This window comes from Chiloscyllium plagiosum, unplaced genomic scaffold (genome assembly GCF_037043375.1).
Source record: "Chiloscyllium plagiosum isolate Xiang-an unplaced genomic scaffold, Cpla_swu_hap1 HiC_scaffold_28, whole genome shotgun sequence".
Taxonomy (NCBI): domain Eukaryota; kingdom Metazoa; phylum Chordata; class Chondrichthyes; order Orectolobiformes; family Hemiscylliidae; genus Chiloscyllium; species Chiloscyllium plagiosum.
In genome coordinates this window covers 48,492,447-48,614,342 of record NW_028270166.1, presented here as the reverse complement: position 1 = coordinate 48,614,342, position 121,896 = coordinate 48,492,447, and the positions used below count along the sequence as shown (strand labels likewise).

General features: G+C 42.4%; 1 protein-coding gene across 4 annotated transcripts; it reads right to left on the bottom strand.

Annotated features, from left to right (window-relative positions):
- Positions 1-2,117: 2,117 nt before the first annotated feature.
- Positions 2,118-108,773, bottom strand: LOC122565142 (uncharacterized). Of its 4 annotated transcripts, none has more exons than XM_043720808.2 (16): positions 108,586-108,773; positions 95,541-95,628; positions 90,962-91,023; positions 89,721-89,760; positions 81,815-82,235; positions 79,432-79,481; positions 73,511-73,560; positions 67,063-67,178; positions 53,134-53,264; positions 49,263-49,501; positions 37,538-37,674; positions 29,576-29,714; positions 28,955-28,992; positions 22,010-22,166; positions 7,792-7,886; positions 2,118-4,148 (listed from the first exon to the last, which is right to left on the bottom strand). In XM_043720808.2, the coding sequence occupies exons 1-16, from the start codon at positions 108,706-108,708 to the stop codon at positions 2,756-2,758; spliced, it is 3,279 nt and encodes a 1,092-aa protein (XP_043576743.2). In that variant the 5' UTR covers positions 108,709-108,773; the 3' UTR covers positions 2,118-2,755. The 4 variants fall into 4 exon arrangements, with proteins under 4 accessions (XP_043576743.2, XP_043576742.2, XP_043576744.2 ...); XM_043720807.2 differs by having other exon boundaries at positions 28,892-28,992; positions 108,586-108,772; XM_043720809.2 differs by lacking the exon at positions 90,962-91,023 and having other exon boundaries at positions 28,892-28,992; positions 108,586-108,722.
- Positions 108,774-121,896: the final 13,123 nt, after the last annotated feature.

Sequence of the window (121,896 nt, the reverse complement as noted above, 5' to 3'; positions counted from 1 at the left end):
AATCCCTCATTATCAACATCCTGGGTTATGTCTGACCATAAACCGAACTGGTTAGAGACAAAAAAAACTGCAGCTGCTGGAATCCAAAATAGACAGACAGGAGACTGGAAGAACACAGCAAGCTAGGCAGTATTAGGAGATAGAGAAGTCGACGTTTCAGATGTAAGGGGAGAATTTAATCCAGTAACAATGAAAGAATATTTCCCAATCCTTAAATGTACATTTAAGTCAGATGGGGAACTTGGCAGGTGGTGGTGCTTGCATGTATCTGCTGCCCCTTGTCCTTCTAATTAATAGAGTTTGTAGGTTTGGAAAAGCATAGGTGAATTTCTGCAGAGCATCTTGTAGTTGGTACATATTGTTTTCACTGTGCATCTGTGATGAAGGGAATTAACATTACAGGTGGTGGATGGAGTGCCAATTAAGCAGCTGCATTGTCTTGAATGTTGAGTTTCTTGAATGTTCTTAGAGCTACTCATTCAGACAAGTAGAAATATTCCATCACACTGCTGACTTATGACCTGTAGATAGTTGCCAGGCTTTAGGGAGTCAGGAGGTGAGGTAACCATCACAAACCTTCTAGCCTTTGACCTCTTCTTGGTCAAAAGTATTAATATGGTTGGTCCAGTTCAGTTTATGATAGAGAGGCAGGAGTCTGGAAGAACACAGCAAGCCAGGCAGCATCAGGAGGTGGAGAAGTCGACATTTCAGTTATAATCTTTCTTCAGGACTGGAGGTGGCAGAGGCAGGGTGGTGAAGTGGGGATAGGTGAAGACAGGTAGAATTCCTGATGAAGGGCTCCGCCCCGAAACATTGATTCTCCTGCTCCTTGGATGCTGCCTGACCTGCTGTGCATTTCCAGCACCACACTCTTGAGGTCGAGGGTATGACCTGGTTAGAGTACCTCTAAGAACATTCAAGAAACTCAACATTCAAGACAACGCAGCTGCTTAATTGGCAGCCCATCCACCACCTGTAATGTTCATTCCCTTCATCACAGATGCACAGTGAAAACAATATGTACCAACTACAAGATCCACTGCAGAAATTTGCCAACGTTTTTCCAAACCTACAAACTCTACTAATTAGAAGGACAAGGGGCAGCAGATACATGCAAACACCACCACCTGCAAGTTCCCCATCTGACTTAGAAGTATATCCAAGGATTGGGAAATACTTTCATTGTTGCTAGACTAAATTCTTGTGACTCTCTTCCTAGCAGCACTGTCCACACCCATACACCCCAAGCACAGCAGCAATTCAGGAAGGCAGATCACCACCACCTTCTCCAGTGCAATGAAGGATGACAAGCAATGCCCACATATCATGAATGATTAATAGAAAACAAAGTTAACAAGTTCAAAATTACTTGCAAAGCATTTTCTGGCTTCTAAACAGCAGAACTTTTAAAATTGAGAACGACTAACATGACATCAGCCATTTAAAAGTCCCCAGTTCTGACAAAAGCTCAATCAATCAAAAGTGTTCATTCTCCTCTCTGTCAGACTGGTTGGTATATTTCCGGAATTTTCTGTTTATGATTACAATCAACAGCCTTCTGTTTATATCCCTGTTTCCTATCTTTGTAAACCTCAATCTCTATTCCCTACTGTGGCTTCACAAGCAACACCATTCCATTTGCTCTATTACTGCCTGGCTTTGCTCTTGACCACTTTGTGGATTTCCTAAATTCAAACCCTCTGTCTTTCTGCTCCCTACCTTTACTTCAATGCCATCCAATTCTTTGATTCAACTTTTATTTCTTTGCACTTATGTCTCTATGAAGCACTTTAGAAAATGCAAGCTGTCATTGCAATTTTGTCCCTTTTATGCCATCAAGCCCTTCTTTACACTTCTGCCAGTGACACAATTCCATTGCTGTCCCACATTAACAGAGACTGGATTTTTAGCAACTCTATTTTTCCAAGAACTTCCAAGATGATATTCTTACAGAATATTATTCAGAAACAACACCCTTCCCTATGTCTAGTCTTGTATCCCATAACCAAAGGCCAACAATAGCTTCCCTGGCAGTAATCTGTGTGAATTTCTCGTAGTTTTATACAGTGCTTGGCTAATCCTTTCTGAACAGTGGATATTACCATGCAGACCAGGTGTTTACAGACTAAAACAACTAATTACTTTATTTAAACAGCAGTGAACAGCAATCTGAGACACAATACTCAGCAATTATGAAATGTACATATACATTTAATGATACAAATAAATATACATTGAATAAGTCTGTAATTAGTTAATTACCCTTCTGGTTTAACTGTAGTCTGTCAAATGGCAGCTCCTTTCACTCATGGTCAATTCAGCTCTTCGTTAACCTGCTCAAATCATCATTTCCTTCAAGTACAGACAATTAATGATATGTTGACAACTTGTTCATACACAAATTACAAAAGACCTCCTGTCCTTCAAATTCCCTTTGCTTTTAAAACTTCATTTGTCAACCATTTTTGTTTGGGAACTTAATGACCGTTTATCCTTGACAAATCCATACATATTTCTTTTCAAAGACGAGATGGATCCCACAAAGTAAAGGGGTGAATGTACTAGATATCTGTAAATTGGTATCAGCAACTCACGCATTACCGAACACCCAAATTTGCATGTTGTTTATGGTTTCTGGGTCTTAAAATTTTTATTTATTTTAGAAATAATTATAATTAAGTCAAGGAACCAATGTAATCTCTAAAACAAGGAAACAAACTAAAAATCAAACATTTTACTCTACTATAGTAATCTCCTAGGAATCAAGGTAAGGCTTCATCATGTTAACGTGGTATATTCGAAATTTATTAAATGGTATTTCAACCGTATAATACACGTATTTTCCTGGCTCCACCACAGTATATGGGCCTTCCCAGTGAAGCTGTGTTTTTTGTCGTTTTACAGGCTGTAGTACCAGCACTCTTTCACCTACATCGTATGCTCGGGTTCCAGCATTATGGCAGTACCAGAGATTTCGGCCATATATAGACTGTTTCCGATCTTCTGGAATATTTTCTATCAAATCAAGTAAGGCATCCCTTGCATTCAGCACATGTTCCACTATGTACTTATCCGTGCCAAAGCATTTCCCTAACCAAGCCTCTTTGATCAGAAGCAAAGTCCCATATACTCGGCGCCCATATAGAAGCTCAAAGGGTGAGAACCCAGTCAAGTCCTGTGGCATCTCCCTACAGGCAAACAGAAGATACTGCAACTTTTCATCCCAGTCACAAGGGTTCTGCTCAGCATAGGTACGCAGTATTTGTTTCAATGTCCCATTGAACTTTTCCACCAGTTCATTTACTTGGGGATAATATGAGTTGCTGCGGAGCTGCTTCTCTTGGCACTGCCGTTTTAGCTGCATAACCAATTGGGACATAAAATTCTCGCCCTGATTGGACAGTATCTCATCTGGAAACCCGACTCGTGTAAACATTACAAGCAGGGCCATGGCGACAATGTCTGCTTCGACTGAGACAAGTGCTGTTGCGTCAGGATATCTGGATGCACAATCCACCATCATAAGAATGTAACTCTTCCCAGAGTTAGTTGTGAAAGGCAATGGTCCCACTACATCAATGCTCACTCTTTTAAATGGTATGTTGATAGTGGGTAGGGGTCGTAACCCCAGATTGCCTGCATCTCCTCGTTTATGTGAATAACGACATTTTTCACATGCTTTGCAATGATGTGCCACATCAATGAAAACTGATGGCCAGTAGAAATACTGCAGCATACGGCGTCCTGTGTGCTTAATGCCTTGGTGTTCAGAGCACGGAATGTTGTGAGCAACCTTTAATATCTCACCACGATATATCTCAGGGACTACCACTTCCTCAAATATTTCTGAACCCTTGAAAAAGCCTTCCTTTGGACTCCATCGCCGAATTAATATCCCGTCTTTGTACAGGAATGTACCCCCAAGGTCATTATTTGTTTTGCTGGTGGGATGCATGGCCTGATATCGCACAGCTTCCAGTGAAGGGTCAGTCCTCTGAGCTTCTGCTAGCTCCATTCTGTATAAACCTTTCAGGCTCCTCTGGACAGCTGTGCCCGATGTCAGGCCTGTTCCCAGCTTCCCCGGGGAAGATAGATCAGGAAATCCTTCCATCTTCCAGCTAGGATCACCACTCAAACCTCGGCAGTACCTGTTCAAAATAAAAGGAACTATCAGTATAGATGTGAATAAGGGTAATTGGTAGTGCAGCACACATCTAACTTAAAACCCCATAATTTACAAATGAGCAGTCTTCATTGCTGATACTAGAATCAGAGAATCCCTACAGTGTGGAAACAGGTCCTTCGGGCCAACAAGTCCACAGTAACCCTCCGAAGAGTATCCCACCTAAAGCTATTCCCCTATCGTTTTACTCTACATTTACCCCTGACTAATGCACCTAACCTACACATTCCTGAAGACTATGGGCAATTTAGCATGGCCGATTCACCTAACCTGAACACGTTTGGACTGTGGGAGGAACCCAAAGGAAACCCATGCAGACACGGGGAGAATGTGCAAACTCCACACAGACAGTTGCCCAAGGCTGGAATCGAATCCGGGTCCCTAGCATTATGAGGCAGTAGTACTAAGCACTGAGCCACCATGCTGCACGTAAATTAAAATTAAGAGAATTCATTACTTTGATACAGAAATCTTTCTCTTCTGGCATTCAGTGGCAATATGCTATCTGAAACACTGGTAATTTATTTCTTCTTTTCAAACATACATGTATTTATCTGTATTAAATATGCTTACCAATTCATTTTGGATTCTGTTTCAGTTCCGTAAGCTTCAACCTTATAATACGTACATTCAGGCCCACTGGGTCTACTTCAATGAAGGTGGGGCTATGAGAGATAGCTCCATCAACCCTAGTCTCTAAATCACTGAAGTCTGCACCCTGCTCCATGCCTTTTCTGGTTGCTGTTGACCTCTAGGTAGCAGTATTGTACCAATAGAAATACTACATTCTTAGTCATTATCAACTAAACCTTTTCGATGTCAGTATTTGTGTAGAATAGCTCTTTCTCACTTAGGGACAGCTAGGATTAATCAATCAGAGCCAGGCATAATAAAATATATGCAGAGGCACAGGCTTGACAGCAATGCAGATTGCTTATATAATTTTTAATATAAATATGTAGACATATCTATGGATGAATGCACATATAAAACTAAAACATATATACAGATATATTGCCCTCACGTACAGAATATATGATAATAACCTTTCCACAGTCTGTAAGTTGCAGCAAGTTCTAATTATAAACTTTGTATATGTAGACATTTACCATAAATATTTCACTACCAATATTTTTTTCCAAATTTAAATATTCAAAGTATTTCAGTAAAAAGATTTTCCATAATTTTTCTCTCATTAACTGAAAATTCTAACTTTATAACTGATGTTATAAAATAAAGTTTAAAATGAAACATTTCTACTTATATTGTTTCACAGTAATGTTCCTAACCTTTTTCTTTACTCAACTATCTCCAACCTCTCAACATTGACTTGGGACTCACTACTTCCTGCCTAGAGCAGCAACACTTAGCTGAAGGCAGGTTCTGTAAACCTAGGAAAAGTACAGATCCTGACTGAATCTGTAGCATTTACAGATTTATATCTGTTGGATGATAGACATCTTTTCTCTTCAGTACAAAAATGGTTTGTGTATTTTCCAGATTATTTAAAAAACTCTTAAGACAAATTTAAACTTCAACGCTCAGATAAAATTTCTATTTACTATGGTTAACATCAAAAGATAAAGAAATTGAACTTTGGAAGCAACCAATAATCATTTGTTCAGTGTTAGAAAACAAATATTTTAACTTCAGCAAAAAAATTAAGAGGGAGAGAGAGAGATAATGAAAAGACAGAGGAATGGACAAAGAAGGATGGTCAAAGGGAGGGCAAGGGGGAGAAAGAGAGAGAGAGATAGGCAAACACAAGTAGAAAGGCACAGTGAGAGAAGGGAACTGATATTAACATATTTCCAAAAGCCAAATCACAAATACCAGATTTAATGTTTACAACATTCTAAATAAAACATATTTAATCTATATAACAAACCAGTGCTGTCATTGTGGAAAAGCCACATCCAATGCCAAGTCCATCCTTTCTACCTCCCTCAGGAATCCAGTGAGAATTAAGCCCCACATTCCACCAATCTAGGACTGCCAAATCCATAATCCTTTCCAAAATAACTTCAAATTAAATTATCAATATAAAATCATGTCATACTAAGTAAGGGTATAATTACTGTAAAATGAGAACTGGATTGTATTTTTAAACCTAATTTATCATTTACTCTCTAAGACTTGGAAGTATAGGACCGAAGGGTCTGTTTCGTGCTGTACATCTCTATGACAATTTTAGAAGACGACAGTTGTGGAATCCAATTCTTGAAGCAACTGTAAAATCCCAGAATATAGTTAAGTAGAGTTGTGAAATAGTATGAGATAGAAGTGAGAGTGGTCTACAGGTCTGCTGACAGTAATCACAATGTAGGGTGATGTATACAAGAAGAAATATTGGGTGCTAATGATGAAGGGATACCAATAATCATGAGCGACTTTAATCTACATATAAACTGGAAAAATCAGACTGGAAATGGTAGCCTGAATGAGGAATTCACAGATTGCTTTTGAGATACTTCCTTTGAGTAGCACATCTGAAACCATCCAGAAAAAAGGGTTTTATTAACCCTTGGTATTGTGTAATCAGACTGCATTAATTAATGATGTCATTTTTGGCAGCACAGTGACCACAATTTAATTGAATTTTACATTTAGTTTGAAAGAAAGAAGAGTGTCTCTAGACTAGTTGGGTGGATTGTAAATGTTTAAAAAATTGCCCATAGTCTCCAGGGATGTGCAGGCTAGGTTAGCCATGGGAAATGCAGGGTTACAGAGATGGGATAGAGGGCTGGGTTTTGGTGAGATGGTCTTCAGAAGATCAGTGTGGACTTGATTGGGCTGACTGGCCTGCTTCCACACTGCAGGGACTCTATGATTCTAGTGTTTTCAACATAAATAAGGGTAAGTATGTGGGTGTGAAAGCTGAGTTAGCTGGAGTAAAACTGGGATACTAAACTAGAAGGCAGATCAATAAAGGAGGAGTGGCAGACATTTAAGGAGATATTGAAGAATACTCAAATAAATATACACCTATTATAAAGAAAAAAATCAAGGGGAGGATCCACTATCTGTAGTTAATGAAGAAAGGTTTTGGGAAGCATAAAACTTAAAAGTAATATAATTGTGCAAAGTTGAGTGGGAGATCAGATGATTTATCAAAATCTGAAGAACAGCTGAAAATGACTGAAAAGTATTGAGGAAACAAACTAGGAAAGTAAAAATGGATAGCAAGAGGCTCGACAAAGAAATAAAGTGAGTAATGATCCTCTATGGTTTGAGAATGGGGAGTTTATGGTAGATAATGTGTCTTTACTGTAGAGGATATTAAAAATATTCCAGTAATAGCTGAAACTTAGGAGGTGTAACAAAGAGAGGAACTTGGTAAAATTACAATCACTACAGAAATGGTGCTGAGCAAACGATAGAACTGAAGGCTCACAAGCTCTTGGGTCCTGATAAATCTCATCCTATGAACTTAAAAGAGATGATGAATGATGCAGAAGCTGCACTGGCGTTAGTTTTCCAAAAGAGTCAAGATTGTGAGAAGAAAACTATGGATTTGGGAAAACTATGGATGGTTCTCATCTGTTTAAATCCTCCCCCTTACCCTCTCCTTTGTGACTTGGAAAGTTAAGCAACACAATGCTTCTCACCCAATATCAGGTCTTTTCAAAGTTTCTTCATAATACATGTTAGAGTGTAGACATTCCCTTTCACGGAAATTACGCTCCTGCTCTTTCCCTCCCTCCTGCAAAGAAACAGAACATCAGGTTACTGCAAGTTGTTGATAACAAAAGACGCACTTCAGAAAAATATATAGCAATCTGAAGCTATCAACCTGGTTGAGTTTAGTGAAGTGACGTTTTCACCTGTCTTTTAAATTATTGCTGTTATTTTTGTGTTCTACTGAACAATAATACCGGTTCCTCACCAAGTGTTATTATGTATGTATAAACTGATTTAGAGTCATAGATACGTACAACACGGAAACAGACCCTTCAATCCGATTTGTCCATGCTGACCAGATATCCTAAACTGATCTAGTCCCATTGCCAGCACTTGGCCCATATCCCTCTAAACCCTTCCTATTCATATACCCATCCAGATGCCTTTTAAATGTTGTAATTGTCCCACCCTTCACCACTTCCTCTAGCAGCTCATTCCGTACACGCACCACCCTCTGCGTGATGGGTCAGAGCACTAATTCATAATTGAGGACCATCAAAACAAAGTCTTGCAGAACGTGAAGACAAGCACAGCTTTGTTTCTAGTAAATCAAGCCCCTCTGTGTATTTAAGCTGAAACTAACTAGAGGCTGTCCTTCACCACCCTAAAGACAATTAACTCAAATAAATGCAGCATAAAGGAATTGAAACTTGTGGATTTACCTTGCACACCACACATTTCAACTGCCAGCCATGCTATCAAAGAAAATCTAGAGTTGTTATCACTGCAAGATATAACTAAACATATTAATCAATTATGTTTTGTTCTCTTGTTTTGCTTTTTTTTTAATCAACAAATTTCTCTGTATCATTAAGCTAATTTTTCTTGATGTCAATCAACCCGATATTGGTGGGAGAGAAAATTCATGATTCCATCACTAGGGACATGTAACAGGGGGAAATCAGAACAATCAAGACTGGATAAAAGAGAAATCATACACTCAAAGCTACTAGCTTTGTTTGTTATTTTTAAAACAGAGTAGATAAAGGATTGTGGACCAACGTAATGCATCAGTCTTCAAGGTGCAAGACATGAGTAATATGTCAAAAATTCAAGAGAGTAAGAAGACAGAGCTCAGTATGGTGGTCATCGTCAAGGAGAAGGTGCTAGAAAAACTGAATGGGCTAAAGGTGGATAAGATGGACTACGCCCCAGAGTGAAAAGAGAGACAGCTGAAGAGATAGTGGAGGTGTTAGTTGTGCTTTTTCAGGAATTGCTGGAGTCAGGGAGGGTCCCAGAGGACGGGAAAATCACTAATGTGACACCCCTGTTTAAAAAAGGTGTAACGCAAAAGTTGGAGTTTGCAGCCGATACAAAGATAGGTAGAGGGACAGGTAGCATTGAAGAGGTGGTGAGGCTGCAGATGGATTTGGACAGGTTAGGAGAGTGGGCAAAGAACTGGCAGATAGAATACAATGTGGGAAAGTGTGAGGTCATACACTTTGGAAGAATAGAGGCATGGACTACTTTCTAAACAGGGAGAAAATTCAGAAGTCTGAAGTGCAAAGAAACTTGGGAGTTCCAGTCCAGGATTCTCTCAAGGTAAACTTGCAGGTTGAGTCAGTAGTTAGGAAGGCAAATACAATAATGGCATTTATTTGAAGAGGACTTGAATATAGAAGCAGGGATATACTTGCGAGGTTCTGTGTGGCTCTGGTCAGATCACATTTGGAGTATTTTGTGCAGTTTGGGCCCCATATCTTAGGAAGGGTGTACTGGCCCTGGAATGTGTTCAGAGGAAGTTTATGAGAATGGTCCCAGGAATGAAAAGCCTAACATATGATGAACATTTGAGGACTATGGGGCTGTACTCAATGGAGTTCAGAAGAATGAAGGGGGAATCTAATTGAAGCATACAGAATATTGAATGGCCTGCACAGAGTAAATGTTGGGAAAATGTTTCCATTGATAGGAGAGACTAAAACCAAAGGGGACATCCTTAAGTGTAAAGATTGAAATTGGCAGGCATGACGTGGCTGGCATCATGGAGACCTGGTTGCAAGGGGGATCAGGATTGGGAGCTGAACATCCTATCAACAAGATAGGCAGGTGGGCAGAGGGGGTGGGGTTGCCTTTTTAGTAACAGAAAGAAACAAAGTAGTATCAGATGCTGCAGAATCTATGTGGGTAGGAATGAGGAACCGCAAAAGTAAAAAAAAACCCATAGTTGGAGTTATGTACAGGCCTCCAGACTGTAGACAGGAACGGGGACACAAGATACAACAGGAGATTAAAAAAAGCTGTGTAGGAAAGGCAAAGTTACAGTGATCATAGGGGATTTAATTGTGCAGGTGGATTGGGAAAATCAGGTTGGTTATGGATTGCAAGAAAAGGAATTTATACAATGTATACAAGATGGCTTTTTGGAGCAGCTTGTGGTGGAGCCCACTAGAGAACAGGCAATACAAATGACATGTTGTTCAATGATAAAGGAGCTTAAAGTGAAGGAACCCTTAGGAGGCAGTTATCATAATATGATTGAGTTTACTCTGCTGTTTCAGAAGGTGAATATAGAATCAGAGGTAACAGTATTACAGCTGAATAAAGGCAACTACAGAAGCATGAGAGAGGAGCTGGATAGAATAGACTGGGAGAGGAACCGAGCAGGAAAGACAATGGACCAGCAATGGCAGGAGTTCCTGAGAGAAATTCAGAAGATACAGCAGAGGTCCATTCTGAGGAAAAAGTAGCATGATACAGGGAAGATGAGGAAACCATGGCTGACGAGGGAAGTCAGAGATAGCATAAAAACAAAAGAGAAAGCAATAATGTGGGGAAGGGCAGTGGGCAACCGGAGGATTGGGAAGCTTAGAAAGACCAACAGAGGGCAACAAACAAAGAAATGAGGGAGAAGGTTAAAGATGAGGGTAAACTAGCTAGTAATATAAAGAAAGACTGTGAGAGTTTCTTTAGAGATATAAAGAGGAAAAGAGAGGCAATAGTGGACATTGGGCCACTGCAAAATGATGCTGGAGAGATAGTAATGGGGAACAAGGAAATGACTGAGGAACTGAATAATTACTTCGTGTCACTCTTCATAGTGGAAAACACGAGTAAATCCCAAAAACTGAAGAGAGAGGGGGCAGAGCTGAGTATGTTGGTAATCATCAAGAAACAGGTGCTACAAAAACTAAATGGGCTGAAGGTGGATAAATGATCTGGACCAGATGGACTACACCCCAGAATTCTAAGGAAGATAGCTGAAGAGATAGTGAAGGCTTTAGAGGTGATCTTTCATGAATTGCTAGAAACAAAAAGGGTCCCAGAGGACTGGAAACTCACTAACGTGACACCCCTGTTTAAACAGGGAGTATGGCAAAAGACAGAAAATTTCAGACCAATTAGCCTAACCTCAGTCATGAGTAAGATTCTAGAATCCATTATGAAGGATGAGATTTCTAAATACTTGGAAGTACGTGGTAAAATAAGGAAAGGTCAGCATGGATTCATCAGGGGAAGGTCATGGCTAACAAATTTGCTAGAATTCTTTGAGGAAGTAATGAGCTGGTTAGACCACGGACAGCCAATGGATGTTATCTACCTGGACTTCAATAAGGCCTTTGACAAGATGCTGCACAAGAGCTACTGAGTAAGATAAAGGTCCAAGTGGTAGCATGGGTAGAAGTTTGGCTGTTTGGCAGGAAGCAGAGAGTAAGTATAAAAGAGTTCTCAGGATGGCAGCTGAGGTGGTGTTCCGCAAGGCTCAGTTTTGGGACCACAACTTTTCACTTTATACATTAACAATCTAGATAAAGGAATTGAGGGCATTCTGGCTAAGTTTGCACACAATACAAAGATAAGTAGAGGGACAGGTGACATTGATGAAGCGGGGAGGCTGCAGATTGATTTGGACAGGTTAGGAGAGAAGGCAAAGAAGTGCCAGATGGGAAACAAGGAAAGTAGCAGGGAACAAGGAAATAGCTGAGGAACTAAATAATTACTTCACGTTAGTCTTCACAGTGGAAGAAATGAGTAAGACCTCTAAATATCCCACTAAATGTGGGAAAGTGTGAAGTCATGCACTTTGGTAGGAAGAATAGAGGCATGACTATTTTCTAAATGGGGAGAAAATTTAGACCTCTAAAGTGCAAAGAGACTTGGGAATTCTAGTCCAGGATTCTCTCAAGGTAAACTTGCAGGTTGAATCAATGGTTAGGAGAGCAAATGCAATGACGGAATTTATTTTATTTTGAGAGGACTTGAGTGTAAAAGCAGGGATGTACTTCTGAGGGTCTATAAGGCTCTGGTCAGACCACATTTGGAGTATTGTGTGCAGTTTTTGGCCCCATATCTCAGGAAGGATGTATTGGCCCTGGAGTGTGTTCAGAGGAGTTTCACGAGAATGATCCCAGGAATGAAAAGCTTAACATATGAGGAAATGTTTGAGAACTCTGGGTCTATATTCAACAGAGTTTAGAAGGATGAGCAAAGGTCGAATAGGAACATATAAAATACCAAATGGCCTGGACACAGTAGATAATGGGAAAATGTTTCCATTTGTAGGAGAGACTAGGACCCAAGGGCACAGCCTTAGAGGAAAGGGAAGACCCTTTAGAACAGAGATAAGGAGAAACTTCTTCAGCTAGAGAGTGATGAACCTACGGAATTCATTGCCACAGAAGGCTGTGGAGTCCAGGTCATTGAGTGTATTTAAGACTGAGATAGATAGGTTCTTGATTGTCAAGAGGATCAAGGGTTACGGGGAGAAAGCAGGAGAATGGAGTTAAGAAACTTATCAGTGATGATTGGCAGAGCAGACTCGATGGGCTAAATGGCCTAATGTTGGCTCCTAGGGTTGGGCACCAAATATTAGAACAAAGAACAAAGAAAATTACAGAACAGGAACAGGCCCTTTGGTCCTCCAAGCCTGCGCTGATCCAGATCCTCTATCTAAACCTGTCACCTATTTCTAAGGGTCTGTATCCCTCTGCTCCCTGCCCATTCATGTATCTGTCTAGATATACCTTAAATGATGCTATTGTTCCTGCCTCTATCACCTTCACTGACAACACACTCCAGGCATCCACCACCCTCTGCATAAAGAACTTTCCACACTTATCTCCCTTAAACCTTTCCCCCTCACCTTGAACTCATAACCCCTCATAATCGAGTCCCCCACTCTGGGAAAAAGCTTCTTGCTAACCATCCTGTCTATACCTCTCATGATTTTGCAGACCTTAATCAGTTCCCCTCAACCTCTGTCTTTCTAATGAAAATAATCCTAATCTACTCAACCTCTTTTCATAGCTAGCGCCCTCCAACCAGGCAACATGCCACTGAACCTCCTCTGCACCCTCTCAAAAACATCCACATCCTTTTGTTAATGTGGCAACCAGAACTCTACGCAGTATTCCAAATGTGACTGAACCAAAGTCTTCTACAACTGTAACATGACCTGCCAACTCTTGTACTCAGTACACTGTCTGATGAAGGAAAGCATGCCATATGCCTTCTTGACCACTCTATCAACCTGCATTGCCACCATCAGGGTACAGTGGACCTGAACACCCAGATCTCTCTCTGTACATCAATTTTTTTTCAAGGGCTTTTCCATTTACCATATAGTTCGCTCTTGAATTGGATCTTCCAAAATGCATCACCTTGCATTTGCCCGGATTGAACTCCATCTGTCATTTCTCTACCCAACTCACCAATCCATCTATATTCTGTTGTGTTCTCTGGCAGTCCCCTTCAGTACCTGCTATTCCGCCAATCTTAAAGTCATCTGCAAACTTGCTAATCAGACTACCTAAACCTTCCTCCAGATCACTTATGTATATCACAAACAAAAGTGGTCCTATCACGGATCCCTGTGGAACACCATTGGTCTCAGTTCTCCATTTTGAGAAACTCCCTTCCACTGCTACTCTGTCTCCTGCTGCCCAGCCAGTTCTCTATTCATCTGCTAGTACACCTCGGACCCCATGCGACTTCACTTTCTCCATTGGCCTATCATGGGAAAACTTATCAAACGGCTTACTGATTAGCTTTGCCAGTGCCCTGCCAGTGACAGACACACCCAATGAACAATTTCTTTAAAAATTACTTATATAGTCAGAGATCTATAACAAAGAAAAAGGCTCTTCATTCCATGAATCCAGTGAAAACATCACCTAACTATTCTAATTTTCCAACACTTGGTCATTGCTTTGTATGCGTTGTTATCACAAGTGCACATGCAAGTACTTCTTAAGTGTTATCAAGGTTTCTAACCCCAAAACCAGATTCTGAGTGAAAAAGTTTTTTCCTCACACCATCTCAAAACGTTCTGCCATTTACCTTAAATCTATGCCCCGGGGCCAATGATCCCTCGATCAAAGGGAAAAGTCTCTTTTTATCTATCCGATCTCTGCCTCTCATAATTTTATACATCTCAATCATGCCCCCCTCTCAATCTCCACTGCTCAAAAGAAACAACACCGGTCTGTACAATCTCTCTTTATAACTAAAATTCTCCAGCCCATGCAACACCCCAACAAATCTCGGCTATCTTCTCTGCACCCTCTCCAGTGCTATCACATCACTCAATGTAGTTTCCAGAACTGTACACAGTACTTCAATTGTGGTTTAACCAACGTTTTATACAGTTCTCAGCATAACCTTCCTGCTCTTAAACTCTGTGCCATTTACCATATACCTTCTAACTACTTTACCCAGTTGTCTTGCGACCTTAAGGGGCTGATGTACATGCTCAAGGTCCTCCAAGTACCATCTGTATTTCCTGATGTTATTTGAAATAGTTATCCCTTTGGTAGTAGCTCCATATTCCCACAGTCCTACAAAGTGAGGTTGAGTCCTTCCTCTAAGCTCAAGCAAGTTGCTTTACAAGGAAATTACTCCTAGCTCTGTTTAGGTGTAAAACATAGTCTCTAATTTGATTACACCACTCCTAACCCGTACATCTAAGTCATCCATTCTTCGAGTGAAATATCAAGACCCTAGACAGATTCAAGGAGAATACCACTTGTCAAACGTAACAATCAAGATACATGAACCTCAGCACTAAGTCTCCTGCATTTCAATCAATTACCAGTGCAGGTCTTCCAACATTGGCACTATTACCTCCTCTAATAATCCCGTGTGTATATTTCATTACAAATACGGTAAAATTTAAAAGGTCTCACCCTCTAGTTTCTTCACCTTCCCTCTTTAAATAATAGATGATATTTGCTCATTTTCAATCCAAAGGTGCAATTCCTGAATTTACAGTGCTTTGGAAAATGATGACAAAGATTTGCAACTTTCTCGTCTTTTGTGTTTAATAAGCTAACATAAGTTTGATTAATTTCTTCATTACATTTTTTAAAAACAATATTTAAATCCATCAAATTCCTTGCTTTAGACTTGCCTCCTTACTTTGATATCTCGTCATCTTCCTCTGCTGTGAAAATGGATAATGTATTCATTTAAAATTGTGCATTGTACAGCTTTACAACAAGTGCATTTATACTTAATGGACCTATATTACCCTTTGTGACCGGTTTCCTTTAGTGCTGATAAAAAAGTATTTGCTCATAGAGTCACAGAGATGTACAGCATGGAAACAGACCCTTCGGTCCAACCCGTCCATGCCGACCAGATATCCCAACCCAATCTAGTCCCACCTGCCAGCACCATGCCCATATCCCTCCAAACCCTTCCTATTCATATACCCATTCAAATGCCTTTTAAATGTTGCAATTGTACCAGACTCCATCACTTCCTCTGGCAGCTCATTCCATACACGTACCACCCTCTGTGTGAAAAGGTTGCCCCATAGGTCTCTTTTATATCTTTCCCCTCTCACCCTAAACCCATGCCCTCTAGTTCTGGACTCCCAGACTCCAGGGAAAAGGCTTTGCCGATTTACCCTATCCATGCCCCTCAATTTTGTAAACCTCTATAAGGTCACCCCTCAGCCTCCGACACTCCAGGGAAAACAGCCCCAGCCTGTTCAGCCTCTCCCTATAGCACAAATCCTCCAACCCTGGCAACATCCTTGTAAATCTTTTTTGAACCCTTTCAAGTTTCACAACATCTTTCCGATAGGAAAGAGATCAGAATTGCACACAATATTCCAACAGTGGCCTAACCAATGTCCTGTATAGCCGCAACATGACCTCCCAACTCCTGTACTCGATACTCTGACCAATAAAGGAAAGCATACCAAACGCCTTCTTCACTATCCTATCTACCTGCGACTCCACCTTCAAGGAGCTATGAACCTGCACTCCAAGGTCTCTTTGTTCAGCAACACTCCCTAGGACCTTACCATTAAGTGTATAAGTCTTGCTAAGATTTGCTTTCCCAAAATGCAGCACCTCGCACTTATCTGAACTAAACTCCATCTGCCACTTCTCAGCACATTGGCCCATCTGGTGAAGATCCTGTTGTAATCTGAGGTAACCTTCTTCGCTGTCTACTACACCTCTAATTTTGGTGTCATCTGCAAACTTACTAAATGTACCTCTTATGCTCGCATCCAAATCATTTATGGAAATGACAAAAAGTTGAGGACCCAGCACCGATCCTTGTGGCACTCCACTGGTTACAGGCCTCCAGTCTGAAAAACAACCCTCCACCACCACCCTCTGTCTTCTACCTTTGAGCCAGTTCTGTATCCAAATGGCTAGTTCTCTCTGTATTCCATGAGATCTAACCTTGCTAATTAACCCCCCCGGGGAACCTTGTCGAACGCCTTACTGAAGTCCATATAGATCATGTCTACTGCCCTGCCCTCATCAATCCTCTTTGTTACTTCTTCAAAAAACTCAATCAATTTTGTGAGATATGATTTCCCACACACAAAACCATATTGACTGTCCCTAATCAGTCCTTGCCTTTCCAAATCCTGTCCATCAGGATTCCCTCCAATAACTTGCCTACCTCCGACGTCAGGCTCACTGGTCTATAGTTCCCTGGCTTGTCCTTACCACCCTTCTTAAACAGTGGCACCACGTTAGCCAACCTCCAGCCTTCTGGCACCTCACCTGTGACTATCGACGATACAAATATCTCAGCAAGAGGCCTAGCAATCACTTCTCTAGCTTCCCACAGAGTTCTAGGGTACACCTGATCAAGTCCTGGGGATTTATCCACTTTTATGCATTTCAAGACATATCCAATACTTCCTCCTCTGTAATCTGGACATTTTGCAAGATGTCACCATCTATTTCCCTACAGTCCATATCTTCCATATCCTTTTCCACGGTAAATACTGATGCAAAATACTCATTTAGTATCTCCTCCATTTTGTGCAGCTCCACACAAAGGCCTCCTTGTTGATCTTTGAGGGGCCCTATTCTCTCCCTAGTTACCCTTTTGTCCTTAATGTATTTGTAAAAACCATTTAGATTCTCCTTAATTCTATTTGCCAAAGCTATCTCATGTCCCCTTTTTGCCGTCCTGATTTCCCTCTTAAGTATACTCCTACTTCCTTTATACTCTTCTAAGGATTCACTCGATCTATCCTGTCTATACCTTACATATGCTTCCTTCTTTTTCTTAATCAAACCCTCAGTTTCTTTAGTCATCCAGCATTCCCTATACCTAGCAGCCTTCCCTTTCACTCTGACAGGAATATACTTTCTCTGGATTCTTGTTATCTCATTTCTGAAGGCTTCCCATTTTCCAGCTGTCCCTTTACCTGCGAACATCTGCCCCCAATCAGCTTTCGAAAGTTCTTGCCTAATACTGTCAAAATTGGCCTTTCTCCAATTTAGAACTTCAACTTTTAGCTCTTTTCCTTTTCCATCACTATTTTAAATCTAATGGAATTATGGTCGCTGGCACCAAAGTGCTCCCCCACTGACACCTCAGTCACTTGCCCTGCCTTATTTCCCAAGAGTAGGTCAAGTTTTTCATCTTCTCTAGTAGGTACATCCACATACCGGATCAGAAAATTGTCTTGTATACACTTAACAAATTCCTCTTCATCTAAACCTTTAACACTATGGCAGTCCCAGTCTATGTTTGGAAAGTTAAAATCCCCAACCATAACCACCCTATTTTTCTTACACACAGCTGAGATCTCCTTCCAAGTTTGTTTCTCAATTTCCCTCTGACTATTAGGGGGTCTATAATACAATCCCAATAAGGTGATCATCCCTTTCTTATTTCTCAGTTCCACCCAAATCACTGCTCTGGATGTATTTCCAGAAATATCCTCCCTCAGCACAACTGTCCCTCATCAAACATGCCACTCCCCCTCCTCTCTTGCCTCCCTTTCTATCCTTCCTGTAGCATTTGTATCCTGGAACATTAAGCTGCCAGTCCTGCCTATCCCTGAGCCATGTTTCCGTAATTACTATAATATCCCAGTCCCATGTTCCTAACCAGGCCCTGAGTTCATCTGCCTTCCCTGTTAGGCCCCTTGCATTGCAATAAATGCAGTTTAATTTATTAGTCCTACCTTGTCCCTGCCTGCCCTGACTGTTTGACTCGCTTCTGTTCTCAACTGTACCAGTCTCAGATTGATCTCTTTCCTCACTATCTCCCTGGGTCCCACACCACCGCCACCCCCCCCCCTCCCCCACCTTACTAGTTAAATCCTCCTGAGCAGCTCTAGCAAATCTCCCTGCCAGTATATTAGTCTTCTTCCAATTTATGTGCAATCCATCCTTCTTGTACCCCAAAAGAGATTCCAATGATCCAAAAAACATGAATCCTTCTCCCATACACCAGCTCCTCAGCCATGCATTCACCTGCTCTATCCTCCTATTCCTGCCCTCACTAGCTCGTAGAACCGGGAGTAATCCAGATATTACTAGTCTCGAGGACCTCCTTTTTAAGTTTCTGCCTAACTCTCTGTAATCTCCCTTCAGAGTCTCAACCTTTTCCCTTCCTATATCGTTGGTTCCAATATAGACAATGACCTCTTGCTGGCCCCTCTTCCCCGTGAGAACATTCTGCACCCTCTCGGAGACATCCTTGATCCTGGCACCAGGGAAACAACACACCATTCTGCTTTTTTGCTGCTGGTCACAGAAGCGTCTGTCTGTATCTCGGACTACAGAATCCCCTAACACAATTGATCTCTTGGAACCCGACGTACCCCTCGTTGCATTAGAGCCAGTCTCAATACCAGAAACTTGGCTGTTCGTGCTACGTACCCCTGAGAATCCATCACCCCCTTCATTTTCCAAAACAGCATACCTGTTTGAAATGGGTATATCCACAAAAGACTCCTGCACTAGCTGCCTACCTCTCTTACCTTTCCTGGAGTTAACTCATCTATGTGACTGTATCTGAGACATCCCCCCCCTTCCTACAACTGCCATCCATCACATACTGTTGCTGTTGCAAATTCCTCATTGCTTCTAACTGTCTCTCCAACTGATCCATTCGATCTGATAAGATTCGCAGCCAGCAGCATTTATGGCAGATATAATCTGCAGTAACCCTTAACCTCTCTTTAAACTCCCACATCTGACAAGACGTACATATCACTCTACATTTTTATTGTTGGCTTAATGCATACAGAAAACTCCACATGAATGCTCAAAAGAAACAGGGTAACAGGTGAATTCTCTCCTAAAATGACTCTTCAAAAATGCAAAGATGGGAGTAAACATCTTCCTTGAAACTGTTAGCCCATTGCTAAATTTTATGGATTAAAGCTCATTTGACAACTCTATGAGAGACCAAATTGCACGAGTACAAAAATTGTGATTTAAATGGAAGAACGAACATGCCTTGGAGACAGAATCTGTGAGTAATTGCTGCTGCAACTGCACATCAATATCCAATGCTACTGCTCCAACTTTTCCAATAGACTTCCTCACTGCTGTTTCTGGCTTTTCTCCAAAAACAGACGTTATGACTGAAAGAACAGTAACATAGTAGAGAGGGCATTTGTCATTTAAAGAGCTGGAACAGCAGCAGGAGTGAGTGCGAGAGAAAAAAAAATAAGGGGCCAAGATGTTTGTGGATCTAGTACAGGTACAGCGACTCTGTCTGTGTCTGCAAGAAAATCTGAAAGTGAGTTAAAGAGATAATGTAAGCAGTGGACTAGGTGTGGAAGGAGAAGGAAGAAATTCTCAGGGTGAGGGAGGAGGTGTGGGCAATATTGCTAACTTCTACATTTTATTTGAATTAATTAATTCCCAAATATTTTATAAAAAAAGTCTTTATTTTCCTTCTGAAACACTTCCTGGTTTTTAATTTAGAAACTACAACTGGAATAAAAAGATAAAAAATACATTTCAGTGGTTTTCTTCCTCTTTTGTTTTTAAGCGATCTGGTGTAAAGGAAAAAAAATTATTATGGGGAAATCAATTTTGTCTGTTCCCCTTATGATTTTTTTCTTTAAATGTATAGAAGTGCCCATCTGTATATATTTTTGGTTGTCAATGTGTGTATTTGTTTTTACAAGTTTGACATTTGGAAAGATTTGGGAGTCCAGTTGAACCAGAATAGCCTAATCCCCAGGTCCCAAGTTTGCTTCAATATCAGCAACTGGATTATTGGTAAAGAATGAAGAATAACAGATTGTTGTTGAACACAGGCTGCATGCTCAGTACAAGTCACTATTTTAATGTCCTTTACTAGAGACAGCAAGTTTGCTAGACCTTACTTTGAAAAGTTTGCTTTCTAACTTAAGGAGCCCTGAAAATCAAGATGTAGTCCCCCAAAAATCTAACATCATATGCTCTTGAAAAGGGAAAAAAAAAACAAATTTTGATGACAGCACATGTTATATTCCCATTTTGTAAACAGGAAATCTACTGCTGACTTACAAGCAAATTAAATCCTGCTTACATATAGTATTAGATTAGATTAGATTACTTACAGTGTGGAAACAGGCCTTTCGGCTCAACAAGTCCACACCGACCCGCCGAAGCGCATTCCCCTACGTTTACCCCTTTACCTAACACTACAGGCAATTTAGCATGGCCAATTCACCTGACCTGCACATCTTTGGACTGTGGGAGGAAACCGGAGCACCCGGAGGAAACCCACGCAGACACGGGGAGAACGTGCAAACTCCACACAGTCAGTCGCCTGAGGCGGGAATTGAACCCGGGTCTCTGGGGCTGTGAGGCAGCAGTGCTAACCACTGTGCCACCGTGCCTGGTCACAATGAAAGTAAAATAGCCCAAAGACACGACAGAACAATTCCAAACTCAACAATGAGCAATGCTAATCAATAGACATTAAATTCAAGGCATTTAATCTACAAGTAAAATATGATGGCCCAAGATCAATGTATCAACCAAAAGACCAATGTCCTGGGGATAGCTACAGATGTACACTTCTGCATCAGTTGTACCATTTCATAGATAAATATCTGATACATCACATTATCATAGCAACCAGACCTATTGCTATGATGACCTAGGTCATTGATTATAATACATGTAAGGAAGAAAGAAGTGTTTTTAAAGTGTGGTTAAACAGGTAGCTTTGTAACACAGCAGTCAAGTTGCATATAAGATGCCATGATTAGCAATGAGATATCCTAAGATTTTTTTTAATAACACATTGCAGAACTCATCTACTCTTTATCAAATAGTGTAATGGGATATTTTATAACCTCCCGAGAAGATCTTGGTTTAAGGGCTGTACAGACCATTCTAAATGTCTTCTATCCGATACTTACTTTTACAAAAACAGTGACATAATGATAATGTCGCTGGGCCAGTAATCGAGAGACCCCTGTTAATACTCTGGGGTATGGGATCAAATCTCACCATGACAGCTAGTGGAATTTAAATGCAATTAATAAATATAGAATATAAATATAGTATAAGTGATCACTACAGTTTTTATAGTGATCATAAAAACTATAATCAATTGTTGTAAAAACACATCCAATTTACTAATGTTCTTTAGGGAAAGAAATTTGACATCCTTTCCCCATATCCCATGAAAGAGTTAAGCAAAACAGTTTGGATAAACATTCATGCAGCAGTAAATCCAAAGGACACAAAATCAGGCATTTTACCAATCTTCATGTTTTATAACATGTCATGGTAAACCGCAAACGTGGAAGCAATACTCACATAAGTAAGTTAATCAGAATTCATTCATTAACATTTGCAGTGAAGTTTCAAAAATAACATTCAAACAAAAACAACAGCAGCCACTACTTGGATATTTAACAACTAAAAAGACAAAACCTATCTGCAAGTCCCTTTTACACTTGCACTACATTGTTTGCCTTACCCCATCTAAGAAGAATCGTAATCTTTCCTGTGTCTCGGGTTCCAGTGTTTTTCTGTCAAGACGTAATCTTTTGTACCTTACTTGGTCCAATTCTCTTCTTAATAGTTCTCTACCTTCCCATTCTTGTCTTGTTTCTCGTTCCCATGCTCCATGTGGTCTAATGAAGAAAGAAAATTAATATTTCATACTTCATTTTGGGGTAACTGGACTCAAATTACCAAGTGACAATTCATATAAGAGGTCCAGATGACGTATCCTTGGAAAAAGAAGACAGAGTGAAAAATATAGCATTCAGATTATGTTTCCAATGGAATGGAATGGAAAAACAAAGAAGCCCTGAATTATAAAGCAAGTGGAAAAGATTGTAGTAAATGTTACAAAAGCAGATGCAGCTCTGGGTTTATTATGTAAGAACAATGGCTATAAAACAGGGCAAAGTCAAAAATCACACAGCACCAGGTTACAGTCCAACAGGTTTATTTGAAATCACTAGCTTTCAGAGCATAGCCCCTTTGTCAGGTAAAGAGAGAGGAAAGCACACAGAATACCGAATTTATGGGCAGATATCAAAAGACTATACAAATGGTGTGACTGGAGTGTGGAATAATAAGGCTCTGTTGGTGACCAAGATTGTTAGACAGTGTGAGTAAAGTGTCAATAGCTGAATAACAACTGAAGGGATGACCTGTTATCCGATTAAATGAGGCGGACAGATAATTTAAAAATAATAATAAGGTGGTGTTGGAGACAAACCAAATGACTGGAATAACATGGAACAAAAACAGAAGCTGCTGGAAAAGCCCAGCAGCTTGGGCAGCATGTGTGAAGAAATAACAGTGATCCTTCCTCTAAATGATGAGGTTGCAGAGCTTAGAGATCTGGATGTCATGGTACATGCATTACTGAGGTTAGTATGCAGGTACAGCAAGTAATTGTGAAAGCTAATAACATTATATTTTATTGCGAGGCGACTTGAATGCAAGAGTAGGGAGGTTATTCTTCAGTCTTACAAGACATTGGCGAGACTGTGGAATACTATGTACATTACTGGTCACCATACTTATGGAAGGATGTTAATGCATTGGAAGCAGTCCAGAGAAAGTTTACTAGAGTAGTACCTGGAATGAGCAGATTGCGTTATGAGGAAAGGCTAGACAGACTAGGCCTGTATTGAGTGGAGTTTAGAAGAGTCAGAGTTGACTTAATTGCAACATACGAGATCCTGAAGGGTGTTAACTAGGTGGATGCCAATAGAACGTTTTCTCTTGTGTGAGAATCCAAAACTGGAGGTCATTGTTTAAAACGAGGGGTCACCTACTATGCGAGTAATGAGGAAACACTTTTTTTTCCTCAGAGGGTTGACTGTCTTTGGAATATCCTTCCTCAAAAGGTAGATGCAGAATCTTTATAAAGGCAGATAGATTCTTGATTACTATGGGGAGAATAGATTATCGGGTTGTACCGCAATGCAATGTTGAGGTTAATGTCTGATCAACCATGATCTTAACGAATGGCAAAGCAGGCCAAAGGGTCTAATGGCTCATTCTTGTTCCTTGTTGGTATGATCAGAAGATCGTTGGGTCTATGACAATATCCTGAGGAACTCCTGCAGAGACTAGATAGAGTTATGGAGGATGGAAACAGACCCTTCAGTCTAACTCATCCATGCTGTCCAAATTTCCCAAATTAAACCAGTCTCATTTACCTTACCAAAATAGGTGCAAAAACAGAGAAAGACAGACGACAAACTGGGAAATGTTGATGTACAAAAGGACCTACATGTCCTTGTACACCAGTCACTGAAAGCAAGCATGCAGGTGCAGCAAGTGATTAGGAAGGCAAATGGTCTGTTGGCCTGTATTTTCATGGAATAGGAGTACAGAAGCAAGGATGCCTTGCTAAGCTGTACACGGCTTTGATATGTAGGGCCTCTGTACAGGATCGCCTATCCAATCAAGGTGCAGGGGGAAGTGACGAAGACCAGAGGGGCCGCCGGATAGGTTTTTTTTCCCCTTTAAAAGCGCGCAGGAGAAGAACCCGAGGCACTACAGAGGTAGTGTCTCCCACCCGCCCTCCTCCTCTAACCTAAATAATAAGACCCGTTGTGATAAGTAGGTAAGTGCTGCATTTTGCTTGTTGTATTCTTTAGACCCAGTTTTTTTTTTTAAAAAAAGGTTACTTTTAGAGGGATGGCAGTGAAGGCAGTGCAATGTTCCTCTTGCAACATGTTTGAGGTGAGGGATGCCATGGACGTCCCTGCTGATTACACTTGCAGGAAGTGCACCCATCTCCAGCTCCTCCAAGACCGTGTTAGGGAACTGGAGCTGGAGTTGGATGAACTTAGGATCATTTGGGAGGCAGAGGGGGTCATAGATCGGAGCTTTAGGGAAGTAGTAACTCCAAAGGTGGCAGATAGATGGGTGACAGTGAGGGGGACTGGGAGGAAGCAGCCAGTGCAGGGACCCCCTGCAGCCGTTCCCCTCAAGAACAAGTATACCGTTTTGGATACTTGTGGGGGGGGACGACTTACCAGGGGTAAGTAACGGGGCTCAGGCCTCTGGCACGGAGCCTGTCCCCGTTACTCAGAAGGGAAGGGTGGAGAAGAGCAGAGCAATAGTAATTGGGGACTCGATAGTTCGGGGCACAGATAGGCGGTTTTGTGGGAACGAGAGAGACTCACGTTTGGTATGTTGCCTCCCAGGTGCAAGGGTACGTGATGTCTCTGATCGTGTTTTCCGGGTCCTTAAGGGGGAGGGGGAGCAGCCCGAAGTCGTGGTCCACATTGGCACCAATGACATAGGTAGGAGGAGCGCTGAGGATGTTAGGCAGGCTTTCAGGGAGCTAGGTTGGAAGCTCAAAGTTAGAACGAACAGAGTTGTTGTCTCTGGTTTGTTACCCGTGCCACGTGATAGAGAGTCGAGGAATAGGGAGAGAGAACAGTTAAATGCGTGGCTACAGGGATGGTGCAGGAGGGAGGGATTCCGGTATTTGGATAACTGGGGTTCTTTCTGGGGAAGGTGGGACCTCTATAAACAGGATGGTCTGCACCTGAACCTGAGGGGCACCAGTATCCTTGGTGGGAGGTTTGCTAGTGCTCTTGGGGGGGGGTTTAAACTAACTCTGCAGGGGCATGGGAACCCAGACTGTAGCTTTAGGGTGCAGGACCTGGAGTGTAGGGAGGTTAGGAACATGGCATCAATTTCAAAGGAGGATGCCTGTAAACAGGAAAGTGGCTTGAAGTGTGTATACTTCAATGCAAGAAGTATACGAAATAAGGTAGGTGAACTTGCAGCGTGGGTTGGTACCTGGGACTTCGATGTTGTGGCTATTACGGAGACATGGGTAGAACAGGGACAGGATTGGCTGTTGCAGGTTCCAGGGTTTCAATGTTTTAGTAGGGTCAGAGGTGGGGGTAAAAGAGGGGGAGGTGTGGCATTGCTTGTCAAAGATAGGATTACAGCTGTGGAAAGGACAATGGATGAAGACTCGCCATCTGAGGTAGTTTGGGCTGAGGTTAGGAATAGGAAAGGTGAGCTCACCCTGTTAGGAGTTTTTTACAGGCCTCCTAATAGTCCTAGAGACGTAGAAGAAAGGATTGCGAGGATGATTCAAGAGAAGAGTGAAAGTAATAGGGTGGTTGTTATGGGGGACTTTAACTTTCCTGATATTGATTGGGAAAGCTATAGCTCAAGTTCGTTAGATGGGTCAGTGTTTGTCCAATGTGTGCAGGAGGGTTTCCTGACACAATATGTAGATAGGCCAACAAGAGGTGAGGCCATACTGGATTTGGTTCTGGGTAATGAACCAGGCCAGGTGCTAGAATTAGAGGTAGGTGAGCACTTTGGGGACAGTGACCACAATTCGGTGACTTTTACTCTAGTGATGGAGAGGGATAAGTGTGCACTACAGGGCAAGAGTTATAGCTGGGAGCAGGGAAATTATGATGTGGTGAGGTATGACTTAGGATGTGTGGCTTGGAAAAGTAAGCTTCAAGGCAAGGGCGTAATTGATATGTGGAGCTTGTTCAAGGAGCAACTATTGAGTGTCCTTGATAAGTATGTACCCGTCAGGCAGGGAGGAAAAGGTCGTGTTAGGGAGCCGTGGTTTAATAAGGAATTGGAATCCCTTGTTAAATGGAAGAGGGCGGCCTATGTAAAGATGAGGCATGAAGGTTCAATTGGGGCTATTGAGAGTTATAAGGAAGCCAGGAAGGACCTGAAGAGAGAGCTAAGAGCAGCAAGGAGGGGACATGAAAGGTCCTTAGTTGGTAGGATTAGGAAAAACTCTAAGGCTTTCTATAGGTATGTCAGGAATAAAAGAATGACTAGGGTAGGAATAGGTCCAGTCAAGGATAGTAGTGGGAAGTTGCGTGTGGAGGCTGAAGAGATTGGGGAGACACTGAATGAATACTTTTCGTCAGTATTCACTCAGGAACAGGACATTGTTGCCGATGTGAATACTGAGTCACAATTAAGTAGAATGGATGGCTTTGAGGTATGTAGAGAAGAGGTGTTGGAAATTCTGGATAGGGTGAAAATAGATAAGTCCCCTGGGCCTGATGGCATTTATCCTAGGATTCTCTGGGAAGCAAGGGAGGAGATTGCAGAGCCATTGGCCTTGATTTTTATGTCCTCTTTGTCTACCGGAATAGTGCCAGAAGATTGGAGGCTAGCAAATGTGGTTCCCTTGTTCAAGAAGGGGAGTAGGGATAACCCTAGTAACTATAGGCCGGTGAGTCTCACTTCTGTTGTGGGCAAAGTCTTAGAGAGAATTGTAAGGGATAGGATTTATGAACATCTGGATAGGAATAATGTGATCAAGGATAGTCAGCATGGTTTTGTGAAGGGCAGGTCGTGCCTCACAAACTTTATTGAATTCTTTGAGAAGGTGACTAAGGAGGTGGACGAGGGGAAAGCGGTAGATGTGGTGTATATGGATTTTAGTAAGGCGTTTGATAAGGTTCCCCATGGTAGACTACTGCAAAAAATACGGAGGTATGGCATTGAGGGTGAGTTGGAGGTTTGGATTAGGAGTTGGCTGGCCGGAAGAAGACAGAGGGTAGTAGTTGATGGCAAAGGTTCATCTTGGAGTGCCGTCACTAGCGGTGTTCCGCAAGGATCTGTTTTGGGACCATTGCTGTTTGTCATTTTTATAAATGACCTGGAGGAGGGGTTAGAAGGTTGAGTGAGCAAGTTTGCAGATGATACGAAAGTCGGAGGAGTTGTAGACAGTGAGGAAGGAAGTGGCAGGTTACAGCGGGATATAGATAAGCTGCAGAACTGGGCAGAAAGGTGGCAAATGGAGTTCAATGTAGCTAAGTGTGAGGTGATTCACTTTGGTAAGAGTAACAAAAAGATGGGGTACTGGGCTAATGTCGGATACTCAGTAGTGTGGATGAGCAGAGGGATCTTGGTGTCCATGTACACAGATCTTTGAAAGTTGCCACCCAGGTAAATAGTGCGGTGAAGAAGGCATATGGCGTACTAGCTTTTATTGGTAGAAGAATTGAGTTCCGGAGTCCTGAGGTCATGTTGCAGTTGCATAAGACTCTGGTGCGGCCGCATCTGGAGTATTGTGTGCAGTTTTGGTCGCCATACCAAAGGAAGGATGTGGAGGCACTGGAATGGGTGCAGAGGCGGTTTACCAGGATGTTGCCTGGTATGGTAGAAAGATCGTATGAGGAAAGGCTGAGGCACTTGGGGTTGTTTTCATTGGAGAAAAGAAGGTTTAGGGGTGACTTGATAGAGGTGTACAAGATGATTAGGGGTTTAGATAGGGTCGACAGTGAGAATCTTTTTCCACGTATGGAGTCAGCTATTACAAGGGGGCATAGCTTTAAATTAAGGGGGGGTAGGTATAGGACAGATGTTAGGGGTAGGTTCTTTACTCAGCGAGTCGTGAGTTCGTGGAATGCCCTGCCAGTAGCAGTGGTGGACTCTCCCTCATTATGGGCATTTAAACGGGCATTGGATAGGCATATGGTGGATAGTGGGCTAGTGTAGGTTAGGTGGGCTTGGATTGGCGCAACATCGAGGGCCGAAGGGCCTGTACTGCGCTGTATTCTTCTATGTTCTATGTTCTATTTCAAAATGGCAGCACAAGGTTAGGATCTAAAAATTATCCAGGCATTACATTCCTGACTCCGCCAATTTGTAAACTCCAATAATTAAAATCATCTTCCTTTGTGCTTGGTATGAATCCAATTATTGGAGCTGTCCCCCGATTCCCATATACTAATTTTGCTAGGGCCCCTTCATGCCACACTCAGTCAAGGCAGCCTTGCTTTCAAGGGCAGTCACTCTCACCTCACCTTTGGAATTCAGCTCTTTTGTCAATGTTTGAACCAAGGCTGTAATGTGGTCAAGAGGAACTGAAGGAACCCAAACTGTGTCAGTGAACAGATTAGCAAAACAGGTGCTGTTCAATAACTCTTTCCATTGCTTTACTGATGATTGAGATTTACCAGATTGGATTGTGTTGCTTTCCTTCCCTGTAGGACCCAAGGGAACTAGGTGAGTTTTTACATTATTTCCATTGTCACCATTACTGAAACCAACCTCGTGTTCCATGAGGGCTTTTGGATTACTTGTTCAGTAATCATGACCGCTGTGCTGCCTATCCCTTGCCTCCTCTCCCACCTAGTGGCAAAGGTTAATTGAAGCTAAAGAAACATCGTTTGGAAGACAACTGCTCTGTTTAAGGTCAGCTAGGTACAGATTGAACAGGGATTGCTTCCAGGGCCTCATTGATCATCCTCAGTTAGTAACACTTATTTTTACTGATTGAGCTTTCAAGCGATAGGAATGTTTGTAATTCCCACCAAATTAGACATCTTCTGTCAGCATTATTTGAAAACTGGAAGACAATCAAAATTCACTTTACCCAATGTCAAGAAACTGCCATTTTACAGCTTCTTCCAAGCACATTTTCTGTAGCAGCACTTGCCTCTGTCGGTAAGTTCGTTCCTGTATTTGCTTTGCTTCCTGTATAAAAGGAACACATTTTGTAAATATCACCTTTACCTACCTCTGTGCTAGGCTAATAGTTACTTACTGAAATTATAACTCTCAAACATCCAGGGCAAGTTTAAAACAAAAACAAAGTTCTGGAGAAACTCAGCAGGTCTGCCAGCATTTATAGACAGAAAAACAGAGTTTCATTCATATCCAGTGACTGTTCTGCTCACAGTTCTGATGAAAGATCACTGGACTTGAAATGCTAGCTATTTTTCTCTCTGCAGATGCTCCAGACCTGCTAAGTGTCACCCAAACTTCCAGGTTTATTTTAAATTTTGAGTTTAGATTAAATCAAGAAAGCACTAAAATCAAAGATAATCCAAAATTAAATTTAATTATCCAACCTCTCAGCCAGTAGATAAAATATATTAAAAGTGGCATCAGGAGACCACAAATTGTTTGACACCAACATCTGTCAGTGACCAGACTGTGCAGTAATTAAGAGAAGCTGCAGAAAAATAGTCAGAAACGTCCACAGACAGAGACAAAAATTAACAACAGAGTCACAATAGGACATTTTCACTTTCCATTTGCAGATAATTCTTCTTACCTCCCTTAACAATAATCTCTGCCTTATTGGAAAAGATTCATCCAGTCTCCCTCTTTCAAGACACATCCTCTCAAGCTGGAGTCGATCAAGGTCCCTTTCCAATAACTCTCTAGCTTCCTCTTCCCATATTTCACGCTCTCTAGTAAGAGACAGAAAAGCGACATCAGAAATCAAATGCCCAGAAGCAGGCATTCTACAGTTACAAGCCACTTTCAACATTTTTGTGTAAATTAAAAATTAATTGGGAAGTTAACATAACCTGAAACATACTAAAAGATTACTAAAATGGCTTTAATTGTCCTATATTCAAGGCTCATGTTTTACAAATTTCATGAGACAATTAGATGAAATTGCGGGGTTGGTCTCATTAACTAACAGAACATAGAAGGTGACAAACTTTTATTTGGTTACCATACATCAGTTGCTTTTGTGATATAACATGTTATTGAAAATCATGAGAGGAACAGGGGGAGAAAGTACTTTTAAAACAAAGAACATTATTCAGTGGTCTCTGTTGGACAGGACTATTACATTTTGAAATCTATTCCATGCAGATTTAACAATCTCAGGTAGCCAATTTGAAGAGAGGGTAACCAGAGGGTAACACTGATCACATTCCAATAATCGCTACTACAAATACGACAAGGGCAGAAACAGTGTTAACATTAGATACTGTACACTCTGTGCCAGAAAAACCCTATCCACGCTAACTGACAAAACGCAAAGCATTGTCGCCACTTTGCCAAGGCAATAAATTGGTCCTCAGGATTTAGATCATAAAGATGAACTAACAGTGTTAACAGATGTCAAGAACAGATTGCAATCATATATCTGATCTGGAGAATTTAAGATGGCAGCTGTCTAGGAGGACTGTGTTAGCTGGGCTCTGTGCTTCAACATCGATAGGACAAAGCTAGAACCCATCCCAACCAAGTCACTTTGACTTTAAAAGCAGTAAAAGAGCTATAGAATTTAAATATTTTACTTACCTTCACTTTTTGCTGTGGGAGAATGCCGAAGAAAGGAAGAAGTTTGCCCAAGGCCGGATCCACCAGAGCAGCAGGCCTGCTGATTCACCAGGCCTGCTGATTCACCAGGCCTTGCTTGCTGAATTCACCAAGTCTCGTGAGATGCTGCGAAAACAGCTTGAAGAAAAAAAAATCAAGGAAAAGCTGGCCCCGGTCTCTACTACGCTCCAAAAACATGAACAGCAGCTGGAAGACCTCAGGAAAAGGACAGGTGAGCTCGAACGCTGGGTCACAGGAGTGGAAATTGAAACAGATTCATCCAAGAATCGGAGTGAAGCCCTGGAAACACAGGTCAGTAGTTTGCTTGATCTGGTTGATGATCTTGAAAACCGGGGCAGAAGGAAGAATCTTCGTATTGTCAGTCCGCCAGAGAGGAAGGAAGGTGAACGGCCAGTGGAATCTTTTGAAAAGTGGGTGCTGGAATTCCTTAGCTTGGAGGTTGAAAAGGGAAGGATAAAGATTGAGAGAGCTCACTGGGTCGCAGCACGGAGGCCAGGTGTGGACCAACGCCCTCGTCCTGTCCTGGTACAATTCCATCATTACATAGACAAACAGAGAGTCATGGAAGCTTCCAGAACCCAGGGGAAGGATCCAGGGGCTTTGGTGTGCATGGGCTCTAGAGTCATGTTTTTCCAAGACTTTTCGCAGCGGTCATCCGGAAAAGGAAATCCTTCAATGGCATCAAGTAGAGATTGAGAGAGGTCGGGGTCCAGTACTAAGATACCCAGCGGTGCTTTGGATTACCTATAATGGATCTATACACTTATTTGATTCACCAGAGAAAGCGAAGAACCTTATGGACACGCTCATTTGAACTGGATGATTTGGTAATAAGTTGTGCTAAATTATGTTTGGGATGGACGGAGTATCTACCTTTAATTTCTGAGTTAAGCTGTACCGAGGATAGGGGACGTATTTACTTTAAATTCCCTTCTGCACATTGCTAATCTTTTTTTTCTTCTACTTTATCCTGAACTACTTGTGTTTATGGGGTGGCTCTGTCTAGGAGGAGTTAAATGGGTGGTTGGGATGGCTAGGTGCCCCCTTTGAATGGGGGGTAAATTCCCCTAATCAGTGCCTTTGGCACTTTGTATATGATTTTGCTTTTTTGGTTTTTGGTGTATGTAGTTTTTACAAGTTTTGTAGATTTGTTGGTTGTAGCTGTTTTAGTTTATGTAATTTTTTATGTTCTGTGGATTTTCTTTTACTGAAACTTTGTAATTTGAATTCTCCCTCTCTGGAGCCTAAGTGTTACTATAGAAGGTTATGGCTAAGGATGTGTTTAACTGGTGAACCTAGAACATTAAGGGGAGCCATTTGTTGGTCAAGAGGAAAAAGATACTCTCTAGTCGTAAAAAGAAAAGGTGGCTGTCGCCTTATTACAGGAGACACACCCCGATGATGCAGAACATTTGAATCTGCAACAGAACGGGTATGACTGGGTTTATTTCTCATCTTTTAATACCAGGAGTAGGGGAGTGGCCATACTTGTTAGGAAGAATCTCCCATTTAAGTAATTAGAGTATATTAAAGACACACATGATTTATAATTCTTATAATTGGGGAAGAATATGGGATCTTAAATGTTTACTATCCCCAGGCCCACCCCCTTGGGTTCCTGGTAGATGCACTTTCCAAATTGATGAGTCATGCATCTCGGCATATTATTATAGGGGGGGATTTTAATTGTCTAATAGATCCTACAGTAGACAGATTTCCTAAAGGCCACTGATACTTTCTTCATAATCTAAGCAACTAGGGGATTTGTGTGTTGAATTAACTGGTGGGAGGCTGGAGATGCCTTCAACCTAGAGGCAGGGATTTCACATTTTTTCCAATCCGCACAAATGTCATACAAGATTGGTCTCCCATAATGCATTTGGGCTCGGTGGTATCATGTGCAATTGGCAACATTACTATCTCTGATCACGACCCAGGGTACCTAACGGTCAAGAGTAAGGACAGTATAGTAGGTTCAGGGCACTGACGACTGGATCCCTTCATTCTTAATGATAGCAAGCTTATCAAGTACTTTCAATAAATTCAGCATTTTTCTAGACATTAATTCAGGTTTGGCCAACAGTCCATCCATTCTCTGGACAACTGCTAAAGTCTATGCCAGAAGGTTAGTTATTTCCTACTCTGCCAGTAAGAAACGGCAGAAAGGTGAGCAGCAACACTTGCTCAAAACATAGCTGAAGACAGCCGAGAAGGCCCTCGCTAGCTAAATTACAAAGGATCACACCACACCGGTCCACACTGAACTCCATGCTCACACAGACAGCTAAGAAGGAGCTTACATTTGCAAAAGAAAGGTTGTTTGAGCATGGAGACAAACAGGGCAAGTAGTGCTCCTCAAGCCATTACCTCAATCAGGGAAGACACTGGAAATCTAACCAGTGATTTTAAAAGGACTTGAGAGGGACACATTGATGTCTTTTGACCAGTTAGCTTGGAAATACGAGTTATCTAGCAGGGATTTCTTCCGTTTTTATCCCAAAATCAGGGACTATATTCAAAACAGAAGTACGCTCCTAAATGACCCTTATAGATCCAAAATAGAGAAGAGGGTGCTTAGTGCTAAAAATACACCTTCTGTCAGTACTCTCTATCACCTGCTGGGAGTGGGCTCCTCAGACGAGACTGAGCTGCTTTGTAAGGTATGGGAGAGGGAACTGGGTGTTGAGATCTCCTCTGGGGCATGGGAGGATATCTGGGAGAATGCAAGAAGGATCTTGATTTGCAATAGGACTCATGCCTTGCAACTGAAGATTCTCTACTTGGCTCCGGATCGTCTCTCAAAATTTAAAGTGGGAGTATCTTCACTATGTCCCAAGTGCAAAATGAATACATGTACTCTCACTCATTGTCTCTGGTCCTGCCACAGGCTCCAGACATACTGGAGTGCTGTGGCAAACGAAATAGAGAGAGTCTTGGGGACAGAGGTGGAAATGGATCCAGTACCTCTTTTTCTTGGCCTAGCTAATGTACCTCCTTTAGACGTGCACAAAAAAGCTTTTCAGTATCCTCACTTTTTGTGCAAGAAAGAACATTCTGTTAGGGTGGGTGTCTGAAAATCCCCCCAGGGTTGTTGGGCTAATCAAGGAGCACATCCCTTTGGATTTTCTCACAAGCATGGTGCACCATAAAACAAAAACATTCTATAAAATATGGCGACCCTTTTTGGACTACCTGGGCACAGATGTGTCTGCCATATTAATATGGGCCTTTATATAGCCATGACGATCTTTTCAATGAGTGTGGTATCCAAAGAGGAGGAATTACAAACACATGAATACAAGTTAATGCTGTCAATGATCAAGGGCTATTACTTTGATTCCCTGAGCCATTTTATTATCATTACTATTATTGTCATGGGTTTTTTTTTTAGTTAGTTCGTTAGTTAGTTCGTTAGTTCGTTATTATTTATTTAATAGTGAGCTTCTTTGTACTGTTGAGAATTTTGTGTTCTGTGTATTTTGTAATATCCCAAAAAATCTTCTTTTTCAATAAAAATATATATATTTAAATATCTGATCTGCAAACAATGAACTACTGCAGATTCCATCTTCTTTTAGTCTTTTTATGATGGAGGCAGTACTCTTTCTGAGCCTCAGCTCATATGAAAGTTTCATCAAAAGACAAAGGGAATTGAGAGACTGCTATGAGCTCTGTGTGACAGAGGCATGTCTCACTTCTGCTTCACCTGATTGCGTCTTACAACCTAAGGGTTCCTCAAACCACTGGATGAACTGCATGGTGTCCTCAGGCAAAGCAAAGGATGGAAGAGTCTGCCTCCTGATCAACACCTCTTGGTGCTCAGAGATGAAGGCCCTGGTGAGTTACTGCTCTCCAGAGTTGGAATATTTAACAGTGAAGTGCCGTCCCTACTACCTGCCGCGTGAGTTTACCTCTGCTATCCTGACAGCAGTTCACATCCCACCCCATGCGGAAGTGAACAGTGTACGTGATGAAATATACACTGCTACAAATAGCCTTGAGACAGAATACCCTCCATCAAAGATGCTTATCGCTCCATCCTCTGCCCAAATTTTGATAATTCAGACCATAAGGCTGTGTTCCTTCTCCCAACTTACAAGCAGAAACTGAAGCATGAGGATCCAGTACAGGAAGTCATACAGTGCTGGTCAGATGAGCTCCTTTGTGACTGCTGGGCTGTGACGAGACTGGTCCGTATTCAAGAATTCAGCAGCAAACCTAAATGAAATATGCCCCTACTGGCACCGACTTCATCAGTAAGTGTGTGGAAGACTGCATGTCAAAGAGGTTAATTGAGTGTTACCCAACCAGAAACCAGAAACTATGGATGAACTGAAAGGTGACCCTGACCTATACAGGAAATCTAAGTAGGATTCTAGCAAAGCCATCAAGGACACCAAGAGACAATACCAGACTCAGCTAGAGTCTGGACTAACCACACGAACATATGTCTACTCTAGCAAGGGTGACAAAGCAGAGTAGAATGCCTACAACAATGCATTCCTCCTCGATGCGCTCAATGCATTTTATCCTTGTTTTGAACAGAAGGTCAGTGAAATGATGTCATCTGTCTGCCAGCCTCAGGTTAACCTGTACCCAGAGTCACTGCTGCAGACATCTGATTAGCCTTCTTGAAGGTAAACCCACAGAAAGCAACTGGCCCGGATGAAGTCCCTGACTATGCACTCAGTTCCTAGATGGACATCTTTAACCTCTCCTTACTACAATGTGAGGTTACCACCTACTTCAAGAAGGTCACCATCATTCTAGTGCCAAAGAAAAGTTAAGCAATGTGCCTAAATAACTACTACCCTGACATCCATCATTATGAAGTGCTTTGAGAGGTTAGTATTAGCACACATCAACAACAGCCTCTCAGATTGCTTTTACCTGCTACAAACCACCTATCATCCCAATAGGTCCACAACTGACACCATCTCCATAGCTGTACACTCATCTCTGGAACATCTGGATGACAAGGATGCCTATGTCAGACTTCTATTTATTGACTTTAACTCTGTCTTCGCGGTATAATCCCAACAAAACGCAGCTCCAAACTCCGAGACCTAGGGCTCTGCTCTGTCCTCTGCAACTGGATGTTCGACTTCCTGAACCATCAATAAGAATAGACAACAACACCTCCTCCACAATATTCTTCAACGCGGGTGCCTCACAAGGCTGTGTACTCAGACCCTTATTATACTCCTTATACACTCCAACTGTGTGGTCAAATTCAGCTCTAACTCCATTTACAAATTTGCTGATGACACCACCGTAGTGGGTCGGATTTCAAACAACTATAAGACAGAGTACAGGAAGGAGATAGACAGCTTAGTAGCATGGTGTAAAGACAATCTCTCCCTCAATGTCAAACAAAATGAACGAGGTGGTCATCCGCTTCAAAAAGCAGAGGGGAGGATATGCCCCTGTCTGTATCAATGGTGCTGAGGTGGAGATGGTCAAGACCTTCAAGTTTCTAAGAGTAAATAACACCAATCTATCCTGGGCCACCACATCAATGCTACAGTCAAGAAAGTACACCAAAACCTCTACTTCCTCTGAAGGCTAAGGAAATTCAGCATGTCCACAATGATACTTACCATTTTTATAGATACATCACAGGAACCATCCTATCAGGTGCATCACAGCTTGGTGCAACTGTTCTGCCCAAGACTGGAAGAAAATAGAGCATTGTTGGTGCAGCCCAGTCCATCATGCAAACCAGCCTTCCATACATTGATCCCATCTACACTTCCTACTGCCTCAGTGGGAAGAGACCGCTCCCACCCAGTTATATTCTCTTCCACCCCCTTTTATTGGGCAGAAGACACAGAAGTTTGAAAACACATAGCACAGATTTAAAATCAGGTTCTTTCTTGCTGTTATCAGGCTTATGAATGGACCTCTCACATATTAGAGCTGATCGTTCTCTGCACCTTCTCTGTAGCAGGTATCCCCCGCTATTCGAATGTTCGCTTTACGCCGTTTCGCTTTTATGAAAGACTACATCAGCACCTGTTTTCGCTAATCGAAATAGGATTTTCACTTTTATGAGAAAGTGTGCACAGTGAGAGTAGCAATACAAAGCACGTTCCCCAGAAGTGTTAGTAGATGACCTTCTTCTTCTCTCTCTTACACCCCAGTCTCCTGTACCTGCCACCACCCCAACCTCAGCCTAACATATCATCATCACCACCACCTCTCAGCCTTCCAGTGTGCTCACTTGTCTTCCCGATTTTGGTGAGTGAAACAATACTGTACTATTTTATATAGGCTGTGTATTTATCATATCATTCCTGCTATTACTATATGTTAGTATGAGTTTAGGTTTTGTGTGTTATTTGGTATGATTTGTTAGGTTACTTTTTGGGTCTGGGTATGCTCAATAATTTTTTCCATATAAATTATTGGTAATTGCTTCTTCGCTTTATGCCCTTTCAGCTTACGAAAGCTTTCATAGGAACGCTCTGCTTTTGTATATATTCTGCATTCTGTTCTATTACCCTGATATACTTAATAAGGTATGATTTGTCTGGTTAGCACACACTACAATACTTTTCACTATTACTTGGTACACGTGACAATAATAAATCAAATCAAAGGAATTTGTCATAAATATAACAGGAATATTCAGTATGCATAGTAAACTAATTCCTGTTTAAGAAGATTATTTGCAAGTATTTCCCAATGAATCCTGAACAAAAAGAAAAAATATGTTAGGGGATGGCTCATTAAGTCTTTATAGTAGCTAGTAAGTTTAACAAAAACAACGTAATATAAATGGAAGTCTGTCAGTCTCAGTAATTGAGTGTTTCAAATTCCAAAAATTGTAAGTATTTGTTTTTTAATAAACATTATACACCTCAATCTAAGGTGAAAATATTCCACTGTCCTTTTAAGTCTTAAACACATTCTTGACATTAAGCACACTAACCTGCGTCTTTCAACAGCCCACAATGCTTCCTTGGGATCCAACCTCCATGGTTGTTCTTTCAGCTCATGGGTCTTCTCTATAGATGAATCTCTCTTTTTGCTGGGAGAGCTTCTATGACGACTTCTGGATCTTGAAGTCTGCTTTTCCACAGCAACAAAAAAATGGAACATTGACAGTAGTTTCAGAAGTCTGCAGGCTGAATAGAGTATGCACACATATTGTGTGCACAAACCAATTGCCTAATGAAAATGTAATGTCACAGGAAGGTGGAAAAGCCATTTAATTTTCATATGATGAAGAATCTTGCTAATATTCACACCTCCAACTGCTCAGCCAAAACTCTAAACATAAGTATATAATATTGTATCACAGAAAAAAAACTAAAAAAAGGTAGAAGAAAATTAATCAAGCATGTGCTTTTTATATAACCACATGGAATATTCAGGGAAAAATCCTGAAAGTTTTCAAGCATTACAAAAGTATCTTAAATTAGGAACCTCATTATTAACTCATCTAAAGATACTACCAGAAAGTGTAATATTTCAAGAGCACATTTTAAATCTTCTCAGATCCTAAAGCGCTTTGAACTGCTGAACTGCAGTCACTCTAATTTGTGAACTGCAGGTCCCACACACAGCAAGATCAGATAAACCACTTACAGTGAGGCTGTTGTATGAATTGAGAAGTGGTCTCTTTAAAAAAAATCCTAGATTAATACTTATTGCTCCTGTTCATTATCTTCAAGAAGGTGAAAGTGAGGCACTTTCTTGAACTGCTACAGAGCATCTGATGTAGGTATATCGTCATCTATGTTTGGGAAGAAATTCAGGATTTTGACCCAACAACGAGCGATTGGTGATACAGTTAGAAGTCAGGATGTGTAACTTACAGGATAACCTTTCAGTTGGTGTTCCCATACATCTACCATATCTGTTTTAGTTGTAGAAGTCAAAGGTTTGGAAGATATTACCAAAGAAAATTGGCAAGTCAGTGTACTGCATCAGGTAATTTGCTCTCACTGCCCCCACTTTGTGTTGGTGATGGACAGAGTGAATGGTCAAGGTAGTAAATGACTTGTCAATCAAGCAAACTGCTTTGCCTTGGACTGTATCAAGCCTCCTGATTGTTCTTGAAGAGCATTCTATCATATGCTTGACTGTGTCTTGTAGATGCTGTGCAGTCTTCAGAAGTCAAGATACAATCACTGTAGCATTCTTGGACTTCCTGCTCGTGTAGCCACAGTATTTATGTGGTTGGTTCAGTTAGATTTCAGGTAAATGTAACCCAGGGTGTTAATGATGGGAGATTCAGCAATGTTAATGCTGTTAAATGTCAAGGGGAGATGGCGTGATTCTCTTTTGATGATTATCACTGCTTGATACGTGTGTGGTACAAATTAATGTATAGAATATTGTGTGGCTATTTGAGGGAAAAATGGACATGGTTTTTTTAATAGATATTTTTATTGAAAATTTAACATATTTTTACAAGTTTGCAAATAAATAAAACGCAAGTATAAACATTGATATACAATTAAATCTTAAATAATAACCAAAATTTGTCAAACAGAAAAAAAAGACACCGAGAAAAAAAACTCAACTACTAATCTAACCTACAACTAACCAGCGTGTATAATTGAATCTCTTATATTATTCAAAGAAGAAAAAAAAACTGACGGATAACACAGAAATTGGGTAGTGAGATACATGCTCATAATGTGTTAACATCAAATCGTAACAAAACCCGTATTCGTGCGGGATTCCTCTCCCAAGGGGCCCTGGACCAGCCAGGTTCGCCATCTCAATTAAATAAAAGCCCTTGTTAGGATAGCCGAAATATCTGTATTTATGTAATTCAAGAAGGGCTGCCATATTTTATGGAATAATGCAGTTTTTTGGTGCACCATGTTTGTAAGGAAGTCAAGGAGGATACATTCCATGATTAATCTGTGCCAATTTGTAAGTCAAGGGGGGCCCTCAGCCACCCAGTTTGCCAAAATATTTTTCCTTGCACAGAAAGAGAGAATGGAAAATAATCTCTTCCCGTGCATATCCAGGGAGGGTAAGTTCGAAAAGCCCAAAAGGAGAGATACAGGGTCCACTCTAATTTCCATTCCTAAGATTTCTGTTAGAGCACTTGCTACTTTAGTCCAATATCTACAGATCTTATGACAGGTCCATAAGCAATGTACAAGAGTGCCCACCACTATTTTACATTTGGGACACATTGGCAAAATTTAAGGCAGGAATATCTCCAATCATAGGGCTATATGGGCCCTATGAAGTATCTTCAACTGAATATCCTGAGTCCTGTTGCAGATGGTGATTCTTCTGGCATTTTCCCAAATGTCATTCCACATTTCTATAGAGATTTCCCGTCCCGAATCCTGATCCAATGTTTTAAGCAGATTGTCCATATCTCCCGATACTTCATCATGTAATAAATGATAAATAGTGCTGACGGAAGATACCCCCATTGGCCATAACACTCTACGTTCTCTATCTGATTTATAAAGACTATCTAATAACGTAGTCTTCTTCTGTATGTAATCTCGAATTTGGAAGTATCGAAAGAGGTCTCCATTAGGTAATCCAAATTTCTGATGCAGCTATTCAAAAGACATCAGGACCCCTTCTTTAAACAGATCCCCTAAACAGGCGATACCCCTGGATCTCCAGAGTTTGAAAGTGGCATCTGTAAGCCCCGGTTGAAATCCCCATGTTCCCACTATCGGAGCATAGGGGGATGTTTTATGTGAGTTGCCCTCATTTTGCCGCATTATATTCCAAGCTTTAATTGTGTTTAGTATTCTAGGGTTTTTACAGTGATCCGTAATGATTTTCCTCTTGTCTGAAAATAAAAGGTTAATAAGTGGGCATTTTACTTGAGAAGCCTCGATATCCAGCCAGTTTGATTGCGGGTCAGACAAGACCCAATCAGCTATGTAACTTAATAGGGAACTTAACTGATATTTCCTAAAATCTGGAAAATCCAATCCTCCCCTTGCCTGTGGAAGCTGTAGCTTCTTCAGCTTAATGAGGGGCCGTCTATGATTCCAGATAAAGGAACCCAGCCAGCCATATAATTTACGTAGTGCCAGCCTTGGCAGCATCACCGGAAGCATTCTCATAGGGTATAGGAGATGGGGCAGGACATTCATTTTAATTAATGCTATTCTACCTAGCTAATAAATTGGAAGGTCTCCCCATCGCTGGAGGTCCTGCATTATCCTTTCCAGTAAATCACAAAGTTAGCCTTGTATAACTGACCAAATACTGGGGTAATAAAAATGCCTAAATATAAGAAACCCTCCAGGGACCACCGAAAGGGAAAGTGGGATCCGTCCAATAAGTGGGATAAGCAAGGCCGCCCATTGGCATAGCCTCCGATTTTGAGCAATTAATTTTATAACCTGAAAATACACTAAATGTATTAATAACTTGGATTAAGCGAGGCACGGACATCAAAGGATTGCTGAGGAATAGGAGAACATCATCTGCATAAAGGGTAATTTTATGTTTACCCGTACCAATCCTCAGGGCCGTTATATTAGGGTAAGTCTGTATAGCTTCTGCTAGTGGCTCAATTATTAGCGTAAATAGCAATGGCCAGAGAGAACATCCCTGACGGCAGCCCCTATCCACACTGAAGCTATCCGAGCCTAATCCATTGGTAATCACAACTGCTTTGGGATCACTATACAGTGTTGAGACCCATTTGGTAAACGCCTTTCCAACGCCAAACCTTTCCAATGTGTAAAACAAATATGACCATTCAACCCTGTCAAATGCCTTTTCCGCGTCTAATGAGACTACTACTCCTGGTATCTTTCCCTGATGGCAGGCTTGAATCACATTCAAAACCCTTCTAACATTACTGGATGATCTACGGCCCTTAATAAACCCCGTCTGATCCTCCTTCATGATGTGTCGCAATACCCTTTCTAGCCTCAATGCTAACGTTTTAGAGAGGATTTTAAAATCTACATTTAGCAAGGATATTGGTCTGTATGACACGCAATCTTCTGGGTCCTTTCCTTTTTTGAGGATAAGAGAGATATTCGCCTCTTTCAGCGAAGGCGGGAGACAGCCCTGACTGTATGAGTAGTTATACATGTCCATAAGTGGACCAGCCAATATTCTTGTAAATTCTTTATAGAATTCAGCTTGAAAGCCATCTGGGCCAGGTGCCTTACCGCTCTGAAGTTGCCTGATTGCGTCAAGTATTTCTTGGATTGTTAGGGGAACATTCAGAACCGATACCTGTTCCGGAGTTAGGTCCGGAAAGGTCAGGTTTTTAAAAAATGACTGCATCCTCCTAGTCCTGTCTTCACAATCCTGCGATTTATATAAATCAGAATAAAATTCTCTAAAGATTGCGTTAATCCTTTTATGATCATGAGTCAGAATACCCATACTTTCCTTGATAGACGTGATAGTTTGAGGGGTTTTCTTTTTCTTTGCAAGAAATGCTAAGTATCTACCAGGTTTATCGCCAAATTCATATAACCTTTGTTTTGCAAATAATATTTCCCTCTTAGCCATTTGGGTAAGCATGGTGTTTAGAGCTGTCCTAAGGGCCATAATCCTTTGTAATTTGATAATAGAAGGTCTATCAGCGAGCTTTTAAGCGAGCTTTGAGCAGATGCTGTTGTTCTCCCTTTAATTTTTTCTGGGTAGCTGAGTATGAGATGATCAAACCTCGCATGTAAGCTTTGATGGTCTCCCACATCATTGATGAGTTGCTAGCCGTGCCTGAATTAATTTCTAAAAAAGTTTTAAACTCTTGAGAGAAGTACTTTACAAATTTACATCAGGAAGGGGTCCATACACCAATGCCGGGGGGATGTCTCATTGTTCCTCGCCTTGATCTCCATATATACAGCAGCATGATCGGAAATTGTTATATTGCCTATATTACAGGATGATATGGAATTTTAAAAAATCGAGGGGGAAAAAAACATATCAATTCTGGTATGGCATTTATGTGGATTGGAGTAAAAAGAAAAATCTCTGCCCTGTGGATGAAGGCATCTCCATACATCTACTAATCCTAATTCTTTGTTCAAATCCACCAATTGTCTAGATCTGGGAGATACTCCTGCAGTACTCTTGGGAATCCTATCTATTTCCGGATCCATAATACAATTCAAGTCCCCCCCTATAATTGTATGACGAGCACCGAGAGCCATCAATTTTGAGAAGGCTTCGTTATAAATTGAAAAGGATGTGCCGGGGGCCAATACAAATTTAAGATTCCATATTCTTTTCCATTTATAAGGGCTTTAATCAGAATATATCGTCCAGATTCGTCTTTTATCTGATTTAGGATTTTGAAAGGGAAATTCTTCTGAATAAGAATAACAATTCCCCTGCTTTTTGAGCTAAAGGAAGAAAAGAAGGCCTGATCAAATCTACCCTGTCGTAATTTCAAGTGTTCTTTATCCAATAAGTGTGTCTCCTGTAGGTTTGATAATATTTTGACTGGTGAATTACTCCCCTTGACATTCCAGGTGCACCATTTAACCGACTGATCAACCATAATCGTCCGGGCAAATCCGAGACTCCTCAGGAGGAGAAACCCTATCCAGAAAATCCCGAGCATACAGCACATAAAATTCGCAAAATTTCTTTAATACACTCACATCAATATAATAAAAAACTATTTCTAAATAAAAAAAAATGTATTTAAATGGAGATTTTCCCCCTTGTTCCCAGGGGGCATCACTTCCTTTCCAAATGTCCATCATATCCTCTCCCAACCAGTGCCCCACCCTTGACCCAGGTGCCCCTTGATAGGATGAAGAAAATTCTAATATACTACAGAGCTAGAGCTAACAGTGAGCACCCTTCCCCCCCCGACCCCACCCCCACACCAACACCAACACCTAGATATATTTGGTAATGTTAGTACCATGTATAAACATATATAACTATAAAATTACAGCCTCAACAAGTAATAATTAAATATAGTAATACAAAATAACAGGGGAAAACAACCCCGCTCCTAAAGACAGAAATAAAATAGGATAAGGTAACCACGCCCCCCCCGGCCTATATATACACATAAAAAAAGGGCGAAGAAAATCGCTAAGTAGAGAACAAATAAATAAACCCCTCTCCCCACATCCCGGAGATAATATTAAACAGTAAGGTAAAGAAAGGGATTAATATAAAAAAAGGGGAGTGTAAACTTGAGTGGGGGGAGAGCAAAACAACATCTATTAACTCTTACATTTTATCTAAGAGTGTCCAAAAATTCCTTGGCCTTTTCCGGCGATCCAAAGTTATACACGGACCCTTCATGGTTAAAACGTAGCGTTGATGGGTAGCGCAAGGAGTACTGAATATTTAAGTCCCTTAAATACTTCTTCGCTTCGTCAAACGCCTTCCTCTTTCGGACCAGAGCTGGGGAAAAGTCCTGGAATAACATAATCTTGGATCCTTTATAAATCATGGCTTGGGGATCTTTCCCAAGATGTCTGGAAGCTTCTAAGAGCATCTGCCTCTCCTTGTAGCTCTGCAGCTGGAACAGGACCGGGCGGGAGCGCTGGTTCGAGCCGGACCCGTGCATTGCAACCCAGTAGGCCCATTCTACCCTTACCTGGCCTGATCCAGCCTCCAGATTTAACAGCTGTGGAAGCCACTGTTTGAGAAACGCTGTAAACTGGCCTTCCTCTTCCCGTTCGGGAAGGCCCAGCAAATGAATATTTTATCGACGACCTCGAGAATCTTTTGTAGCGCGGACGAGAGTGAATCCCATTGGCTCCAGGACTCATCGATGAAAGCGTCAATCTTCGCATCGAGTTTGGAGATTATTTCCACGAGGCTCGCCACCGTAGGTAAGTCCCCCGGGGCGGCTGCGGACGCCTCTGCTGCAGCCAGGGAGGGTGGGGGAGGGGTTCCTGCCTGCTGAGAGCTGCAGGCTCCCTTCCCTTTGGTCATTTTTACAGGAGATTAGATTGTTTAAATTCAGTACTGAGCAACTAATTACATTAAATAAAAACTATTTTAAATGATTTAGGGAGTGTGGAGGAAGCGGGTGGCCCACTTTGCCCAAGTCTTGGGAGGAGCACTATAGACTCAGACTTGCTGGGTCACCGTCATCTTGGATCCCCCGGACATGGTTTTAATGTCTCTAAAAACAGTACATACAACAGTACAGCATCAACTTAGATCTTATGCTATTCTCTGGAGTGGGACTAGACTTAACACCTGAAAATGGTTAAATTGTTGGAGAGGAAGCAGAGTTTAGAACAGCAAGATTGAAGCACAAGAGCGACAGGTGGATATGAAAAGAATGTTGATTTTTTTGTAGGAGAATCCAGAAATCAAGGTTACTGTTTAAAAATAAAGTCTCGTCCAGCTAAGCCAGAGATAAAGAGAATTTCTTTTTAACGGGACATGTGAAATTTTGCAACCGTTTTCCTCAAAAGGCAATGGCAGAACAGCCTCAAAAGACAGTGATGAGAAGGTCACATGCCCCCTTGCAAAAAATATCACTATAGATGATGGCTCCTCCATTGTGTGGTGGGTGGGTGGGTGGGGGATGTTTACAACAGACAATATTTCTCACCTTTCATACCTACAAGTTGTTCTAATTTTTGATAGGGTTTCCTGATATTTTTAAATTCTGAAAACCTCCTCCTGGTCCCTGTCCTTATCAAGTTTACAACCAACTGCTGGAACAACAAACCCTAATTCAAATGAAAAAGTAAATCCTTTCCCATGGTTTTCTTACTATTTTGTATTTGCACAATAAACAATTTAGCGAGTGAAGTTTAAAACAGACACACCTAGGACAGGTGGTGAAAAAATAAAATGATAGAAATCCAATTTTTTTGTTTCCCTTAATTTTTAAAAATGTCTCTGATATGAAGATACAAGCATTTTTGGCTGTCATTGTGTACAGGTGTGCTTTTTCACAAAGAAAGTTTTTGATGCATATGAAACATCAGGAGCCCAGTTAATTCTGAAGAGCTTAACCGCCCAGACCTTGGGTTTGCATTAATGAGCTATGGGAGGTGATGCATGAAAGAAAACTGATAATTGGATTCTAGCCCACCTGCCCACCAGAGATTCTGTTGATTCTTTAAAATTCTAATGGAAGTGCTGAAAGTGTTAGCAAATTACTGCTTTGAAAACAGTTTGGTCCTTAAACCTAAGAAGCTCCTGGAAATCAAAATGTAACCTACAAGAAATCAAAAATTATTTTGACCACTGCCTCCAACACAGCGCTGCTACTATTTAGCCAGCTGACTTAGAGATGATTGGCTTTCAACGTGGGCATTTTCAAGGATCAACTTTAGTATTAAGGCTCTTCACTGCTACATTTGCTCTCCTAGCACAGTATCACCAGTGAAGAAATAAGGACATAGCAGGGACAGAGACTGCCATGGTCACTCATCACAGAAGGTGCCCATGATAATGCCATGATGTCATCTTATACAACATGGACAGAGTTGTTTTGTAGATGGTGAGTGACAATCAATCAATCAGACTGCTTGAACTAGATTATGTTGAGCATGAGTCATCTTGGAGTTGCACTGTTCAGGTAAGCAAACAGTAACCATCAAATTCCTGATAGTTGGTAGCTGGTAGAGAGGCTTTAAAGTCAGGTGATGAATGAAAGAACCCCAGCCTTCAACCTGCTTCATCCTGTACCACAATTTAGTTTCTGGTGCAGATAATTTGGCAATTAAATAGTTGGCCAATCAGTCAACTTTCCAACCAATCAGCACCCTTTCCTTCTGTAGTATAAATTCTTGTCCTGATGAGTGCAATGTGTCTCTCACTTTAACAAGATTCAAGTTAAATTTCTGGTGTATAGAGTCACATTAGCACAGGAGGCAGCCACTTGGCCCTTCAACCCTGTGTCATCTTCCTGTAGAGAAATGCCGTCTCCCACATTCACCACAGAACCACGCAAATTAATTTCTCTCAAATGATCATCCAATTTAAACTTAAACAGAAGTGCTGGAGAAACTCAGCAGATCTCGCAGCATCTGGGGTAAGGAAAGCATGGTTCGGATCCAATATTACTTCTTCAAAACTTCTGAAATAAAATATTAACTGTATTTCAGCCCCCAATAATGCTGCCAGACCTACTGAGTTTCACTTGCTATTTTTATTTCAGATTTCTAGGGTCCACCAGTATATAAGTATTTTTGACTGTCATTTAGTTTTGAAATCACTGATCATCTCTACTTGTCTCCCTTGTGGGAATGAATTCCAGGTCTTTATGATTAGCTACACAAGATAGCTCTTCCTCACTCTTTAAACTGGCTTCCCCTTGCATCATCAGCTGATGGGATCAACTTTCCTGTGTACCTTTCCAAAACCTGCAAAACTCCTGCCTACCTCTAATAAGTCTCCCCTCAAATTCCTTTGTTTCAAAGAGAACACCCACGCATTCTCCAAAATAACCTCACAGCTCTGATCATCCTCCAGGATGCTAAAGGTGAAAGATTTGGCAAGAATGTTATTAAAAGTCATAGGCAGATGGTTGCACTTTGCTGTCAGAGATGGTCGTTTCATGGCACTTGTGATGTACAAAATCTCTTGCCATTTAGAAGTCCAAGTTTGAAAATTGTCTAGATTTGGTTTTAGTTAGTCAAGCTGTCCATTACAGCTACAACACTGACAGCTACCCGACAGTGCAGGAAATTGTCCAGGAATGTCCTGCACAAGAAGCAAGACAAATCCAACCTTGAATATTACCACCCTCTCAGTCTTGTCATAATCACCAGTAAACTAATGGAAAGGGTCATCAGCAGTGCTATCAAGAGTCACTTGCTTACAATAACCTGCTCACTGACGCTCAGTCCGAGCTCTGCCAGGGTCACTCAGCTCCTGACCTTATTACAGGCTTGGTTCAAACATGGACAGAAGAGTTGAATTCCAGAGGAGAGGGGAGAGTGACAGCCTTGACATCAAACCCACATTGGACCAACTCTGACATCAAGGAGCTCTAGCAACTGAACTGAACAGAACTACAAATCTTCTCAAAACTCGCTTAATGAGCTAAATACAATGTTCGATACAATAACAGCAGGCTAGAGGCTAGGAATCCTAACTGGAATCTTTGTATTGCCTTTGTTACCTCGAGACTAATCAAAAAATGGACTAGTTAAGAACATTAAGTGGTCAACATTGTTAGATGGATATCAGAAATGCAGAATGACTTGTACTAGAAATGATTTAGCTAGAAAAGTATTAATACTCGGGGGAACATGGATTCAAATCCCACCATGGCAGGGGGTGAAATTTAAATACATTAAAGAAAATCTAGAATGAAAATCTTAATCAACCAAACCAATTGTTGCAAAAACCTATTTGTTCATAATGTTCTTAAGGCAAGGAAATCTACCATCCTTACCTGGTCTGGCCTATATGTGACTCCAAACACACATCAAAGCTACCAATTCTTAACTGACCTCTGTGATGGTCCAGCAAGCCACTCAGTACTACATTGCTACAGAGTCTAAAACAAGGAATGAAATCAGACAGACCACTCAGCATCGATCTGTGCACTGGAAACACAACCCTATTGATCCTCATCCCTAACGTGTGGGGCTATGCTACAATTGGGACAGCCATCTCCCACAGAGGTGTCAAATAACAGCCTGACCTAGACAATGCCTCAGACACCAATCTGATACTGAAACAATTTGTCCACATTTACAGCAAGACATGGTTAACATCGAGATTTAGACTGATAAGTGACAAGCTCGCACCACTCAAGTGCAAGGTAATGATTATCTCCAGCAAAAGGGAATCCAATCAATCATTGTCCTTGACATTCAATGACATTACCATACTCTCACCATCCTGGGGTTGCCTCTGACCAGAAACTGAACTGGACTAGCCACATAGTAACAACTTTCGGCTCGAGATTGAGACTTCTGTGGTAAGTAACTCACCTCCTGGCTCTTCAAACCCTGTCAACCATGTACAAGGAAACCTACCATCCTTACTTAGTCTGGCCTATATATGACTCCAGGTACACATCAAAGTGGTCAATTTAACTGACCTCTGTGATGGTCTAGCAAACCACTCAGTTGTCAGGAATGTGATGAAATATTCTCTATCTGCCTGGAGAAGTGAAGCTCCAACAACACTCAAAAAGCTTGATACCATGTAGGATACAGGGTCCCATGTAAGTGGCACCCAAGCCATCAACATTGATGGCCAGTGGTAGCAGTCATCCACAAGGTGCAATAACTCACTAAGGCTGTAAGCATCTCTGAAAGCCATAGACTCAACTACCGAGAAGGACAAGGACAATATATGCATGCAACAACTCCACCTCCATCAAGTTCTCCTCCAAGCTGCACATTGTCCCGACATGGAATTATATCACTGTTCCTCCACTGTCACTGGATCAAAATCTTGGAACTCCCTTCCTTACAGAACTGTGGACATCTCTAACCCCAAGGACTGCATAGCTTACCACCTCCCTCTCTACGGGAATTAGAAATGGGCAATAAATGGTCGCCTAGCCAATGACACCAACATCCCATGAATTAATTTTTAAAAAACTGATTTCAATATGAATCTCTCAGATTAGCCTGATGTCAGGGTCCCATATTTCAAATGGCAAAATCTATAATCACAACTGTATTAAGTGGATACATTTCAGCCTGGAATTTCAACAGAGATTATAATCCTACCATAACCTTTTTGGGTTTAGCTGCAATAACTAATCTCACTAACAAAGAACATACCCTCCTTCGTTCTTTACTCCTTTGCCTCTCTGAGCTCCTACTCCTTCTCCTCCTCTCCGAGCTCCGACTTCTCTGGCGTCTTTCTGAGCTCCAGTGACTCCTTCCCCTCTCAGAGCTTCGACTCTTCCTCCTCCTCTCTGCACTCCGACTTCTCCTTTCCAAGCTCCAACGACTCCTTCCCCTCTCAGAGCTCCGACTCCTTCCTCTCCCTATTCTCTTTCTCTCTGAACTTCGAGTTCCTGGAGAGAATGAGAAAGACAGACAGATAGGCAGAAACAATGCTTTTTATACAGCAATGAACTGCTCTTGTTTTTTTTGATACCTATGTATAAATTGGGATATCACTTATTCAATTTGCTTCAGCAAATGATAGACTTCAGATCACAGAAACAGAAGGAATGCTGTCAGTTACACTGAGCTCTGCACTTATAAAGACTGGAGAGATTACAGCAGGCATGTAAATTAGTCACTGAGGCTCTTGATGTCCTTTAGTTACAGGTGTTTTCTACTAAAGAAAAACGTGTGCAGCAAGTCAGTTGAAGCAAATGTTCCAAGATTGCTCTACACCTCCTGCAGTATTCCTTCATTTATTCATACTGAACTGGGATCATGTTGAGTTCTGAAGCCCTGCCTGTAGGATGTGATTTATTTGTTAACTTTCAGAGTTCATTGCAATCCTGACGTCCACTTCCAACAAGTAAGGGACATCGTGACCGCAGAAGCTGTTATTCCAGCAGTCTGCATGGGTGAGGAGGTGCTCTCACAATGCCTGTATTGTGTTAGCCAGATTGGTGGGAGTCAATTAATTGTGGATTCCTGTTCTGGACTCCTTCCATCATTGTGCTGCAGATGGTAATGCTGAAGCTCCTGGAGGGATTTTTAGGTTCGTCAGAAACTGCTGCACATGGGGTAGGGATGCCAACTCTATTATTGAGGGGCATTCCTGGAGGTTTGATCATAAGACATTCTGAGCAATGTTTACTGGCCTCTTGTGCTTTGTTGTAGAGTCTCATTTCTTCCTCCCTTAATAAATCTTTCCTTTTTTTAGTTCACGTCTTAATTTGAGCTAATGTGGATTTCACCATTCTAACATTTCTTTGTTCATACCCAGAGCAGTTTATTTCACAAGACTTTTACATTTTCATGAATCTGGTTAAATTCCAGATGCCTTGAAGTTTCCCTTTCACATTTCCCGCAAAGCAGTCTAAAATATCATTCACCATAGATGTAGAAGCAGAAGTAGGACATTCAGTCCATTGCTCCACCATTCAATGGGATCACAAATCAACTCTGCTTTCTTGATTCTACCCATAATCTCTTGCTAATTAAAAATCTGTCTCTCTCAGCCTTGAGATTCTAAATGACCTAGCCGCAAAAGTTGTCTGCATTGCCTAAATCGGTGCACCTTCAACAACACTCAGGAAGCTTGACAGCATTCAGACAAAACAGTCCACTTGATTGGCATTACATCCAGAAATATCTATTCCCTCCACTACTGATTAGATTAAATTAGATTCCCTACAGTGTGGAAACAGGTCCTTTGGCCCAACAAGTCCATACCGACCCTCCAAAGAGTAACCCACCCCCCTCTGACCACTGCAGCTAACAACTAATCAATTTAGCATGGCCAGTTCACCTGACCTGCACATCTTTGGAATGTAGGAGGAAACCGGAGCACCTGGAGGAAACCCACGCAGACACGGGGAGAATGTGAAAACTCCACACAGTCACCCAAGGCTGGAATCGAACCCGGGACCCTAGTGTTATGAGGCAGCAGTGCTAACCACTGAGCCACCATTCTCAGTCAAAAATCACACTACACCAGGTTATAGACCAGCAGGGTTTATGTGAAATCACAAACTTTCGGAACAACTCTCCTTTGTCAGGTGCAGTGAGAGAGGGCACACTGACACAGAATTTATAGGCAGACAGATCAAAGGATCAGACAATTGGTGTAAGTGGAGTGAACAAACCTAAAATGGCTGACGGAGTCACAGTCAGTCAGTGAGGCATTTTATAAATTCTAGCTTTCAGAACAAGACCAGCCTGATTTAAAACTTGGAGACAGGTTCTGAATGAGGCTTAACACCTACAATTCAATGTCTGACCTGTTGTGTCACCTTTTGTATCTCTGCCTGATTGAAGTTTAAAGTTTGGGAGAAGATTTGTAGCTCGGGTGCTCGTTGTTGTGGTTCTGTTCGCCGAGCTGGAAATTTTTGTTGCAAACGTTTTGTCCCCTGTCTAGGTGACATCCTCAGTGCTTGGGAGCCTCCTGTGAAGCGCTTCTGTGATGTTTCCTCCGGCATTTATAGTGGCCTGTCCCTGCCACTTCCGGTTGTCAGTTTCAGCTGTCCGCTGTAGTGGCCGGTATATTGGGTCCAGGTCGATGTGTTTGTTGATGGAGTTTGTGGATGAGTGCCATGCTTCTAGGAATTCCCTGGCTGTTCTTTGTTTGGCTTGCCCTATAATGGTAGTGTTATCCCAGTCGAATTCATGTTGCAAGCCAGGGAATTCCTAGAAGCATGGCACTCATCCACAAACTCCATCGACAAACACATCGACCTGGACCCAATATACCGGCCACTACAGCGGAACACCACAGAAGCGCTTCACAGGAGGCTCCCAAGCACTGAGGATGTCACCTAGACAGGGGACGAAACTTTTGCAACAATGATTGAAGTTTGGAACGTTATGCAGAAACTGATGAAACTTTTAATTATCTCGAGGCAGAGACTTGAAACCGATTCTGAATTTGCATCTTAATCAATCAAAACTCACCTCTCCTTTCTAACAGTTCTTCATCAGCCATTTTAGGTTTGTTCACTTGACTTACACCAATTGTATGATCTTTTAGCCTAGAAACTCTGTGTTACTGTGCTCTCTCTCTCTCACTGCACCTGATGAAGGAGTGCCGCTTCAAAAGCTTGAGATTTCAAATAAACCTTTTGGACTATAACCTGGCATAATGTGATTTTTGACTTTGTCCACCCTAGTCCAACACCAGCTCCTCCACATCACTGATGGTCAGTAGCAGCATTTACCATCTCCAAGAAGCACTGCTGAAATTCACCAAAGATCCTTAGACAGCACATCCAAACCCAGGATCAGCACCATTTAGAAGGACGAGGGCAGCAATAAGTGGGAACACCAGACTTGCAAATACCCCTCTAAGGCACTCAACATCCTGACTTGAAATACTGTATATCACCGTTCCTTCAGCATTGTTGGAACAAACTCCTGTGACTCTCTTCCAAAGGGCATTATGATCCAACACAAGGACTACACCGATTCAAGAAGGCAGTTCACTACCATCTTCTCAAGTGGCAAGTAGAGATGGTGCAATAAATATTAGTCCAGCTAGTAATGCTGACATCCCATGAGTGAATTATAAATTCCCCATGAATATTTAGTTCCCATGAATATTTTGACCTCCTTGTTAAACATGTCCCTGAAATGGTTGTAACTCAATATCCATTAATCTTGATTTGTGCCATAATTCTGAATACTATAGAGAGACATTAATTTTGCCTTTTTACCATTTTCCCCCTCTTTGAACCTATTTGCTACTCCTTTTTTAAAATAGTCATAGATTGTGTCCCTTCTTGTCCCACCCTGGGGAGCACTGCTGCTCTGCAATGCCAGAATTGCAGCTTTTCTGTATTATACTCCAAATTAAGTGCTAACGCATGTTCACTTTGGTGTGGATAAATACTTCTCAACATCATTATACTTAAGAACTTTACAGCTAGCAGACAGCTTTCCTTTCCAACTCATGGTATGTGTTTCAAAGCAAGGCCATGTGGTAATGTATTAATTGGATACATTGCTGAGCCACCTTTCTCAATTCTCCGCTTCTCTTAAATGCCCTTACTTGATCGTGAAGATCTGCGTTTGTAACCATCCTTCTCTCTGTGTCTGTACTTTCTATTAACATCATTTTCCTGCTTCATCGAATCTCCTCGAATGTTAGTTTCGGTATCGCTTTTCCCACGAACAGATGGCCTGAAGTGGAGTCAAAATACAATAAATTTTACATCATATTAGAATCTTATAACTGCAATCATAATTAATTCAGTTAGGGAGAATAAGAAAAATATATTGGAAGCTTCTTAAGATAGGTCACTTATTTTGTTGAGCACCTATCAACCACTTGTTAAGTGACACTGCACCATGTAACACACAGGAAAAGTACGGGGTTAAATTCCCAAGGTGCTGAGCTGGAAAGGAGCAAAATGGCACCAGTCATTCCAGGAAAAGAGGTGAGCAGTTGGGTACAAGTGGTGATACACAGAGACAGGGTAAAGAAAGGTCACCAGGAAGGACATCTGGGTAATCCAAGATGGAGGACAGGAAAAATTTCTGGCTGTAACAGTCATAGAGATGTACAGCATGGAAACAGACCCTTCGGTCCAATTCTTCCATGCCAACCAGATATCCCAACCCAATCTAGTCCCACCTGCCAGCACCCAGCCCATATCCCTCCAAACTCTTCCTATACCCATCCAAATGCCTCTTAAAATGTTGCAATTGTACCAGCCTCCACCACTTCCTCTGGCAGCTCATTCCATTCACGTACCACCCTCTGCGTGAAAAGGTTGCCCCTTAGGTCTCTTTTATATCTTTCCCCTCTCACCCTAAACCTATGCCCTCTAGTTCTGGACTCCCCGACTCCAGGGAAAAGACTTTGTCTATTTATCCTATCCATGCCCCTCATAGTTTTAGATTAGATTAGATTACATTATATTACAGTGTGGAAAAAGGCCCTTCGGCCCAACAAGTCCACACCGACCCGCCGAAGCGTAACCCACCCATACCCCTACATTTACCCCTTACCTAACACTACGGGCAATTTAGCATGGCCAATTCACCTGACCTACACATCTTTGGACTATGGAAGGAAACCGGAGCACCTGGAGGAAACCCACGCAGACATGGGTGAACGTGCAAACTCCACACAGTCATTCGCCTCAGGCGGGAATTGAACCCGGGTCTCTGGCGCTGTGAGGCAGCATTGAGGCACAATGCTAACCATTGTGACACCGTGCCGCCCACTAAACCTCTATAAGGTCACCCCTCAGCCTCCCACGCTCCAGGGAAAGCAGCCTCAGCCTCTCCCTATAGCTCAAATCCTCCAACCCTGGCAACATCCTTGTAAATCTTTTCTGAACCCCTTCAAGTTTCACAACATCTTTCCGATAGGAAGGAGACCAGGATTACACACAATATTCCAACAGTGGCCTAACCAATGTCCTGTACAGCCGCAACATGACGTCCCAACTCCTGTACTCAATGCTCTGACCAATAAAGGAAAGCATACTAAATCCCTTCTTCACTATCCTATCTACCTGTGACTCCACTTTCAAGGAGCTATGAACCTGCACACCAAGGTCTCTTTGTTCAGCAACACTCCCTAGGACCTTACCATTAAATGTATAAGTCCTGCTAAGATGTGCTTTCCCAAAATGCAGCACCTCACATTTATCTGAATTAAAGTCCATCTGCCACTTCTCAGCCCATTGGCCCACCTGGTCCAGATCCTGTTGTAATCTGAGGTAACCCTCTTCGCTGTCCACTACATCTCCAATTTTGGTGTCATCTGCAAACTTACCAACTGTACCTCTTATGCTCGCATCCAAATCATTTACGTAAATGACAAAAAGTAGAGGACCCAGTACCGATCCTTGTGGCACACCACTGGTCACAGGCCTCCAGTCCGAAAAACAACCCTCCACCACCATCCTGTCTTCTACCTTTGCGCCAGTTCTGTATCCAAATGGCTAGTTCTCCCTGTATTCCTTGAGATCTAACCTTGCTAATCAGTCTCCCATGGGGAACCTTGTCGAACGCCTTACTGAAGTCCATTTAGATCACATCTACTGCTCTGCCCTCATCAATCAGCTGCTCCTTTTTTGAGGTATTTTAGGTGCTGGAGGTGATTTTCCTCGAATTCCAGGAGCAGCAATTACTGTTTCATATGTTGTTGCATTGTTTTGGAATGTTGGGAAAAAAAAGTCAAAACAACAGCAGTTTTAAAACAGAGGAGACACAGTAAGCACACGGTGAGGACAGTGCAGGAGAGAGAGAGAGAGAGAGAGAGAGAGAGAGAGAGAGAGAGAGAAAACCTACACAGTTACTGCTTTTGCTGTAATGTACAGAACTGGCGCAAAGGTATGCTTTCCTTTATTGGTACATCGGGAGTGCGTCTAAGAAAATTAACAAACAGTGAAATTCACAATTGATCTTGGAGGAACCTGTTTGGGCGAAGATCACAGCACAGAATCAGATAAGTTAATCATTGTTTTAAGTGTGTCCAACAGAAAGGCTGCAATTGTGATTAAAGTGGGTTCTTTCTTGATTATATGTTTTAGAGATATGTCTCTTGATTAAACTTAAATATAAGTCATAACTATTAATTTAGTCTGGGACAGTGTTTTGTAGAGGAGTAAGACGGTGTTATTTTCTGGGTCTGTAAATTGTGAAGGAGCAAAAATGGCCTTTAGAACAGTGATATGTACTTCTTGTCAGATGTGGGAGTTTAAAGAGAGGCTAAGGGTTACTGCGGATTATATCTGCAGTAAAGGGGCGACATGGTGGCACAGTGGTTAGCACTGCTGCCTCACAGTGCCAGAGACCTGGGTTCAATTCCCACCTTGGGCAACTGTGTGTGGAGTTTGCACATTCTCCCCGTGGGTTTCCTCCGGATGCTCTGGTTTCCTCCCACAGCCCAACGTCGTGCAGGTTAAATGAATTGGCCATGCTAAATTGCCTGTAGTATTAAGTGAAGGGGTAAATATAGGGGAATGGGTCTGGGTGGGTTGCTCTTCGACGGTCAGTGAGGACTTGTTGGGCCGAAGGTCCTGTTTCCACACTGTAAGTAATCTAATCTAATCTAAATGCTGTTGGATGCGAATCTTATCAGACTGAATGGATTGGTTGGAGAGACAGATAGAAGCAATGAGGAATTTGCAACAGCAACAGTATGTGATGGATAGCAGTTATAGGAAGGGGGGAAAGTCTCAGATACAGTCACACAGATGGGTTAACTCAAGGAAGGGTGAGAGAGGTCGGCACCTAGTGCAGGAATCTTTTGTTGATATACCCATTTCAAACAGGTATGCTGTTTTGGAAAATGAAGGGGGTGATGGATTCTCAGGGGGACGTAGCACAAACAGCCAAGTTTCTGGTATTGAGACTGGATCTAATGCAACGAGGGGTACGTCGGGTTCCAAGAGATCAATTGTGTTAGGAGATTCTCTAGTCCAAGGTAGAGACAGACGTTTCTGTGGCCAGCAGCAAAAAAGCAGAATGGTGTGTTGCTTCCCTGGTGCCAGGATCAAGGATGTCTCAGAGAGAGTGCAGTATGTTCTCACGGGGGAGAGGGGCCAGCAAGAGGTCACTGTCCACATTTAAACCAGCAACATAGAAAAGGTGGAGATTCTGAAGGGAGATTACAGAGAGTTAGGCAGAAATTTTAAAAAGTGGTCCTCGAGAGGAATAATATCTGGATTACTCCTGGTGCTACGAGTTAGTGAGGGCAGGAATAGGAGGATAGAGCAGGTGAATGCATGGTAAAAACAATGACTGCAGATGCTGGAAACCAGATAAATTTACCTGGACCATCTCTGACACCTCCCTCCCCTTCCTGGACCTCTCCATCTCCATTAGTGACGACCGACTTGACACTGACATTTTTTACAAACTCACCGACTCCCACAGCTACCTGGATTACATCTCTTCCCACCCTATCTCTTGCAAAAATGCCATCCCGTATTCCCAATTCCTCCGCCTCCGCCGTATCTGCTCCCAGGAGGACCAGTTCCACCACAGAACACACCAGATGGCCTCCTTCTTTAGAGACCGCAATTTCCCTTCCCACATGGTTAAAGATGCCCTCCAACGCATCTCGTCCACATCCCGCACCTCCGCCCTCAGACCCCACCCCTCCAACCGTAACAAGGACAGAACGCCCCTGGTGCTCACCTTCCACCCTACAAACCTCTGCATAAACCAAATCATCCGCCGACATTTCCGCCACCTCTAAAAAGACCCCACCACCAGGGATATATTTCCCTCCCCACTCCTTTCCGCCTTCCGCAAAGACCGTTCCATCCGTGACTACCTGGTCAGGTCCACGCCCCCCCTACAACCCACCCTCCCATCCTGGCACTTTCCCCTGCCACCGCAGGAATTGTAAAACCTGTGCCCACACCTCCTCCCTCACCTCTATCCAAGGCCCTAAAGGAGCCTTCCATGTCCATCAAAATTTATTGTATCCGTTGCTCCCGATGCGGTCTCCTCCACATTGGGGAGACTGGGCGCCTCCTAGCAGAGCGCTTTAGGGAACATCTCCGGGACACCCGCACCAATCAACCAAACCGCCCCGTGGCCCAACATTTCAACTCCCCCTCCCACTCTGCCGAGGACATGGAGATCCTGGTCTCCTTCACCGCCGCTCCCTCACCGCCAGATGCCTGGAGGAAGAACGCCTCATCTTCCGCCTCGGAACACCTCAACCCCAGGGCATCAATATGTACTTCAACAGCTTCCTCATTTCCCCTTCCCCCACCTCATCCTAGTTTCAAACTTCCAGTCCCCTTGACTTGTCCGGACTTGTCCGACCTGCCTAGCTCCTTTTCCACCTATCCACTCCACCCTCTCCTCCCTGACCTATCACCTTCATCTCCTCCCCCGCTCACCCATTGTACTCTATGCTACTCTCTCCCCACCCCCACCCTCCCCTAGCTTATCTCTCCACCCTTCAGGCTCTCTGTCTAGCTATCACCATTGTTAACAGCTAACCCGAGAATGCAACTTTTAAAAAAAGGTTTTGTGATTTACACATGAAAGAAGTGAAACTATCACTGTATTCTAACAGATGAAAGGCTTAATAGACAATCAATTCTTCAATGTATAATTTCAGTTACATCACACTGCAAATTTTTGCTATATATTCTGTGTTACGATCGAGCCCTCCACAATCACCTGATGAAGGAGCGTCGCTCCGAAAGCTAGTGTGCTTCCAATTAAACCTGTTGGACTATAACCTGATTTTTAACCTAGTCACTGTTACCCCAGGTACAATGGCAGGATGAGATCGTCCTCGGAGATAATGCAAATGCTGATGCCCTAATCCTGGGGAATCATTATGCAGATGATTTCCTAACTCCGTGATTTCCCCAAGACAATGAAGGTGTGAGATACCTCTGGCCAGAAAGCATTTCTGAATGGCAGAGATTGAATTGATAGTTTAACTTGACAATAGCAGGGAAGTAATGTCTAAATGAAGTGTAAATTACAATGGATAGTCATCCACATTCTTTCATGGCTTTCATCCCCACCCAAAGACAATGCAGTTTAAATCTTTAATATTACATTAATGATTAGATTCTGGATCAGTGGTGCTGGAAGAGCACAGCAATTCAGGCAGCATCCGAGGATAGGCAAAATCGACGTTTCGGGCAAAAGCTGATTCCCTACAGTGTGGAAACAGACCCTTCGGCCCAACAAGTCCACACCGACCCTCAGAAGAGCAACCCACCCATACCCATTCCCCTACCCCTAACACAATGGGCAATTTAGCATGGCCAATTCACCTAACCTGCACATCTTTGGACTGTGGGAGGAAACCGGAGCACCCAGAGGCGGGAATTGAACCCAGGTCCCTGGCGCTGTGAGGCAGACAGGGAGTTTGTACACTACATTGGTTTTGCAATCCCATGCAAGGAGTGCACAAAACACTACATAGGACAAACAGGAAGACAGCTAACGATCTGCATCCATGAACACCAACTAGCCACAAAACGACACGACCAGCTATCCTTAGTAGCCACACACACACAGATGACAAGCAACATGAATCCGACTGGGACAACACTACTATTGTAGGACAAGCCAGGGAATTCCTAGAGGCATTGCATTCATCCACAGATTCAATCAATAAGCACAACGACCTGGACCCAATATACCGGCCACTGCAGCGGACAGCTGGAACTGACAACCGGAAGCAGCAGATTCAAACCACTACAAATGCCGGAGGAAAGATCACAGAAGCGCTTCACAGGAGGCTCCCAAGCACTGAGGATGTCACCTAGACAGGGGACGAAATGTCTGCAATACAAATTCTCACCTTGTTTATTTCATGAGTTGGATGTATATTATCAGCTAATGCTGTCTTCATAACCGAAAGAGTCAATTATCCATAAATGGCAGATACAAGAACAAAACCCACTTTGGCTATCAGTACCAAGCTATTATTCAACCAGAGTTTCAGCAATATCCTGGCAGCAGGAGTGCCAGTAAAAGGGTACTGACTAAAATGCCTTGAATTGCAAAACACAGAAGAGGCAAGTGTCACCAGGCCTGGACCAGAATTTTCCTCAGCTGCTTTGGGAAATGAGAAATGCAATTGCTTCGCCGCTTGCGAAGATCTTTGCATCCTCGCTCTCCACTGGAGTCGTACCTGAGGACTGGAGAGAGGCAAATGTAATTCCTCTCTTCAAGAAAGGAAATAGGGAAATCCCCAGCAATTACAGACCAGTACGTCTCACATCTGTCGTCTGCAAGGTGTTAGAAAGGATTCTGAGGGATAGGATTTATGACATCTGGAAGAGCATGGCTTGATTAAATGCAGTCAACACGGCTTTGTGAGGGGCAGGTCATGCCTCACAAACCTTATCGAGTTCTTTGAGGTTGTGACTAGAAAAGTTGATGAGGGTCGAGCTGTGGATGTGGTGTATATGGACTTCAGTAAGGCATTTGATAAGGTTCCCCATGGTAGGCTCATTCAGAAGGTCAGGATGAATGGGATACAGGAGAACTTAGCTGTCTGGATACAGAATTGGCTGGTGAATTCTGACAGCGAGTGGTAGTAGAAGGAAAATATTCTGCCTGGAAGTCTGTGGTGAGTGGTGTTCCACAGGGCTCTGTCCTTGGGCCTCTACTGTTTGTAATTTTTATTAATGACTTGGATGAGGGGATTGAAGGATGGGTTAGCAAGTTTGCAGACGACACAAAGGTTGGAGGTGTTGTTGACAGTATAGAGGGCTGTTGTAGGCTGCAGCAGGACATTGACAGGATGCAGAGATGGGCTGAGAAGTGGCAGATGGAATTCAACCTGGATAAATGCGAGATGATGCATTTTGGAAGGTCGAATTTGAAAGCTGAGTACAGGATTAAGGATAGGATTCTTGGCAGCATGGAGGAACTGAGGGATCTTGGTGTGCAAGTACATGGATCCCTTAAAATGGCCACCCAAGTGGACAGGGTTGTTAAGAAAGCATATGGTGTTTTGGCTTTCATTAACAGGTGGATTGAGTTTAAGAGTCGTGAGATCTTTTTGCAGCTCTATAAAACTTTGGTTAGACCGCACTTGGAATACTGCGTCCAGTTCTGGTCGCCCTATTATAGGAAAGATGTGGATGCTTTGGAGAGGGTTCAGAGGAGGTTTACCAGGATGCTGCCTGGACTGGAGGGCTTATCTTATGAAGAGAGGTTGACTGAGCTCGGACTTTTTTCATTGGAGAAAAGGAGGAGGAGAGGGGACCTAATTGAAGTATACAAGATAATGAGAGACATAGATAGAGTCGATAGCCAGAGACTATTTCCCAGGGCAGAAATGACTAACATGAGGGGTCATAGTTTTAAGCTGGTTGGAGGAAAGTATAGAGGGGATGTCAGAGGCGGATTCTTTACACAGAGAGTTGTGAGAGCATGGAATGCGTTGCCAGCAGCAGTTGTGGAAGCAAGGTCATTGGGGACATTTAAGAGACTACTGGACATGCATATGGTCACAGAAATTTGAGGGTGCATACATGAGGATCAATGGGCGGCACGGTGGCACAGTGGTTAGCACTACTGCCTCACAGCACCGGAGACCCGTTCAATTCCCGCCTCGGGCGACTGACAGTGTGGAGTTTGCACATTCTCCCCGTGTCTGTGTGGGTTTCCTCCAGGTGCTCCGGTTTCCTCCCACAGTCCAAAGATGTGCAGGTCAGGTGAATTGGCCATGCTAAATTGCCCGTAGTGTTAGGTAAAGGGGTAAATGTAGGGGAATGGGTGGGTTGCGTTTCGACGGGTCGGTGTGGACTTGTTGGGCCGAAGAGCCTGTTTCCACACTGTAATGTAATGTAAAAAAAAACAACATAATGGGCTGAAGGGCCTGTTCTGTGCTGTACTGTTCTATGTTCTATGATGCCAAAGACACAGGAAAGGCAAAGTTGGAGAGGATTTATGGTGCTTTAAAGTCAGGATGTACTCTGAATACCATGTGCTGGTCCAATCAGGAATATTGTAGGAGAAAATGAGGACTGCAGATGCTGGAGTGTAGGTTAAAATCTTCTAGGAGCAGATTCCTGAAGAAGGGCTCATGCCTGAAACGTCGATTCTCCTGCTCCTTGGATGCTGCCTGACCTGCTGCGCTTTTCCAGCAACACATTTTTAATCAGGAATATTGGCCAATCAATGTAAAGATTCTGAGGTAGGAGAAGATTTTTTTAAGCGTGCTTCACCAAAAGAAAGCAAGAGTATATAGATCAGGATTAAAACTGTTATAGAACAAGAAAAAACCAAAACAAAGATCAAAATGGAGATTAAGAGATCAAAGGAAATGAATGTGGTAAAAATAAGTTTTACCCAAAAAAACCATATCCATGAGTCCTAGAAGCAAGATGTTGGAACTCAAGGCTGTTGCGGCAATTAGCAACTGTGTTGACTGAAGATCTCAAAAACAACTTCACCTTAAACAGAAGTTTTAAGTTCTCAGCAAGGGCATACTACACAGGAAAAAAAACATAGATTAGAGGATGGGACTAGCTGTATTGGTTTATTTGTAGGCGATAATGTAAATTCATTTTATCTAAGTTGACATGGCCTCTGTGACTGACACATTTTGTAAATTGAGATTGAAGGATGTGGGTGGCACAGTGGCTAGCACTGCTGCCTCACAACGCCAGAGACCTGGGTTCAATTCCCGCCTCAGGCGTGACTGACTGTGTGGAGTTTGTACATTCTCCCCGTGTCTGCGTGGGTTTTCCTCCGGGTGCTCCGGTTTCCTCCCACAGTCCAAAGATGTGCAGGTTACTAAATTGACTATAGTGTTAAGTGAAGGGGTAAATGTAGGGGAATGGGTCTGGGTGGGTAGTGCTTTGGCGGGTCGGTGTGGACGTGTTGGGCCGAAGGGCCTGTTTCCACACTGCAATCTAATCTAATCAGATGGCAGGGATAAGCAAAATGACCACTGAGCATAGGAAGGTGTTTTCAACAAGGAAAGAAAAAGGAAAGATTGCATGTATATAGTGCTCATCTCAATATTCTTAAGCATCACACTACTATACGTTCAATGAAACTATAATCATTGTTCGAATGTAGGAAATCTGACAGCTAATTTGCACTCAGCAGAGTTCCACAAAAAAAAAATGTGATAATGACCCAAGTAATCAATATTTTTACAAAATCAAGGACCAAGACAATGGGGCTAAGCCACCTTCTCATCATCAAAATGATGCCTTTGGATCTTTTACATCTATGCATACAGACAGATGGGCTTTGGTTAACATCTCATTTGAAAAACAACACCTCAGATAGTTCAATACACCCCCAGCACCATATGACGGTGTCATGTGTTTGCAACTGAGTTGTTGCTGATGCACATTACTAACTATGTAATCGAAAGGGAATTTCACGAGTTTCCACTGGGTCACAAGAAGAGGGGTCAGGTTATATCATGTAGAAATAATGAAGGTCTGCACTCTTAAAAAATGCAGCATCACAGAAAACTTCACAGGAAATCTAAGACTCCGGCAGTTCTTAGGTGGTCTAGAATGTTAGCTAACATTAGAATTCTTCCACAGGTGATGCAGAAAATTGTACCTCTTTCAACTTGACTAACTGTAGTCGCTATATGTCTCCTTTCCATTGGGGAGACCAAATAGAGACTGTGTGTTTGCTTTGCAGAACACATCCACTCAGTTAACAATCATGACCCTGATTTCTGGACCTTGCCATTCCATTACGCCATCTTGCATGCGTGCTTGCATTTCTGTGCTAGGCTTGCTGTAGTACTCCAGTGAAGATTAAATCAAGCTGAATGAACATCACCTCATCTTTTAGAAAGGCACTTTAAGAACAAAGAAAAGAACAAAGAAAATTACAGCACAGGAACAGGCCATTTGGCCCTCCAAGCCTGTATCTATGCAGATTCTCTACCTAAATCTGTTGCCTATTTTCTAAGGGTCTGTATCCCTCTGCTCCCTGCCCATTCATGTATTGATTGATGTGGTGCTATAGATTAGATTAGATTACTTACAGTGTGGAAACAGGCCCTTCGGCTCAACGTGTCCACACCGACCCACCTAAGCGCAACCCACCCACACCCATTCTCCTACACTTACCCCTTCACCTAACACTATGGGCAATTTAGCATGGCCAATTCACCTAACCTGCACATTTTTGGACTGTGGGAGGAAACCGGAGCACCTGGAGGAAACCCACGCAGACACAGGGAGAATGTGCACACAGTCCCACACAGTCAGTCAGTCGCCTGAGGTGGGAATTGAACCCGGGTCTCTGGTGCTGTGAGGCAGCAGTGCTCGTGCCGCCCATGGTGTCTAGATACATCTTAAATGACTGCTGTTGTGCCCACCTCTAGCACCTCCACTGGCAACGCATTCCAGACACCCACCACCCTCTGTGTAAAGAACTTTCCACACTTATCTCCCCTAAACTTTTCCCCTCTCACTTTGAACTCGTCATCCCGAGTAACTGAGTCCTCCACTCTGGGAAAAAGCTTCTTGCTATCCACCCTGTCTATACTTCTCATGATTTTGTAGACCTCAATCAGGTCTCCCCTCAACCTCCGTCTTTCCAATGAAAATAATCCTAATCTACTCAACCTGTCTTCATAGCTCGCACCCTCCATACCAGCCAACATCCTGGTGAACCTCCTCTGCACCCTCTCCAAAGTATCCACATCCTTTTGGTAATGTGGTGACGAGAACTGTATGCAGTATTCCAAATGTGGCTGAACCAAAGCTTTCGACACCTGTAACATGACCTGCCAACTCTTGTTCTCAATACCCCATCCAATGAAGGAAAGCCTTCTTGACTGCTCTATTGAACTGTGTTACCACCTTCAGGGAACAATGGACCTGAACACCCAGCTCTCTCTGTACATCAATTTTCCCCAGGACTTTTCCATTTACTGTATAGTTCGCCTTTGAATTGGATCTTCCAAAATGCATCACCTCGCATTTGCCCACATTGATCTCCATCTGCCATTTCTCTACCCAACTCTCCACTTTATCTATATTCTGCTCTACTCTCTGACCGTCCCCTTCACTATCTGCAACTCCACCAATCTTAGTGTCATCTGCCAACTTGCTAATCAGACCACCTGTACCTTCCTCCAAATCATTTATGTATATCACAAACAACAGTGGTCCCAGCACGGATCCCTGTAGAAACCACTTGTCACAGGTCTCTATTTTGAGAAAATATCTACCACTACAACTCTCGGTTCCCTGTGGTCCAGCCAGTTCTCTATCCAGTTAGCTCGTACACCCTGGACTCCATGCGACTTCACCTTCTCCATCAGCCTATCATGGAGAACTTTATCTAAAGTTCATGTATATGACTCTACAGCCCTTCCTTCATCAATTAACTTTGTCATTCCTCAAAGAGTCTTCTGGACTCAACAACTTCACACCATGAATTCTGACTTCTACTATATAGCATCACCTCAAAAAATGTATTTGTATCTTTTTTTCATGCTTGTTTTTGGTTAGAACTGACCTTTATTCTACTCTAGACCAATACTTCATCTCTTCTCTACAACAATTGCCATTTTCTTTGACTTTAGTTCACTCACTCTGCAACCTTTCGCAGACCTTCCCTTCTGTTCCACTTGCTCCTGCTCTCTGTCTCAAAGCATCCATTGCCAACTCTCTTCTATTCAGAAGAGTCAAATTAGATTTAAAACAGTAATGCTGATACTTTCTCCATAGATGCTGCCAGACCTGCTGAGTTTCTCTAGCACTTTGTTTTACTTCCAGATCTCCAGCATCCATAGATAACATTTTAACACAAGTGAAAATACTATGAGATTAGAAACATTATGAGCAGTTACTTCCATTTCAACATGATGATGTCAGCAAGCAAACTGGGAATAGAAATAAAGATACAGAGACCAAAACATATTCTGGGTTAAAGAGTGTGGTGCTAGAAAAGCACAGCTGGTCAGGCAGCATCCAAGGAGCAGGAGAGTCATAAGCCCTTCATCAAGATTTAACTAACTGGCTAGCTGGCTTTATTTTTCCAGCACCACACTCTTCGACTCTGATCTCCAGCATCTGCAGTCCTCACTTTCTCTGTATTCTGGGTTAATAAAATACTAAGACAATAATACTCACATTTGCAAGTGAAAAGGCTAATTTGAATGCATCAAAGGAAATGCATAAGTAAAGCGAGTTGACTTGGAGTATTTTGGAAATGTTTAACTAATAGCATTTAAATGCAATCAACCACACAGGGCAAATACATACTAAGAACTTAGTAAGAACTGATTAAAGAAATATAATCCTCAAATAGATTGAGTAATGTGAAAAGGCATAAATTTAAATTAAAACAACTTGCAGTCTTAAGGAAGAAGAATGAAGGAAACTGATGTGAATAGCAAAGTGAAAAAAGAAAGAAATAACTATGACTGGAATTAAGTTTAAAAATTAAAACAACAAGATGATGATAGAAAAGGTAAAAGCAAAAGATGTTGGAAAACTGAAATTTAAACAAACATACCTCGCAGATCAGACAGTATTTGTGGAAGCAGAAACAGAGTTAACATTTTGAGTCTGACAAACTCTTCTTCAGAACTCAATATGAAAAATCAGAGGCTGTTTTAGAGAGAAACTGAGGTTTTAAAAAAATTGTATTTTCCATATCAAGTAGATACTTATAGAAATACTCATTTGAGAAAGCACACCATCATGTTACCAATTTTAAGAGGTTCAACAACTAAACTTAATTCCCTGTCATGTTATCATGCAATAAATAGCCTGAACACGGTTAAAAAGTAATCGAATACATTCAAGGCATATATTTCTAGATATTAATGACATCAGTTGATATTGAAAACCGGAGATTGAAGATCAGTCTTATGGGGCTGAGTGGCCTACTTTTGCTATGTTCTGAAAACTAATTTATCACAAGGGAGACTGCTATATACCAAAGGATATAATGTGGAGGATATGTCCAGCAGGATGAAAATATTAATTACTGCTCATTTCTAAAACAAGCTGATTTAATATACAGATCCTTAGTCCCAATGTGACTGATTGGATTGTTCTGCAGTTCAATAAAAATATCAGAGGTGGATGCTTTTGAAACAAATGCATCCAGATACCGAATTACAAACATAATCATAACTCTGAAAACAGTCATGATGCAGTGATGTTCTGTTTACACAGAGAAAGATTCTACTAATGTTAACACCCTAAAAATAAGATGATGCGCCAAAGCACATTACAATCAACTTTTGAAGTGTGGTCACTATTTTAACAGAATAGCATTGCTGTTAATATTGGACAAATAAACTATTTCAGCATGTCATGCTCTTGTGATGATAAATATGAAATAAGATCAAATTACATTCACAAAGCTGCATATCAAATTACCTAGAAGCACAGATGAAGAATTGGCCTATACCAATACACAAGGAGAATAAAAGAGCAACAATTAGAATTTTAGAAAATCTGAAACATTAATATTGCCTGGCAAAATCAATTACATTTCTAACATGTAGCAGTATTACCTGTCTCTAGGTTGTTCACAGTCATTCTCAGCTTTGGATTTGCAACCTGGATTGGAACCTGTCACATTTCTAACTTTCTCCTCTGCAGACCTTTTGTATTTAGGCTCACTTTCATCCTGCAGATCCAAAAACACATTTTACTCGAACATGCACGGGACTGTAAATGAATGCATCATTCCTCACAGGGGAGATGGTAGATTAGTGGTAATGTCACTTAACTAGTCTGCTAAACTCATCTACCAATCCAGATGTATAGGCTAATGTACTCAGATTGTGGGTTCAAATAAAATTACAGCAACTGTTGGAATACAAAGTTAGTTTCAGTAATGACAATTGACAGTGATTGTTGTAAAAAACCAACTGGTTCACTAATGTCCTTTAGAAAAGGAAATCCACTTTCTTTATCTGATCCAGTCTGCGTTGGATTCCAAATCTACAGCAATGTGGTTGATTCTTAAATGTCTTCTGAAATGGCCTAACAAACTAATTAGTTCAAAGCAATCAAGGATGGGTAATAAATGCTGCCTTGCCAGTGACATCCCATGAAAGAAATTAAAGAAAACCTCATGATCAAGAACCATCAACAACCAGGCAAACAGAGAAACAGATCCCTCTTTGCTCCACATTGGCGACAGCATGTGGAAGACACCAAGCCAGTTGAGATGGCAAACAGGAGCTGCACACAGGATCTATCAATAACACTCAGCACATGGTTATTTGTCCTCATAATAGCAGAAAGCAAATGTCTTGCTATATTTTGAACACCAGTCAAGTCCTGCAACACACTAAATTATAAAGAAATTCCAGGTACAGTTCAGGTGGATTTGCTAATGCTTATATTCAGCTATCACCTTCTGGCCTCTAATCAAAAATCCCAAGTCAGTCCATCAAATTTATAAATGGTGTTGAAAAACCAAAAATGGGACAAACTGCTGTCATGGAAAATACTGTAAGTAGAAAGCAGAGCTATTTTGAAAGTAGTAATTACATCTCATGTGCAATTTTCCTCTAATTGTGTTAATCACCTATTCCCTAAAGTATTTAGATTACTCTAATTCTCTTCTGTACTATTACCTTGAACCTTTCTTTGCTGAAACTCTTATCTCAACTTTATCAATCCTTTTGCTCTACTACACCAGTCTGACACTATCTCTGTAAATCCTCATTATGTATTTGATACCCTAACATCTAAAGCAAGACTTAATTGAGGCACACAAGAACACAGAAATAGGGCATTCAGTATCTTGAGCCTGTTCTGCCATTCCATCACACTCTGGCTGACTTGTGTCTAGAATCACAAAATGGTTACATTACAGAAGGCCATTACTTCGGGTGTTAGTTCTCTGAAACAGCTATACAGCAGAATCAATTCACAAGTCTTTTGAAACCCGGCAAATTTTCTTCCTCCAGGTTCTCAGAGTTCTCCTTTGAAAGCCATGATAGAACCTGCCTCCATTACACACTCAAGTAGTGCACATCCTAATCACTTTTCTCCTGCTTCTTGGACGCTGCCTGAACTGCTGTGCTTTTCCAGTGCCACATTTTTTGACTCAGATGTCCAGCATTTGCAGTCCTCACTTTCTCCTATTTGCTGCATAGAAGAAACTTTCCCATATATCACTATTGGTAGGAAGCTTATGGCCAATGATTCCTTCAGATTCCTACGATGCATTCAATTCAGTGCCGGTGACTGATTAACTTAAAGTATATTAAGCATTTCTAACACTTCCCCTTCATCAATTTAGAGCCCTATCATCTTACCCAACTGAAACAGAAAATGCTTGAGAAACACAGCAGATATTTCAGCATCTGGAGAGAGAAAATAAAGGTAATGTTTTGAGTCCGGTGACTCTAATTCAAGCTAGAAGCAGCTAGGAAAGAGTGATATCTAAAGAGGGCATGGGGCTAGGTGGTGTTGGTGGAGAAGAGATCCACATATGAGATGAGGTTACATGGTCCAGGAAAGATAGGAATTTTCCAAGAGCTGGCAGTCAGCGTCTGTAAGACAAAGGTCTTACCAACTTCCTCTTTCGCCATGGCTTCAGTACCTTCACCTTCCTTGGTCAAATCAGATAGAAAGTTATCACTTTATTTCGCAATAATGATCTCTGCCATCTTATATAGATTACAGCGAGTTTTGAGAAGACTTGTAGCTTAGGTTGAGGTTTTGAATGTAGGTTTGCTCGCTGAGCTGAAAGGTTCATTTCCAGACGTTTCGTTACCTTACTAGGTAACATCTTCAGTGGACCTCAGGCGAAGCAATGCTGAAAATTCCTGCTTTCTATTTATATGTTTGGGTTTCTTTGGGTCGGTGATGTCATTTCCTGTGGTGATGTCACTTCCTGTTCCTTTTCTCAGGGGGTGGTGGATGGGGTCTAACTCGATGTGTTTGTTGATAGAGTTCCGGTTGGAATGCCATGCTTCTAGGAATTCCCGTGCATGTCTTTGCTTGGCTTGTCCTAGGATGGATATGTTGTCCCAGTCGACTGGGACAAGCCAAACAAAGATACGCACGGGAATTCCTAGAAGCATGGCATTCCAACCGGAACTCTATCAACAAACACATCGAGTTAGACCCCATCCACCACCCCCTGAGAAAAGGAACAGGAAGTGACATCACCACAGGAAATGACATCACCGACCCAAAGAACCCCAAACATATAAATAGAAAGCAGGAATTTTCAGCATTGCTTCGCCTGAGGTCCACTGAAGATGTTACCTAGTAAGGTAACGAAATGTCTGGAAATGAACCTTTCAGCTCAGCGAGCAAACCTACATCCAAAATATAGATTATGCTTTTGGTCCTCAATCAAAATTTGCCTCCTCTCAAAGACAAACAAGTCTAGGGAATGCACGATAACTGGCAGGACCCTGGGAAGTACCGAGATCAGACTGTCCTTGGCGTACATGTACACCAGTCCCTTAAGGTATCGGGACAGGTGGATAAGGTGGTTCAGAAGCCATATGATATGCTTGCCTTTATTAGCCGAAGCAGTGAGTTAGACCATAGCGAGAGGGATATGATTGCTCTGGAAATTTACCAGGATGTTGCCTGGGTTGGAGAGTTTCAGTTATGAAAAAGAGATGCTGGAGATCAGTGTCGAAGAGTGTGGCACTGGAAAAGCCCAACAGGTCAAGCAGCATGCAAGGAGCAGGAGACAAATGATTAGGATATGTACTACTTCAGTGTGTGATGGAGGCAGATTCAATCATTTGATACAGAAGAGAGGGGACATGATTGAGATGTATAAAATTATGAGGGGCATAGATAAAGTAGATAAGAAGAGAATTTTCCCCTTGATGTAGGACCAATGACCAGGTGCACCATACTTAATGGAAAGGGCAGAAGGTTTAGATGAGATGTGAGGAAAAGCTTTTTCACCCAGAGTGTGGAGGGAATTTGGAAATTACTGCCTGTTAGGGTGTGACAAGTAGAAACTCTTGTAACATTTATGAAGTATTTAGATGTGCATTTGCAACACTGGTTGATGTGGTGTATATGGATTTCAGTAAGACTTTTCCCCATGGTAAGCTAATGCACAAAATAATGAGGCATGAGGGTGATTTAGTGGCTTGGATCAGAAATTGGCTAGCTGAAGGAAGACATCTGAAGGTGGTGGTTGATGGGAAATGTTCATCCTGGGGTTCAGTTATGACTGGTGGACCACAATGATCTGTTTTAGGTCCACTGCTGTTTGTCATTTTCATAAATGACCTGGATGAGGGTGTAGAAGGATACGTTAGTAAATTTGCAGATGACACTAAGGTGGGTAGAGTTGTGAATAATGCAGAAGGATGTTGGAGGTTACAGAAGGACATAGATAAGCTGCACAAAACTCTAACTATGGGCTGAGAGGTGGCAAATGGACTTTAATGTGGAAAAATGTGAGATGATTCACTTTGGAAGGAGCTACAGGAATGCAGAGTACTGGGCTAATGGTAAGATTCTTGGTCGTGTGGATGAGCAGAGAGATCTTGGTGTCAATTTACATTGACCCCTGAAAGTTGCCACCCACATTGCTAGGGTTGTTAAGAAGGCATACAGTGTGTTAGCTTTTATTAGTAGAGGGATTGAGTTTCAGAACCTTGAGGTCATGCTGCAGCTGTACAAAACTCTGGTGCGGCCACACTGCCATGTATTGCATACAGTTCTGGTCACTGCATTATAGGAAGAATGTGGAAGCTTTGGAAAGGGTTCAGGGGAGATTTACTAGGATGTTGCCTGGTATGGAGGGAAGGTCTTACGAGGGGAAAGGCTGAGGGACTTGAGGCTGTTTTCGTTAGAGAGAAGAAGGTTGAGAGATGACTTAATTGAGACATATAAGATAATCAGAGGGTTAGATAGGGTGGACAGTGAGAGCCCTTTTCCTTGGGTGGTGAACGCTAGCACGAGGAGGCATAGCTTTAAATTGAGGGGTGATAGATATAGGACAGATGTCAGAAGTAGTTTTTTTACTCAAGAGTAGCAGTGGTGTGGAACAGTAGTGGACACGCCAACTTTAAGGGCATTTAAATAGTCATTGGACAGACATATAGATGAAAATGGAATAGTGTAGGTTAGGTGCGTTTCAAAGATTGATTTCAAAGGTCAGTGCAACATCGACGACTGAAGAGCCTGTATTGTGCTGTAATGTTCTATGTCCAAAGGCATACAATGCTGTGGATAAAGCGCTGGAAAATGGGATTAGAATAGTTAGGTGGTCTTTTTGACTGGCACAGATTTGATGGGCTGAAGAATAGTGATAATGGGTAACTTTTATTAACCAAATCATCATTAGGATAATTATAAAAAGGAACGGTGGTGCTAGCAAACCGGATCAGCCTGGCTGATGAGAGTGAGTAGGATAAAAGCAGAAAAGTGTGCACATGACAGATACTGGATTGATAATTTGGTCCCACTCCTGTTCAGGTACAACTCAACTGGCATTCATCAATCCCATTTTCCCAGAAACAGTCCTAAATGCTTCAGTATTCTAAAGCACTCCTTCCTTTGGCACCATCTCTCCAGTCATGTATTTGTCTGCCTTAATCATCTTTTCTATACTCACTAGACACAATGCACTAAGAGTAAGCCAGAAATTACTACCTTTGACATTCTGCATGCTAGTCTCCTTCTTTAATCAGTAAAATCTGCCTGCAGGAATTCATTCCTATTACTACAAATATTTACAGTATTGATATGAATCACGACTATCTTCCCCCTGCGTGTTGTGCAGCCATTCATTGATATGCTTGAGTATGACACCAAAGAATCAACAACAATCTGGGGCTTACATCATTGGCAACTATAACTATAATGTGACTACAAAATCTTCCACCACAATTGTCTTCGCAATCTTTCTACTATTGTGGTCATTTTAACATGACTTTTCAGATATTTCCTGTGCAGTGTGAGACCTCATGTAATAGCTGCTCTGTCAGTTATTACTTTCCTCCAAACATACACAATTTCTAATAAACAAGAACAAAAGGTGATAATAAATATCACCAAGGCTGTTTCACAAGCTGACATCAAATAAGTAACTTGCACCATATGTCCTCTACTATCAATGCAATGTTGAGGAAATAAAAGTTTTGTTCCAGGATCTGAAGAAGTGTCACTAGACTTGAATGTTAACTTTGCTTTCTCTCCACAGATGCTGTCAGACGTGTTGAGTTTCTCCAGCAACTGTTTTTGTTTTAGAACTTCAATATCCGCAGTTCTTTGTTTTATGTAACAACATAGAACAAGTTTCCACAATAATCTCTCAACCAAGGTTTATTTTTTAAAAATCATACCACAATGGAAGACATATAAGATAAAGATCATTTAGGTACAAATAAGGCATATTTCTTTGAAAAGGAAAGTTAACATATGCTGGATGACAAAAATTAAAGACAAAACAAAACAGAAGATTGATGAGAAACAAGATTCAATTAATAGAAATAATCACTTGGCAATAAAGAATGGGAGTATTGCTGATAAGAGAGACATGTTGTTGAAGACTTTTATCTTGCACTCATCAGGATAAACACAGACCAAATTTCAAACAGTCACAGCAATTCATACTACAGGAGAAAAGGGGTGAAGATTGGTTGCCAAATTGAGTCTGCATGGCCAAGAGAATTTGGGAAATCAAAAATTGTTTGTTTTCTAATGGCAATGCCTTAGTTTGAAAACAGAATTTTTATTGATGTTAAAGGTGAGATATGGCAAATAGGAAGTGAAACTGCGATCAGGCTACCAGTCTTATTCCAGAATTTAAGCCTGATAATGGCTCAGACTTGCATTTCAGATTTAGCATGTAACACACAGTGGTACACTCCATCTCTCTCTCTTTTCCTCAGATATACTGTGATAACTAAAAGGTTGATAGTTTCTATCTCTCATACAGTTCTCTGCTTGTCATTTTTATCAACGAGGTTATTTTACACAAGTAACTTGCTTTGTAGAACACAAATTACTCACCAACAGGTTTTTGTCCATGTCATCTGATGTCCCATGGTTGTCGGAGAGCCCTAAATGACACACATGGAATAAGTGACAATATAAGTGATACGTGATATAAAAACAATATTGTTTTAAATTTAAATTCAGATGGAAAATAGAAAAAGAACTCTGGGGACCTGATCAAGTGTACCCTAGAACTCTGTGGGAAGCTACAGAAGTGATTGCTGGGCCTCTTGTTGAGATATTTGTATCATCGATAGTCACAGGCAAGGTGCCAGAAGACTGGAGGTTGGCTAATGTGGTGTCACTGTTTAAGAAGGGTGGTAAGGACAAGCCAGGGAACTATAGACCAGTGAGCCTGATGTCAGTGGTGGGCAAGTTGTTGGAGGGAATCCTGAGGGACAGGATGTACATGTATTTGGAGAGGCAAAGACTAGTTAGGGATGGTCAACATGGCTTTGTGCGTGGAAAATCATGTCTCACAAACTTGATTGAGTTTTTTGAAGAAGTAATAAAGAGGATTGATGAGGGCAGAGCGGTAGATGTGATCTATATGGACTTCAGTAAGACATTTGACAAGGTTCCCCATGGGAGGTTGGTGAGCAAGGTTAGATCTCATGGAATAGAGGGAGAACTAGCCATTTGGATACAGAACTGGCTCAAAGGGAGAAGACAGACGGTGGTGGTGGAGGGTTGTTTTTCAGACTGGAGGCCTGAGACCAGTGGAGTGCTGGGTCCACTACTTTTCATCATTTATATAAATGATTTGGATGGGAGCATAAGAGGTATAGTTAGTAAGTTTGCAGATGACACCAAAATTAGAGGTGTAGTGGACAGCAAAAAAGGTTACCTCAGATTACAATAGGATCTGGACCAGATGGGCCAATGGGCTGAGAAGTGGCAGATGGAGTTTAATTCAGATAAATGTGAGGTGCTGCATTTTGGGAAAGCAAATCTTAGCAGGATTTACACACTTAATGGTAAGGTCCTTAATGGTAAGCATTGCAGAACAAAGAGACTTTGTAGTGCAGGTTCATAGCTCCTTGAAAGTGGAGTCGCAGGTAGATAGGATAGTGAAGAAGGTGTTTGGTATGCTTTCTTTTATTGGTCAGAGTATTGAGTACAGGAGTTAGGAGGTCATGTTGTGACTGTACAGGACATTGGTTAGGCCACTGTTGGAATGTTGCGTGCAATTCTGGTCTCCTTCCTATCGGAAAGATGTTCTGAAAATTGAAAGGGTTCGGAAAAGATTTACAAGGATGTTGCCAGGGTTGGAGGATTCGAGCTATAGGGAGAGGCTAAATAGGCTGGGGCTGTTTTCCCTGGAGCGTTGGAGGCCGAGGGGTGACCTTTTGAAGTTTATAAAATCATGAGGGGCATGGATAGGATAAATAGACAAAGTCTTTTCCCTGGGGTCGGGGAGTCCAGAACTAGAGGGCATAGGTTTACGGTGAGAGGGGAAAGATATAAAAGAGACCTAAGAGGCAATGTTTTCACTCAGAGGTGGGTATATGTATGAAATGAGCTGCCAGAGGATGTGGTGGAGGCTAGTACAATTGCAACATTTAAAAGGCATTTTTTTTTAGATTACATTACATTATAGTGTGGAAACAGGCCCTTTGGCCCAACAAGTCCACACCGACCCGCCAAAGCGCAACCCACCAATGCCCCTACATTTACCCCTTACCTAACACTACGGGCAATTTAGCATGGCCAATTCACCTGACCTGCACATCTTTGGACCGTGGGAGGAAACCGGAGCACCCGGAGGAAACCCACGCAGACACGGGGAGAACGTGCAAACTCCACACAGTCAGTCGCCTGAGGCGGGAATTGAACCTGGGTCTCTGGCGCTGTGAGGCAGCAATGCTAACCACTGTGCCACCGTGCCACGCACACTCCACACAGTCAGTCGCCTGAGGCGGAATTGAACCCGGGTCTCTGGCGCTGTGAGGCAGCAGTGCTAACCACAGTGCCACCGTGCCGCCCACATTTGGATGGGTATATGAATAGGAAGGGTTTGGAGGGATATGGGCCAGGTGCTGGCAGGTGGGACTAGATTGGGTTGGGATATCTGGTTGGCATGGACGAGTTGGACCGAAGGGTCTGCTTCTATGCTGTACATCTCTATGACCACAGTCTGAGGGGGATTACAGCAGTAAAACAAATTATTTTGCATTTTTCTGTTTCCCAATTGATGACCTAGCAATTTTAAACACTGCAACAGAAATAATTTGTGTTACCTTCATTTACTATCTTGCTACTCCTAATGACTTCACTTTGGCTTATAACTATCTCTTCAATATTTAACATTTCTCACTTCAATATTAACTGGAAGAGAAACACTGTGAGCAACCTTTGGCAACTCATCATTGGAGGTCACGACCTAACGACGATCAAGAGTTTAATAAATAGGAGTACCAGCTATTTTGCCTCTCAATCCTCTCCCCAGTCAATAAAATAATTGCTGACCAAGAAAAAATGCATGAGAGAAATCAAGTGTGCCCTCAGAGGAGTAAATGTACACAATACAAACAGCAGCAGAAATCTCAGCTTAGTTCAGGAAATCTGGAATTGATTCAAAACGTGCAAGCCATCATCATATACCTTCACAAGAAAAGCATCTGTCTAAACTGCTCAATTAACCTAACTTCTACATCTGTATCACTCACAGATAAAGACAACTACAAGGGTATGAAGACCAAGTTGGCTAAAATGGAGTGGGAAAATAGACTAAAAGATGATTGAGTTGCAATGGCAGACAATTAAGGAAATATTTTATAGCTCTCAACAAGGATATATTCCATTGAGTAAGAAAGACTAAGCCACATGAATGTGTCATCCATGGCCAATTAGGGAAATTAAGGGGGGTACCAAATGGAAAGAAAAGAGAATAGTGCTGAGAGGACTAGTGGTAGGGCAGAAGATTGGGAAAGGTGTCATAACCCAGCAGTAAATGACTTTAAAAACAAAAGGCAGATATTTCCATATGAGAGAAAATTAACAATATATAGAAACAGGCAGTAAAAGCCACCACATGTACATAGAAAGCAAAGAGTAGCTTAAATAGGGATTGGTTCCTTATAAGCGAGCCTGGAGAATTAGCAATGGAAACAACAACATGGCACAGGCTTTGATCAATATCTTGCACCCATCAATACAAACAAAAGGTATTCCTTAAATAGTTGAAAATCCAAAGGTGAATAGTCATGGTTGCTGGAAAATAAAAGTAAGGAGCATACTAATGGACCTAGAAGTTTACAAGTCCCCTCGGTCTGATAAACTGCATTGTAGGACCTTTGAAGAAGTAGATGCAGAGATAATGGTTACATTAGTTGAAAGCTTCCAAAATTCTCTAGATTCTGAGAAGATTACAGCAGATTTGAGAACCACCATGTAAACTTCTCTAGAAAGAAGAGAGATAGAAAGTGAGAAATTATAGGCCAGTTAGTCTCCATACGGAAAATGGCAAAATTGAATATTAAAGCTGTAGTAGCAGGACACTTAAAAAAACCATAATACAGTCAGACAATTACAACATGGTTTTGTGAAAAGGAATTTGTTTTTTAAAGGATCTAACAAGCAAGGTGGATAAAGGGGAATCAGCAAAAATAATATATTTGAATTTCCAAAGTTTGGGGTAATAACATAGAAGAAACAGTGCAGCCAAATTTCTTTATGATTCAAAGAAAGGCAAGAAAGCACGATGGAAGGAGCATACACAATGTCTACAATGGGATGTAGATAAAGTGAGTGGGCAAAAAATTAACAAATGGAAAATAATGTGAGAAATTGTGAGCATGCCCACTTTGGTAGGAGGAATGGAAAAACAGAGTATTATTTAAATGGAGAGAGACTGAAGAATGTCACTGTACATGAATCACAACATTGGCTAATAGGGCACAGCAAATAGTTAATAAGGCAAACTACAAAGGGGAGAGAATAAAAAAGGTGAGAAGTCTTGTTATAGATCTAGAATATTCTGTGCAGTTTTGGTCACCCAGGAGCAAAAAACTAGCTTGTAAAGAAAGGTTGAGGAGATTCACCTTGTATATAATAGATGGCATGGTGGCTCAGTGGTTAGCACTGCTGCCTCACAGCACCAGGGACCTGGGTTCGAGTTCTGCCTCGGGTGACTGTGTGGAATTTGCACATTCTCCCAGTGTCTGCATGGGTTTCCTCTCACAGTCCAAAGCTGTGCAGGTCAGGTGAACTGGTCATGCTAAATTGCCCATAGTGTTAGATGCATCAGTCAAGGGTAAATACAGGATAGGGGAATGGGTCTGGGTGTGTTACTCTTCAGAGGGTCACTGTGGACCTGTTGGGCCAAATGGCCTGTTTCCATACTGTAGAAAATCTAATCTAATGGAGTTTAGGAGAAAGAGAAGTGTATTTTTTTAAAACATACATGATTCTGAAGGCACTTGACAGGGTACGTGCTGAAAGGACTTTTCCACTGGGGGGGGACCTCAGAATTAGGGGGCAGTTTCAAAATAGGCTCTCCCATTTCAGACAAAGACGAGGCAGAATTTCTTCTCTCAGAAGGTCATTAGTCTTTGGAATTCCCTCGGGGAGAAAGTGAGGACTGCAGATGCTGGAGATCAGAGCTGAAAATGTGTTGCTGGAAAAGCGCAGTAGGTCAGGCAGCATCCAGGGAACAGGAGAATCGACGTTTCGGGCATAAGCCCTTCTTGGAAGGGCTTATGCCCGAAACGTCGATTCTCCTGTTCCCTGGATGCTGCCTGACCTGCTGCGCTTTTCCAGCAACACATTTTCAGCTTTGGAATTCCCTCCCCAAGATTGGTTATTGAAGCTAAATCCTTCTCTGTATTCTTCCCCCCTCCGAACACCTTGTCAAAATGCCACTAGCAGATATAAAAATTTCAGTTAAACTAATAAATACTGATCAATACCAGGCCTGACCCACCAGCCTTAACTTAGTATCAGTAATACTCAGGGACTGCTGACTACTTTGCATATAAGATCAGGTTAGCCAGTAGGAAGCAAGATTTAATGAAACGTAGCTGTTCATTTCTTAACTTTTCATCCATTGAAACACATCTATCCAAACAAAAGAGGTCCAATAGGGCCCTTATGTTTAAATCTTATTAACATCAAATACAACGATTAGGGTCCAGTTGCCTCTTACAATCACCAAGATTAGGCTAGTTAAAATACTACAGTACACTACCAGAAAAAAAGTATCTTAAATAGCGCAAAACATACTGGCTTATTTTCCTAAAAAGGGAACAAAACTCAAAATTCTTGCACATTTTAGAAAACACCAGTTAAGGAACTTCAAACCTATTTTAAAAATCTTACTTCTAACATTTAGTTGCTAGCAATGTTCAAAAACTATATAAACGTAAAGTCACTCCCTTCAGTCTTTCTGAAAGTGTCCTGGCTGTAACATCTTCACAATTAAACTGGTGCAGTTACACGACTACAGAGAGTAAGATGTCAATTTTTATGTTCCACTGTGCTTTGAATTTTGGTTATATGCATTTTATACGAAGAGAATATACACAAGTAATTGGGGAGATGATGGCCTCATGGTATTATCACTAGACTATTAATCCAGAGACCTAAGTAATGTTTTGGGACCCAGTTCAAATCCCGCCATGAATTCAATGAAAATCTGCAACTAAGAGTTTCACAAACGACCATGGAACAGTTATCAATCGTCAGAAAATCTCATCTGGTTCACATTTCCTTTAGGGAAGGAAATTGCCATCCTTACCTGGTCTGGCCAATGTGGGTCACCAGACCCAGCAATGTGGTTGACTCTTAACTACACTCCGATTAATTAAGGATGGGCGATTAATGCGGGTCCAGCCAGTGATGCATACATTCAGTTAATGAATAGGAGAATTGCTTTCAAAAGCAACATTCAAAACAAACTGCTGATTACAAACTATGGAAGAATAATCTATGCTTACCTTTCAATGGATTTATTTCATTATTAGCATGCTTGCTATCCTTAATTGAGCTGAAAATACAAAATTGATTACCGGTAATTATAAAGCTTATAAATGGTTTCCCAAAATATTATTTATCCATCAACAGTTTTTATCTAGACCTTAAAACAAATTCTTCCAAACCTCCTGTAAAAACGTTGTGTTACTGGCAATGAGCACTTTTCAATATTTCAATGACATCTCATATCCCAGCCATAAAGAGTATAAGAGAACCATCCAGCACAGGAAGAGGACATTTGGTCCACTGTCAAGTCTTTTTACAAGGCCTACCCAAGTATTTCCACTCCTTTACTTTACTTTAACCACATAGCCTGACACACCTTCCTCTTCAAATGATTCATTCAATTCCTTTTTGCACATCATTACTTATTTTTCTTTCAGTGGCCAGTGAAGAAGGTTACATCAGATTACAACGGGATCTTGATCAGATGGGCCAGTGGGCTGAGAAGTGGCAGATGGAGTTTAATTTAGATAAATGTGAGGTGCTGCATTTTGGGAAAGCAAATCTTAGCAGGACTTATGCACTTAATGGTAAGGTCCTAGGGAGTGTTGCTGAACAAAGAGACCTTGGAGTGCAGGTTCATAGCTCCTTGAAAGTGGAGTCATAGGTAGATAGGATAGTGAAGAAGGCGTTTGGTATACTTTCCTTTATTGGTCAGAGTATCGAGTACAGGAGTTGGGAGGTCATGTTGCGGCTGTACAGGACATTGGTTAGGCCACTGTTGGAATATTGTGTACAATTCTGGTCTCCTTCCTTCGGAAAGATGTTGTGAAACTTGAAAGGGTTCAGAAAAGATTTACAGGGATGTTGTCAGGGTTGGAGGATTTGAGCTATAGTGGGTGGTTGAATAGCCTAGGGCTGTTTTCCCTGGAGCGTCAGAGGCTGAGGGGTGACCTTATAGAGGGTTACAAAATTATGAGCGGCATGGATAGGATAAATGGACAAAGTTTTTTCCTTAGGGCCTAGAGGGCAGAGGTATAGGGTGAAAGGAGAAAGTGAGGACTGCAGATGCTGGAGATCAGAGCTGAAAAATGTGTTGCTGGAAAAGCGCAGCAGGTCAGGCAGCATCCAAGGAGCAGGAGAATCGACGTTTCGGGCATAAGCCCTTCTTCAGGAATTCAGGCTTATGCCCGAAACGTCGATTCTCCTGCTCCTTGGATGCTGCCTGACCTGCTGCGCTTTTCCAGCAACACATTTTTCAGTATAGGGTGAAAGGGTAAAGATATAAAAGGCACCTAAGGGGCAACTTTTTCACACAGAGAGTGGTACGTGTATGGAATGAGCTGCCAGAGGAAGTGGTGGAGGCTGGTACAATTGCAACATTTAAAAGGCATCTGCATGGGTATATGAATAGGAAGGGTTTGGAGGGATATGGGCCAGGTACTGGGAGGTGCGACTAGATTGGGTTGGGATATCTGGTCGGCATGGACGAGTTGGACTGAAGAGTCTGTTTCCGTGTTGTACATCTCTATGACTCTCTGCCTAATTCCAGATCATAACATGTTAAAAAAAACCTCTAATCTCAGCACTTTTCAAAGTCCCTAAAATCTGCATTCTCTGCCTGAATTTCTAGACAGAAGGAGATTTAATTGTTTGTTCTACCAAAACTTCTCATAACTCTAAGCACATCTACTCAAGCTCCTCTTAATATTTGAAGAACAATTCCAGTTTTCTATTCTCATCACAATGAGAAATCCATCACCTTGACATAATTCTAGATTTTTCTGCTCCTCGAATGCGCCTAACCTGCTGTGCTTTTCCAGCACCACTCTGATCTAAACTCATAATTCTAGTAACGCACATCTGTACCTCTCTACAGCCTTGAAATCCATCTAAAATCTGATGCCCAGAAATGAGCACTAGATCTGAGACCTAACTGCTGACTTATAAAAGGTGTGAAGCACGAGCTTTTGGGAGCGCTCCAAAAGCTAGTGTTTCCAATTAAACCTGTTGGACTATAACCTGTGTTGTGTGATTTTTAACTTTGTCCACCCAGTCCAACACTGGTACCTCCAAGTTATAAAGGTATGGTACAAATTCCTTGCTTTAGCAACATATTTATTTATTTACAAAACCGGGGATTTGTATGCTGTTTTGACACCTTTATCAAAGTGTCTTCAAAAATTGCAAGCTTCCTCACCACTTCACAATTACAATATTTACTTTATTTTGCCTCTCCTCATTCTTTCTTGCAAAATGCTTCACAGCATGTGAATAACCTCTGTTGGATTAGAGGAGAATAAATAAATAACGATGCTGCCTCTAACAGAACAGGAAATATGTTAAGAATTTTAAAACAGCACAAAAAGATGTGCCATGGAAGCCCATTTTAAAGAAGCAAACCTCTTATTTGGTTCACAGTCCACTACAATCGAAACATCATTCTCGTCTGCTTTGCCAAAACCTTCATCTTTTACGGTTTCACTACTGCTTTGCTCAGTTCTTGGATACTGTCCTTTCTCTGTACTATCAAAATTCAGTTCTCGCATCTCACTTGTGTTTCCAGTCATAAACATTTTTTTGATGCCTGCATTTTCCTTCATAAGTCGTGCAGAGTCCATCTTGGGTGCATCCAGCTGCACATCATTGTCCATATCCAGTGTAATCATATCCTCCACTTGCAGCTCAGCTAGGGAATGATCCTCATCCAGGTAGGTGTCTGTGATGATCATGTATTGCGCCAACAGCTGGAGGTCTTCAGAGGGAGTCTCTACAGGAACTGAACAATGAACTTCTCCTGACCCCTCTGCTGTGGTTCCTTTTTCTACAAGACAATAGAATAGCATGTTTACATACTGTAGCTATAGAAAATGTACACATGGGACTCATATTTCTTTGTATGCTAAAAAATGAATTTTAAAAAATCTCAAATACTTAATTCATTCAGCAAACTAGAAGATCAGTTTATTTTTCATTCAAAAACTGAAAACATTCGTATAAATTCTTGAACTCAACAAGTGTATTACACACTGTATTCACAAATTAATGCCATACATGCATATTGTGAAATGTTCAATAAAAAATAATGCTACCTCTAACAGAACAGGAAATAAATTAAGAACTTTAAAACAGCACAAAAAGATGTGCCATGGAGGCCCATTTCAAAGAAGCAAACCTCTTATTTGGTTTGTATTAAATTATTTACAATGATGACCCTACAAATTGCCCATTCACTTTCACCATACTGTTAACTAACTCATTTTGATTTGTACAATAATTCTTTCTCGAAAAGAATGTTGACCCATCACTTCATTTTTGCACAATTTCTGTGATTCATTATGTAGCTTTGCGAAATCATGCATAACAACCGGAGCTAGATTGTAAATCACAACTCTGGGGCTTTGCAGTATCCCATTTTGGAACAAACAGTGAGATACTACTCTCCATTTCACTTTGGTCTTTCAAGCTTATCTTCAAATCCTAACCCTTTAACCAAGCTTTTGTCCTAACATCTCATTATTATTGCCATGTGTCACTTTTTTGTATATAATGTTCCTGTGAAAAGTCATGGTATACTTTATTATGTTAAAATTGCAACACAAACGTAAGTTAAAACTCTTTCCTTCTGGGACAGGAAATATCACAGGCAAAACATCAAACTCAAGTCTGGTTTAGCGCAACAGAAAATATTGATCAGGTTAATTTTTAAATTCCAATTTTCACTGTACTTTTGTCACACACAATTTGAGAGGTAGTGGGTACAATCGGAAGTGACAATATTTCAGTTGAATAAAGGGAACTATGGAGCTATGAGGGAGGAGCTGGCCAAAGTTCAATGGTGCAATACCTTAGCAGGGATGACAGTGGAGGAACAATGGCAGATATTTCTGTGTATAATGCAGAAGATGCAGGATCAGTTCATTCCAAAAAGAAAGAAAGATCCTAGGAGGAGGCATGGGTGGCCGTGGCTGACGAGGGAAGTTAAGAAACATATAAAGTTAAAAGAGAAAAAGTATAACATAGCAAAGATAAGTGGGAAAACGGAGGACTGGGAAACTTTTAAAGAACAACAGAGGATTATTAAGAAGGAAATACGCAGAGAAAAAATGGAGTATGAAGGTAAACTGGCCAATAATATAAAGGAGGATAGTAAAAGCTTTTGTTTTCAAAGGCCCAATTTTAGTCTTAACCATTTTTTTTTGCCTTTCACATACCTAAAAAAGCTTTTAGATTAGATTATTAGATTAGATTACACTGTAATATAATCTAATCTAAAATCTTTTTTAGATATGTGAAAGGCAAAAAAATGGTTAAGACTAAAATTGGGCCCTTGAAAACAAAAACAGGGGAATATATTACGGGGAACAAAGAAATGGCAGAAGAATTGAATTGGTACTTCAGATCTGTGTTCACTGGGGAAGACACAAGCAATCTCCCTGAGGTAACAGTGGCTGAAGGACCTGAACTTAAGGGAATTTATATTTGCCAGGAATTGGTGTGGGAGAGACTGTCAGGTCTGAAGGTTGATAAGTCCCTGGGGCCTGATGGTCTACATCCCAGGATACTGAAGGAGGTGGCTCGAGAAATCGTAGATGCGTTGGTGATTATTTTCCAGTGTTCGATAGATTTGGGATCAGTTCCTGCGGATTGGAGGGTGGCTAATGTTGTACCACTTTTTAAGAAAGGTGGGAGAGAGAAAGCAGGAAATTATAGACCAGTTAGTCTGACCTCAGTGGTGGGAAAGATGCTGGAGTCTATTATAAAGGATGAAATTACGACACATCTGGATAGTAGTAACAGGATAGGTCAGAGTCAGCATGGATTTATGAAGGGGAAATCATGCTTGACTAATCTTCCGGAATTTTTTGAGGATGTAACTCTGAAGATGGATTAGGGAGATCCAGTAGATGTAGTGTACCTGGACTTTCAGAAAGCTTTTGATAAAGTCCCACATAGGAGGTTAGTGATCAAAATTAGGGCGCATGGTATTGGGGCAAAGTACTAACTTGGATTGAAAGTTGGTTGGCTGACAGGAAACAAACAATAGTGATAAATGGCTCCATTTCGGAATGGCAGGCAGTGACCAGTGGGGTACCACAGGGATCAGTGCTGGGACCGTAGCTTTTTACAATATATATTAATGATATAGAAGATGGTATTAGCAATAACATTACCAAATTTGCTGATGATACTAAGCTGGGTGGCAGGGTGAAATGTGAGGAGGATGTTAGGAGATTACAGGGTGACCTGGACAGGTTAGGTGAGTGGTCAGTTTAATGTGGATAAATGTATGGTTATCCACTTTGGTGGCAAGAACAGGAAGGCAGATTACTACCTAAATGGAATCAATTTAGATAAAGGAGCAGTACAGAGAGATCTGGGTGTTCTTGTACACCAGTCAATGAAGGTAAGCATGCAGGTACTGCAGGTAGTGAAGAAGGCTAATAGCATGCTGGCCTTCATAACAAGAGGGATTGAGTATAGAAGCAAAGAGGTTCTTCTGCAACTGTACAGGGCCCTGGTGAGACCACACCTGGAGTATTGTGTGCAGTTCTGGTCTCCAAATTTCAGGAAAGACATTCTGGCTATTGAGGGAGTGCAGCGTAAGTTCACGAGGTCAATTCCTGGAATGGCGGGACTACTTCACGCTGAAAGATTGGAGCGACTGGGCTTGTATACCCTTGAGTTTGGGCTTTTGCCCGAAACGTCGATTTCGAAGCTCCTCGGATGCTGCCTGAATTGCTGTGCTCTTCCAGCACCACTGATCCAGAATCTGGTTTCCAGCATCTGCAGTCATTGTTTTTACCCTTGAGTTTAGAAGACTGAGAGGGGATCTGATTGAGACATATAAGATCATTAAAGGATTGGATACTCTGGAGGCAGAAAACATGTTTCTGCTGATGGATAAGTGCCGAACCAGAGGACACAGCTTATAAATACGGGGTAGACCATTTAGGACAGAGATGAGGAGAAACTTCTTCACCCAGAGAGTGGTTGCTGTGTGGAATGCTCTGCCCCAGAGGGCACTGGAGGCCCAGTCTCTGGATTCATTTAAGAAAGAGTTGGATAGAGTTCTCAAGGACAGTGGAATCAAGGGTTATGGAGATAAGGCAGGAACAGGATACTGCTTAAGGATGATCAGCCATGATCATATTGAATGGTGGTGCAGGCTTGAAGGGCAGAATGGCCTACTCCTGCACCTATTGTCTATAATGTCACTCATGATCTGGAATGGTGGACAAAGAAGTAGGACCCTTAGGCACAGTTAGGGAAGAGATCAAGTCCCTTTCCTAGCATGAAGTTAAAGAAATCCTCTGTGACAACTGGACTGTATTCACAGAAAGCATCCCTTACATTTGACAGAAATCAGTACCAAACAAGGAGTAGTCATTAAGAAGGTCGAAATTGGCAGGTATAATATGGTGGCCATCATGGAGACATGGCTGCAAGGGGATCAGGACTCGGGTGTACGGTGGCTTAGTGGTTAGCCTCACAGCACCAGGGACCCAGGTTCAATTCCAGCCTTGGGTGTCTGTGTGGAGTTTGCACATTCTTCCCATGTCTGCATGGGTTTCCTCCCACAGTCCAAAGATGTGCAGTTTAGGTGGATTGGCCATGTTAAATTGCCCGTAGTGTTCAGGGATGTGTAGGTTAGGGGCATTAGTCAGGGGTAAATGTAGAGTAATAGGGTAGGGGAATGGGTCTGGGTGGGATACTCTGCGGAGGGTCGGTGTGGACTTGTTGGGCCGAATGGCCTGCTTCCACATTGTACTGATTCTACGAATAAATATCCAAGGATATTACATCCTATTGAAAAGACAGGCAGGTGGGCAGAGGGGGTGGGGTTGCCTTGTTAGTAAAAAAATGAAATTAATAGCAATAAATGAAGTAGGGTCAGATGATGTAGAATCTGTGTGGGTAGAGTTGAGGAGCCGCAACAGTTATTTCCAGGCCACCAAACAGTAGTCAGGATTTGGGGCATAAGAAATACCAAGAGACAGAAAAGGTGTCTAAGAAAGGCAATGTTACAGTGATCGTGGGAGATTTCAATATGCAGCTGGACTGGGAAAATCAGATTGGTAGTAGATCACAGGAAAAGGAATATGCGGAATGTCTGAGATGGCTTTTTGGAGCAGCTTGTGGTGGACCCCACTAGGGAACAGGCAATTCTGGATTTAGTGTTGTGCAATGAGGCAAAATTGATAAGGGAGTTTAAGGTGAAGGAACATGAGGAGGCAGTGACCAAAATATGATAGAATTTACTCTGCAATTTGAGAGGGAGAAGGTGGAATCAGATGTAACGGTAGAACAGTTGATAAAGGCAACCAAAGAGACATGAGGGAGGAGCTGAGTACAACTGACTAGGAGAGGGCCCTAGCAGGAAAGACAGTGGAACGGCAATGGCAGGAGCTTTTGAGAGTAATTCAAGGGAGACAGCAAAAATTCATCCCAAGGAAAAAGATGTATAGTAAAGGGAGGATGAGGCAACCATGGGCTGACCAGGAAAGTCAGGGACAGCATAAAAACAATAGTGAAGCACATAATGTGGCAAAGGGCAGCAGGAAGCTGGAGGATTGGGAAGCCTACAAAGACCAACAGAGGACAACAAAAGCAAATACAATGTTTTCATTTAACTCCAAAGGACTTGAATATAAAAGCAGGGATCTACCTCTGAGGCTTTATAAGGCTCTGGTCAGACCATATTTAGAGTATTGTGAGCAATTTTGGGCCACATATGTCAGGAAGGATGTCAAGATTAGAGTGGTGCTGGAAAAGCACAGCAGGACAGGCAGCATCCGAGGAGCAGGAAAATCAACGTTTCGGGCAAACGTTTCAGTATGACATGTAATATCAGATTGAGAATAGTAATAATATGGGGAACATTTCCCTGCTTGAGAGGACCTTTCACCACTGGATTGAGTTTACAAGACTGGGGTTGGGGATCTCTCACTTTCACATGGGGTTTGAGGACTGGTGCTGTGTAAACCGAGATAGAGCTCCAACTGCCAGCCATCACCCAGGAGTCCCGAGTGGGCAGAAGGCAGTGGGATTCACTTGCTGAGTATGTCTAAAGTAGTTTAAGTTAATAGATGCACTCATTAGTTTGCATATATCTAAATTTGGTTAAGCTAATAATTTTGCTTTATATCAAAGCATATGTCTTCTTATAATCATTTTGATTAAATCTTAAAGAACCCATTAGGCATTTTCAACCTAATAATACACTGAAGTGGGCTGAAATCAAAGACTGGCAGGTAAACCTGAAAGCCTTGAAATGTTAAATCTTCAAAGAACAACTAGTTCAAGGCAGACTAGAAACTGTCCCACAAAACTAGGGACCTCTGGGTGATTATAGATGCAAAGATTAAAATGAAACACAAAACCTAACACAATTATACTAAATGACAAGTTTATAACTTAGTATAGGATCAAATGGAATACAAAAATACAGGCAGAACGTAATAAGGAAACAAAAATGGAAGAGTAGAGTAGCAGGTAACTTTAAAGGAATTTCAAAAGTCTTTCATAAGGAGTAAAAGGATTGTCAAAGGACTGCTGAGACCAGTTAGACTTAGATAAGATATGCAAAGAAAAACTGTTTCTATTAGCTGTTGTTGTAAGCACTCGGAGACACAGATTCAAGATCTTGGACAAGAGATGCAGGGGAAATAGGCGAAAACATGTTTTACAGAGTGGTAGCAATCCAGAACTGGCTGCTCAGGAGAGTGGTGGAAGAGGAAACAATTAAGGATTTGAAAATAAATCGAATGGGAACTTGAATAAAAACAAACTTGCAATATTACAAGGATCAAGTGGGGATTGAGATCGATGGGATCGATGCAGTAGATTTGATGGGCTGAGTGGGGTTGCTTCCTTTGCTGTCAGTGATTCCATGACTCGTTACAGGACAATTAGGGACCAAAGGAGAGCTTCTTGTGGCCATAGCCAAGGTACTGAATGAGTACTTTGCAACTGGAGTTCACGAAAGAGGAATATGCTGCCAATCTCTCAGTGGAGGAACAGAAGTAAGAACATTGGATATTGTGAATATCGATAAAGATCAACTTAAAAGGTTACTGGTGCTCAAAGTAGATAAGTCACACAGAATATTTGAGGAAGCTATAGGTAACAGTAATAATTGTAAACATTCTTCCCACAATCTTCAAATCCTCAAGGTATGGGAATGATGCCAGAGGATTGAATTTTCCACATGTCATATTCTTCTTCAAAAACAAAAGGAATAAACCTGGCTACTACAGGCCTTGGCCAAATAGCACTAGTGGAAAAACTTTTGATTATTAATTGTGGTAAATAAATTGGTAATAGTAAAAATGTCAGTTAATAAATGATAGCCAACACAAATCTATTAAAGGAAAATGGTGTTTCACTAACTTGAGTGAGTTCTTTGACAAAATAATGGATAGGGTTGACAAGGGGACTGCACATGAGGTTGAGTCCAAGGACTCTCGGAGTATCTCATAACAGGTCAACTTGCAAAATTGAAGGCAATGGGTTAAAAGTCAGTGGCTGATGAATTACAAAATCAGGTAAAGAGCAGAAAGGGTAGTGGTGAGTAGTTGTTTTTCAGATCAGAGAGAGAGATATGTGTGATGCACTCAGGGTGTATTAGGACTACTTCCCTTTATTATATAACTTAATAACCTAGACTTGAGTTCCCTATCACCATCAAGTTTTCTCTTCAGATCAGTGCATAAAAAAAATCGTGTCAATTAACTTAAATTCCTCTGATTCTCAAGCCTTCCTCTCATGGGAACAATTCCTCCCCATCTACTCTGTTCAGACCCCTCATGATTCTGATCTAACATCCTATTTTCCTATATCCTATCCTAAATGTATAAATTATTCCCAGTGGTAGAAGGATGATCAATAACCAGGCAACTTATTAATAAAAGAATCTGCTAGTTATGATGATCTGGAATGCAGTACCTGAAAGGATGCCAGCAGCAAATTCAATACTAATCTTCAAAATGGAATGAGGTATTTTCTTGAAGGGGTAAAAATTTCAGGAACGTAAGAAAGAAATCAGTAAAACTAATGGGATAACTATTTCAAAGAGCCAGCACATGCACACTGAGCTAAATGGAAACCTTCTGCATTATATCAATGTGTGATTCTTGTCTCTGTTCTCGGTAGTGATTACAGCAAACTAATTATCTTCTATTTCTCCCTTACTAAAGTCATCAACGACTACGTTACAGAGCACTAACTGGTTGAGGAGATCGTAGATGAACAATGTTCAAAGGGCTACAACCTGGATACAAAATAATACTAACACACAATGGCTTACCTCCAACAACACTTGCTGGTCCTGATAGGATATTAGTTTCCTAAAGGTAAGAGGAACACAATACATTAGAGATACAGAAATACAAAAGTATTTGACAAAGATATGTTATTTACATTGTTGCATAAAGCAGAGCATGCTAAACTCTAGGTTGTGACCCCCAGTAGAGTGACCAGCCAAAGATTTACGGTCACAGGCTCTGATGCAGTAATAGTTGCTGTGGAGCTCTGACTGAGTGTTAACAGCTGTGAGGCCTCTTTAAATCTCTCAGTTTTATAAAATAGTGGGTATGACCCAACAAAGTCCAAATCCTGCTGTAAATCCTCACCGTAGTCATCTTTTATGTGCAGAAACTCTACCTGGCAGTGCTATGTCACAGCCAATTGACCGATACAGTTGCCCTTCATTTGAAAGAATAGTATATTCAGTCAACCTTCTACTGAAGCAATGGTTGCTGATTGCCTGGCAGGAGGGGAGAAAATCCTTGGTACTGTCAGTGCTCCCAATAAGGATAAACCAGAACAACTTCAGAGTTGGTTGAGATTCGGGGGAGGCCATTGGACTTGCATTGTGATGTCGTAGTAGTGACCATACCCCAGGCCAAGAAAGCCTGGGTTCAGGTCTTACCTGTTGCAGAAGTGCGGCAATACATCTGTGAACAGGTTAATTAAAAATAAAGAGCTGGGTTCTTCCTCATTGAGGGAGTTGACATCTGGATAGTAAAATTACTCTAGTGTTAGTATTAAACAATAAATTCATAATAAGACCCTTGTAAAGCTTTTGCTTCTTAATTCATTAGCTGGATATCAGTGTGAGAAACAATCAGGGCCACCTCTCTGATGTCCTGAATGCCAGTTCTTTCTAAGACAATAACTGGCTTACTTACAAATTATTTGAAGTCTTTCATTTTTCTCACAGACATATTTTGAACAAATTACTTAAGAAAACTAGTTGAGGACATTATTTTGAAGCATTACTTTAATTTGCTCTCAATTCCCCACTGAAGTTTTTGAAATCCAAAACAGCCTGCACACAATAAGTAAGGCAGTTTAACACTTGCCAAAAGTTTTAACTGTAGAAATTTGGACTCTAGATAATCTGACATATATCAGTTATTTTGCTACATTATGTTTTCTCAGTAAATTTTTGTCCTCATTAAAGGTGAAAAGAAACAGAGTACCTTTCTAAGACAAAGCAGAGTTTTTAGTCTGGATTTTGCAACACATCCCTGAGAATGCACTTACATGCTGCTCTTTAAAATTCTGTTCTCTACAATCTTCTGCCTCCTCACCCACCACCATGTGCCCTAAAGAATAAAGCAAATGAAGCACATAGGCCAGTTAATTTATCTTGCTGAAAGTTAGAAACCATAGCTTGCTCATGGAATCACACAATCCAAAGGGTTGTTTACAAGCCAACTGTGCCTGTGCTTTCAAAGAGTTACCCAATCATTTCCACTTCCCTGCTCTTTGTCTTGTTATGCGCCCAAAGAAACCAACACATTTAAAAAGAGATCAATGTTCCAGTAAGCAACAGAAAGAACCAAAGGTCAAGATTTCACTATTAAAGATTTTTGCTCAACTAAAATCAACAGATCAAACAACATACTGAGATACCAACAGTTCCACGCACTGTAAGACTGGCCTGACCAACAGCCTTGTAAATACAGCTCAAGCCATTTGCTCACCATGCATACTTGATGCTTAAATAGAGTCTATCCAAGAGTGGCACGGTGGCTCAGTGGTTAGCACTGCTGCCTCATAGCGCTAGGGACCCAGGTTCGATTCCAGCCTCGGGCGACTGTCAGTGTGGAGTTTGTATATTCTCCCCGTGTCTGAATGAGTTTCCTCTGCATGTTCCGGTTTCCTCCATAGTCCAAAGATGTGCAGGTAAGGTGAATTGGCCATGTTAAATTGCCCATAGTGTTCATGGGTCTGTAGGTGCATTAGTCAAAGGAAATACAGAGTAATAGGGTAGAGAAATGGGTCTGGGTGAGATACACTTCAGAGGGTCGGTGTGGACTTGTTGGGCTGAATGACCTGTTTCCATACTGTAGGGATTCTATGAAACCATCCTGCAAGGTAATGGCTACCTTGACCAGAACACTTTTTGTTATATCCTATGCAAATTTAAATGGGCCCAAAGCTGCCAATTTCAGTCCTGAAAATTGCTCACTCTACCTGGAATAAGAGTACAGTATCGCTAAGATTTGAGCATTCCAGAGTGCTGAAAGAGGTACCTAGAAAAAATAGTGGATGCATTCGCAGTTAGTTCAAAGTTCTGTCATTTATGTAAAGTGGCAATTGGAATCCAACCATTTCAGGAAGAAAGGAAAATGGAAAGTGGAAAACTGTGGACATTTAGCTTGATATCAGTAGTAGGGAAGACGTTGGAATCCATTTTACAGGATATGATAACAGGATATTTAGAAAATAACATTAAAATTGGGCAGAGTTAATATGTTTTGATGAAAGGGAAATCAACAAATTTGATGTAAATAAACAAGTGGATGTGGTGTATTTGGATTTTCTGAAAATTTTGATAAGAACCAACACAAAGTTTTTTTTTAAGAATCCCGACTGTGTGGAAACAAGACATTCAGCCCAACAAGTCCACACTGACCCTCCGAAGTGCAACCCACCCTGACCCATTCGCCCACCCTATTATTCAACATTAACCCCTGACTAATGCACCTAACCTACACATTCCTGAACACTATGTGCAATTTGGTATGATCAATTCATCTAACTTTGGATCGAGGGAGGAAACCAGAGCATCAGGAGGAAACCCATGCACACAAGAATGTGCAAACTCCATACAGACAGTCGCCCGAGGCTAGAATCAAACCCAGGTCCCTGGCGCTGTGAGGCAGCAGTGCTAACAACTGAGCCACTTGTTTAAATCAAGGGGATTTAGATTCAGTCAATGGGCTAGAACATGGCAGATGGAATATAATGTGAAAAAATGTCAAGTTATTCACTTTGGTAGAAACAGAACAGAAAGACTGAACATTTCATAAACAGTCAGCTGTTGGGAAGTACGAGTGTCAAAACAGACGTTTTGTCCTTGTTCATGAGTCAGTTAGTTAGAATGCAAATATACAGCAGCAACTTGGAAGCCAAATATTATGATGGCTTTTATCTCAGGGAATTTGAGTTGAAGAGGAAAGCTGGCCTGCTGTAGTTTTATAGAGTCTTGGTGAGACCTCACCTGAGTATTGTGCAGAGGTTTGGTCCATTTACTTAAGGAGAGTTATACTTGCCATAGAGAGTGTGCACTAGATTAATCTCTGGGAAGGCAGGATTGCTTTTGAAGTGACTTGGTCCATATTCCCTAAACCTTTGAATAATGAAAATAACTTCCCTTTTATTTTTACAAGGTGTGGCAGAATGGATACAAATGAGATAGGTCCCTTGGCTGGTGATATAGTTAAGGGGTGGTCCATTTTAAACTGAAATGAGGAAGAATTTCACCAAAGGGTGGTGTATCTTTGGAATTCTCTACCACAAAATGCTGTGGAGACTCAATCATTGAGCATGTTCAAGACAGAAATTAAAGGATTTATGATGATTAATCGCTTCAAAGGATGCGTGTGTGCAGGAAAATAGTACTGAGTAGTACTGAAGTAGATGACCAGTCATGATTTCAATGAGCAATAAAATAGGCTTGACAAAATAATGACTACTCTTATATCTACATTCCTAAGACAATCAGATCTTTGTGCTCAGAGTTCTGCAATCTCCATCCATTTAAATAATATGCTTTTTTATTCTTCCTGCTGAAAAGTGGACAACTTCACACATTCCTACGTTCTACTTCAATTGGGAACTTTCTCTCCACCCACTTAACTTACCTATATCCCACTGCAGGCTCCTTATGTCCCCTTCACAACTTACTTTCCTATCTATCCTTTTGTCATCAGTGAATTTAGTAACAAAGATTTGGTCCCTTCATTCAATTCATTGATATAATTTGTAAATGCTTAGGTTGCAGCAATGCTTCCTGCAGCACTAGCTTGTTACATCTCACCAACACAAAAGCAGCCGAGTTATGCCCGCTCTTGTTCCTGTCAGTTAAATAATCCTCTATCTTGCTGATATGTTACCCTCTACGCATCATTATATTTTGTATAGTAACCATTGATGCAATGCCTTCTCAAATACTTTTTGGAAATTAAGTGTTGCATAGTTACAGGTTCCCCTTTAATCATTCTGTTACATCCGTAAAAAACTAATAAATGTTGTTAAACATGATTTCTCTTTCACAACAGCATGCTGACTGCATTGAGATTTAAGTTCCCACTATGATCTCCTTAATAATACATTACAGCATTTTCTCTGTGATAGATTTTATGCTAACAGGTCTGTAGTTTCCTGTTTCTGTCTGTCTCCTTTCTTGAATGGAGGATCACATTAGCTATTCTCCAATCTACTGGACCTTTCTAGAATCCAGGGAAGCTTGGAAAATGAAAATCAATGCATCAACTTTCTGAGCAGTCACTTATATTAAGAGCATCAAGAAGTAAGGACTTGTCAGCTTTTAGATTTAATAAGTTTGTCAGTGTTCTTTCCTTTGTAATTGTTTTAATTTGTTCACTTCCTTTCACCTCCTAATTTGAAATTATTTCCGGAATGTTATATGTATCCAATGAAGAGAGATGTCAAAATATTTTTTCAATTGATCCACAATTATGGTATTTGTCCATTATTATTCCCGTGACTTTCGCTCTAAAGGACCAGCATCATTTACTCTTTTCCTATTTAAATTTTTTTTAGATTAGATTCCCTACAGTGTGGAAACAGGCCCTTCAGCCCAACAGGTCCACACCGACCCTCCAAAGAGTAACCCACCCAGACCCATTCCCCTACATTCACCCCTGACTAATGCACCTAACACAATGGGCAATTTAGCATGGCCAATTCACCTGACCTGCACATCTTTGGATTGTGGGAGGAAACTGGAGCACCCGGAGGGAACCCACGCAGACACGGGGAGAATGTACAAACTCCACACAGTACTAAAGAAACTTTTTAAATTTCTCACTAGCTTTCTCTTGTACTCAATTATATCCCTCATTATTAATATTTTATTTGTTCTTTGCTGTGTATTTATATTCTGCTCAATCCTGTGATCTGCCAATAATATTTACAGAATTATACTTTTTTCTTTCAATTTGACACTATCTTTAACTTCCTTAATTAGCAGCAAATGGAGTGTCCTGCTCTCAGAGTATTTCTTTCTCACAGTGTCTGTGTTCTTTGGTTACCGACCCTAACAGAAATTAAGTTTGACCCAAGCTAGCCTCATCAAAAGTTTTCATCAGTTTGTTGAGAAATAGTGATTTTATGGATTAGACCAATGCCCTTGTACTTTGGAGATTTAGATTTGAATCACAACTTCAAAAATAAATTTCTTGCAAAATGGTTGGAAGATCCTCCAATGAAATAATTTTGAATTAGTCACAAGACAGCATAACCACACTGCAAATCTCATTAGCATTATCAGCCGTTTGGATCAACAGAATCGAGGGAAGTTTGGAAGGTGAAAAGCAATGCATTAACTTTTTCAGCAAGAAACTATATTAAGGTTTTAGAATGAAGACCATCAAGAAGTGACGGCTTCTTCTGAGATTTAAGCAAAATTGTCAAGTGTTTTGTTTTGCATCTGACATACCCACTGGAAATGAAAATCCAAATTCCAGTTAAATTTCAACACTACAACTTCCAGAATGGAAGTCTTACCTCAACCAACACCCACAAAAATGCATCAAAACAGAAAATTAAATAATTTCATGAATGTTGGAAAGTGACTTAATTTTTTTACCTTTCTCCACCCTCTTTGGTATTTTACTATCAAGAATCTCTGGCGTGGCTGTAATTTCATCAGGATTTCCCCTTTCCTTTTCTTCTAACTGTTGACAGGAATGAACATAGTGTGAGTCAAGTTTCTGCTGCTACATAGATACAGTCATAGACATGTACAGCACGGAAACAGACCCTTCGGTCCAATTCTTCCATGCCGACCAGATATCCCAACCAAATCTAGTCCCACCTGCCAGCACCCGGCCCATATCCCTCCAAACCCTTCCTATTCATATACCCATCCAAATGCCTCTTAAATGTTGCAATTGTACCAGCCTCCACCACTTTCTCTGGCAGCTCATTCCATACATGTACCACCCTCTGCGTGAAAAGGTTGCCCCTTAGGTCTCTTTTATATCTTTCCCCTCTCACCCTAAACCTATGCCCTCTAGTTCTGGACTCCCCCACTCAAGGGAAGAAACTTTGTCTATTTATCCTATCCATGCCCCTCATGATTTTATAAACCTCTATAAGGTCACCCTCTATCAGCCTCTGATGCTCCAGGGAAAACAGCCCTAGCCTATTCAACCTCTCCCTAAAGCTCAAATCCTCCAACCCTGGCGGATAAATTTTTTCTGAACCCTTTCAAGTTTCACAACATCCTTCTAATAGGAAGGAGACCAGAATTGCACGCAATCTTCCAAAAGTGGCCTAACCAATGCCCTGTACAGTCGCAACATGACCTCCCAACTCCTGTACTCAATACTCTGACCAATAAAGGAAAGCATACCAAATGCCTTCTTCACTATCCTATCGACCTGCGACTCCACTTTCAAGGAGCTATGAACCTGCATTCCAAGGTCTCTTTGTTCAGCAACACTCCCTAGGACCTTACCATTAAGTGTATAAGTCCTGCTAAGAGATGCTCATTCTTTAATATTGATTGCCTTAATTTTTGAAGGATTGTGGAAAATGGATTAATTTCAAGTATTGTGGAAATATGTGAAGTTGTTCCTTTAAAAGAGGTAATTGAAAGATAACAGTGGATACTGGAGATTTATTTCGAACAAGGCTTCCCTGAATCCACATGACCATTGTTAACCGTTTGCTTTGCCACAGAGCACTGCTGGGGCTGACTTGAATGGTGATTGACTTGGAGAGACGCTTGTTTGATTAAAGATTCTGGATTAGTGGTGCTGGAAGAGAACAGCAGTTCAGGCAGCATCCAAGGAGCAGCGAAATCGATGTTTCAGGCAAAAGCCCTTCATCAGGAATAAAGGCAGAGAGCCTGAAGTGTGGAGAGATAAACTAGAGGAGGGTGGGGGGTGGGGAGAAAGTAGCATAGAGTACAATAGATGAGTGAGGGAGGGGATGAAGGTGATAGGTCAGGGAGGAGAGGATGGAGTGGATAGGTGGAAAAGGAGATAGGTAGGTAGGACAAGTCCAGACAAGTCATGGGGACAGTGCTGAGCTGGAAGTTTGGAACTAGGGTGAGGTGAGGGAAGGGGAAATGAGGAAACTGTTGAAGTCCACATTGATGCCCTGGGGTTGAAGTGTTCTGAGGCAGAAGATGAGGCGTTCGTCCTCCAGGCGTCTGGTGGTGAGGGAGCAGCGGTGAAGGAGGCCCAGGACCTCCATGTCCTCGGCAGAGTGGGAGGGGGAGTTGAAATGTTGGGCCACGGGGTGGTGTGGTTGATTGGTGCGGGTGTCCCGGAGATGTTCCCTAAAGCGCTCTGCTAGGAGGCGCCCAGTCTCCCCAATGTAGAGGAGACCGCATCGGGAGCAACGGATACAATAAATGATATTAGGGGATGTGCAGATAAAACTTTGATGGATGTGGAAGGCTCCTTTAGGGCCTTGGATGGAGGTGAGGGAGTAGGTGTGGGCGCAAGTTTTACAGTTCCTGCGGTGGCAGGGGAAGGTGCCAGGATGGGAGGGTGGGTTGTAGGGGGAGCGTGGACCTGACCAGGTAGTCACTGAGGGAATGGTCTTTGTGGAAGGCGGAAAGGGGTGGGGAGGGAAATATATCCCTGGTGGTGGGGTCTTTTTGGAGGTGGCGGAAATGTCGGCGGATGATTTGGTTTATGCGAAGGTTGATAGGGTAGCCCCGTGGCCCAACATTTCAACTCCCCCTCCCACTCTGCCGAGGACATGGAGGTCCTGGGCCTCCTTCACCGCCGCTCCCTCACCACCAGACGCCTGGAGGAAGAACGCCTCCTCTTCCACCTCGGTACACTTCAACCCCAGGGCATCAATGTTGACTTCAACAGTTTCCTCATTTCCCCTTCCCCCACCTCACCCTAGATCCAAACTTCCAGCTCAGCACCTTCCCCATGACTTGTCTGGACTTGTCCTACCTGCCTATCTCCTTTTCCACCTATCCACTCCACCCTCTCCTCCCTGACCTATCACCTTCATCCCCTCCCCACTCACCTATTGTACTCAATGCTACTTCCTCCCCACTCCCACCCTCCTCTAGCTTATCTCTCCACGCTTCAGGCTCTCTGCCTTTATTCCTGATAAAGGGCTTTTGCCCGAAACGTCGATTTCGCTGCTCCTTGGATGCTGCCTGAACTGCTGTGCTCTTCCAGCACCACTAATTCAGAATCTGGTTTCCAGCATCTGCAGTCATTGTTTTTAGCTTGTTTGATTAAGTTCAGTTAGAGGTAAGTCTCTAAGAACAATCATACTGGATGAAAACCTGTGGAGAACAAGTTACCTGCTGATATCTCTTCTTTCAGAAAATAAAACCTTACGGTTGAGTTCAGGGTAAAAAACACTCTTTTTGGCTCTTTTGAAAGAGTGACTGAAGAATTATTTCATTTCCTGATTAACCTGTGTCTGTAAGACTTCAGAGACAACCATGTATAATAATAACTTGACTACACCAACTAGACAATTAAATAATAGGTAAACAGTGGCAAAAACAAAAACACAGGTACAGGTGAATGTTAAAAGTTTGTGAGTCCATTCAGTATTCTAACAACAGTCTAACAATAACCTATGATCAAAATGGTTTATTTCCAGAAAACCAATTTCTACAGAGAAACCTTTTTCCCCCCACCCCTCACCCTCTTTTTCTGAAGAGAGTGTATGTTTGCACATGCATTTTAGGGATGTTTAGAAGATTAAGCATATATACTTATATGTTACTGAATGTGTATGTTAACCAATTATTGAATCTCTAATTAATACATTTTGTTTTGATAATACATGAAGAATCGTGGACTCCCAAAATGTTGTACCTATCAATAGTCTTCAAATGATACAAAACATTATGGAAATCGACACCGATTGGGTTGATTCTTGGGGATGAAGTGCTTTATTTTGTGAGGAAAGGTTGAGGAGGTAGTGCCTACGTTTTACCAAACTTTAGATAAATGAGCGATTAACTTATTGAAACATAAGATGCTTAGGGCTGAACAAATTGTTCCCATATTAGTGGAACTAAAAATGGGGACACTTTCAAAATAAATGGTTTCCTATTTAAGACTGAGATGAGGAAAAAAAAATCTTCACTCAAAAGATCATGCAGTATTTCAAATTCTGCACCCAGAAATGGAGCAATGGAGACTGGGCCATGGAATATATTCAAGGCAGGGTTAAGAAAATTTTTGATCTACAATGCAGTTGAAGGAAAGGCCACAATCAGAATAGTTATAATCCTATTTCTTACGTTCATTTTTAGCAGGACATTAGGAAGGGCAGGAAGCTAGGAAAAAAATGGAGAAATGGCACTGTTAGTTGATGATAATATTACCACAACAGAATGGGACAACCTAAGTTCAGAAAACCAGGATTTGTACAGAGATGAGAAATTACGAAGATAAGAAGTCACTTGTGGGAGTGATGTACAGGTCCCCTAATTACTAACTATATGATAAGGTAGAGCATAAAGGGAAAAAAAAAATCGGAGCTTGTCAGGAAGGCATATAATCATGAAATATTTTAATCTACATATAAACTAGAAGTCCTAGCTCCCAGACCTGCCGTGTTTTCACCATCCCTACAGAACCCCTCCCCCACTCCCAGCTCCAGCCCCACACCAGATCCGAGCTCCCAGCCCTGCTGTGTTTTCACCATCCCTCTAGAAATTTCCGTCCCCGCCCCCATGCCCATCCCTGCCCCATGCCCGTCCCCGCCCACACACCAGGTCCTAGCTCCCAGCCCTGCCATGTTTTCACCATCCCTCCAGACCTCCCCCTCTGTGAGGATGAAAGATCAGTCCTCAGCAGAGGCCTCACCTTCATTCCCCTACCTCCCGGATCAATGAGTTCGACATGCGGCTAGACATCGAACAATTCTTCCGCCGCCTTCGCCTCCGCGCCTACTTCTTCTACCAGGCTTCTCGCCCACCCTCTGACGACCCCTTCTCCCGCCTCCAACACACCCCATCCACCTGGACACCCCGTGCTGGCCTCCTACCTGCCCTCGACCTCTTCATAGCCAACTGCTGCCGTGACATTTACCACCTCAACTTCTCCACCCCTCTCACCCACTCCAACCTCTCACCCTTGGAACGTGCAGCCCTCCACTCCCTCCGTTCCAACCCCAACCTCACTATCAAACCGGCAGACAAGGGAGGCGCGGTGGTAGTTTGGCGCACCGACCTTTACACCACTGAGGCTAAACGCCAACGTGCAGTCACCTCCTCCTACTGCCCCCTTGACCATGACCCCACCTCCCACCACCAAACCATCATCTCCCAGACCATCCATAACCTCATCACCTCAGGGGATCTCCCATCCACCGCCTCCAACCTCATTTCTACCCCCTGTTTCTACCTCCTGCCCAAAATCCACAAACCTGACTGCTCCGGCCGACCCATTGTCTCAGCCTGCTCCTGCCCCACCAAACTCATCTCTGCATACCTCGACACGGTCCTGTCCTCCCTAGTCCAAGAACTCCGCACCTACGTTTGGGACACCACCCACGCCTTCCACCTCCTCCATGATTTTCGCTTCCCCGATCCCCAACGCCTTATCTTCACCACGGACATCCAGTCCCTGTACACCTCCATCCCCCATCACAAAGAACTCAAAGCCCTCCGCTTCTTCTTTTCCCGCCGTACCAATCAGTACCCTTCCACGGACACCCTCCTTCGACTGACTGAACTGGTCCTCACCCTGAACAACTTCTCTTTCCAATCCTCCCACTTCCTCCAAACCAAAAGAGTAGCCATGGGCACCTGCATGGGCCCCAGCTATGCCTGCCTCTTCGTAGGATATGTGGAACAGTCCATCTTCCGCAGCTACACTGGCACCACCCCCCACCTTTTCCTCTGCTACATTGATGACTGTATCGGCACTGCCTTGTGCTCCCACAAGGAGATTGAACAGTTCATCCACTTTACTAACACCTTCCACTCCAACCTCAAATTTACCTGGACTGTCTCAGACTCCTCCCTCCCTTTCCTAGACCTTTCCATTTCTATCTCGAGCAACCGAATCAACACGGACATTTACTATAAACCGACCAACTCCCACAGCTACCTAGACTACACCTCCTCCCATCCTGCCCCCTGTAAAAACGCCATCCCATATTCCCAATTCCTTCGTCTCCACCGCATCTGCTCCCAGGAGGACCAGTTCCAATACCGTACAACCCAGATGGCCTCCTTCTTCGAAGACCGCAATTTTCCCCCAGACATGATCGCCAATGCCCTCCACCGCATCTCCTCCACTTCCCGCTCCTCCACCCTTGAGCCCCACCCCTCCAACCGCCACCAGGACAGAACCCCACTGGTCCTCATCTACCACCCCACCAACCTCCATATACAGCGTATCATCTGCCGTCATTTGCGCCACCTCCAAGCGGACCCCACCACCAGGGATATATTTCCCTCCCCTCCCCTATCAGCGTTCCGAAAAGACCACTCCCTCCGTGACTCCCTCGACAGGTCCACACCCCCCACTAACCCAACCTCCGCTCCCGGCACCTTCCCCTGCAACCACAAGAAATGCAAAACTTGTGCCCACATCTCCCCCCTTACTTCCCTCCAAGGCCCCAATGGATCCTTCCATATCTGTCACAAATTCACCTGCACCTCCACACACATCATTTATTGCATCCGCTGCACCCGATATGGCCTCCTCTATATTGGGGAGACAGGCCGCCTACTTGCGGAACGTTTCGGAGAACACCTCTGGGACACCCGGACCAACCAACCCAACCACCCCGTGGCTCAACACTTCAACTTCCCCCTCCCACTCTGCCAAGGACATGCAGGTCCTTGGACTCCTCCATTATCAGACCATAGCAACACGACGGTTGGAGGAAGAATGCCTCATCTTCCACCTAGGAACCCTCCAACCACAAGGGATGAACTCAGATTTCTCCAGTTTCCTCATTTCCCCTTCCCCCAACCTTGTCTCAGTCAAATCCCTCGAACTCAGCACCGCCTTCCTAACCTGCAATCTTCTTCCTGACCTCTCCGCCCCACCTCCACTCCGGTCTATCACCCTCACCTTGACCTCCTTCCACCTATCGCATTTCCAACACCCCTCCCCCCAGTCCCTCCTCTCTACCTTTTATCTTAGCCTGCTGGGCACACTTTCCTCATTCCTGAAGAAGGGCTCATGCCCGAAACGTCGATTCTCCTTGGATGCTGCCTGACCTGCTGCGCTTTTCCAGCAACACATTTTCAGTTATAAACTAGAAAAGTCAGACAGGCAAAAGCAGTCTAGATGATGAGCTTACTGAATGTTTTTGAATTGTTTCTCAGAACAGCATGTTCTAGAACTGGCCCCACAGCAAGCTATACTAGAGATGATCCTGGGCAATGAGATACGATTAATGAACAATCTCATAGTGAAGGGAATTCAAGTTAGCAGCGACCACAACAGGATTGAATTTTATATTCAGTTTGATGGAGAAAAGAGATGGTCCAAAATATTTTTTGCAAGTGCAATTAAGGACTATTTTGATGACATGAAGGCAGAGTTAGTTGAAGTGAATTAACAAAATAGTTAAAGGGTAGGTTAACAGATATTCAGTGGCAAACATTTAAGAGGATATAAAAATATACACATCTCAAAGAGTAAGAAATATTTTAATGATCCATCATCTGAAAGGATTAATATGTAATTAAACATAAAGGAAAAAGCACATGAACATGCAAGGAAGAGTGACATATCAGACAATCAGACAGAATATAACAGCAGCAAAGAATGACTAAATATTAATAAGGGAAAAGATTAGAGTACCACAGAAAGCTAGCCAGAAATATAAAAACAGCAAAAATCTACAAAAATGGTGTGCAACAGGGATCGGTGCTGGGACATTCACTGTTCGCAATTTATATAAATGACTTAGCTGAAGAGAACAAAGGTCAACAGTCATAGAATCATACAACATGGAGACAGGCCCTTTGGCCCAAACTGGTCCATGCTGGTCAAAATGTCCATCCACGCTAAGTCCATTTCTCTGCGCTTGGCCCATATCCCTCTAAACTTTTCCAATCCATGTATTTGTCCAAATGCTTTTTAAATGTTATTAATGTATACTCCTCAGCCACTTCTGCTGGCAGCTCATTCCATATGCGTACCACCCTCTGTGTAAAAACGTTGCTCCTCAGGTTCCCTTTTATTCTTTCCCCTCTAACCTTAAACTGATGCCCTCTCGTTCTCGATTCCCCAAACCTGGGAAAAAGACTGAGTGCATTCACCCTATCCATGCTTCTCATGATTTTATACACCTCTATAAAGTCCCTCCCCAGTCTCTTATGTTCTCAAGAAAAATATCCTAGCTTGTCCAACCTCTCCCTATAACTTAACATTTAGTCCAGGCAACATCCTTGTAAATTTCTTCTGCACTCTTTCCAGTTTAATAACATCCACCTATAGCAAGGTGACCAAAACTAAACACCATATTCCAAGTGCGGCTTCACCAATGTCCCATACAACTGCAACATAACTTCCCAACTTCTGTACTCCATGCCCTGACTGATGAAGGCCAGTGTGCCAAAAGCCTTCTTCAGTGCCCTGTCTACCTGTGACTCCATTTTCACAGAACCGTGCACCTGAGCTCCAGGGTCCCTCTGTTCCACTACACTCCTTTATGCCTTACCATCCACATTAAACTCCTACCTTTTGGATTTTCCAAAATGCAAGACCTCACATTTATCTATACTAAACTCCATTTGCCATTTCTCGACCAACTTCCGTAGCTGATCAAGATCCTGCTGCAATTTCTGATAACCTTCCTCACCATCCCTGACACCCTCTATTTTAGTATCGTCTGTAAACTTACTAATTATACCTTCTACATTCTCATCCAAATCATTGATCTAAATAACCAACAGTAATGGGCCCATCACCGCCCCCTGAGGCACTCCACTCGTCACAGGCCTCCAGTCCAATAGGCATCCTTCCACTATCACCCTCTGCTTGCTACAGTCAAGTCAATTATATATCTAATTTGCCAGATTCCATGTGATCTAACCTTCCAGAGCAGCCTACCATGTGGAACCTTATCAAAGGCCTGACTGAAATCCACGTAGACTATGTCTACCACCATGCCCTCATCAACATTCCTGGTCACTTCATCAAAGATCTCTAACAAATTTGTGAGGCATGATCTCCCATGCACAAAGCCATGCTGACTGCTCCTAATCAAAACCTGTCTTTCGAAATGCATGTATATCTTATCTCTCAGAATCTTCTCAAGCAACTTATCCACCACAGATATTAGGCTTACTGATCTATAGTTCACAGGATTTTCTTTGCAGCCCTTCTTGAATAAGAGCACAACATTTGCTACCCTCCAAACTTCCGGGACCTCATCTGTGGCTAACGATTAGCCAGGTCACCCGCAATTTCTTCTCTAGCCTCTTGCAGTATTCTTTGATATATGTGGTCAGAACAAGGAAATTTATCTACCTTCATACATTCAAATACATCCAACATCTCCTCTACTGTGATATGACTGTCCCCAAGATATTACCATTAACATCCCCAAGGCTTCATGTTTTTCTCCATGGTAAACACAGAGGAGAAATATTCATTGAGAATCTGGTCCATCTCCTGCGTTTCTATGCATACATGTCCACTTTGGCCCTTGAGGCGTCTTTTTCCTTTTTCCTTTAATATACTTAAAGAAACTCTTTGGATTCACCCTAATCTTCTCAGCCAAGGCTATCTCGTGCCCCCTTTCACCCTTCTTATTTCCTCTTCAGTAAACTCCTGTATTCCCTATATACCTCCAGGGATTCTCTTGATCCCAACTACCTATACCTGAGCCATGCCTCCTCCTTTTTTTCTGATCAAAGCCTCAATATCTCTTGTCATCCACGGTTCTCTATTCCTGTCAACCTTGCCCTTCACCCTCAAAGGTACATACAGACTTTGAACTCTGGCTATCTCCCTTTGCCTGCAGACAAACAACTCCAATCAAGCCCTGCAAACTCCTGTCTAATTCCATCAAGATTTACCTTGCCCCAATTTAGAACTTCAACCTGTGGACCAGTTTTGACCCTCTCCATAACTACTTTAAAATTAATAGAACTATGGTTACCGGTCCCAAAGTGTCATTGAGTCATAGAGATGTACAGCATGGAAATAGACCCTTCGGTCCAACCCGTCCATGCCGATCAGATATCCCAACCTAATCTAGTCCCACCGGCCAGCACCCGGCCCATAGGCCTTCAAACCCTTCCTATTCATATACCCATCCAAATGCCTCTTGAATGTTGCAATTGTACTAGCCTCCACCACATCTTCTGGCAGCTCATTCCATACACATACAACCCTCTGCATGAAAAAGTTGCACTGCAGGTCTCTTTTATATCTTTCCCCTCTCACCCTAAACCTATCACTGTAGTTCTGGACTCCTCAGGGAAAAGACTTTGCCTATTTACCCTATCCACGCCCCTCATAATTTTGTAAATCTCGACCAGTTACCTATCCTGCCCTATTTCCCAAAAGTATGTCGCGTTTTGCCCCTTCCCAATTAGGACTCTCTATTAACTGCTTGAGGAAACTTTCCTGAATGCACTTAACAAGTTCCATCCCATCTAAGCCCTTAACACTATAGTTGCTAAATTTGCTGGTGACACAAAGATCGGTAGGAAAGACAGGGTGCAAAAAGGACTAAGGAGGCGCAACAAGATAAACATAGGTTAAGTGAATGTGCATAAATCTGGCTCAGGGAGTGTAATTGGGAAAATGTGAAAGTATTCATTTTGACATGAAGAATAAAAAATGGTTGGAGATTGCAGACCTACGAAATGCAGAGGATCGGTGTCTTTGTTTACATCAATTATAATTGACAAGTAAGTAGGAAAATTATTTATCGTGAGGGGAACTGAATACAAAAGCAGAGGTTATGCTTCAGTTATAGGTGAGCAGTGTTCCCCCTAATTTTCTTACTGGCTGGATGCCCAAGAACAGCAGCAACTTCTAGAACCAGAAGTCAATGCCGCAACAGACGTGTATAGAACATCAGAGTGGCAGCTGAGAAGGAACAGTGCTGTCGTGAGCAGCAGGGATGGACTCCCAGCCTCTTTGAGGAAACCCAGCACAGACTCCCTTCTTTAAAAAGAATGTAATGCTGATCTTTTAACATTTTCTTTATCTTTCTAATTTATACCTAAGATTTTGTATATGGGTATCTCTGTAAGAAATGGTGACTTTTTATACTTTTCGCTGTACTCATTTATTCTTGTACTTGAGTACATGTGATAATGAACCTCATTCTATTTCCTCCTTTGTGATGAGAAATACTATTAAGTTTAAAAAGTCCCCTGTACCAATGCACTAATGATTGACAAAATATTGATTTTTTCATTATTTATAAACCTAGTCTATATAAAGAACAAAAAATTCCTTTACACATTAACCACTATGTCACATTTTTTATAGATAAGAGTATCCCCCAAGGAAAATGGATCACAATCATAGAATATAAAAAAACTGAATAAAGTGTTGAAATATAGACCAATCAGGATCATCTAACCAAATAAAATAACCTAGTCTTGTTCCCATATTTCCTTCAGATTTTCAAGCAGGATAACAACAGGACAAGTTTCGAATTTCAGCACAATTAATGTCTTTGCCCCACTGTAAACAGTGACATTGCTTTCCATCTGTGAAATCAGTGTGCCAAACTTATAGTTCAAACAGCACTCTTTACAGTTAAGAATGTGGTGCTGGAAAAGCACAACAGGTCAAACAGCATCCGAGGAGCAGGACAATTGATGTTTTGAGCATAAGTCCTTCATCAGGAATGAGGCTTGTGGGGAGTTGTGAGATAAATGGGAGGGTGTGGGGCTGGGGATGTGATAGGTAAATGAAGGGGGGAGGTGATAGATCGGAGAAGAGAATGGAGTGGATAGATGGGAAGGAAGATGGACAGGTCAAGATGGAGGTGCTCAGTTGGAGGCTAGGAACTGGGATAAGATGGGGGAGGGAAAATGAGGAAACTAGTGAAATCCACATTGATCCAGTGTGGTTGCAGGGTCTCAAGGCGGAAGATGAGGTGTTCTTCCTCCAGGCATTGGGTGGTTAGGGTTTGGCGATGGAGGAGGCCCAAGACCTGCATGTTGTTGGTGGAGTGGGAAGGGGAATTAAAGTGTTTGGTCACAGGGCAGCAGGATTAGATGGTGCGGGTGTCCCAGAGGTGCTCTCTGAAATGATCCGTAAGTTGGATGCTGTCTCCTGAATATAGAGGGGACCGCATTGTGTGCAATGGAAACACTAGGTGACGTGTGTGGAAGTACAGGAAAATTTGTCAGATGTGGATGAATTCTTTGGGGCCTTGGATGGAGGTGCGAGTGCAGGTTTTGCACTTCTTCCGCTGGCAGAGGAAAGTGCCTGGAGTGGGGTATGGGCTGGATCTGACAAGGGTGTTGCGAACAGAATGGTCTCTCCAAAATGCAGATAGGGATGGAGAGGGAAATAGGTTCCTTGTGGTGTGGTCTGTTTGTAGGCGGCAGAAGTGACAGAGGATGATGCGATGTATCCAGAGGGGTGGAAGGTGAGGACTGGGTGAGGGATTCTGTCCTTGTTGCAATTGTAGGGGTGGGATTCAAGGGCAGAGGTGTAGGAAGTGGAGAAAATTCTTGACCACGTGAGAGGGGATATTGCAGTCTTTTAAGAACTCTTTGCAGTTTACCAATATCCATGTTTTATTCAAAATTTTAGCTCAACAAAAGTAGCAAACCACTTGAGAACAAGAAAACTAGAGGGCACTGATTTAAAGTGAGAGGGGAAAGATTTAAAAGGTGGGCTTAGGAGCAACTTGTAGGGAATGACTGTCGGAGGTGGTGATAGATTCGATGCCATCAAGGGCAATTACAAAGGAGCGGGGTTGTGGGGCTACCACGGCTCTATCTCAGTGTAAAGTAACAGAGCATCAGCCACTGGGCTGACTGCCCAGCCCCCAATAACCCGCAAGCCCATTACACCCTCACCCACTCTGCACCTGCCGCGTGCACGCGCCCATGGCCCCGCCTCTCAGGCTGTGCGCCCACTGCCTGCCCCGCCCCTCGGACCCTGCGCGCGCCGATGGCCCCGCCTCTCAGGCTGTGCGCCCACTGCCTGCCCCGCCCCTCGGACCCTGCGCGCGCCGATGGCCCCGCCTCTCAGGCTGTGCGCCCACTGCCTTTCCCGCCCCTCGGACTCTGCGCGCGCCTACGGCCCCGCCTCTCAGGCTGTGCGCCCACTGCCTGCCCCGCCCCTCGGACTCTGCGCGCGCCTACGGCCTGACCCGCCCCTCGGACTCTGCGCGCGCCCACGGCCCCGCCTCTCAGGCTGTGCGCCCACTGCCTTTCCCGCCCCTCGGACTCTGCGCGCGCCTACGGCCTGAACCGCCCCTCGGACTCTGCGCGAGCCGATGGCCTGCCCCGCCCCTCGGACTCTGCGCGCGACGATGGCCCCGCCTCTCAGGCTGTGCGCCCACTGCCTGCCCCGCCCCTTGAGCGCTGCGCGAGCCGATGGCCCCGCCTCACAGGCTGTGCGCGCGCACCCACTGTCCCCGCCCCAGTTCCTGCCCCTGCCCCTCCCCCAAGTCAGGCCCTTCCTCCTTTCGCGCTTGCCCCCACCTCCGGACCCCACACCGTATTCCTTCACCTGTTCCAGCTGCCGTGTCGCATCGTTATCCGGGTGGAGGTTTCCCTTTCTCCGCTCCCCTCTGAAATCCACCACGCTGCTGTGAGTGAGGTGGTGCAGCGGAACCTGGCTGTCAGCCGCCATCGCAGCCGCTTGGCTTTCACACAACCTGAGACTGCTATTGCCAACAAAATGGCACCCGCGCTCTGTCCCCACTGCACATGCGCGGGGGGTCGGCGGTGAACCACGGCCGCGCGCATGCGCCTATTGGAGCGGCGCCTAGGGCTCCCCCACGCGGGTTAAGTGGTGTACTTACTGCAACATCACATCCCAGAGTGACTGGAAGAAGTAAGCACCTTGACAAAGCCTTGAGGTTGTGGGAATGCTGTGTAAATGCAAGATTTTCATTTAACGTGCTTGGTGTCAACAGTGATTTCCAAACCAGGGGGATAACACTCTGTCGTTTGTGTCAATAGATGTGTTCTCTTTGTGGATGGACTTCCTTTTCACATTTTCCATCATCTTTTTAATTAAGACAGATCATGTACAGTTACTAACTCTGGCTGAATATTTGTGGGAGATTCATTCAGGTGTCCCATTCACATCCACAATTGAACTGCCCAACAGGTGGTACAGTGCCTGCCTGCACTAATTGGGAAGCACACAAACCCCTTATCACTGATGACCATACACTAACTAGAAGTGGTGAAATAAAATGGAAATAACCTAATTTCTATACCTCTGATATTTGTCCCAGGCTTTTGTTAACTCATTTGTGGGATGCAAGTTCACTGGCAAGGCCAACGGTTATTGCCAAATTTAATTGGTCTTGAACTGCTTAAGTTAATGTGGTGTAGGGGCACATACAGTGCCTAACATTCCAAAATTTGTAACCATTGACAGTAAAGGAACTATATAGTTCCAAGTAATGATGGTGAGTGTTTTGGAGGGGACCTTGTAGGTTCTAACATATCTATTGCCCTCGCCTCCTTAAGTGGTAGAGTTCATAGGATTGGATGGTGTTGCCATAGAGTCATACAGCACGGATACAGCCCCTTCGGTTCAACTAGTCCATGTCAAACATAATTCCAAAGTAAACTAGTCCCATCTGTCCACTCCTGGCCCATGTCTTTTCAAACCTTTCCTGTTTATCTAAGTGTCTTTTGAGCCTGAAATCACCACATTCCACATGCAAACCACCTGGTATGTAAAAGATTTGCCCCACATAACTTCTTAAAATCTCTCTCCTGTCACCTTATAAATATGACCCCCCAGTCTTGAAATCCCCCATCCTAGGTAAAAGAGACACCCACCATTAACCCTATCTAAACCTCTCATAATTGTATGAACCTCTGTAAGGTCACCTCTCAACCTCTTATGCTCCAGTAAAAAAGTATCAGCCTATCCAGCCTTTCTTTATAACTCAAATGTTCCATAACTGGCAAAATTCAGGTAAATCCCTTCTTATTCTTACAACATAAAGGGACATTCACAATTTACCATAATGCAACTGTAACATCCTGGAGATTAAATTCAATTTATGGAGACTCTTAGCTAATCCCTGAGATTTAGTGACCTCAAGATTAAGATAATGTGATCCATTTCTTGTTGGTCTTCCAGTTGGGTATCTGAATTCCATCATTATATTTAAAAGTCTCCAAATCGCAACGACTATCCTAAACCCGGGACATCTGGCAGCCTGCAATAGGTCTCACGAATACCCTTTTCACCTGCTACACTCCATCTCCTGCATTCACAATTTTGGGGATAATGAAATATACTTAGGAATTTTAAACTTTTTTAGTATCTCTGGTTAGGAACTATTCAAGTAGTGGGATAATGCAAGCTCATTAACAGTCTGACAAGGCTCCGATGGCCCCCTTTAGACCAGCTGGTATTGTGTTTATTCTTGTAAACTGTAAGGCTGGTGTGGGCTTCTAGAACTATAATTTGAGGAGCCCCCACCCATCTATGCTTGACGTTCACCTAGAATTTCCAGTGTCTTCTTTCTGGGATTGTCTAAAGCAAAGCTGGAATTTGTAACATTCCCACCAAGCTAAGACTGATGAACTGTAAATTCCAATTTGTTACTTGGATGTTATACAAGACTTCACTGGGTCAGCCACTTCACCTGATGAAGGAGCAGCACTCTGAAAGCTTGTAATTTCAAATAAACCTGTTGAACTATAATTTAGTCATGTGTGACTTCTGACTTAATACTTCACTATGGCTAATGCATGAAAAACTAGTTTTTGAGCTGTACAATTTATAAACTAATACAACTTTTGGTTCAAGGTCTTTATGATCGTTCAATAACATTGTCTTGTATCATCTATAGTTATCATTCTGTCAACTATTTTTACATTATTTATTGTCACAATTGTAGATCAAAGTCTCATATTATTAGTGGACATTTTTAATTTTAAGATTTTTTTCGAAAAGGAGGACTGCCACAGAAAAAAGTATTATGGATGTAAATTCAGTGGTATAAAATAATGAAGGGCATGGTGGTGTGAATAACCGGGGTCTTTTCCCCAGGGTAGTTGAGGAGAAAGTGAGGTCTGCAGATGCCGGTGATCAGAGCTGAAAATGTGTTGCTGGAGAAGCGCAGCAGGTCAGGCAGCATCCAAGGAGCAGGAGAATCGACGTTTCAGGCATAAGCCCTTCTTCAGGAGTGAGGAAAGATTTGTCTAGAACCGTCTTGTCTACAACCATTGGTGAACCTTTGTTATGACACGGAGATGGACAGCTGAACCAAATCAACCTTTCTACCTCTGTATTCACAATACAGTGAAATTAAACCGCCAAAGACCTCAAAATGGGCCCCAATGGTAACGAACTAGAATTTTGAATAACCAAACCCAGACACTGCGAAATAATCAATTCCAGATACCAGTTGTACTTGAAATAAAAGACATCAATTTATTAATTATATTAACTTCAGCAACACAATAATCTAACTGGCCTGAAGAAGGATCACTGGATGCGAAATGTTAACTTTGCTTTCTCTCCACAAATGCTGCTACACCTGTTGAGTTTCTCCAGCAGTTTATACTTTTGTAATCTAATTAGTCTACGTTTTAAACTCAAAAATCTTTGTTTATACACACACAAAACAACCCCACTGCCCTCTGGCTGAACACTTTAACTCCCCCTCCCACTCCGCCAAGGACATGCGTGTCCTGGGCCTCCTCCAAACCCTTACACCCGACACCTGGAGGAAGAGTACCTCATCTTCCTCCTTGGGACCCTCCAATCACACAGAATCAATGTGGATTTCACCAGTTTCCTAATTTCCCCTGCCCCCATCTTATCCCAGATCCAAACTTCCAATTCAGCACTGTCTTCTTGACCTGTCCTACCTGTCCATCATCCTTCCCACCTATCCGCTCCACCCTCCTCTTCGACCTATCACCATCACCCCCGACTTTGTATACTTATCGCACTCCCAGCTACCTTCCCCCCTAGCCGCACTCCCCTCCCATTTATCTCTCAGCCTCCTTGGGCCACTCCCTCATTCCTGATGAAGAGCTTATGCCCAAAACATCGATTCTCCTGCTCCTCGAATGCTGCCTGACCGGCTGTGCTTTTCCAGCACCACACTCTTTGACCATTCACACATAAGACAGACAAACAAAAAGAAGTTAAGGGATATATAAAAGAAAATAACAAAATTGGCCCAGATTACTGAAATGATTTTCATGATGCATTGTTCCACAGGCAGAGGTGATGGTTTCTTGGTTGATTTCTGAACATGTCAATCTGGGTCATCTTTACAGTTCACTCAGATAAAGGCAGTAAAAGAGTCAAAGGGATGCACAGCATGAAAACAGACCATTTGATCCAACTTTGTCCATGCCAACCAGATATCCTAACCTAATCTAGTCTCATTTGCCGGCACTTGACCCATATCCATCTAAGTTGAGAGTGTTTTGCTGGAAAAGCACAGCAGGTCAGATAGCATCCGAGGAGCAGGAGAATCGACGTTTCAGGCCGAAGTCCTGTTAAAGGGCTCTGGTCCAAACCGTTGATTTTCCTGCTCCTCGGATGCTGCCTGACCTGCTGTGCTTTTTCAGCAACACACTCTCAACTCTGATCTCCAGCATCTGCAGACCTCACTGTCTTCACACCCCTCTAAACCCTTCCTATTCATGAACCCAATCAGATGCCTTTTAGATGCTGTAATTGTATCAGCCTCCACCACTTCCTCTGGCAGCTCATTCCATATACTCACCACCCTATGTGTGAATAAGTTGCCCCCTAGGTCCCTTTTAAATCTTTCCCCTCTCACCATAAACCATACACCCAACTATACGCACTCAACACACCCATTCCTCATTAAACACCTCCATTCTTTCACTCCAACATTCACACCCACCCACTCGCACACTCTTACACCCACATTCACACACACACTCAACCATACTCACTCAGACACACTCAACTCACTCACAAACACCTACATTCTCTCACACCCAAACTCACTCACATTCACCAACACACACCTACACTCTCTCTCATGCACACAGACCACAGGCCCCACACTCACTCTCTCACACTCACAAAATGCCTGCACTTTCGCACACACTCATTGGCAGACACACACATACACTAGCCGATTCTCCTGGCGTTATGGTCGGTAGCAAATGGCATTGTTTGAACATTAAAAAATTCTACCACCACATATTATTGTGTTGCTAAGTCATTGTGCTCCACTTAGCCAGGTTGTTTATGACCACAACTTTTAACTGCTGTAAATTGGCACATCACCAATTTAGTTGAAGGAAACTTGCTTTAAAAAATCTTGCTATATATACTGCATGGAGGGAATGTCCATCCACATTTAACAGTGACATTATTGTCTTCCATTTCAAAGAACAGATTGATAGCAGTTGAATTAAACTGTTGCACATAAGTTCTGGAACAAGTGACATGCTGTACTGTAAGTAAATCCTTTTTCAATGTGCTCTAAATGATAATAGTTGTAATAGTGAAAAGTAATGCTAATACCTTTAAAGCCATGTTGTAGTTAGAACTGCAGAATAAGTAGCCATTTTGCCCATCCAGTCTATACTAATGTTCTGTAATCAGGACAGTCCCACAAAAGTCAGTACATTTCTATTCTGTTAGGTAGCTTGACCCAAGCTAAAGCCCGTGGTTAGATTAGTTACAAGTAATATAATTATCCAGAAAGACGCATCATAAGTTTGACTGTCACGGTAGCTGCCTACTAGTCAAGGTAATATTTCAAACATACTCTGGTATATAATGAGCTTTCGCATCAACCACTCAATACAGCTTCCTTTGTCCACCACAGTGCATGAACTTTCCCAGTGGAATTATAGAACATAGAACATAGAAGAATACAGCGCAGTACAGGCCCTTCGGCCCTCGATGTTGCGCCGATCCAAGCCCACCTAACCTACACTAGCCCACTATCCTCCATATGCCTATCCAATGCCCGCTTAAATGCCCATAATGAGGGAGAGTCCACCACTGCTACTGGCAGGGCATTCCATGAACTCACGACTCGCTGAGTAAAGAACCTATCCCTAACATCTGTCGTATACCTACCCCCCCTTAATTTAAAGCTATGCCCCCTTGTAATAGCTGACTCCATACGTGGAAAAAGGTTCTCATGGTCAACCCTATCTAAACCCCTAATCATCTTGTACACCTCTATCAAGTCACCCCTAAACCTTCTTTTCTCCAATGAAAACAACCCCAAGTGCCTCAGCCTTTCCTCATACGATCTTCCTACCATACGAGGCAACATCCTGGTAAACCTCCTCTGCACCCGTTCCAGTGCCTCCACATCCTTCCTATAGTATGGCGACCAAAACTGCACACACTACTCCAGATGTGGCCGCACCAGAGTCTTATACAACTGCAACATGACCTCAGGACTCCGGAACTCAATTCCTCTACCAATAAAAGCCAGTATGCCATATGCCTTCTTCACCGCACTATTTACCTGGGTGGCAACTTTCAAAGATCTGTGTACATGGACACCAAGATCCCTCTGATCATCCACACTACCAAGTATCCGACCATTAGCCCAGTACCCCATCTTTTTGTTACTCTTACCAAAGTGAATCACCTCACACTTAGCTACATTGAACTCCATTTGCCACCTTTCTGCCCAGTTCTGCAGCTTATCTATATCCCGCTGTAACCTGCCACATCCTTCCTCACTGTCAACAACTCCTCCGACTTTCGTATCATCTGCAAACTTGCTCACCCAACCTTCTAACCCCTCCTCCAGGTCATTTATAAAAATGACAAACAGCAATGGTCCCAAAACAGATCCTTGCGGAACACCGCTAGTGATGACACTCCAAGATGAACCTTTGCCATCAACTACTACCCTCTGTCTTCTTCCAGCCAGCCAACTCCTAATCCAAACCTCCAACTCACCCTCAATGCCATACCTCCGTATTTTTTGCAGTAGTCTACCATGGGGAACCTTATCAAATGCCTTACTAAAATCCATATACACCACATCTACCGCTTTCCCCTCGTCCACCTCCTTAGGCACCTTCTCAAAGAATTCAATAAGGTTTGTGAGGCACGACCTGCCCTTCACAAAACCATGCTGACTATCCTTGATCACATTATTCCTATCCAGATGTTCATAAATCCGATCCCTCACAATTCTCTCTAAGACTTTGCCCACAACAGAAGTGAGACTCACCGGCCTATAGTTACTAGGGTTATCCCTACTCCCCTTCTTGAACAAGGGAACCACATTTGCTAGCCTCCAATCTTCTGGCACTACTCCTGTAGACAACGAGGACATAAAAATCAAGGCCAATGGCTCTGCAATCTCCTCCCTTGCTTCCCAGAGAATCCTAGGATAAATGCCATCAGGCCCAGGGGACTTATCTATTTTCACCCTTTCCAGAATTTCCAACACCTCTTCCCTACATACCTCAAAGCCGTCCATTCTAATTAATTGTGACTCAGTATTCACATCGGCAATAATGTCCTGTTCCTGAGTGAATACTGACGAAAAGTATTCATTCAGTGTCTCCCCAATCTCTTCAGCCTCCACACGCAACTTCCCACTACTATCCTTGACTGGACCTATTCCTACCCTAGTCATTCTTTTATTCCTGACATACCTATAGAAAGCCTTAGGGTTTTCCCTAATCCTACCAACTAAGGACCTTTCATGTCCCCTCCTTGCTGCTCTTAGCTCTCTCTTCAGGTCCTTCCTGGCTACCTTATAACTCTCAATCGCCCCAATTGAACCTTCACGTCTCATCTTGAGATAGGCCGCCCTCTTCCATTTAACAAGGGATTCCAATTTCTTATTAAACCATGGCTCCCTCACACGACCCTTTCCTCCCTGCCTGACGGGTACATACTTATCAAGGACACTCAATAGTTGCTCCTTGAACAAGCTCCACATATCAATTACGCCCTTGCCTTGAAGCTTACTTTTCAAAGCCACACATCCTAAGTCATGCCTCACCGCATCATAATTTCCCTGCCCCCAGCTATAACTCTTGCCCTGTAGTGCACACTTATCCCTCTCCATCACTAGAGTAAAAGTCACCGAATTGTGGTCACTGTCCCCAAAGTGCTCACCTACCTCTAATTCTAACACCTGGCCTGGTTCATTACCCAGAACCAAATCCAGTATGGCCTCACCTCTTGTTGGCCTATCTACATATTGTGTCAGGAAACCCTCCTGCACACATTGGACAAACACTGACCCATCTAACGAACTTGAGCTATAGCTTTCCCAATCAATATCAGGAAAGTTAAAGTCCCCCATAACAACCACCCTATTACTTTCACTCTTCTCTTGAATCATCCTCGCAATCCTTTCTTCTACGTTTCTAGGACTATTAGGAGGCCTGTAAAAAACTCCTAACAGGGTGACCTCACCTTTCCTATTCATAACCTCAGCCCAAACTACCTCAGATGGCGAGTCTTCATCCATCGTCCTTTCCACAGCTGTAATCCTATCTTTGACAAGCAATGCCACACCTCCCCCTCTTTTACCCCCACCTCTGACCCTACTAAAACATTTAAACCCTGGGACCTGCAACAGCCAATCCTGTCCCTGTTCTACCCATGTCTCCGTAATAGCCACAACATCGAAGTCCCAGGTACCAACCCACGCTGCAAGTTCACCTACCTTATTTCGTATACTTCTTGCATTGAAGTATACACACTTCAAGCCACTTTCCTGTTTACAGGCACCCTCCTTTAAAATTGATGCCATGTTCCTAACCTCCCTACACTCCAGGTCCTGCACCCTAAAGCTACAGTCTGGGTTCCCGTTCCCCTGCAGGGAATTGTAACCTTTGTTGCAACACAGATGTATTCTATGCCAAAAACCTTGTTCAGTCTATACTCAGGTGTCGCTGTGACAATGGGGTCCAAGTAAAGAGCTTCAGTTGAAAGCACATGCTTTCCCTTAAACATTGCACCTCGAAGATATTTAGTTCATTTCCATATGGTCAAAAGAATCTGTGAATGTCTGGCATCTGTGTCAGGCCATCCTTCCATGATAACGTTTCATAGTTGCTTCATTCATGGATCATTTACTTTGTTTTCCTGAAGTAGGTACGTTTGAACTGAGAGAAATTCATCAGATCCACTTTAAACACATCTTGCACTCCATGTCCATACTGTCTATTTATAAGTTCATTGGAACTTATGCATTCTAATGTAGACTTGGTAGTCTGCCCAGTAGGTCTGAGGTAACTATTTTGGTACCAGGTTCTTAGCAGATGTCAAATTTATACCTCTGACACTATACCTTTGAGGTTTTTGATGTCTGACTGATGCACATGTAAAATGTTTTGTGTTAAATCACAGTCAATAGTTTGTGATTGCTTGAGTGAACTGAAATAGTGAACTGTCTACTAAACAGGTACATATAGGACTTTGTGATACCAACCACTAGAACAAGTATTTCCTGCTCTATGTTGGAATAATAGGATTACAATTATGAGAGATCTTTGGACCCAGTGAAATTGGTTTACCATCTTATATGATGCATGCTCCTGGCCCTCTCTGAGATGCATCAACCTCCAGGATTGTTTTATTCCTTGTGCTGTAGTACTGCAGGCTGTAATTTTGTACTGGCAATACTTGTTTGAGTGTTTTAGCAAGTAGTTGATGGCCCTCCTGCCATTCAATGGGGTATCTTTCTTGAACAGCCCTCTTAACAATGTTTTGTTGGAAAGGTTTGGTATGTAGGAAGTTAAAAATTCTGAAACATCTCTGCAGGCCTTGTTTGTCTTGGGAGATAGGCATTGTATCTTATATCTTTGACTTTGCCAGAATTGGAACAGATCTCATAACCTCAATAATTTAGAGCCAAAAAAGGCATCTGACCTACAGTCACCTGGTGGTTGAAGACGAGTCCTTCATAGCTAGCTGCCACTTTCAGTGAGAGCAGATTTCAGGTGACCTCTTCTTTGGATTAACCATCACAGTAACATGAACAGCAATACACAAACCCAGGAACATTTTCTGTGATTCGGTCCATTCTCTGCTGGAACAGATCCTGACTGACAGACAAACTGAAAGCTAACCTCTGGAAGCAATATCCTTCAAATGGTTTTCTGAAAGTAGTGATATCTTGAGATTCCTTTGTTAAATGAACTGACTAATATCCACAGTTGGCATCCAACTTGAAAGAGAATTTGGTTCCTGTAAATTTGGGATTCAGTTCTCTTAATGTTGGAGTTTTATGTGGGTTTCTCTTTAGAGTAAGATTTCAACATCTTAGATTCAGACATCCTCTTTGCCATCTTTCATTAGCACACAGATAATAGAACTGCACCAGTCTATGTGCTGATGCACATGACAAATAATATCATCACATTTCACATTGTACAGCTCACTCTTAAGTCCCCTAGTATGTAAACAGTGCACTTTCTGGGAGGGCCAATGGAATTACATCTTCTCTGAGGTGCAAAACAGTGCAATATTTTAAGTGTCCTACAGCATTGAATTGTATGTTTTTTTAGTGTTTTAAGTTTTAAATACTGGGCCATGGCAGTGTGATCATTTTTGACCTGTTCAGCTGTTATAGGTATCTTGGTATTTTTGAGAATGGTCATATTAAGACCAAGAAATATGGGTGGCACGGTGGCACAGTGGTTAGCACTGCTGCCTCACAGCGCCAGAGACCCGGGTTCAATTCCCGCCTCAGGCGACTGACTGTGTGGAGTTTGCACGTTCTCCCCGTGTCTGCGTGGGTTTCCTCCGGGTGCTCCGGTTTCCTCCCACAGTCCAAAGATGTGCGGGTCAGGTGAATTGGCCATGCTAAACTGCCTGTAGTGTTAGGTAAAGGGGTAAATGTACGGGAATGGGTGGGTTACGCTTCGGCGGGTCAGTGTGGACTTGTTGGGCCGAAGGGCCTGTTTCCACACTGTAAGTAATCTAATCTAATCTAATCTAAAAAAAAACATAAGTAGGCTTTTCAGGCCCTCGCACCTCTACTGTCATTCAATAGAATCATGGTTGACCTGATATTCCTGTCGCCCTCATTCCTACTCTTTCCCTGTAACGCTTGATTCCCCGACTGATCAAGAATCCATCTATCTCAGTCTTAAATAATGTAATAAACCAGGAAGCCTGACTGGAAAGGAACATCTTTTATTGTTGAATGTAAAATAGAACCGCTACTCGTGGTGTACCTAGGTTAGTCACAGCCCGGGTCAGTGTTCTCTGCTTTTTTATTGTATCTCCGGAAATGCTCTTAATTTGTTTGTTCCCCATCACCAAACCACCGTGGTTTTTTTCCCTCTATTAACCACCACCTGTAAATCACTCTTGTTTCCAAATGAATATTTTACATGCAAAGCTCATATTAAGGGCAATGTATCCATTAAAAGTGAGGCAGAGTTAGGGGGGAGTGGGAAGGGACTGGGTCTGCTTTCTCTTTTCTTTCTATATCCAGAAACGCTATTACATAGAACTGAACATATTTTTTTCCCAACACCAAATCACTGTGAATTTTTATTAATATTAGCCATCACCAGCAAATCACTCATGTAGCCAATTGGATATTAGTGTGCAAAACCCAAATACGGGCAATATAAGTCATCATAAATAAGGGGGAGGTAGGGAAAGGGGAAAGGGGCCAAATCCAGTTGGAGTCGGAGGGGAAAATAAAACACTGTAGCCTCCATGGTGCCCACCTCTCTCTAAAGGCTTCGAGAGCATTAGTGGACACCACATGTTCCCTCTCTGATAACATCTGGGCTCGAACGTAACCATAGAAGAGGTGCAGGCAGTCAGCAGAAATGACCCTCTCCACAGACTGTTGCCTGGGCCTGTTTAGAGCCAGCCTGGCCAGCCCCAGGAGTGGACCCACAAGGGGGTACTCTGATGTGCCCACCCTCCTCTACACTTGTGCCTGAAGGTCAGAGATGAAGAGGGTGGGACTGAAGTGCAACTAAAAACACAACACAAGCTGTTTTAAATAGCTAAAACAGGAGTGCAACAGTCTACAGTCTATATATATATGTGGTACACAGACAGCACAACAAGCAAAATAAACAGTTGACCGGGCAGTCTGTGAGCCGCCACAATCTGCAGTTACAGGACACTGCAGCTACAGGACACTGCAGCATGCAGCTTGGGTCTCCTTTGTAGATATTCTCGAACAATCCATTTACACACATCTGGAGCACACAGGACTTGAACATGGGACTGTTGGCTCAGAGGTAGAGGCATTACCACTGTGTTATAAAAAAAAACCCAGGGCTGCTTTATCCTATATTTTCTAAACAACCTGTTCAGAGATGTTATTGCATATCTGTGGAGCAGGTGAGATTTGAACCTGGATGTCTTGGTCTGGGTGTAGGGACACTACCATTTGACCACAAAAGGGTCTCCTCTATTAAGGGCTGAGGTGATGAGTTCCTGCGGGCAGGCCATTGCCTGTTACCAAGGGAACTCATACTCAATGAGCTCCATAAGGAGATTAATTATTGATTCCCCATGGGCCTTGCAGGTGTTATCACAAATATACAAAAGGCTCTCTGTGGCAAGGCGATCCAAAGACTCATAACCATCTGAGAACAGAAACTCCTCCTCATCTCAGTCTTAAATGGGCATCTCTTTATTCTAAGAGTATACCATCAAATCCTAGACTGTCCCATGAGGGGAAACACCCTCTCAGCATTTACCCTGTTAAGCCCCTAAAGAATTCTATTTGTTTCAATGCGATCACCTCTCATTTTCCTCAATTCCAGTGAATAAAATCTCAGCCTTTTAACCTTTGCTCATAAGACAATCCCTCCACACCAGGGATTATCCTGGTGATTTTTCTCTAAACTGCTTCCAATGAGAATATAGCTTTTCTCAAATCAGGGGACCAAAAGTGTTCACAGTACTCCAGATGTGGTCTCACCAACATGTTGAGTTCCACACAAATTGGTAGCCCTGCTATTGCTGTTCAATTATGTTCACCAGGTAAAATATCTATTGCTTCCATGCAGAATTACCATGGCTACGTTTCACCATCACTGTGTGAATGCAAAGGTTGAGGTGACCCAGTACATGCAGTTAGATTTGCTACAGTGGGTTGTTTTATCAGCTTCCAATGATCCAGGTACATATCCTTCAGGATTATGACTAGTAGGATGTTTGCAAAAGATCCATCTCAATTTTGGTCTTGAGCAATTGTTTATTAATTTTCTTCAGGTGTATTGGTGTTAATAGTGGCAAAAGATTCTATCTGTTTGACTTTATCTACATTGTGTCACTTTCACAATGTGAAATGCCTGCTCACTTTCAGATGAAAGTTTCTTTCAGTCTTGTACATCTCAGTCAGGTCCCTCCCTCCGCCTTCTCTGTTCTGTTAAAATCAGATCCAGCATATCTGGTCTATCTTAAACTGAATCACTGCAGCTGAGGCAATATCCTGGTGAATCTCCTCTGCACCTTTTCAAATGCAAGCATATCCTTCCTTTAGTATGACAATCAGAACTGCACACAGTATTTCAGTTGAGGCCTAATCTCTTGCTCTTGCATGTAATGTTTGACTAACAAAGGCAAGTATCTCATATGCCTTCTTAACAACCTGTCCTTCTGCCCTCAAAGATCTATGAAACATGCACAATGAGGTCCCTCTGATCCTCTGTACATTTTGGGTCCTACCATTCAACATGTACTTCCTAGCCTTGTTCGTCCTCCCAACAGGAGTCATCTCATTTTTCAGAATTAAATTCCATTTGCCATTGTTCTATTTTGTCAACCCATCGATATCTCCTGTAGTCTAAGGCCTTCCTCTTTGTTGTTTACTACACTACCAAATTCCATGTCATCTGTTGATGATCATATCTCCTTACTAAT

Coding starts and splice junctions, on each gene's coding strand:
- LOC122565142 (XM_043720807.2), bottom strand. CDS start 108,708: ATGGCGGCTGACAGCCAGGTTCCGCTGCACCACCTCACTCACAGCAGC. Junction 91,024..95,540: donor ACCAAAGAGGGTGGAGAAAG/GTAAAAAAATTA, acceptor TTTATTCTTTAG/GGCACATGGTGGTGGGTGAG. Junction 22,167..28,891: donor TGGCAGTTTCTTGACATTGG/GTAAAGTGAATT, acceptor TTTCTTCATTAG/ACCACATGGAGCATGGGAAC.